This window comes from Beta vulgaris, chromosome 2 (assembly GCF_026745355.1).
Source record: "Beta vulgaris subsp. vulgaris cultivar EL10 chromosome 2, EL10.2, whole genome shotgun sequence".
In the NCBI taxonomy this organism is placed as follows: domain Eukaryota; kingdom Viridiplantae; phylum Streptophyta; class Magnoliopsida; order Caryophyllales; family Amaranthaceae; genus Beta; species Beta vulgaris.
Window position 1 is genome coordinate 4,629,149 of NC_079203.1, and position 126,473 is coordinate 4,755,621.

At 33.8% G+C, this 126,473-nt stretch overlaps 7 protein-coding genes and 2 long non-coding RNA genes across 12 annotated transcripts; 4 read left to right on the forward strand and 5 right to left on the reverse strand.

The window, feature by feature from the left end:
* Positions 1–2,866: 2,866 nt before the first annotated feature.
* LOC104887138 (uncharacterized) lies at positions 2,867–7,673 on the forward strand. Of its 2 annotated transcripts, XR_007270907.2 has the most exons (3): positions 2,887–5,736; positions 6,526–7,326; positions 7,447–7,673. It is a non-coding gene; the product is annotated as an uncharacterized LOC104887138 (long non-coding RNA). The 2 variants fall into 2 exon arrangements; XR_789309.3 differs by having other exon boundaries at positions 2,867–5,736; positions 6,526–7,673.
* An 8,460-nt stretch (positions 7,674–16,133) lies between these two features.
* On the forward strand, positions 16,134–17,724 carry LOC130590320 (uncharacterized). Of its 2 annotated transcripts, none has more exons than XR_008967907.1 (2): positions 16,134–16,155; positions 17,559–17,724. It is a non-coding gene; the product is annotated as an uncharacterized LOC130590320 (long non-coding RNA). The 2 variants fall into 2 exon arrangements; XR_008967906.1 differs by lacking the exon at positions 16,134–16,155 and adding an exon at positions 16,571–16,665.
* A 15,937-nt stretch (positions 17,725–33,661) lies between these two features.
* LOC104887137 (hypothetical protein) lies at positions 33,662–34,369 on the forward strand. Its single transcript, XM_010671735.4, has one exon. The coding sequence runs from the start codon at positions 33,791–33,793 to the stop codon at positions 34,124–34,126; it is 336 nt and encodes a 111-aa protein (XP_010670037.2). The 5' UTR covers positions 33,662–33,790; the 3' UTR covers positions 34,127–34,369.
* Positions 34,370–56,907: 22,538 nt separating this feature from the next.
* On the reverse strand, positions 56,908–69,235 carry LOC104887136 (autophagy-related protein 18d). 2 transcript variants are annotated; one of them, XM_010671734.4, is made up of 5 exons: positions 68,949–69,235; positions 67,786–68,565; positions 66,090–66,342; positions 65,211–65,334; positions 56,908–57,312 (listed from the first exon to the last, which is right to left on the reverse strand). In XM_010671734.4, exons 2-5 carry the CDS (start codon positions 68,542–68,544, stop codon positions 57,219–57,221), a joined length of 1,230 nt encoding a protein of 409 aa, XP_010670036.2. In that variant the 5' UTR covers positions 68,545–68,565; positions 68,949–69,235; the 3' UTR covers positions 56,908–57,218. The 2 variants fall into 2 exon arrangements, with proteins under 2 accessions (XP_010670036.2, XP_010670035.2); XM_010671733.4 differs by having other exon boundaries at positions 67,786–68,616.
* A 3,398-nt stretch (positions 69,236–72,633) lies between these two features.
* On the reverse strand, positions 72,634–76,288 carry LOC104887135 (uncharacterized). The gene is made up of 6 exons (XM_010671732.4): positions 75,836–76,288; positions 74,927–75,035; positions 74,752–74,843; positions 74,407–74,665; positions 74,049–74,192; positions 72,634–72,962 (listed from the first exon to the last, which is right to left on the reverse strand). The coding sequence occupies exons 1-6, from the start codon at positions 76,180–76,182 to the stop codon at positions 72,867–72,869; spliced, it is 1,047 nt and encodes a 348-aa protein (XP_010670034.2). The 5' UTR covers positions 76,183–76,288; the 3' UTR covers positions 72,634–72,866.
* A 7,860-nt stretch (positions 76,289–84,148) lies between these two features.
* LOC104887134 (uncharacterized) lies at positions 84,149–88,667 on the forward strand. Its single transcript, XM_010671731.4, has 6 exons — positions 84,149–84,489; positions 85,460–85,931; positions 86,717–87,038; positions 87,155–87,253; positions 87,436–87,556; positions 88,274–88,667. Exons 1-6 carry the CDS (start codon positions 84,282–84,284, stop codon positions 88,477–88,479), a joined length of 1,428 nt encoding a protein of 475 aa, XP_010670033.1. The 5' UTR covers positions 84,149–84,281; the 3' UTR covers positions 88,480–88,667.
* A 198-nt stretch (positions 88,668–88,865) lies between these two features.
* Positions 88,866–90,209, reverse strand: LOC104887133 (protein SRC2 homolog). Its single transcript, XM_019247949.3, has 2 exons — positions 89,723–90,209; positions 88,866–89,476 (listed from the first exon to the last, which is right to left on the reverse strand). The coding sequence occupies exons 1-2, from the start codon at positions 90,207–90,209 to the stop codon at positions 88,932–88,934; spliced, it is 1,032 nt and encodes a 343-aa protein (XP_019103494.1). The 3' UTR covers positions 88,866–88,931.
* Positions 90,210–90,397: 188 nt separating this feature from the next.
* Positions 90,398–92,840, reverse strand: LOC104887197 (GCN5-related N-acetyltransferase 2, chloroplastic). The gene is made up of 3 exons (XM_010671793.4): positions 92,337–92,840; positions 91,023–91,081; positions 90,398–90,807 (listed from the first exon to the last, which is right to left on the reverse strand). The coding sequence occupies exons 1-3, from the start codon at positions 92,736–92,738 to the stop codon at positions 90,561–90,563; spliced, it is 708 nt and encodes a 235-aa protein (XP_010670095.2). The 5' UTR covers positions 92,739–92,840; the 3' UTR covers positions 90,398–90,560.
* A 6,043-nt stretch (positions 92,841–98,883) lies between these two features.
* Positions 98,884–112,416, reverse strand: LOC104887132 (cytochrome P450 714A1). Its single transcript, XM_010671728.3, has 5 exons — positions 111,981–112,416; positions 104,809–105,035; positions 103,649–103,899; positions 102,839–103,226; positions 98,884–99,504 (listed from the first exon to the last, which is right to left on the reverse strand). The coding sequence occupies exons 1-5, from the start codon at positions 112,294–112,296 to the stop codon at positions 99,079–99,081; spliced, it is 1,608 nt and encodes a 535-aa protein (XP_010670030.2). The 5' UTR covers positions 112,297–112,416; the 3' UTR covers positions 98,884–99,078.
* Between the last annotated feature and the right edge of the window lie 14,057 nt (positions 112,417–126,473).

Consider the following 126,473-nt stretch of genomic DNA (forward strand, 5'->3'; position numbering starts at 1 on the left):
TTTTCGGTGTTGTATGTTGCTTCTCTATAATACAAGAAGTCAAGAGTCAACACCAAAGCCCACTAACCTCTTTATATGATACAAGAATCATAACCCTTCTCCAATAATCAAATATTCTATTTCTAGTATATATATGATAAGATAATAGGAAACTGAGTACATATCGCCCTAATACATACATATATTACCTTATTAGGAATATATAATATTTTAAGAATCTTCAGTTCCTCACACAATAAGACTAGAAATAAAGTACTAACAGAAAGCAATAGAAAGGACGTATAGAAAGCTTCTTTTCGTCACACACGACCGTGAAAAATTAACTAGCTCTAGGTGACGAAGGCCACATGGCAGTTTAATGGATTGTGTGGTCAGCGTCCTTGGAGCTGCTTGCTCTTCTTCGCCTATGAATGCACTATACGACCATGATGTGACCACATTCTAGAAATTTGCTAATCACCATATAAAACACTCACAAATTTTGTGTATTAAAATTTCTCTCAAAAACTTTAATAATCTAGAAACTCTAGAGTATTTATAATTTCTCCCTATATTTGATGTGCATTCAGAATAATGGTTTCAAACACCCTATATAGAGGTTGTAATCCTGATCCTATTAGATATAGGAAACAATCCTAATATGTTAATTACAAGATCAAGAATCTAACTCGATTTCTCCTGAAAAAACAAGGATCTAACTCGATTATTGAAGAAATTACTTTCCTTAATACAAATTTCATCTATTTAGGAAGTGTATAATCTTAAAGAATCCCAATCTAACAAAACTAGGAAAGTAGTAACAAAGAAGAAACAAAAAAAGCTTGCCAAAACTGAGCGTGAATTTAATCGAAGCAAGCAATTTGCCCTCCAATTTTGACTTCAACATCCTTGGAGCAGGAGTTCCAAACCTCATACTCGTGCCTCGTCATATCTTTTCCGTCTATAAACTTGCCCAAACACTCTTAAAACCCCACCAAATATTTTTGGACCCTGCTACCATTAGAGGCGGAGCCAGTTTGGGGGGACATGGGGACAAATGTCCCCCCACATGGAAAATTAAGCGTGCTTCCATCAATGAGTTTGCTTCTTGTTTCCTTTTCTTCTCTCAATTCCATGAATTAAGATGGGCTTTAGTTCAATCTTGTTTGCAAAAACAGCAGTTATTCACATGTGTTTTGTTATTCTTCATCGACTAATGATGCTCATTGAATGTTTGATAAAATGCTCGAGAGAAATTTTGTTTCTTGGACGCGTTAATCACTGGGTATGTAAATGGAAGGCGATTTTTAGAGGCGTTTGACGTGTTTCGAGAGATGATGGAGGCAGGGACATAGTTGAGGGAGGTGACTACTGTGGGACTTTTATTTGCCTATATGCTAACTTAGGAGCTTTGGAGCAAGGAAGGTGGTCGTTCATGAGTATATTAGACGGGAATACGTTGGTGTTGAATGTATATGTTTGTACCGCTCTTATTGATAGGGTGTGCGAAATGTGGAGAATCTTGAGGAGGTTAAGGTTTTAAGGACAATGAAGGTGAAAAATATGTGCACTTGGAATGTTTTGATCTCAACATACTTGATAAATGGACTATCAGAGGATGCTTTCATGGTGTTTTATAGTATGATTTTTCATGACTATAAGCCCGATTAGATAACTGTTTTGCTGTATTATCCGCGTGATATTATGGAAGTCTTGTTAACAAGGGCCTGTGACATTTTAGAATTGTAAGTGAGGAGTTTTGTCTTTCAGCTTTAGCAATACCAAGACACATGAAGTTAGTGTACGAGAGATTGTCAAAACTTGAAACATGTAAAGGCACAATATTCGTTTTGTTAGGAGGTTTTCTTACAAGTTGCTAATGAGAATATCATTGATCACATTTTTTCATCTCTCTTTGATTGTAAAATTATAAGCATTTTGGAATTTCGAATGTAAAATGTCAAATATTAAACAATTTGTGTTATGGTGTTTTTTCTAAAAAAATCGTCCGAATGTCCAATGTCCATAATTTGTCCCCTCCCTTTGAAAATCCTGGCTCCGCCACCAGCTACCATATTTGACTATTATTAAGGTTGCACACCTTACATCAAAAGATCTATTACAATAATTTTAAATAAGTTATCATATTTATTTGGTTTGAAAGAACATGTCTTAATCGTGCCCCTTGGGAAGGCCCAGCCAACCACTTTCCTTCTTAATTCTCAAATCTTAGCACAACACTACAATTAAATTAGAATAATGGGTAACGGTATTCTCTAACTTCTCCTTAGCTTACAACCTTATACTGTATATGCAAATTCAAAAAAAACAACTACTCTAGTAGTTACCAACAAAAGAGTTAAAACAAAGGTAATGTATGATGTATTAGCTATGTTGCCACGTAAAACTTGGAACCCACAAATTGCTTTTTATGGCCTTTCATCACCAAAGAGGTAAACCAATAATAGTAACATGTCATAAACCAAACCCCATATCAGATAATACAGCACCAGATGTTACAGAGATCAGATATAGCTACTAGTGAATAACAGTGTCTCACAAACCCATACTTGAGTTTTTTCTTCACTCTTCATCCTAGTTAGAAGAACAAGTTACTCCTACCTATATCTTTAGTAATATGAAGCTTACGTCACGTGACAATACAACCCGTCTTACAACCTAGTTAGAAGAATAAAGATACGTTCTTTTAGATTGAGAGAAACTAAAATGGTAACCTAAATTACTACTGTTAGTTATTGTAATTCTAACTAGCTATATAGTACTATTCTGTGTCACGTGACAATACAACTCTCTCACAACTTCGGAAAAATCGTAAAGGATATTTTGTAGTTGGTATTTAATGGGTCAAAATAAAGTGATAGTCCCACTAAGACTACCCCTCCAACATTTACCTGAGCTAAGCTTGGTACTATCACTATCCCCCACTTTCTCCCTCATATTTATTGAATCCTCCTATATATTAATTTCCCATTTTCCATATCACTTGAGAACGAATTAACTTTGGGAAACAAAAACACCAACTTAACATTTTTCTCTCTCTTCATTCATCTTCCCTACCTCAAACTGCAGAGAATAATGAAGAGAGAATGAGAAACCTCTACTTTCTTCTTTTCTTAATTTTTTCTCTCTCTAGAAAATTAAAACATACTACTACAACTTACAAGGGTGTGTGTGGTTTGTTGTGTTAGATTTGGTGAGATTTGAAGGTCGCTTTCTGTCTCTGACTCTCATGAAGACAATGACTCTTCATCCATTTCTCTACTTTTTCTCCTTCCTTAATTCAAATATACTTCTTCTTCTTCTCCTCCCATGAACTTCTGCTGACTCTTTTTTTTTTTTCTAGATAATAGTAGAATTTTTCCCTCATATATATATGTAGGAATTTTGCATTTTATCAGAAATAATTAAAACCCATCTTTTTTTTTCCACAGGAGAATTAAACCCTTTTTTTTTTTTTGGGATGTGGGTTATAATTTTCACTTAAAAATTGCATCTTGTTTGGTGGTTTTTTTTTTTTCCCTTTCAACAAAAGGTTAAATTTTTCATAGGGCCACTTTTTTTTTTTTTAATATATAAAAAGTTTGTATTAAAAAAGCTTTAATCTTTGATTTGATGGGTTCTTTATATTTTAGTTTTCTTGTCCAAAACCATGAAAATAAAAAATAAAAAAAAATATTCACAGGAGCTTATTTATGAAGATAAGACTACTCACTACTGCATGGATGTTGAGTGATTTGAGGTGGTAGAGGTGTATAGACTGATAGTGGGGTTAGTTGTTGATGCAGTGAATAATTCAATCTGTAGTCTTATCAATCTTGTCTTTCAACCAAGCTAAGTTTTGCTACACACTCTCTCTCTCTTACTAGTTACTAGTAGTATAGAATAAAATATTACAAAAAATAATAAGTATCTAAGAGTGTACTTCCATATTCAGGGTGAGATCATATCAATAGTCAGTAGTCTGCCATAAATAGATTTATATGATTCCCATTCATTTTGATTCTTTTTATCTAAGCAAGCTTTATTTTCCTGTCTCTCTCTTTTTTTATTTCTTTCTTTATGTCTGAATGAATATGAGAAGTGGATGTGGGGAAGGTTATGTCTCCTCTATTTTCTCTCCATATTTACTTCTCTTTATTTTTTTTTTTTTTTTTTTGCTTCGATAAATAAAATGCATGTGATATATCTACTTTTTTCTTTTGTGATTTGTGCTACCTTTGAGAATATTTTGTAACTTGATCTGTCTTCTTTTTTAGCTAGTGTTTTTTAGTTGTGGGGTATAAGATTATTTTCTGGGTAAGCTAAATTTTGGCTCTTTTACTTTTTTTTTGTTGTATGATTTTTCTAGGGTTGTTGTTTAAAGCTTTTCATTAGGGTTAGGGTTTGTTGGTTCATAGAATTGTTACATATATATTGATCTAGGGTTGATGTTTTGGTTGAATCTTACTAGTTCTTTGTTGTTCATTGTGTTAGATGGTGATTAGCTTAATTATGCTAAGTTGGGTGTTTAAGAATTTTTTTTATCTTGTCTAATGTGCTTTTGAATTTTAGTCTTATATAGTTAAGCTGTATGCGATTTAGATTTGTGTTTTCATCAATATGTTAATCAATTAATTAGTTCTGATATTAATCTCATGAATTCTGCTATTATATCTCATGTGTTCTTGATAATGTTGAATGGGTCTCTAACCAAAGTCAACAAATAATTTGAGTTCATTTATATCAATGTCTTCATGTATGATTGAGCATTTTCTCTGTTTAATTAAATGTGAAGCATGATATATAGGAAGCTTATTTGTTTTAATTCAATGATCATGCATGTCTTACTTTATAATTGACCTTTTCCTCTCTTTAATAAAATCATGATTGAATGGGAACTTATACTTATATTTTTATTCTTGTCAGATGAATGTTTTAGTTTACAATTGACCTTTTCCACTCTTTATTTGATCTTGATTGAGTTGAAATATATATGGATCTATTCATTTCACATGAAATTTTGATCTTTATTTCTTTTAAGTGTATTAATTCAAATAGAACCTAAGCTCATTCTAACCATGTTGAGATTTGTGTTTGTCAAATATTTATGTATTAATTGCATGTGTAAAATTCCTTTCTATTTCATGTTATTATGCTGTATGATTCTTTTTGAGAAGCTATGGAATGTTAGGGAGTGTTAGGCTCAAGAAGTAGTGTAAGAGAGCTTCCTTCAGCCCACTCATGGATGGGAAAAAGAGGGTCTGAATTATCTGCCGACTCATTCATTCAAACACTCAGTAGACCGAAGAATTTGCAAGGGCGTTCTACTGTGATTGCATGAATGATGCGGGAGATAGTTTCATCCTTCTCTCTCCTTGCTTGGACTGAAGGGAGCTCCCTTTCTCTATTCACTTCATTTTTCGCATTATTCATTCAATTCAACTATGATGATAATTTTCACTTAATTGCATTTAACCATGAATGAATTATTGTTTGTTACTGTTGACTGAGCTGTTATTTTATGGTAATAATGTACAATATGATCTAGAGTTGCCTTTTCATCTGCAGTAATATTTCCTTGTGTGTTAATCATATACTCTCACCTACTTGCTCTAGAATTATTTTCTACATTGCCATCTTAGGAAAAATGATGATGGCGTGGTTGCGGAATGTTACGTTTGTAGATCAGATGTTCTACTCTCACCCGTCTCACCTAATGGAATCAATTATCAAGTTGGCTTCATAGTTCAGATTGAGGTATGCTTACCTTCTAATCATGGATAACTACTGCATTATTCGTCTTACTTGATGCTTTATTTTGAAGTTTCTTCGTATGAGGTCGACATGAAATCCACCTAATTTCTTTGCTTAATGTTATGTGCTATTGATAATGGTGTTGCCTATTAGTCCGATTAGATATTGAAGTCCAGTTTGTGGAAAGATATAGATAATGTGTGAAGTGAGAAAGATGGCAACTAGATTATGTTTAGATTTGATATGCAGATAGGCTATACCCTATATTGTCTTTAATTCTTATTCTTGAATTATGGATCATGTCAAATTTTTAAGCGGAGACGCTAGACTTGTGATATTGATCATCAATCTTGGCTTTCTGTTGAACATTTGGATCTCTCATTTCTTCTTTTGTTGGGAAGGATAGTGCTATGTTTCAATTAGCTGGTAAACCGAATATAATTTTCTTGCATGCTTGCCACATTCTATCCTTGAAGAATTCATGTCAATTACTTCACATATGTCGGTTGTCCATGAAGTTAGTCTGAATACTGTTAAGAGTCTTTACGAGACGTATCTATGATTAAACTTCATAAACAATAAGACTCTTCTAGACTTTGTACATGGTTCAACCCCCCCCCCCCCCCCTCTTTTCCCTTTGTGTCGAGCTGCTGATTGATGTTGTTCACCTTATGTCTAATTTCAGTACATTTGTACCGATCAGTTGGTAATGCTACATTAAATTTCATTTTAATGGTGTTAGTTTGACCTTGCACTTCTGTTGTTTCCTTTTCCATGTTTCCTGCACTTTAGGGACCGAATCATGTTTATGTTGAAATAGCTGCAGCCTAGCTAATCAATTCCTGAAAGTCTTCAATCAATACTACAATAGCGCGCGGTAATATCTTGCTTTTGCTCTTTTTTTTCATCACCTTGATTATATGATTGTAGGTATGGATGCCAAAAATTTCACTCCTGCTTATTGTAGTTGGAAGTTAGAACATTTGAATTAAGGGTTTGTTCTCTCCACCTTTTATTTTGCTGAACTTATCTCATCTGAACATGTTAGAACTCATTTGAACTTCTTTACACTTATTAAACCGGAAACTTATACTCTTGAGGTCACGAGAATGCTCCCTATGTAGACTGATAAATTTGTTATGATCCACATGAAATGGTCTTACGATAGTGAAGTATTGTGTGTCTTCCTAGCTTGAAGGTTTGCTCACCTCTAGAATGAGTTAGGTTTTAGTACTGTAAACTATAATAAGCAATATACTTACCAACAAGAAAAAAAAAAGTATCATGTGCCGTTGTGCCTCATGCGAGTTACAAGAGTTAGGTACTGGAGCTGAATTCCTATGTATTTTGTTGGTCCAAGTACCGGAATATATGCATCCATAGCTTATGTCAAGAATATCTTTCCAAGGTATTGTTGCTGCGTACCAAGAAAGTGTATCTTTCTAACTCTCTTCCTCCCTCCCTCCCTCCCCCTTTCCTCCCTTCTAAGATGCAGGTAAGACTTACTAGGCAGCTCTTTGACCTCGTGGAACCGACATTCAATCTTGATTCGGCGGTGGATGTGCATTTTTTATGACGCACTATTTGGAAAAGGTAAAGAGAAACAAGCATGATACAAGCTACTCTTTTAAAAGGACAATCTTAATTAATAACCAAGTACTACGATTTTGTTCAAAACCTTACTTAAATCTGCTTAGTTTAATGACTTGTTAGGAAGCACAGATTCTCGTGGGTACTTTTAAGCATCAACTGCTCAGTTCATCGAGTTCTTCGAGGATGGAAGTACAACCCTAACCCATTTTTATTTTCATCTGAAATCGTGCTCATGTGTTTGTGCTTGCTTTATAATTACCTTTATTAATTTCAAACAATGCGGCTGCTGCTGTTTGGTTTTGATGAAATTTTTCAATATATTATCTAGTGTTGTTACCGGAGGCGAATGATCGGTATCATATTTTCGCTTATTTCCGAATCCTGATTGATTACAATTATCTAGCTAGGTGGGTATTGGCGATTTGGCGTGGTGATGATTCCTCTTCGTATTTACCAAATATGGGTGACTAGTAACTTGGTCCATATTCTCTTTTGGTAATGAGATTTGGTTTATAAATATATCCTGTCTTTAAAACTGATACCTGGAGAAAGATTTATTTATCTAATTAGTACGTTTTACAATGAAAAAGATGATTTATTATAATAATAGTACGTATTTTTTCCAAATTTGTTTAATCTTTAGTTAGGGTGCAAAAGAGTATCTTTTTTCTTGCTCAAGATGACATATAGGAATTGGTTAAATGTGGTCCAATAGAATAAAAATTGGGTTTTCAAAGAGATGTAACTTGTATAGTTTATAGTACATATTGTGTGTATGTATTTGTGGTCCCAATAGTTTCAATTTGCACTTGTGTAGTTATGTTATGTTGCATTATAATAGTTTGTATATTCCTTCTTTTGAGGTGAACAAGCCTAGATTTCTGGTGCAACCTTTAATCTTCAAACTGTGAAAAGCCTATATTGCTAGCCCCATTTCTTTTGCAGCAACAGGCAACTAGGTCTGAATATGTCATGATAATGCAGTTGAATTTTTCCTTTTGTGCTCCTTGATTGGTTATACTAGGTTGAAGGAGCTATTTTAATGGGGGAAAACTTTGTCTATCCACTGGGGTAATCTATCCACTAGCAATAGACATTAATAATAAGTAGAGTTCAACTCGGTAGAATTATTTATTTTTTAACTGTTTATTTTTAATGAATAGTCTATCGAGTGGGTAGATGTAGCAATCTCCATGTTAATTGTTAATGTAGTGCTTAATTGTTCCCCTTTTTAACTTTCTTAGTAGAATTATAAACAATATAAGCACTTGTATTTTTCTTTTACCAATTTTACTTTGCCCTTTTGCCAAAGTTTAATTTTGAATATTGAAAAATATTTGAAATATCTATCTCTGTGTAATTGGAAATTACAAGCTAATGTTTCTATATTGTATAATGACACTCCAATAGGATTTCATAGATTACTTATTTGTATTATCAATTGAAGTACAAAATAGTCAAAGTTGAGTGAATAATGCAATATATCAAAATGGTAGAAATTAGATAAAAGAGGGAAAAAGGAATTCGATTCGAACCTACTCGAAATAAGTGGGGTAGGGTTGGGAATTACCCATTTTAGTAAATAGATTAACAAGATTAATCCATTTAATTAAATTGCTTAAGTTGAGGTCGATATTTCTAACTCGAAATGATGTGTTTTGACTTTATTAACTCATATATTTAGCAGAACATCGTTATAAATTATAATAGGTCATAATTTTTCTAAATGTACATACTTTTGCAAGTGAATTTGTTCATTTAGCTTTTTAAGAAAATAATTATTATTTAATTAATATGAGAGAGAAAATGCGTACATACATGAAAATGGGAAAATTAGGGTGGCGAAAATTAAAAAAGGATTTGAAAAGATCAAGTGATATAACGTGACATTAACAAATAGGAAAAAAATAAAAGTCAACATCGGAAATCGGCATAACTTAGCTGTTAACAACAAAATGGAAAACTAAGGTAGCTTGGGATAATAATTTTTTTATAAGGTTGTTTCTCGCAAAAACTTGAAAGTGTAGTTTTGGACAAAAATTCCTATTTATAATTATAATTAAATGGAAGGAGTATAAATGAGGTGAGATAACTCACGAGCTATTCGAGACTGACACGGTCAAAGTTCGACTCGAGTATGCTCGACTCAAGTTTGAGCTCAGCTCGATAACTAATGAGCCTATCTGAGCTATTACCTACTCGGCTCGAAATGCTCGTGAGAAATTCGAAAAAAAATTATATACAATACTTGTAATTTTGATAATCATTTGCAAACTTTTTCGAAGTTTTAATCCTTGAAATACAATCGATAACATATTTTTATGGTGGACTTTAATCATACTTTGGTTTTAGGTGTTGGTTAACTGGTCTAGTACAAAAATTATATATAATAATTGTAATTTCGATAAATAATTCGCACACTTTTTCAAAGTGTTTAACCGTTGAAATACAATCATTAATATAGAAAATATTTTTATGGCGAACTTTAATCATAGTTTGTTTTTAGGTGATGGTTAACTGGTCTAACACAAGATTTTAACGAGCTTTGGCTCGGCTCAAATATCATAAACAAACTGAAAAATTATAAAAATTATTCAAAAGGATCTTTCATATAAAATATTAAATGTCCCACATCAGTTTGTAGTGTAAACATCTTTTTTTCTATATAAAATGTTTCTACTACAACTTTGCTTATTGTTTGAATTTAATTTTTCTCATATTGGTTTGGAAACAAAAGTTGAAGATCGTGTTCTTTTGTAAATGGAGCAATGTTGCATTTTTTCATTGGGTGGATATTGTTGTTCTTTTATCAAAGTTTGTTTCATAAAGTCCCAAAGCTTTGAGTTCGAGTTTTAAGTTTGAGATCGAGTTTGATTCGAGCTCTACTTGAGGATTTTGAGCTTCTGATAAGTCATTTATATATATATATTTTAGGTGCATTTAGGTCGTATTTTAGAGCATTTAGTTTTATATTTAGGATCATTATTGCATCATATTTATAATTTAATGTTATTATACTCCTATTCGGTATGTTTTCTTATTTTTGATGAATTTCAGGCATAGAGGACGTATTTGGAGTATGATTAACTAAATTTTGAGGATTAGGAGCACTTGGAAAGAAGCTACAATGAATAAGGGATCGTATGGATATTTTGTAGTACGAGTTTGAGCGAAAATGAAGCGGGAAATCATTAGAAGAAATGTGAAAAAGAGTCACGTCTACTCTTATGATCATAACTTTTGATGTGCTTATTAAAATCGAGTACTTCAAGCATATTTGGAAATTAGACTTGAAGATCTTTCCAATGATAGGTGGCACGTCTCGAGGAGACTTCTATTCAAGGAGTTATGCCTTTCGGAAAATTTTACTATTTCTGCTGAAATCTATCATGCGTACGCGCGGATCATTAATCCGTCCATTAATGATTTATATAAGACTTTCCTTATCTTGTAAATAACTTTTCTAGTCATTTTAGATTATTGAATATTATTTAGATTAGTTTTTCATTCTTTCTTTCTTCCTCCTCCCACACACGTTATTTTCTTATTTTTCTTAGTTCTAGGTTTAGTTTTCTCCTCTCCTTCTCTCTAGTTTTAAGTTGTAAACCCTAGTTTTTATTCATCTTCATTAATTCATGAATTTTATTAGTTTCTTTCATTGATTTCTTTATTATGTTTTCTTTTATAGTTTTAGATTTCATCGTTTATTTCATGATAGCGTGGTTTTTATTTTTCCAAGGTTTGAGAATCCGTGTTTATTTGCTGTGATTTGATTGATATTTATTCATGGTTTGATTAGTTATTGATTTTTCTAATCGATTAGTGTTTTTATTGTTAATCTTGCAATTTGATCAATTGTCTGATTAAATATTGTTAATATCGAGTCATTGATCGAAAGATAATACTCTTTAGAGGTTTACCTGCAATTAGCAAATCTAATTATGTTGAGCAACCATACTAGCATATGCTGATTTGATAGCGTTAAGGCCCGACCGTAGGATTAACTTGTGCTTTAGATATCTGATTAAATGAACTATTGATGATATTTTGATAGATTATAGTTATAAACATGGTGAACCATTACCCTAGATCCTTTTTAGTTTGATTTTCGTAGTTAAACTTCAAATCTTGTGATCTTGTGATCTTGTTTAGTTTCTCTATACCTTAGAAACTAGATTAAAACGATCATCTCTTTATGGATTCGACCCTATTTATCCTACTACATTGTTAGAGGGTTTTGTAGGAATTATTTTTGACAGGTGTACGACAACCCATCAAGCTTGAGCCGAGTTTGAATCTTTTCACGGTCATGAGTTTTCGAGTCGAGTCGAGCTGGACTTCAAGTCGAGCTCGACTCGCATCATTTACACCCCTTATTAAATGGATTAAACATGTAACCCATTTATTAATTAGGTCTGGTCAAGGTTAAGTTTTTCAACTTGTTTATTAAATGGGATAAGTTGGGTTGAACGATTTTTGACTCATTTATTGTTAGTCCAAACACAAACTCGACTCAATCTGACATGATTGTTAGCCTTAGACTTTTCATCTAATCTATTCTAGTTTGCACATGTTAAAATTTACGAAAGGTATTGTTTTGTTAATTTTTATTAATACTCTTCACATAATTATGATGATGGTGATGAATCAATTGGGTTTATCCTATCATTACCAGATATGGCGATAGTGTTGTTATTTTCTTATTTCCGTCTCAAAATTATAATAATAATGATAACTAGTATTTTGGTACGACCTTGTTGCCAATAGGTGTGGACAAAAACGGGGCTAGTAGTTCCAAGTCAGTTACAATTATCAAATATATTATAATTTATAAATTTCATAATTAATTTTAGTAGGTTTTTATAATTTTTGGGGTAGTGTAAAATTGAAAAATGGATGTTACGAAATTATAATTTTTTATAAAAAAAACTTAAAGAAATCAGGGATAAAAGTAACAATTACATGGAATTGGGACAAAAAATTGTTATTAACTTTAATAAAAGTGTTAGAGATCAAAAACCGGTTATGTCTTTAGAGTTACATGTAATTATAAGATCTTATTATGTTTTACTTTGACGTTAAACATTGAAATTGAATTAGATTGGTGGTTAACTCTTACATTTTATTTCAAAATTCATGTGTTCAATTCATATCACAGTTCTTTTAATAGGAACGTCTTTTAGTGGATTTCTTAGGTTATTGAAACAAACAATATTGTAAAGCTAATGATTTAGGTTTCCATTTTCCCTCTTTGCCTTTTAATCCTTTCTCCGTTGTAAACCAAACACCCCTTACTATTTTGATATGTGATTGTAGGATTTTAGGAAAAAGAAGGTGGGAATTGAATAAATTATAGTGGAGTGTACTATGTGGATAATGAATGGGAAACACATGTATTTTTGACAAAAATACAAGGTGTTAGTAGTAAAAATTTGGGCGGCATTTCAAGAGAGTGTATTATCATTGGGCCAATTAACCACTGACAATTTGGTAAAAAAGAATGTCATTGGAGGTTATACAAAGAAAAGGAAAAAAGCAGGAAGACACTAATCAGTGTTGAACGTTAAAAACGTTGGGAGGATCCGAGACCCAAAAGCAAATGAGCTCGTTAATGTTATCGTAATCTCGTTGTCATCTTAAAAAACCTACTCTTAAATGCCCGAAAACCCTTCAACATGTAAGGTTTTTCATCTTTGTCTTCTTTTAATTAATTTTTAACTAGTCATTAGGCTTGGGTTATGCATGTGTGGGTAAAAAAAAATTTCATTTATTAATAATATACTTTAAGATGATAACACTAAATATTACTTGGTCTAGTAATTAACATCTATATATATATATAAAACAAGGTTCATTTTGCTTATGTGTCAAGCCAGCATTATTCAATGTTCACTTCGCCTACGTGTCATGCTACTATTACATCTGCCACGTGTCATCGCCAAATTCGACACTCTATTATATACAAAAATTTTGATGTCACATGGCGTGATAATTTCCTTCCAAAAAAAACTACCTTGAAATCAAACAATGATATTAGTGTGGTAAGTTTCAAACAACTGCCTAAATTATAGCTACCGGTCAAATATAATTAAATGTTTTTTTTATTTGAAATTCAAAATTCACCCACCAAGAATTGTTATTATAGTTGCGAAAAAATAAAGGTAAAAAATGTTATTATATAAGATGTTTATGTAATCACACCCTAATATAAACTGATTGTCCAGAAAATTAAAATGTGCATTCATCCTAATTACAATTTCAATTCCAAATTCCTAAATGACAGTTATACTACTAATACATTAAATTAATTTTCACTAACTGTTAAAATTTAGAATCTTGATTTTTTCAATAGGTTTCTCACTCACTAACTGTAATAAATTAGAATGTTTTCTATAGATTGGCATATTCACTATTTCATTTCAACCTCATGTTATTGTTTCAAATAATTTGAATCTTGATTCTTCTCACTCACTGTTATCAATTTTAGGAATTATATGACTCATTTTAGTATTATAATTATAAGATATAACTAATTGCTAAAAACTACATGCAAACATAAAATCATGAAAATTTCATCATAATTAGTCAAAAATCATTTTTTTAAAAAAATAAACTTACCAAATAATTCCAACCTATATTGACCCATTTAGAAAATTATTTCGAACTCCATTCAATCCAACTCCTTCACAGATTTGTGGTTTTGCATGCGGTCTTTAAATCTTCTTCACTTTGTAGATGGAATGATGTACACCTTGGTTGCATTAAGGGATTATAGTAACCATGCTTCAAATGCAAAGAACATAAAGATAATCAAAGGCTTAATTTCTTCACAAAACCCACATGCGTGAGTTTTATAACTGTTGTTGTTGCAAAAATCGATGACTTGAGAAGATAACAATTCAAAATGTTGGAGTATAATTTTGATCGATAATTTGTGGCTTTAAAGTATAAAAATGTAGCTACTTATAAATGAGAGATTGTAATTTGATTTGCTTGAAGTCTCTAGATTTTAGAAGATGAGTAGGCGTATTTTTTGGACTTAATTTTTGGAGTGTTTTGATGGAAAATCAAAGAGGAAGAAGAATGGCGGTTGGTAATGGATAATTGTTCATAAAGAAGTTTAATATATGGTACATCAATATAAGGAAGAGGAAGAAAGAATATATTTCATTTAAGTTCCCTGAATAATCTGAATACAAACAATTGTATAAGTTTGCTATAAAGTGTAACACCTTATAAGTAATTGTATATAAAGGTTGATATAAAGAGTTAAAAATAAAGTCTGATATCTTATTGTATAAGTTGATATTAAGGTTATATAAAAAAACAATACAATTTTTAAACATATTACTATGATTTTTATTTTTTGATGTATACATAACTAATTATCAGGTCAAAAAATTGGTTTTTCTTTTTTGATGCATAATGTACGTACTTGATATATGATGTATGCTTTTAGATATAGTTGAAGAATATTTTTGTGGACTATGCTACATAAGAAAAAAAATTATACGGTTAACTCATAAGAGCCCTTTATTGGATATATCTAACAGTACGACCAATCATAATTTCAGTATTAAAAATCATACAAGAGTTATTGACTTGGTGCTCGAAATCTAAATCCCAATTTCATAAGGAGCGTCTTAATGAAAGATATATAAATGAAATATATTGTCTATTTGATAAATAAACTCACATGTTTTTTAAAAAAAAAATGATGGAAAACGTAATCACTCTTTACTTTGATTAAATAATATTTGATACATAGGCTTAATTATAATATTTTGGTAAATATTTATGAACTTTACAACATATTTTTGACGAAACTATCATAAAATCTTATATTTATCATTCCCATGTAATTTGCAGGGGTCAAAAACCTATACTAAAAATTTTCGATCAAATTTATTAGTAGCATATATTATGTCCACTCACACATGAGAACCATGGTATTAGGGGGACTATACTTTATTTTGTGTGTAAAGAAATTGATATAGACATTTAAAATTGACTATAAGTGTAATACTCTGTATTTTTGAGAATTAATTCGTATTAATTAAGAAAATATAAAGAAGTTAATAAAAAGGATTTAGTATTATTTACAGAATAATAAGAATATAATAATATTAATACGAGTCGGTTGTGTTAATTTCGGATTTATAAAGGTTAAACCGAGTTCACTCAATCTAGGGTTACCACTTTTAGAAGGCTATAAAAAGGAAAGGAAGAGGAGAAAAACTTGAGAAACCCTAAATTTCTTCCTTTCCTCCTTCAGCCGTCACCTTCCTTTCCTTCTCTTTTCTCTCTCGCTGCTCTCCTCTTCCCTCTCGCTGCTCTCCTCTTCTCTGTCGCTGTTTCCTCTTTTTCTTCGTCTCTCTCTCGCCGTGTGCTGCTGTGTGAGGCTCGCGTGGGCGAGGCTTCGCGAGTCCGAGGCTGCAGGCGTGCCGGTGTGTACGAGACGAGCAAGGGACGAGGTTGCGCGGAGAGTACGTTGGTGGTGCGAGGGTGTGCGAGTCGAGGTGTTCGAGGTCTGTCGCGAGGCTCGGTTGTGCGAGAAGCTTGAAGGTTGTGCGAAGGAGTCCGTGGGTGTTCGAGGGCTTTCGCGAGGCTCGCGTTGTGCGAGAAGCTCGAAGGTTGTGTGAGTCTGCGACGGAGTTCGAGTTTGGCTGGTGCGAGGCTCGAAAGGCGCGCGATGATTGCGTGAGGCTGCTGCTGTTCGAGGCGAAGGCTGGTTCGAGCGTAGCAGTGCGGTTGCTGCGGTAGTGCGCGAGTGTGTTGCACCGTTGCCGGAAATCGGTCGCCGGAATTTGATTTCCGGCGAGCTTAACGGTATAAAACATTTTATATATTGAATATATTATATTAAGTTTAATTATAATTTATGTTTTCATAATTATGTTAAGTTATAATTAATTAATTAATAATTCAAGTTAATGAGTCATTTTATTAATCTGACTATAATTGCGGACCTGACTTTCGGACATAATACTGGATCGGACCTAAGAGTTTTGGACATAAGATTTTGGACATAAAACATGGTTGGACTTATAATTTAACTGTTTGGTAAAGATAGTGGACTAATGACACTAACTAATATTAGTATGTTCACTAGCTTTGACTCATAAAAGACGTTAAACTCTTTATAATAAGAAAAGTAACGAAAATTCTTAAGCAAGGGGTTTATTAATCGTTTACTTCGAATTATTAAACCGTATAGTCTTAGTTACGTAGTTGTTAATATTACCAACGACGTAGCACTAAAGCTTTTATTTAACGGTTTAGGTCCCAATTTCATAAGCGGAACGTTCGATTAAGACAGCGAAAATTCTCCGTTACAAGGTACGTACGCGTACCAGTTTAATCCCAAGTATTAGTATCATGATTAGGTTGCAATCTATGTTATTGGAACCTAGAAGCATGATAGGGAATGTTTGATTGATTGAGATTGTCTGGTTAGACTTTGTAATTGAAATTGATATGTTGCATGGGAATGCGTAATTCTATCGTAGTATTTCAAAGAGCATTTTTAATCTATCCATAGTGTAACAAGGTTGTTACAAGAGATATGATTTGAGCATAAGAAGACAGGTAAATGATTCTATGTATCCATAGTGTAACAAGGTTGTTACAAGAGATACGATTTGAGCATTTTAATGAAGAGAACAGGTAATTGATTCTATGTATCCATAGTGTAACAAGAGTGTTACAAGAGATACGATATGTGGTTATGAAATGAATGGTTAATATTAAAATGAATTATGGCAATATCTTGTAGCTGGACTCCCTACAAGTGATGAACAATGGGGGGAGTGTGGGACTTGTCCTACGCTCCTACGCAGGCCTACTGTGACGACAGTAGTGTCCTTATATTTTTGACACTCAAGTAGGCGGAAGGTTCCGTTCGATCTTGGGGGTATGCATACTAAGGTGATGGGTGTGAGACGGCTCGAAACCGTATTTGCATTTCATCTAACAGACCTAGTGTCTGTTAAGGATTCAGTAGCCCGTATGATTCTAGTAAGATGACGGTGCCCGTTCGATGCCAATTAAAGATTAAAGATTAAAGGTTAAAGGATGTAACATAGTGTAGCATCATGCTTAAGATTGTTCATGTGTGCATCATTTATGTTTACATGTATTCAATGGTTCATTACGTACTCAGCATAGCTGATTGTGTGTTATTATGTGTTTGATGAACTGCGATGAACCATTGATGCTACAATGGGGAGCAGACTAGGTGTGCTGGTGCTGCTGCATAATCTCGAGCATACGGGGACTAGGCTTGGGTATTTACATTTAAAGCATTTTGAAATAAGTATTATTGGTTTTTCTAAGACTTATATATGGTTTGTGGTTTGAATGAAAGGGGTCATTGATGATTCCCGAGTTGTATTTATATTTTAATTCCGCTGCATTTTAGTTTTCAAGTTAATGTTTTAAGTTATCGTTAACCTTATTATGCCTTGCGTTCCATCGCGGCGGTAACGCCCCGAGGTCGACGCGACGCAGCAGTGTGGCGCGCGTGGATTTGGGGGTGTTACAAAACTGGTATCAGAGCCGAAGGCTCTGAATTTCAAAGACGTTTTAAAAACGATTTCAAAATGGGTAGTATGGGATAGGAGCATATAGAACATATTATGTTATGTGCATTAAGTCATAGGAATGATTGCAAATGTGATTTCGTTTCGTGTCTTGAACTCGAATGTGTTGTTTGATTGTTCAATTGAAGTTGCGAACGATTCTTGCAATATTCAAATATGAATAGGTTAAGAGGATGTACAAGGATGTTTCGAAAATGGTGTTGAGCTAAAACCTTATTTTTGCGACAAAACTATTTATTTGATTGAAACGATCGTTTTATCTCTTAAATACATATATATATATACATATATATGATATATGTTTCAAAACCTTTAAGGATACTTTATGATATTCCTTGTTATGGTTGTGACGTCTCATGTGAGATGTTTGTGTTGCAAGTCAATAAAGACTTAATATTTGTTCGTGACAATTGCTTGCTATATGTGCAATGTGTATTGGTTAAGAAAGGACAGGATGATGTGTGTCACTGAGATAGCTATTATGTTATTTTCAGCGTAGAATGGTTCGGGAGGGAGGCACGCCTGAAACCTCTCTGAATATCGAGCAATCGATACGTGACTTGGTGCAAATCACTGCCAACCTAGCCCAAGGTCACAATCGTGAAGGGGATTTATCCGAAAAGGTTGCCCGTAGGAACCCACCAATACTGAATGGGAAAGGGGGACCTGAAGAATTAGAGAACTGGGTTGGGGAATTCGATAAACTTTTCTTCACCTATCCTGCCCTGATGAGAAAACTGTGCCCTTAGCGAGCTACTACCTTCAGGGAGATGCTCATTTCTGGTGGACCAAGCTAAGACAACCTCCTGAGTCAGCCTGTTTTGGGTGGGAAACTTTCAAAAAGGCCTTAAGGGACAAATATTACCCTCCATACCTTAAGAAGCAGAAAGCCCAGGAATTTATGATGTTGGAACAAGGGACTCTGTCTGTTGAGGAGTACTACCGGAAATTCATCGAGCTGATGAGATTTGCCCCGGAAATAGCACCTACTGAGGAATCTAAAGCCTCACGTTTCGAACTAGGACTTACCCTTGACCTGCAAGGAAGACTAGGGGGAGATACATTCACCTCTTTAGATCATGTGTTTGGCAAAGCTGCTCATCTTTATGCCATCAGGAAAAGAGAGGAAGGGGGTAAGCAGGGTGAGAAACGAAAAGATAATCCAAACACTGAGATCCAGAAGTTTGAGAAGAAGCATAATGGGAACCAAAACCATCAAGCCCTCAAAGGAATTTCGGTAAGGGACCCAATAACAACAACGCTAATCCCAACAACAATAACCGCAATAACAACACCAATAACCGCAGATCTGAGCGTGTGTATAGGTGTAGAAAGTGCCCTAACAACCATCCTGGTAGAGACTGTGAGGGTAACAAGGTGGAATGTCGAGAATGCGGGAAATTGGGACATAGGGCATATGAGTGCTACTCGAAGAACAAACTGATCAACCCCAATGGCCAAAAGAATGGGAATTATGGGGACAAGCCCCGAAATGGAAATGGAAACGGGAATGGAAATGGGGGAAGTGCTTACAATGGGAATTCTAACTACTCCAAGCCTGTAACCAACACCAATAATCAGACATCTAATGGGAACAATGCAACCAATTCCCAAGATAAGGGCAAGGGGAAGCTGTATATGATGTCGACTAGAGAACAAGAGGCTCGAAGGGATGTTGTCTCGGGTACATTTTCTATCAACTCCACTCCTGTTAAAGTATTGTTTGATTCTGGAGCATCATTGTCATTTATTGCCCATTCAACTGTTAGGACTTTAACATTGATCGAGTCTGAGTCGATTTCTATGCCTATAGTCATTCCGTCTGGTGAGACTGTTAATTGCTCTAAAAGATTTCTAAAAGTGCCACTGAAAATAGGAGAGAGTTTCTTTCCTTCTGATCTGATAGAGTTTAACTTATCAAACCTAGACGTTATTTTGGGGATGGATTGGCTTGGAAAGTACATGGCTAAGATAGATTGCGATGCGCAGAAAGTGGAACTGAGAGATCCTTCGGGAAAAAGAGTGTCATATAGGAGAATACCTCGAGAACCCGGGATTAAGGTGATCAATGCCATACAACTTAAGAACTACGTAGACAAGGGATGGCCTCTCTTTATGTGTTCGGTGAGAAGAATTGAGGATGATCCGTTGAGGCCTGAGGATGTGCCAGTAGTCCGAGATTCCAGGATGTTTTTCCTGAAGATATACCTGGTATGCCACCAAGGAGAGATGTAGAGTTCACCGTTGACCTAGTACCTGGGACTGGACCAATTTCGAAAGCCCATATCGAATGGCTCCAGCAGAAATGAACGAGTTGAAAAACCATTGGAGGAACTACTCGACAAAGGGTATATTAGACCTAGCATGTCACCATGGGGAGCACCTGTCTTATTTGTGAAAAAGAAGGATGGTAGTTTGAGGTTGTGTATAGACTATCGAGAGTTGAACAATGTCACTGTGAAAAACAAGTACCCATTGCCTAGGATTGATGACTTGTTCGACCAACTTCAGGGTGCGGGAATGTTCTCCAAAATAGATTAGGTCAGGTTACCATCAATTGAGGATTGTTGATCATGATATACCTAAGACTGCTTTCAGGACTAGATATGGCCACTATGAGTTTACGGTAATGCCTTTTGGGTTATCTAATGCACCTGCAGTTTTCATGGATCTTATGAATAGGATCTTTCGACCCTACCTCGACAATTTGTCGTTGTGTTCATAGACGATATACTGATCTATTCTAGGAGCAAGGAGGACCATGAGGGTCATTTGAGAGTCATTTTGCAGACACTTAGGGACAACCAACTATATGCGAAGTTTTCGAAGTGTGAATTTTGGTTGGAAAGAGTGTCATTTTTGGGTCACTTTGTCTCCAAGGAGGGTGTGTCAGTCGATCCTGCAAAGATCAAAGCCGTGAGTGAATGGCCTACTCCAAAGAATGTCACAGACATAAGAAGTTTCTTGGGTTTAGCCGGTTACTATAGGAGATTTGTGAAAGACTTCTCCAAAATAGCAAACCCATGACCACTTTGATGAAGAAGGATTGTAGGTTTAACTGGAATGAGGACAGTGAGAAAGCTTTCCAAACGCTCAAAGAAAGGTTAACATCAGCCCCTGTCCTAACCTTGCCTAATGGGAATGAGGGATATGATGTGTATAGTGATGCGTCCAAGAATGGGTTGGGTTGTGTTCTTATGCAAAATGGGAAGGTCATAGCTTATGCGTCTCGGCAGTTGAAGCCATATGAAGTCAATTACCCAACACACGACTTAGAATTGGCCGCAATAGTGTTTGCCCTAAAAATCTGGAGACACTACCTTTACGGGGTGACTTGTCGAATCTTCACGATCACAAAAGTCTCAAATACATCTTCACCCAGAAAGACCTTAACATGAGACAGCGCAGATGGTTAGAGCTCATCAAGGACTATGACTTAGACATCCAGTACCATGAGGGTAAAGCCAACGTCGTTGCTGATGCGTTAAGTCGCAAGTCTAGCCATAGCCTGAATACATTAGTCGTTGCCGACAAACTTTGTGAGGAGTTTTCTAGACTCCAGATAGAAGTTGTTCATGAAGGGGAGGTAGAAAGATTGCTGAGTGCCTTAACCATCGACCCAACTTTCTAGACGAAATAAGAGAAAATCAACCTGGGGATGTGAAGCTTGAGCGAGTCAAAGCAAAGCTTAAGGAGGGAAAAGCAGAAGGGTTTGCGATCCATGAGGATGGAAGCATAAGATATAAGGGTAGGTGGTGTGTGCCACAAAAATGTGAAGAATTGAAACAAAAGATAAGGGTGAGGGTCATAACACGACTTATTCCGTCCACCCAGGGGGAGATAAGTTATATAAGGACCTCAAGAAGATGTTCTGGTGGCCTGGGATGAAAAGAGCAGTAGCTGAATTTGTTTCAAAATGTCTAACGTGCCAGAAAGTCAAAAGTGAACACAAGAGACCTCAAGGAAAGATTCAACCTTTAGACATTCCGACATGGAAATGGGACTCATATCCATGGATTTCGTTGTAGCCTTACCTAGGAGTCGGGGAGGCAATAATACCATATGGGTGATAGTGGATAGACTAACCAAAACAGCAAGGTTCATACCTATGAAAGATACGTGGAGTATGGAAGCCTTAGCCAAGGCCTATGTGAAAAATGTCATTCGATTGCATGGAGTACCCACGAGTATAGTATCAGATAGAGATTCGCGATTCCTTTCGAATTTCTGGAAAAAGGTTCAGGAAGCTTTTGGTAGTGAGCTATTGATGAGTACAGCTTTTCACCCAGCTACAGACGGTCAAACCGAAAGAACTATTCAGACCTTAGAGGACATGTTGAGAGCGTGTGCCTTAGAATACCAAGGATCATGGGAAGACCATTTGGACCTCATAGAATTCTCATACAACAACAGCTACCATGCTAGTATTAAGATGGCACCATTTGAAGCACTATATGGGAGAAAGTGTCGTAGCCCTTTGTGTTGGAACGACATTAGTGAGACTGTGGTGTTAGGACCTGAGATGATTCAGGAGACAATGGATCAGGTGCGATTCATTCAAGAAAAGATTAAGGCTGCACAGGACAGGCAGAAATCCTATGCGGATCAGAAGCGAAGGGATGAGAATTACGAAGTCGGGGAAAAAGTATTGCTTAAGGTGTCTCCAATGAAAGGAGTGATGCGATTCGGGAAAAAGGGGAAGCTAAGCCCTAAATTCATAGGACCATATGATATTCTGGCGAGAGTAGGCAAAGTCGCTTATCGCCTAGATTTGCCCAATAACTTAGAAAGGGTCCATAATGTGTTTCACGTATCCCAACTCCGGAGATACGTACCGGATGAGTCACATGTACTTGAACCGGAAAATGTCGAAATAGACGAAACCTTATCCTATGAGGAGAAACCTGTCCAGATCTAGACCGCAAAGTGCGTAGTACGAGGAATAAGGACATCAGAATTGTCAAAGTGTTGTGGAGAAATCAAAATACTGAAGAAGCCACCTGGGAAGCCGAAGATGCAATGCGTCTGAAGTACCCTGAGCTTTTTCAAGAGGTACGTGAGTTACGGGGACGTAACTTTTCTTTTAAGGGGGGAAGAATGCGATAGAATTTCGCGCTTTCACCCTAAAGTATGTTAATTATGATAGTTATTTGTAATTATTGCTGATCTGTTGTGCGAACGTTAGAAAACGCTTATGAAATTTTGGGACTTAGAAGTGCAAAAGATCGTCGTTAAGACTGGCTACCTCCAAGTTTCGGGACGAAACTTCTTTTAAGGGGGAAAGCCTGTAATACTCCGTATTTTTGAGAATTAATTCGTATTAATTAAGAAAATATAAAGAAGTTAATAAAAAGGATTTTAGTATTATTTACAGAATAATAAGAATATAATAATATTAATACGAGTTGGTTGTGTTAATTTCGGATTTATAAAGGGTAAATCGAGTTCACTCATCTAGGGTTACCACTTTTAGAAGGTATAAAAAGGAAAGGAAGAGGAGAAAAACTTAGAAACCCTAAATTTCTTCCTTTCCTCCTTCAGCCGTCACTCCTTTCCTTCTCTTTTCTCTCTCGCTGCTCTCCTTCCCTCTCGCTGCTCTCCTCTTCTCTGTCGCTGTTTCCTCTTTTTCTTCGTCTCTCTCTCTCGCCGTGTGCTGCTGTGCGAGGCTCGCGTGGGCGAGGCTTCGCGAGTCCGAGGCTGCAGGCGTGCCGGTGTGTACGAGACGAGCAAGGGACGAGGTTGCGCGGAGAGTACGTTGGTGGTGCGAGGGTGTGCGAGTCGAGGTGTTCGAGGTCTGTTGCGAGGCTCGGTTGTGCGAGAAGCTTGAAGGTTGTGCGAAGGAGTCCGTGGGTGTTCGAGGGCTTTCGCGAGGCTCGCGTTGTGCGAGAAGCTCGAAGGTTGTGTGAGCCTGCGACGGAGTTCGAGTTTGGCTGGTGCGAGGCTCGAAAGGCGCGCGATGATTGCGTGAGGCTGCTGCTGTTCGAGGCGAAGGCTGGTTCGAGCGTAGCAGTGCGGTTGCTGCGGTAGTTGCGCGAGTGTGTTGCACCGTTGCCGGAAATCGGTCGCCGGAATTTGATTTCCGGCGAGCTTAACGGTATAAAACATTTTATATATTGAATATTATATTAAGTTTAATTATAATTTATGTTTTCATAATTATGTTAAGTTATAATTAATTAATTAATAATTCAAGTTAATGAGTCATTTTATTAATCTGACTATAATTGCGGACCTGACTTTCGGACATAATACTGGATCGGACCTAAGAGTTTTGGACATAAGATTTTGGACATAAAACATGGTTGGACTTATAATTTAACTGATTTGGTAAAGATAGTGGACTAATGACACTAACTAATATTAGTATGTTCACTAGCTTTGACTCATAAAAGACGTTAAACTCTTTATAATAAGAAAAGTAACGAAAATTCTTAAGCAAGGGGTTTATTAATCGTTTACTTCGAATTATTAAACCGTATAGTCTTAGTTACATAGTTGTTAATATTACCAACGACGTAGCACTAAAGCTTTTATTTAACGGTTTAGGTCCCAATTTCATAAGCGGAACGTTCGATTAAGACAGCGAAAATTCTCCGTTACAAGGTACGTACGCGTACCAGTTTAATCCCAAGTATTAGTATCATGATTAGGTTGCAATCTATGTTACTGGGACCTAGAAGCATGATAGGGAATGTTTGATTGATTGAGATTGTCTGGTTAGACTTTTGTAATTGAAATTGATATGTTGCATGGGAATGCGTAATTCTATCGTAGTATTTCAAAGAGCATTTTTAATCTATCCATAGTGTAACAAGGTTGTTACAAGAGATATGATTTGAGCATAAGAAGACAGGTAAATGATTCTATGTATCCATAGTGTAACAAGGTTGTTACAAGAGATACGATTTGAGCATTTTAATGAAGAGAACAGGTAATTGATTCTATGTATCCATAGTGTAACAAGAGTGTTACAAGAGATACGATATGTGGTTATGAAATGAATGGTTAATATTAAAATGAATTATGGCAATATCTTGTAGCTGGACTCCCTACAAGTGATGAACAATGGGGGGAGTGTGGGACTTGTCCTACGCTCCTACGCAGGCCTACTGTGACGACAGTAGTGTCCTTATATTTTTGACACTCAAGTAGGCGGAAGGTTCCGTTCGATCTTGGGGGTATGCATACTAAGGTGATGGGTGTGAGACGGCTCGAAACCGTATTTGCATTTCATCTAACAGACCTAGTGTCTGTTAAGGATTCAGTAGCCCGTATGATTCTAGTAAGATGACGGTGCCCGTTCGATGCCAATTAAAGATTAAAGATTAAAGGTTAAAGGATGTAACATAGTGTAGCATCATGCTTAAGATTGTTCATGTGTGCATCATTTATGTTTACATGTATTCAATGGTTCATTACGTACTCAGCATAGCTGATTGTGTGTTATTATGTGTTTGATGAACTGCGATGAACCATTGATGCTACAATGGGGAGCAGACTAGGTGTGCTGGTGCTGCTGCATAATCTCGAGCATACGGGGACTAGGCTTGGGTATTTACATTTAAAGCATTTTGAAATAAGTATTATTGGTTTTTCTAAGACTTATATATGGTTTGTGGTTTGAATGAAAGGGGTCATTGATGATTCCCGAGTTGTATTTATATTTTAATTCCGCTGCATTTTAGTTTTCAAGTTAATGTTTTAAGTTATCGTTAACCCTTATTATGCCTTGCGTTCCATCGCGGCGGTAACGCCTCCGAGGTCGACGCGACGCAGCAGTGGTGGGCGCGCGTGGATTTCGGGGGTGTTACAATAAGGAACAATGGCATAAAATTACGTGAGTTTAAAGTATCTATGAGACAAGTTTTACCGCTAAAAAGTTAGTTAAAGTTAAATAAATGACTCTAAGCAGGTCCATTTTTTATAAGGCACGATCTAATAAAATAAGAACAATCATACTACTAATTATAGATAATTCACAAGTCATAATCTTACAGCACAAGGGTCGTAAGCCAGTTTTAAACTATTCTCATTACAAGATTGTATATTTTTTAATCACAAGGCCATAATAAATATTTCAACCTAACATTACGAGATACACCTCATTCACGAGTATGTTGGAATGTAAATATAGAAGTTTGAAATGGTTCTATAATTCAATTCGATCTAAAAATCAAAAAGAATATGGAAAAGAACAAGTCATATGGTGATTAAGAAATAAAAGGCAAATCAAGAAAAAAAAATGCCATATTTGTATAATTTTCTTGAGTGATTGTCTCTTTAAATTAATTTTTTCACTTAGAAATTTAGAGATAACCCCATTCACTTTGATGAAAATCATGCTATATAAACTTTGAGATTGTTTTTTAATACAATTTGGATAATCATATCATAAAAAAAAATTAGATAGTTTAATAAGAGAGAGGAGTTAGCGAAACTGCAAAAGCAAGGAGTGAAAGTTGTTGCATAATTGAGTGACAGTAGTGATTTGTTTTTATATGAGCCTCTGTATAAAACGATAGGCAGAACAAAAGCTTCTTCTTTAACTTTTTTTGTTTTAAGAAATTTTTTTTGCTAAGCAAGTAATTATATTAATTAGAGTAAACAGTTACAACCTAAAACCAACTAAGAGAAATCAAACCTTTGTTAAGCAACAAAAAAAAAAGTTAGTTGGTCACATGTTTTATCATGACATTAGCTACATCAATCACTGAACATACGAGTCATAAGTCGGTTTAAAATTTATTTTTAATACACGATATGATTATGAAAACTTGAAATCAACCAGCTACTATTCAAATCATGATTTTAGGAGAAATATCCTACAATCTTAAATTTATAAACAAAGTATTCCCCCGCATTTTAATGTGTTTTTTTGTTTCATTTACGTAATTATAAATGTATATATCACGATTACAAGATTTTTAAAGTTTAAAATGTTGTAACAAAGGATTTATATATATATTAAATATAATTTTACTTTTTATATTCTTTTAATCTTGAATATATGGATTCTAATAATCACGGATTCAATATATTTCGAATAAAAACAACTACTTAATATAGAAAATAATGTTGTCGTACATTATATACGGCTCCAAATCATTTTTACATAAAACCTCCCGTGCATTTTTGCACGGGTGGAAAGCTAGTTTTAGTATATAAACTTGAAGTCACGTGATCAAACCCTATACTAATGCAGTTTATATTTTTTTATCATATGGGGATTAAATGGAGTAAAACACTCTTAGAAAGAGCGGCATGTGGCATTATTCCTTATGAATGACTTTTAATTTATTAGTATGGCACAGTTCCTCAGGAATGACGTTCAATTTATTAGTACTAGCATTTTTTTGCATGGTATGCGTGAGTGAAATATTAGTGTTTTTTTCAATTAGTATTGATCAATATTACAAAAAAATTGATTCGAATAGACATTTATAATCACATTTACTTTTTTTTAATATGTTTTTCTTTTCGTTGGTTTTTTTAGTTATTTATTCGTCCTTATTCAGATATAGTATTGAGAGAAGAAATATAATGCAGAAGAAATCTTGTGCTCAAATAAAGTGGAAGAATTTAAGCATTAGGATGAATTGTTGAATAAATAAAGTGGAAGAGTTTGTCTCATATAATAGAGATTACCGGATAATATATAACATTTAGATTTTTAAAATATTTTCAGTATAATTATTAATATAAATTCAAGTTTTTTAGCCCGATTGTGTCAATCAAATAATATTATCAATTAATTTTTTATCAGAGTTTTTCACATATATGTAAGAAAAGAAAATCATTCTCCTTGATGTACTGCTTATTAATTGAAATTTAAAATTCAATTTCATTGTTAAAAATCGTTCATTATATATGACAAGTACAAAAAAGAAAAATATCATTTAATTTATATGACCAACTAAATTAATTAAGTGTATGACTTTTTTCAAGGGGATGTCATATTCCTCCCCGTTCACTCATATTATAGAAATTGACTTTCTGTTTTCCATTAATTTGCTTTTTTTGCTGATGTAAAATTGCGACGACTCGTTTAAAACAAAAAATGTTTGATAAGAAATTCTTCATATTTGCAGTTTTTGAACCTTTATCTTATCGTTGATATTTTATGTAGAAGTACTTAATTCTAAAACCCTAACAATTCTAAGATAATGCTGCTTAAGGCCTATTCTCTTTGACATAAAACAACTGAACTGATTGCAACTGAAACTGAACTGAACTGAATTAAATAATAACTTATAGTAGTGATAATAATATAATATAATATAATATTATTTAATTAATAATAAATTCATAATAGTGATTTATTAATAATAATAAGTTATTAAATGAAATAATAATTAACCGATTATTAAAACTAGTTAGTGTTCGATAGTATTACTATTTTGCCTAGTAATTCAATTATCAAAACATGTATATTTTTTTTTCCTGTCAAAAATGACAAGTATTATTGTTGTTATTATTAATTGTATTATTGTTGTTATCTATTAAAAAGTTTATACATTGAACAATGATAAATATTATTGCAATGTGTACTTCATAGGCTTAAATTATTATTTCAGAATCATATAGAAAAAAAAATATTAGCAAAATAATAATTATTGCAATGTGTACTTCATAGGCTTAAATTATTATTTCAAAATCATATAGAAAAAAAAAATATTAGCAAAATAATAATTAGTAATATTAAAATAATAATATTATTATTAATTATAATTATTATTATTTTTAATATAATAATATTAAACGCAATAGTAATAGGAGTAATAATAACAATAATAATATAATAATAATTGGAATCATGACACTAATATTTATAATAGTGATAGTAGTAATAATAATGACAAAAAAATATCATTGTTTTATTATCAGAGAATTAAATGACTGAACTGAACTGTTATCCAAAATTTTAGATCATTAAATATTTTAATACTTTTATCTATCTTCCATCTAATTCATGATCTACTATTAATTTTTAATTAAAGAAGTATGTTGGGATCATATGAGAACGTTTAACCCTAACAATTCTAAGATAATGCTGCTTAAGGCCTATTCTCTTTGACATAAATCAACTGAACTGATTGCAACTGAAACTGAACTGAGTTAAATAATAACTTATAGTAGTGATAATAATATAATATAATATTATTCAATTAATAATAAATTCATAATAATGATTTATTAATAATAAGAAGTTATTAAATGAAATAATAATTAACCGATTATTAAAACTAGTTAGTGTTCGATAGTATTATTATTTTGCCTAGTAATTCAATTATCAAAACATGTATTTTTTTTTTCCTGTCAAAAATGACAAGTATTATTGTTGTTATTTAATTGTATTATTGTTGTTATCTATTAAAAAGTTTATACATTAATGAACAATTATATATTATTGCAATGTGTACTTCATAGGCTTAAATTATTATTTCAGAATCATATAGAAAAAAAAATATTAGCAAAATAATAATTATTGCAATGTGTACTTCATAGGCTTAAATTATTATTTCAGAATCATATTGAAAAAAAAAATTAGCAAAATAATAATTAGTAATAATAAAATAATAATATTATTATTATAATAATTATTATTTTTAATATAATAATATTAAACGCAATAGTAATAGGAGTAATAATAACAATAATAATATAATAATAATTGTAATCATGACATTAATATTTATAATAGTAATAGTAGTAATAATAATGACAAAAAAATATCATTGTTTTATTATCAGAGAATTAAATGATTGAACTGAACTGTTATCCAAAATTTTAGATCATTAAATATTTTAATACTTTTATCTATCTTCCATCTAATTCATGATCTACTATTAATTTTTAATTAAAGAAGTATGTTGGGATCATATGAGAACGTTTAACCTTAAAGGGAGTAGAGTCCATAATCCTATATAAATCCCACATCAAACCCTCATATGATCGATGTGGGACTCAAGTCCCATACCTAGCAAAAGGTGCTGTAATATCATATGCTATGCTGCAAGATATCTTATTATGTTATGCCACTTCTCCAGCATCATCTCCGGACATTTTTCAGTCACATCACCTACAACTTTTGTGAATCTGACTTTTTTGGTCGTGATTTTTTTTAATAAAAATAATTTGGTGACGCGTCCACCATGGACGCTTGTGGATGACCCACCACATGCATAAGCGTTCATGGTAGGTGCCTAACTATGTTGGGGCGTCTATGGTGGACGTTTCACCATATCTTTTAAAAAAAATTAAAAAGGACTGATGGTGGACAAATGCGTCCATGGAAGATTGGTGGGTAGGAAAAATTAGAGACGGGGATGTTTGGCTTGAAAAGGAGAAGTAACGGAAAGGAAGGAAGTGAGAGAAGAAATGGGAAGTATAATACTCCCTCCATCCCAAAATATAGTTCCCATTTCCCTTTTTTCACGGTAATTTATGCAAGTAGAATATAAGAGAAATACCAAAGATTTTTTGTTTATTTAAATAAATGTTGTATGGGAAAAGATGATTTTAGGAGAGAGAATGGAGAATAATTGGTGAAAGAGCATTAATTGTAACATTTTGGTTGAATAAACAAAGAAAAAACAAAATTCAAGAAGCAAATAAATGATGGGACACGGTTTTTCTAGACAAATTACGAAAAAATGTGGAACTAAATATGAAAATGGGAACTATATTTTGGGACACCCAAAATGGAAATGAGAACTATATTTTGGGACGGAGGGAGTACATAAATAAATAAACGTATTTAAGGCGTTTAGTAGGAAAATAAACGTATTTGAGGCGTTAGTAGGAAAATAATCGTATTTAAGACGTTAGTAGCCTAGTAGGTAGGTGTTCAAAATCAAAACCCTCGATTTTCAGAGTTAAGGGTACAAACAGGACCCAAACTATCAGGTTTTTCACCATTCAGGACCTACAACTATTTTTTTCACCCTTTGGGACCTGATGACAAGAATCCGGCAAGTTAACTCAACGTTAACTGACTGAGTTAACTAGACAAAAAAAAAGCAAAATTTAAATTAAAAAGTAACAGTTGGAATTTATGGAACTTTTAGTTCCTGAAATACAGCTATAAAAACAAACAAACACAAAAAAAAAACAATTAAGATAAAATAAATACTACTCCCTCTGTTTTTTTTTTATCATTCCTACTTTGACTTTGCACGTTTGCCAATGCATGTTTTAAAACTTAAATATCTTTCATTATATATTAGTAAAAATTATAATGATTGAATTTTAATAAAGTACTAATTGAGACGAATCAAACAAGACCCCACATGACTATGTTTTTTCTTATAAATTGAGAACATTTGAGAAGATTCTCTCTATGCATGAATAGTGTCAAGATTCTAAGTAAGAAAGATAAAAAAAAAAACAGAGGGAGTACTTAATATCCAAAAAGTACAAGAACACCACAAAAAATAAACTCCATTAAAAGTTCAATCTCCATTCTCATCTTCTCCAAAGCTTCAAAAAAAATGAAAATTAAAACCCCAAATGAACAAGACTAATTAGATCCTTTTTTTTTAGTTTTCTGAATGAAAATGAAAAACCCCATTTGCCAAATTCACATTTATCACAAGCTCATTAGAAAAATTCGAATTTATTGCTCCATTCTTGAAGATCTAAAGAATTCGAACAACAATACAAAACAACACGACCCAAAAATCAAAACAATTCGAAAGAAAACCCAAAAAAATCTGAACAATTCCAACTGGAAAATAAGAACAACCCCAACAAAAAATCACAACAAAAATCATACCACAAAAATCAAACATACCCATAAAAATTCGAACAATACAACAAATCCAAAAAAAAATCCACAAGAAAAAGAGAGTTCAAGAGTGAGAAAGAGAGACCATACGACGAAGACCAACTTCGAGATTCATCCACATTGAACATATCTTGTGCTAAAAGCCCAAAAAAACGAATTTTTGGGTTTGAAACATCTTGATTTAAACTGAAAAATTCGATTTTTGGGTTTCAACATCTTCTTCTTCCAATTTGAATGATTTCAGATGTTTTTTCCAAAAAAAAATGAAATCGTAAACCATAAATGGTTCAAACCCACAAAATAATGATCCCATTAAGGCTATGTTCAGTTCACCTGAAATTTTCTGATCTGAACTTATCTGATCTGATCTGATCTGATCTGAACTTATTTTTTCTGATCTGATCTGATCTGAACTTATTTTTTCTGATCTGATCTGATCTGATCTGATCTGATCTGAACTTATTTTTTCAACAAGATCTTATCTTTTATAAAATATATTATTACTATTATATTATTACTTTGTAAATCATTATTATGCAATACATTATAAGATCTTCTTTATAGTGTTACTATTATTATCATTTTATTTCTATTACAACTTTTATACAACTTTTATTATTAATAATAATTATTATTATTATCATTATTATAAGAACAACAATAATAATTATAATCATAATTATTATTATTACTAAAAATAATTATATAACTCAAGTCATTATTTTATAAGAGCACTTATACAATGTTTCACACTTTCCCTTAAAAAAAAGTTTCACACTTGAGAAGTCGGCAAACTGAACTCTTTTTTTTCCATATAAAATAGAACAAGATATACAAACAACTATGACTTGAGCAAAAAATAAATAAATATCGTGCAACTTCAAATAGCTAGAGAGATTTGGAATTCGGTAGGAAGAGGTATACCGAATCTAAATTTATAATTTGTATCTCACACTTAGCTTATTTTGAAATGTAATCCGAACATAGTAGTTTCGTTTCATGAATTTGAGATATCATATTTTATAAATTTCTTATTTTTGCGTCAATCTTATGTTCTTAACACGTGGCTTTTAAATTTTTATTATTTAATAACAACAAAATAACTTAATATAATAATAACAATGACATTTATAATGGTAACAACAAGATTAATAATAATTACCAATATTAATAATTAATAACAACAACAACAACAACTAATAATTCTTTTGAACAAATGTACAAGTAAATAATAATACCCCCTTTGTATTTTTTTATCTTTGTCACTTAGAATCTTGACACTATTCACAATAAGAGATAATCTTTTAGATTTTTTCAATATATAAGAAAAAATATAGTCATGTGGGGTCTTGTTTGATTCGTCTCAATGAGTACTTTATTAATATTCAATTATTATAATTTTTATTAATATGTAGTGAAAGATATTTAATAATAATAAGTTTTTAAATATAAGCATGATATGATCTGAACTATCTGATCTGATCGGTCTGATCTGATCTGATCTGATCTGATCTGATCTGATCTGAACTTATTTTTTCTGATCTGATCTGATCTGAACTTATTTTTTCTGATCTGATCTGATCTGATCTGATCTGATTAGATCTGAAATAAGCAAAAATAAGGTGAACTGAACATAGCCTAACTCGAAAAAAACATAAATAAGTGAATTTGTGGTAAATTTTGGTAGAATTTGGTGAACAAATGAGGAAGATCTGGGAAGAAAGAATAACGGAGGAGAGAGAAAAAAAAATTGGGTTAGGGTTCTTGAGTTCTTAATTTTTTTTGGGAAAAACAACAAATGATAGCTTTTTGGGGTTTTAATGGTCAACTGGGCCCACAAGTTAACCAAGGTTAACATTTATGCTCAGAATCTCATTTTAGGTCCTAAACGGTGTACAAAAAAAAAATCAGGTCCCAAACGATGAAAAATCTAATAGTTTAGGTTCTCTTTGTACCCTTTAACTCTGATTTTCATTTTTCAGTTACAAAACAAGTAAAGCAAACAGAGGCAGAAAAAGGAACAAAGTAACAAAACAATCAGTGAACTCGGAGCAGCAGACCTTCATTTCATCCATCAATGGCGTCTCCTTCACCATCATCATCATCATCCACCATCGGAGCAGAACCTCCGAAGAAAACAGGAACAAGCTTGTTCAGAAACGCCATGAAAAGGAAGCACAACTTCATCCAATTCTTCGCCATGTCCGGCATTCTCCTCCTCAGCATGCGATCCCTCGGCCAGAAGTATCGCATCTACGATCTTCAAGAAGACATGGCTGCTCTTCAAGATGAACACTCTTCTCTCCTCAATCGTATCAACCACGTCAAATCAAGTCTTCAGCATGAAGCTTCTCTCGATTCTTCTGGAATCTTCGCTTCTCGCCTTGGCCGCCTATTCGGTGATGATCACTGATTTCTCATTTCTCTTCAATTTTATGAGAATCTGATTTTGCAGTGATTATGTTAGGGTTTAGGGTTTATATGATGTATATGATGTAATGCCGTGTATGTCGTATTTTGTGCAATAAATTGAACCTTTGATTGACTGATTGCGCATGTTTCGCGCTAATTGCTAAATCGAGATTGTCAGTAATCTGTTATTTCTCTTCCTCTTTAATTTTCTATTGAAATTGAAGTTCTGATTTCGCAGTTATAATCTTAGGGTTATATAAAACGTTTTTTAAGATGATATAATGCCGTGTATGTTGTATTTTGTGCAATCAATTGAACCTTTGATTGACTGATTGTGTATATTCTGCGCTAATCGCTAATGGAGCTATGTAATTATTGTTCTTCATAGTGATGTTACGTGTTGGCGTGTTGCATTTGTTTTTCTTGTTGAGATGAGCTGAATTTGTCTCTCATTGTCGAAAATTTGTGGCCAATAATTTTATTGTCAATTAATAGTACATGGAAATTTGGGGAACAATGAAATAGGACTCATAAGTTTGGGGTGATAGGGAATTTTCAGTAGTGATCCTCACAGTGATGTTATGTTTCATTTAATGTTGCATTTTGTTTCTCTTGATGAGCTGAAATTGTCTCTGTGAAAGTTTGTTGCTGATTTTATTGTCGATTAATAGAACAGCGGAAACCAGGGAACAATTAAATAGGACTTAATTATGAAACTTGGTTTCCAAAATTCTAACATTGCACACCAGTTTGTGGTGATATGGGATTTCAATACTGATGTCGGGTTGATCATCAATGAAAGAACTTCCTGGTTGGCTATCCTATCTTTTGCATTGGAGAAAAGTGGTGGAGTGGAGGCAGTACTGGTTGAGGAGTATTCCTTAATTCGTTAGACTGACTTTTTAATAGTTTGATGCTGAATATGTAGTTGATGAGTCTTCATTTTAGGTTTTATTTTATTCTGTTCTCTTTTTTTTTTTTTTTTTTTTCCTGAAGGTCTCTCTATATCTTCTGATTGATTTGATCGCATATGCTCATCCTTGTTTTTAGAATCTCTTGAGGTTCATAGTTATCATGATCAGGTTCTTTTGAATATGCTGGCTGTGTATATCTTGATTCTTGCTTATGGAAAGCAAATGATCTTTTTCTAACATGATGGGCATGAGAGAAGGTGATATGCTTCAAGGAACATTAGGATGGCACATATATACTGTAGAGAACATTTGGCAGATCTGTTATTGGCCTTCACTTTGGAATTGAGTAGGTACCAACTGTGATCTTGCTGAAGTGTAGAACTATTTTGGTCGTCTGTCTTAGGATCAGGGATATATGGTGCTTGTAAATGATGTTAAGGTCAAAAGAACTCTTGAAAAAAGCACTTGAAAGCAATGAAAAGATATGCTTGTGGAAGTGCCTTAGCAAAATCATCTATATAGGAGTGACGAGGTTTCTTGATACCTGAGAAATAGCGTGTGGGAAGTCAGGTGTGAAGTAGTGGATATTTGAAATTGTTGCTATGTGTTGTGTAAGGTGAAAAATTTATTTCCTCGTGCTCTTTTGCATCTGTTTGATGCTGTCTAGATTTTTCTCTTATTCTTGGCTAGAGCTCTGTCCTCCGAGGTGTGGTGAGATTGTTTATTAGTGTGCAAATTGAACATTAGGGTGAGACTGGAGGGTTTTGTGGTTAATGGTCCTTCAGTTCTTTCTAGAGCAAGTTGTTCTCCCCCTTCATATTTTTACTTCATGTAGAGTATGCAACTGGCTCTTCAATTATTAGTACTTCTCCAAAAAACTATAGCCGCAATGGGCCAATATCTTGGTGTACTTGTCCAATTTTATTCCTTCAGCAACAGAAGTGCAAAAGAACTTTGGGATATTGATGAAATTGAAGTTGAAGCTGTATTATGATCAACAGTTGCTTAAGTAGCATGAATTTTGATAGAAATAAGGTACAATGCAATGTTGTAGATGGACATACTGATGATGTTGTCCACAACTTAGATTTGAATCGTGAGTTAAGAATTTTAATATCATTAATCAAGGTGTTTTTTTCTTTGTGGTGCAATGGACCTAGAAGATGAGGAGGCACACACTGACCAAATGGCATAGCTAAATTTTGGGTATAATTACAATATCTGGATTTTACATTTGAAGAGATTAATCCAATGGATCCTTTTGACCTGCGATCATAAAGGCTAAAGTTTTAGTCAATAGAGCAAGTTAGCAACTGAAAGTGCGACTTTTGTAGTAGTGAAATCTGTGACTTTGGAGTTTCTGTCGATAAGGCACTCAAAAAGGTACGAACTTGGCTGGTTATCATAATTTTTTACAGATTGCAAATGTTTTTGTGCCTTCCTTCCTTGTTCGTTTATAGGAAGTTCGGCTGCTCATTCTATTTACTTGATGCTGAGAGGAGCATAAAATTGAAAGACTGTATTTCAAAGGTGCTTGAATCGGACAAGAGGTCATTGATGCTTCAAGGCAGCAATTGGATGCAGGCAATGCAGCACCTATTTTTTCGGTATGTGCCTTTCCAAAGCAAGTTGGCTGAGAGTGATAGGAAATGCTTTCAGAGATAAATTCTACAATTGTCATTGGCCCAGTGTGTATTAAGAGTTTGATAAGGAGGACTCCATATGATGTCTTGGTGTCACAGGAACAGGACCTTGAGAGTTGAGAGCTTAATGGAGCATACTTACAGATGAGTATAATACTGACAATCTTTGAAGCTCAAAATAGTCATTTCAGCTCACCTAACTGAATCTGGTACATCAGTGAAAAGTAGAATGCTTAACTAAAGATTTGCCTCTCATACTCTAACAGCCCGTTTGGTAGTTGGTTATAAATGGTGGTAATGAAATGAATTTGTATATAAATTTGTGAAGAAAATCATGGTTCATTCCCATGTTAATGCTAATTTATCCTATAGTGTCTATTTTTCTTTTTGAATTTTCATTCTCATCCAATACCATCTTGTTAGGTGGTAAGGAGTGGTAATGAAAATTAAGGGTGAGTTTACTTTCCCATGGAGAAAAAACACGAACATGGGGGTTGAAATTGCCTCCCTATTGAGATTTTAAGAGTGCTTCCTTTGTAAGTTACACTTAAAATTCATTCCCATTTCCGTAATTTATTAACGACTATCAAAGGAGCGGTAATAGAACTGTTCAATGGGCCCAACGGGTCAGAAATAAAACGGTTCAAGGTGGGTGGGGCAAGGCTCGAATACTGTTGTTTTGGGGTGGAGCAATGAGCGTGAGGCGGGTGCTAGACTAGAGGTCGTTGCTCGAAAATCTGGTGTTGTTTCACGGCTAGGGCAGTCGCATTGTGGCTTGCAGATAGAGTAGTTGGGATAACACAGAAAATGAGATTATTATGCGTGCACAAGATCCCCCATAACGGGGCTATGAACCATGAGATACATGAAGTATTTACCCATCTTCCTTCTGAAAATAAAACAAACACTGCAATCGATATCGCCCATTCTGCTGCGAAGAAGATTAGCAATTTGGCATTAACAACCAAATTGTTATGCCAGAGTTTCCAAAAACAGTTTCCATTTTGGCATGATGTTCAAACCCCACGAGAGTCTTAAATAATTTTTGGTTATGTGGCAATGTCATGTTGTAGTTGTCCTCCAATTTAATTAAGTATTAGTAACCAATTTTATTTTATTTTTACGTATACTCACTTATTTGGTTGAGCGGCCACTATAATATGTCCTTTTGCACCGTTGTGGAGGGGAAATTTGACGGGCATATCGTGGGGTAAAAAGCTGTCGAGTACGACCACAAACCCACACTTGGGGATATGGGGTAATAAGATCTGCGACTTTTAACCGACTAGCAATGTCAAGTGGAATGGCATAGCGAAAGAGCGGAATTGTCGCATTCACCCATTTATGAGTTTAGCCGAGATCGTTTTGCCGTCTCCCGAGGCGCAACTCTGTGCAAGAAGAGTTGTGGTTGCTCGGGATAGATCTGTGAAGCCCCACGAGTGCCTCCCTCTTGTAGGAATAGCTTTGGTATGGTTTGGCATAAGGGACAATTTGGAATTGAGCATTTTGGAGATTCTTAAGTGCAGGGTTTGGTGCATGCGTCAAACCTTTTTCATTCGTAGGGTCTTACTTAACAAATGAACATTGCGTATACGAGCCAGCCAATCGCTTTTGGAGATTGTAAAATTTCTTTTTGCCCGCTATGCTATACCATGTCTTTGTTGGCTTGCCAAGAAGAAATTGGTGACAACTCACAAGAGAGTCAAGTTTGCTCGTTATGGTTGTCTGAATCAGGAAAATTGAGAGAATGTGTGCAATCAAGAATAAGCGTGGCACGTGCTTTAACATGTAGTAAGATATAATCTCTGCATGATACACTTTGTTTTTGAATGATAGTGGGATTCTGCATGATATAATGAGTCTAAATGATTAATGGATTGTTTAGCAGTGACACATGCTTTTGGCCTGATAACGTGAATCGGGTCCACGCAAGTCATATTGTTTTCCAAATCGACGTTCCTTTGTATTGTTCTCATGTGTAATCTTTTCATATTATAATTCTCTTCAGATTCTTTATTTTAACTGGAAAAAGAGCCAAAATTTATTTTTTTGCCCACTTTTCGTTGCATCATTAAACTTTTTTTTACAATTATTATATTTCCTTATACAACAAATATATTTTCATTCATCAATTTCTCTTCTCAATTGTCACATTAATTACTTTGTCAATCATTTTTTATTTTTCCTTTTTAATTGTTTTGAATAGTGTGACTATTTATTGCAAATATTAGAAAATAGAACGAAAAGGGGTACTTCATAGTTCATATTATTCTTGTCATTTGCAATAGAGATAGCTACGTCTTTGTCACAGTACAATATGGGCTTGGTTAATTATGTTTAGAAACTTTTATGCAATTAAACTCCATTAATTAGGAATATGATCTTGTGAAAATCACAATTAATCTGAAAATCGAAAACAAGCAATCTGAGCTTTTTTGTAGGAAAATGAAGAGAAAATCAGTTCAAAAATTTGCTGAAGAAGAATGATGATGTTGCTCATTTTACATGATAATTTCTTACAATGAGCAAACAACTAAAATACGTAAAATGAGTGTACAACATAAAATGAACAAAAAATTATTAACATGAGCAAAAAATTGTAAAATGAACAAAAGTTTCATGAAATGAGTAAAAAGTAAATTGAGCGAAAAAAAACATAAATGTACAAAATTTATAAAATGAGCAAAAGTTTCTAAAAATGTGCAAAAAAACATGTAAAATGAACAAAAGTTTCTTAAAATGAGCAAAAATTATAAAATGAACAAAAGTGTGTAAAATGAGCAAGTTTTCAGATTTCATCTTAACATTGATTTTCAGCGGAAGATCACATGAGAATGCTTCTTATATGAGAAATGAGAATGAATCTCAACCACACGATTGGTTTAGAGTTACAACACTTATTCATTAAAGTTATATCCCTCTAAAAAATTTTGAATTCAAAAAAAAATTTGTTTTTTTTGAATTTTTTTTTTCAAATATCTTTTTTTTTGGAGTTACATCACTTTTTCATTAGAGTTACATCACTTATTCATAAGAGTTATAGCGTGTAAAATTCATTCTCATTTCTCATATAAGTATGCATTCTCATATGAACTCACTTATATATATATATATATATATATATATTTGATGTAATGAGGGAGAATATATATGAATTGAGTACTATATTTAGAAGACCATAGTTATTATTATAAGATTTATTATCTGTTATTTGGATTCTTTTTCAGACTTTCTTCCTAATAAATTTAAGCCTCTATGGTGCATGTTTATAATTATGAAAGAAAACTAAAAACCTAATTATTAGATAGTTAATTATAAAATAAATAAATATAGTGAGTTTTACATCCATTGTATTAATAGACTTGTGTGTCTTGTAGACTCAATATCAACAGTTCACTATATGGCGAATCAAAATTTAAAATGTTGCATGGATCCAACAAATAGTGTAAATGATTAGACAAGTGAGCAAAGAGATAACGCTATGTTTGTGTGTCTTAGACCTAGAAGACTTGTAGTATTTTGTGACTGGTCTATTCACCCATCAATTCGAACATTCATCCAATTAGTTTGTTCAAAGAGCACTAGGGCTAGAAGAAGACAGACAGATGATAGAATGAGTAGTTAAGTACCTATTGCCATTTTAGCATGAAAAACTAGGCTACTATTACCTATATTTTGACATAATTGTCCTAAGAGCACCTCCAATGGCAATAAAAACCCTCCTCATATGGACTCTCTCTCCTCAAATGGGGCTCCACATGAGTAGGGTTGGTTCCCCATTTAATGAGGATGCTCAAGTTTTAGGGGAGGTGCCCAAATGAAGAAAAGGTGGTGGGGTATATAATAAATAGATAAAATATTGGTGGGGTATGGAAAAGTAGGAGAGAGAAAAGGTGGTGGAGTATAGGAAATAAGAAGAGAAGATAAATGGGGAGGTAGATGAGTGGAGGTATGTGTTTCAAATTTGAGTAAGGTAAAATGGGGAGGTAGTGGAAAATGAGGTGGACAAATAAGGTGAGGAGAGAGAAAAAATGGGGTGCCCCATGAATGGAGGTGCTCTAATAGTATGATCAAATAGGAAATATGTGTGCATGATTTCGACAAGTCAGAAAGAGGTGACATAAGGTTGTTCACATGCACCGCAATCAACTCTTCCCTCACTCTACATTCTCATCTTGCTCATTTTTTATTTAGCATGTGTATTGATTGGATAGATATTTTTGTCTTGGAGTGTATAGGCTAGAGAAAAAAAGTATAGAGAAAATATAGGGATCATGTACTATATTCTTAATTAGAAAATGGAACATGTTTTTTAGAAACTAAAAAAAAAATTATAAGACAATATTTTAAGGATTAATAAGGTAATGTTGTTTTGTTATATTCAGTTAATTTTAGTTCAGTTCAATTAAGCTAATTTTAGTTCAGTTCAGTTAATTTTACTTCAGTTAATTTTTAATGTCAGTTCTGGCAAAATAAGTTCAAACAGGATTTAAGTATTACACTTATTATTTTGGGCACAATATCAACTTTGTTCACTTTTGGTCAAAAGAACAATGATTTGTCTAATAGAATAATCTACCTATCTAGTTTAGTTTGTATTCCATTTGTTTCTTTTTAATCACACATTTTGTGTTTTGATACCGTTTGTAAGCTTCACTTGGACCATCATCTGTAAATTATACATAAGGAAGAATATAATCAAATGGGATCGTGCTAGAATAACCTTTGCACATAATTTTCAATTATCAACTTTTTACAATTTTCGTTTGTTCAAAATTCATAATTGAAGATATTAATAGTCAAAATCAAACATTGACAAACGTGAAAGTCAAAAAGATGGATTATAAATAAATAGAGGTAGTGGTTCTCCTATGTGATGACCCTAGAGAAAAGGAAAAATTGATTCTAATAATCCAACCTTTGGGCCGTTCGCTCAAAATAATCCAACCTTTTGATTATTATTTAATAATTCAACCTTTTAGTTGTATCTGCTCATAATGATCCATGAAACCAGTAACCTGTTGAAGTTGTAAATTTTTTTTTTTCTTTTCTAACCCCTCCCTCCCTATCTTTCTTCCTCCCCCTTACCACCCTTTAGTCCTTTACTCATCACTTCATTAGGAACCCCCCTCCCCTGCCCTCCCTCACCCCCCCTCCCCTCCCCGACCCCACTGTTAGCACCCTCCTCCTCCACCGCCCTTCCCGACCCCACTGTGAGCACCCGCCCCCTCCCCTGCCCTCCCCTACCCCCACTTTGAGCACCCCCACCAGCCCCCTCCCCCGTAGCAGCGCCTCCCCCTCCGCCGCATCCCCCTTCGAATCCCCCTCCCCCTCCCCTCCCGCTCCCCCGCATCCCCCTTTGAATCCCGCAGCAGCACCTCCCCCCCCCCTTCGAATCTCTCTCTCTCTCTTCTTCTTGCTAATGGTGGTGGTGGTGTTGTTTGGGGTGGGGTGATGTGGGGGTTGTTGGCAGTGGTGGTGGTGTGGGTGAAATGGGGGTTGTTGGCAGTGGTGGTGGTGTGGGTGAAATACGGTTGGTAGTGGTGGTTGGTACTGTGGTGGGCAATGGTGGTTGGTACCGCGGTTGTGTGGTGGTGGTGGGGAGTTGTTGGCAGTGGTGGTGGTGGGGTGAAATGGTGATTGTTGGGAGTGGAAGTGGTGGTGGTGGGGGTGGGGTGTTGTTTGGTTATTTTAATTAAGATTAACATTGATTAATTAGATCACAACAAATCAGGGCAAGACATGTGTGTAATTAACCTATTCTAATGGTCACCTACCTGTTTCAACAGGTCACGGTGCATTGTTTGCGAATTGTCATAAAAGGTTGGATTATTAAATAATAATCAAAAGGTTGGATTATTTTGAGTGAACGGCCCAAAGGTTGGATTATTAGAATCAATTTTTCCTAGAGAAAATGAATAGGCGGATTTTTTTTACAAAGTACTCCATCCGCTTCTATTTACTTGCTACATTTTCATAAATAGTTTTCTTTTTTACTTGCTATATTTCTTTATTTGTAATAGCTCACAAAATTGTACTAATAATTCCCTTTAATATATCCTATTTGCGTTTATAACTTTCAAATATTTGTCATTTTCCTATAAAAATATGTTCTCCATCACAATTTTTTTTTCTAAATACTTGTTCCCACACCAACGTAGCAAGTAAACTTAAATAAAAGGAGTATATACAATTATACAAGGAAAGTATTGAAAAATGAAAAAAATAAAATAAAGTATCTAGTCTAATTAGGTGAGACAATATGATAAGAGACCATCTTTTGCATTATTTAAGGTGGTTTTGAACAAATCTAGGGCCTATGGGGACCTTGAATAAGTAGAATAAAAACACCACTCATTATTTTATTTTTTGACCCTTTTTCGAAAATTATGGTAAGCTGAATCTTCTCTGAGCTGCCCTCATATAGGGTCACTCACTCATAAACCCAATAAGTCTCTCTCTCCCTCCCCCCAACAATATTAAAATTTTGCTTCCACCAAGATTTAAATCTTAATCTCCCATGTGGAAGATAGAAAAACATGCCATTTGATCCAAAGTGATGGCCGCTGGTGCGGGCTGGGCGGGCCGGACCGTGGGCCGTAGTGGGCTGGGCTGAGATTTAACAACCCAGGACCAGACAGTAAAATTCATGGGTTGGGCGGGTTGGTCTGTGGGCTGAAAAATCTTAGCCCACATCGGTCTGTTATCGATTTTCATGGTTCGTGGGTCTGGTGGGCTGGACCGGGCTGACGGGCCGACATGAGAATCTTTTTTCAAAATTATTTAATCCATTGAAATTAGTCATTATTATTACATAAAATCTTTAAAATGAATTAAAAATATATACAAAGATTAATATTAATGAATAATTTCATTATTTTAAAATTTGATTGAATTATTATATATGCAATTTGATTAGAATATGTACAAATTTGATTAAAATATACACAATTTGGTTCGATATTTACTTGGATTGGGCTGGGTTGGTTCATGGGTAGGGTTGGACCGGTTTCATGGTCCGGGCTTGGCGGTTTATTAGTGGGCTGAGCTCAAGAAATCTGGCCCACGGCCCACCCACCAATTTCACGGTTCGAGCTGGGTTGGATCGGGCTTTTTGCTGGTCCGACCCACGCGGCCCACGAGGTGGGCTGGGTTGGATGGGCTAGATTGGCCCGCATTGTTGGTCATCTCTAAATTCAAGGATCGTCTTTAGTACGTACCCCACCAATTATTTACCATTGATGAGATTGTCTTAAAACTCCCAACCACTAGCCGATACGGACTCCAATAAAGGTAAAGTGGTCCTTTTGCAAATTAAGGGTGTGTTCTATTCAACTTATTGGCCCTGAACTTATTGGACCTTATATGAACTGAACTTATTGAACCTGAACTGAACTTATTGGAACTTATTAAACCTGTTTGGACCTGATTCAACTTAATGGACCTGATTGAACCTTATTGGACCTTATTGAAACTTATTGACCTTATTGAAACTTATTAGACCTTATTGGCCCTGATTGAAACTTATTAGACCTTATTAGACCTGATTGAAACTTATTAGACCTTATTGGACCTGATTGAAACTTATTTGACCTTATTAGACAAAAAAATTAATCATTAATAACATAAATATTACCACTAACGTAAATACTACCCCTCAAAATTTTTTATGGAATAATAATTATAATTCGTCCTTTAAAAAATAATGATTATTAATTTTCTCTTATGATAATTAATTTAACAAAAAAATTTACTATTTATATATTTGCCTATACATAACTTTCACCACTAATATATCTAATAGTCTTGTTTTGATTTTATAAAACACTAGTAGAAAAGCAAAAATTTTAATATGAATAATAAAATAATAGACATAATACAAATAGACATAATACAAATAGACATAATACAAATAAATAATAAAATAATGTAATTATAATTATTATTGCAAAATATTGTAATTATAATAATAATTATTATTGTTAACCTTAATTATTTGACCATGATTATAATATTATTTAATAGCAATATGAATAATCATATAATAGACAATAATACAAGTATAATAATATACATTGTGGTACTTTAATAAAAAATTCTAATAATAATATAATCAGCTAATAGTAATATAAATAATAAAAGAATAGACATAATATAAATAAATAATAAAATAATAGACATAATATAAATAAATAATAAAATAATAGACATAATACAAATAAATAATAAAATAATAGACACTAATACAAGTATAATACTATATAATCATTGTGGTACTTTAATTAAAATTCTAATAATAACATAATCAGCTAATAGTGATATGAAATTATGAATAGCAAAATAATGGACAATAATACAAATGTTTTGGACCTTATTGGACCTTACTAGACCTGATTGGAACTTATTGGAACTTATTGCACCTGATTGGAACTTATTGCACCTGATTGGAACTTATTGGACCTTATTAGACCTTATTGGAACTTATTGCCCTTATTAGACCTTATTGCAACTTATCTGAACTTATCTGAACTTATTGGACTTGAAACTTAATTTTTTAAAGTTAAACAGAACGCACCATAAAGGTGAAAAAAAAAAATAGATACATGAGTATCAATTAAACCATTTTCAGCAACAATTAAATAATTTTATTAATTTGGACATTTACGAAAATGATATTACTAGAGTTAAAATTAAGTAATATCAAAGCATTTCTTGGAAACACCATAAGTACTAATTAAACTTGAGGGAAAGGTGGTAGTTTAATAGAGTACTACCACGAATTATAGGCCATTGTTAAGGGTTCAAATCCTCATCCCGACAATATAGGGTGCGTTCTATTCAACTTATTGGCCCTGAACTTATTGGACCTTATCTGAACTGAACTTATTGAACCTGAACTGAACTTATTGGAACTTATTAAACCTGATTGGACCTGATTCAACTTATTGGACCTGATTGAACCTGATTGGAACTTATTGGACCTTATTGGAACTTATTGACCTTATTGAAACTTATTAGACCTTATTGGCCCTGATTGAAACTTATTAAACCTTATTGGACCTGATTGAAATTTATTAGACCTTATTGGACCTGATTGAAACTTATTTGACCTTATTAGACAAAAAATTTGACCATTAATAACATAAATATTACCCCTAACGTAAATACTACCCCTCAAAATTTATTATGAAATAATAATTATTAAAATTTGTCCTTTTAAAAAATAATAATTACTAATTATCTCTTATGATAATTAATTTAACAAAAAAAATTTACTATTTATAAATTTATCTATACATAACTTTGACCACTAATATATCTAATACCCTTGTTTTGATTTTATAACGCACTAGTGGGAAATCAAAAGTTGATTAACATTTATTGCTAACAAGTTAAAATTGCACAGATGAAAAATTCTCACTCACTTTCATTTATGAGAAGGTAAGTAGATAGCATTAACATTTATTGCTAACAACTCCTTCCTTCCTTTCTTCTCCTTTCATTTATGTGAATGTTACTAGAAGAAAGAGAAAAAAAAAAGCTCAAAATCAGAGTAGCTTCAACACCTCTCGAATTTCTTCTCATTTCTTCTCCTTTCTTCCTTCTGTTTTTTCTTTTTTTTGTTTTTCTCCAATACTCCATTAGACATGTTATCTCTAGTTATTTAAAGACGAATTGCAGTGATGATATCTTCAGTGATGATAATGAAACAATCAATTGATAACATTTATATCTTTTATAGTTATTAATAACGAAAACATGTTATCTCTAGTTATTAATAGTGTGATTTTACTTGTGGTGGTAGTGGGTCTTTGGACTTGTTGTCTTATAGATTGTTTAACCTTGTACTCAGCCTCTTAGCTGGTATAACCTGCAAGCTAGTAGTCTAGTAAAGATTAGTATTCGTGCAAATTATATCTCATAATAAAAAAAGTACTGATAATTAAACAGTTTCTTGTACCAATACAAAAAATTGTAAGTAAATGGTACGAATATATAACATTTTCATTAAATATAGACATGTGAAAGGGAACAATTGAGTGATTGACAATTCTAGTACCAAATAACTCATTCCTAAAACTAAACTCCCAACCACAATATAAAAAACTATATAAATGCTTTTTGGATTCCAGTGATTAATAGTTAGGAATAAGAATGAGTATGGGTCGGGTCTAGCCAAAATCATACCCAAACCTATAAATTTTGATCTAGAACCAGACCCGCCCCACGCTCATAGGGTCTAAGAATATATGGATTCTTACCCACATCCAATTGATATGGTGGGTCATGGGTCTAAAACGAATCCAAAATAATGCGTCTCAAACTTATTAAGAGTTTTCTTAATTTTTTTAACTCGTGTTTTTCTTAAGGTCATTTTTTAAAAAAATTTACCAAAATAATAGTCTGATTTGTATACATAACATTCCACATTAGAATATCGACTACAAGTTGGCTTGAGTCTCGATAAAGAATGGATAAAATGAGAAGTATAGGGCTCGAGAACTTGTGTCACTTGACTCAATGGTTGCGTGAAAACTAAAAACATAAATATTAGAGCAGAACATTTTGTTGCTTTGGGGGTGTGTGTGTAAAAGAAAATGGGTCTAGGGAAGGGTTTAGGTCTAAATTTCCATCAAACCCGCAACCAAACCCGATTAGTAACATCTAGAATAAGATCCAATAAGTCTGAAAATTCTAAACCCAAACCCTTAAAAATGGGTCGGTTCTAATCAGATTTTGATCAAGTCCTAGATTCATGTTCATTCTAAATTAGGAGTTTCTCTTCATTAACAATTCACCAAGACATATTATCAAAAGAAGAAAGAAAAATTATGCATAAGTAAGGATGACTAGACTCCATCACTCCAATAATTAATGGTTAAGAGTTTCTCTTCATTAACCATTCACCCCAGATGTACTATATCCATTTCTTAATATGTGTACTATTTCTTTTACGTACAAGAACAAGGATGAGGAGAGATTGATTGTTTTTCTTACTCATGTGACTATGTAGTTAAAAAAGGAGGTAATATCTACTCCATTCGTCCCACAAATAGTGCTTGATTTCTTTTTTTTACAAGAATTAAGGAAAGAGAATCTTGGGTATGCATTGGAAAGTAAAAGAATTAGTTAGTTAAACTTAATTATAAAAAGACAAAGAAACTCTAATTATTGTACAGTACGCTAATAACATTAAATGGCAGCTAAAGGGTCATTAGATAAATTACCCATTCATTAACTTTGTACAACTTATTTACATTAATAAATTTTACAATCATCCTTATATACACAAACTGACCAATGAGAGAACTTATTGTTTTTGATAACTAATAGAAATATAGAATTCCCTAGTAATATTCACACGGACTATGCCTCAAATCTGAAAATTTAGAAGGAAAAAAATTTCCCTCCCAATTATTCAAAAAAGGGGATTGTTCATACTCTAACTCCTCAATATAAATACAAGGGCTCTCAAGTGATTAAGGTACATCAAACACACCTACAAAATAAAAAGCTTGTTCTCTACCGCATCATTGCCTTTGATTTTCAATGGCTTCAGGAATTTGAATGATGCATGGGACCCTGATGATGATGAAAGTGACTATGAAGAATTTGCTCAGAATATTGGAGGGGACTTGCAAGGTGATGTCTTTGTAATTGATCTAAACATTGAAGCACGTCGTGATGAGCAACCACAGGTCACTGAACAACAAGAATGCAGTGAGCAACCAGATGGCACCGACCAACCACCACAGGGAGTCAAGGACCACAAACAACTTGTAATTCCCTGTAAATTTATGGATTTTATAAATATATTTTAATGAATATTTATATATATTTCAGTATGCTTTAGCATTTATATAATTTATTTCTTTGAAGGTTGACTATTTGAAAGTCAAAAGAATCATTTAATGATTTCAAGTAATCAAATATTTTATTTAATTATGCTTTGAAAAATTATTTTATAACTAAACTAGTAGAGTTAAAGTAAAAAAAAATTAATATTGGGTTATAGAAAAACACAAACCTTATAGCTTCTCCTATAAACACTGGATCTCAACTCTTTATTGGACCATTAATGGAGGAACCTATAAATACTCTCTTTTACGAAAATCCCCACACATTAAACACACTTATTTTCTCTCTCCTCCTTCCCCCATATTTTCGGCCCTCCTATTCTTTTTCTCTCCCGATTTCCTTCCTCCCTTTCTCGGTTTTCTTCATCCTTCTCCTCCTTCCCGTCAATGGCAGCACAGTCGCCACGCCGACCATCGCTGGTCCTCCCTCCTCTTCTTTGCTTTAGTTATTTCTTCCACCTCAAGTTTTATTTTAATGCAAAATTTGTATTTTTAAGGGTTTGTTTTAATATGATTATGTTTGAAATTGATAGTTTAATGATTTAAATGTGAAACTAAGATTATATAATTTATGTAGTGAAGTAATAAAAATTCAGATTTACTTATTATATTTGAATTGAGATTTTAATTATCAAAGCATGGATTTTTATGGTTTTATGAGTTGGAAAATCATAGCAGTATATTATAATTTATGAAATTGAGTATTCTTATGATTTTAAGTATGTTTAAAAAGAGTTTTAGTGTATAATATGTCGCTGGAAAAAGGATGTTAATGTTGGAGTTTTTATTAAACATGAGTTTTAAGGGTTTTTGACGACTAGTTTGGTAATACTATACTACCAGGTTGTAATAACTACGTTCTAATGATAGAAAAGTTCTTTAAACACTTTTAATAAGGGTTTAAAGTTTTTTATTGTTGCAGTAAATTTATAAAACATTGATTGTGGATTTATATTGGTTGTTTTAGACGACTTTTAATGTTGTGAAAGTGATCTTCCGATTTGTCTACACAAGATAACATACCTATGTGTTGAGTGGATTAGTATCATGTCCTAAAGACGAGATTTATGTAGTATCATGTATAGGGATATGTTATTAGTTCATAATGTCTAATAAGTTGGATTTGCATGTTTTATGTCGTTGTGTGAAGCATGTTGGTTATGATATTTATATTATGTTTGTATGAAAGATTGATGCACGCATATGAGAGTAGGGAAATTTATTTTATTAATTCATATGAGTGATTGATATATATGTTGGTTTGGATCGTGATTGAATCATGGTGTTCCTTTGAATTATTTAGGAAAAATTGTTAGAAACTACCTATTAAAAACACCTTTTTTTAAAAAAAAACTACCTTATATCATGTTTATTTTACAAAACTACCTTATAAGTGGAAAAACTTTAAAAAGCACTACCAAATTCAGAATTTACTAACTATGATTAACTACTCCTCCAATTATCCCTCTAATACAAGATTATGAAAATACCCCCTAAATTCAGTACGTTACAATTATGATATCATCACTTTCTTGATCACTTGATGCTCTATCTCTTCATCATCATCAACGACATCAACTCATGACCCAAAACCAAATTTCTATCTGCTTTTGTTACTTATAATGAAGAATTAATTAGTGAAGCCAAAGGTTGGGAGAAGAAATTACACAAGCGATTTAAGGGGGTATTCAATAGTTAAACGTTGTTGTGAGGGAAATTAACAAACAGGGGTTGGGGTTATTTAAGGGGTAGTTTAGTAATCTTATATTAGAGTGATAATTGGAGGAAATAGTTAACTATGGCTAGTATATTCTGAATTTCGTAGTGCTTTTTAAAGTTTTTTTCACTTATAAGGTAGTTTTGGTAAAATAAACATGATATAAGGTATTTTTTTATAAAAAGGTGTCTTTAATAGGTAGTTTCTAATAATTTTTCCAATTATTTAATTACTTTATGAGAACCAAGGGCCTTAATTGGTAAGTGGATTATTATACTTATGAAAGGTTGGTTGGTTTATTGACTTGGTTCAGCGAATAAAGGAAGGTTATGAACTAAAGTTGGAATTAATCTTGGGTTGTTAAGTTTTTGTTGATCACCTTATCTAATCCTAAGATAAAAATGAAAGTTTATGATTGTTTGTTGATTATATTATTTGTCCTATTTGTGAGTCATAACAAGTGAATAAATTATTAATCATGTAAAGTGAAACGTGGATAGAAATAGCTTTAGACTTGTGCACGTCTGAAGTGTTGGACAAGTATGAGTTGAAGTACATGGTGGTAGATCATGGCTTTTCTTGGGACCAGATTGATCAATGTGTCCTATTTTTATTTTAAAGGTTTCTCCATAGCGTAGGTTAGGAGAATACAGAGTCGCGCCCGTATTTCGTCTTCTAGATTGAAAACTTGTTTTGGTTTAGACAACTCGTTCCATTGACTATTCCGTCTAAATTAATTAATCTATTAATTGTGAAGTTTAGTTCAGTAAAGGTAGTCTGCAATGTTATTTATTATTATTATTATTATTATTATTATTATTATTATTATTATTATTATTATTATTATTATTATTATTATTATTATTATTATTATTATTGTTATTATTATTTATCACTACTTATTATTTATTAGTATCATGTTAGAATTATTTATTTATTATGTAGTACTCAACTTTGTTGATTACATGCTTTGTGTGTATATATGTTGATCATGACTATGCCTTATTAATCCTGTGAGGCTGTGATGACCAATTTGGTGAGCATTTTATAGGGATCAACAGTGCATCGTCATTTACAGGTTTGAAGATGATGCATCATATGTTCGGGATTTGGAAAGTTTGTGTTGAATTTACATTTTATATTTGACTTTATACTTTTCATGGTTGACTTTGACTATTGTCGTTGACTTTTACTTTTGCGGTTTACTTTAACTTTCGTTGGTTTGACTTTTAGGGTTGACTTTTTAATTGACTAAGTTTTATTTCTAAAGTTTATTTATTACGTTTTCCGCTGCAAAATTCTGAATAAGCCGATACGTTATCACACGGGAGATAATACTGTGATAATTATCTAAGTTTTATATTAAAAAGATATTTTAATTTGAAAAATAAAGAATTGTCAGGGTGATACTGGTCATCACAAGCGTCGCAGGCTCAGCAGTGAAGACAAGTTTCAAGTCCTTTGTTGCCTTCTTAACAAGTCCAAAGAGGGAATACTCAAATACGGTTCCATCACAGCAGGGGCGCACAACTGAGTTCAACCTATCAAAGAGATGTGTTAGCAGCATTTGGAACAAAGCAAAAGAAGTTCACTAAAGCATTCAACAGGTTCAGCGTGGAAACAAAATTATATCTCAATAGAAGGAAAAGGATCCAGGTAACAAACAATGTTATCACACAACTGTCTATGAGACAAAGATCATGCATGAGAGACCTCTCATCTATGTTAAGTGTATCAAAGAGTACAATCCATAGAATGATAATAAAGGGGTTATTAGGCCACATACTAATGCTCTTCACCAATGATTAGAAGATGTAAATTAAACAAACTAACAAGATTGCTATGGATATGCTAATCAATCAAATAATTCATGCCATTAAAGCAAAATGGCCACAAGATGGGGACGGGGCAAAAATCATCTTTATTCAGCAAGGTAATGCTAAAGCTCACATCACCAAAGAGGATCCACAATGGCAGCAGGTTTACCAACAAGATGGATTCACATTCATTTTGTTACATCACCCTCCTAACAATCCAGATCTTAATATATTGGATCTTGGATTTTTTTTAGGAGTATCTAGTCCTTAATGCATAAAAAATGCCAATATATGTGGATAAAATTTGGAGGCAGTCCATGATGCATTTCATGAATTAAACCCAAAAACACTAAGCAATGTTTGGTTAACATTACAATATGTCATGAATGAGATACTCAAATGTGCTGGTGGGAATGACTATGACCTATCATGTGTCAATAAGAAAAATTGGAAGCACAATGAAAGCTAGAAAATCAAGTGAAAGCACCCATGTGGGCTGTTGAAGAAGCATGAGAGAAGATAAGAGGAGTAACATCAACTTCAGGGACAGGAGGAAATGTAGGAGCATCAACATTGGGGACAAGGGGAGGTGCAAGAGCATCAAGTGTAGGGGCGTGGGGGGGGGGGGCAGGTGCAGGGGTATCAACATGAGGGACATCACCAAGGGCAATGGATGAGATGGAGCAGAAAGAAAAGCTCTTCATTTTGAATGTTTTTTTTTTCTTTTTTGCCTTTTAAGTTTATGTTGGAAACATGTTTTCATTTCATTTATTATATGGAAAGGTATCCTTAATGAAGGATTATCATTTTGTTTGCAACATGTTTTCTTAAGTTATAAAGATTTAAACATGTAAAAAAAAAGAATGAAAGTTTGGATAAGTTAAGTTAAAAACCAAACAGATAAAGTAACAAAAAACACACTTAGCAAAAAAAAAATCAAATTGATAAAGTTTTAAAGTTTGGCTAAGTTTATTTAAAAACAAATTTGATAAAGTAACAAAAAAACCAAATTATAAACACATTAAGAATAATCTCAGAAGTCCCCAAGCATCATTGACACATGTAGCACAAATCATAAACTATCAAATGCCTCCTAAAACTCAAGATGACTGGTGGCAGATTCGGTGTTTTAGTTTGTCTAAGCAATTGCTAAACGTGTCTCATTTTTGGTTTTTCATAATTGAATTTTAAAAAAAAAAACCACAAGCCTCCAAAAGGTCATTCATGACTGGTGGCGGTTGTAGTGTTCAGTTTGTGAGATGTGTCAAAATAAAATAAAGGGGGACTGTCATTACAACACCCACACAAAACTAAACCACATATTCACGAGCATCACAACACCAACACAAAAAAGGTGATTGTCATCACAACACCAACACCCACACAGATGCATGAGCATCAAACACACCTCACTTACAACAACATGATAACTAAACCCCATAATCATGAGCATCACACACCTTAGCCACAACAACATGAAAACTAAACCCCAAATCATGAACATCACACACCTCACTCCCAACAACATGTTTTACTAAATCAACATCACCATGAGCATCACACAGATTCACATACATAAACGCACACCTCACTAACCACAACATCAACACTAAACTACAAAATAATAAGCAGCACACACACCTCACGACATGAAAACTAAACAATATAATCATAAGCATCACACACCTCACTCACCACAACACAAAACTAAACCACAGATTCATGAGCATCACAACACCAACACCAAAATAAAGGGACTGTCATCACAACATCAACACCAACACAGATGAATGAGCATCACAACACCTCACTTACAACAACATGAAAGCTAAACCCCATAATCATGAAAATCACACATCTCACTTACAACAACATGAAAACTAAATCCCAGAATCATGAGCATCACACACCTTACTTACAACAGCATGTAAACTAAACCCCGGAATCATGAGCATCACACACCTCACTCACAACAACATGTTTTACTAAACCAACCTCACCATGATCATATACAGATTTACGTACATAAACACACACCTCACTCACCACAACATCAAAACTAAACTATAGAATAATAAGCATCACACACACCTCACTCACCACAACATCAAAACTAAACTACAGAATAATAAGCATCACACACACCTCACAACGCCATAACATGAAAAGTAAATCATGAGCATCACATATCTCACTCACCACAACACAAAACTAAACCAATTTCATAAACCACAACATCATCATTATAACATACATCTTATTACAAAATCATATTATACCACAACATGCATTATCACCAGAATCAAATCAACCCACATCTTATTCATCACAAAACCACAACATCATCATCAAAACACTAAATCAAATCCAACAATGCATAATTTTCCAACACAACATTTCAATTATTCAAGATTAAACTAACAGGAGTGCCAAGATACTTAACTAAAAGGCTCAACGTCACTTATATATTGCCAATGATTTTGCTAAGACCAACTGTGGGATGATTTGAGGGGACTTCATTATCATCATCGTCACTTACATCCTCTTTAGACTTTCCTTGGAATATCAAAAATTATGGTTTTCGCTGTTTTATTTTTTCCAGATCCATCATCATCATCCTCAAGAACTTCAGTCTTCTCATATTTTGAAGATAGGATTTGACCATGAAGTTTTCTAGAATTAGGGCTAAAACTGTGAATACCTTTACAATCATTGCCTAGTTAACAGTATGGATTCTCTGAACAAGAGTAAGTGTCACTTGGAATTTCATTTTTTGATGAATGTGAAAAACTGAAACTCGTCTTGAAAATCAGAACAAGGGAGTGAACAGAGGACTTGTGATTTTTTTAAGCGAAAAAGTTCAAAAACAAAGTTGATCTGAACTGTGGAATTTTTCAAGCAAATTCCATCGAAAAAAATTGAACTTAGATTTTTTCAGATATGGAATCAGGAGGGAACGAATGCAATTTTTTTAAAAGACAAAGATGCATTATGTAAAGAACTTACAGTAAATGAGATGAATAGAAGTGGATCGAAACGATTTTCAAGTAACCATAATCTCAAATTTCTTGAATGAAATTCAAGATATAAACACAAAAAGAGAGAGATTGACCAAATACTTTAGGGTTTGTGTATGAACAGAGTAGAGAAGGGAGGAAATGTCAGAGATGTAGAAGAGAGGGAAAAAAACAACGGTTACCAAGTTGGTAATGAGAGAAACTTTGTGTAAATGGGAGATTTAATGAGAGATAAAGTGGCGTGTAAACACAGTTAATATTCCACACACAGTCATTAATAAGGCACATCTCCACATGTTGAATCTAGGACAGAAGTGTAAATAAAAAAGCCAATGGGGGTATTATTGGTAGAATTTATGACTAAAAATAAAAGCATGCACTATATTTTGGGACACCTAAAGAGAAAATGAAGCACTATATTGTAGGACGGATGAAGTGTTTATGGAAAAATGATGTATATATTATGAAATATTCCAAAAATAAAAAAATGGTTCATATATTAGAAAACGGATATTGTATAATAAAAGAAACGAAAAATATACGCATAATGATGACTTAGATTAATGAGCAAACCTAGGCAGTAAAAAGTAACTTTGGCTTGGATTAGGGTTGGACTTGCAGTGCGCCAGTAGCTATAGTCCAACACTAGACAACGAGGTTGAGGCCTATAGGCTAGAGGCTAGAGGGTAGAGGGTAGGTGTTGTTTAGTTTAAGATTATCTTCTACTGTTCATCTTTTACATTAATCCCTACGCAATTGCCGGTAAAACGCACCTTGTGTTTGTGCCTTGAGGATAAGATAATTATATGCTTTGGTAGATTAGATTGCATGAGATGCAAGTTACTGTTCCTATTGTTTATACTGTATTGATGATCATGCAACCTCTATTATTAATAATCCCTTTTTTTGGGCTAATACATGAAATAAGTGTACGAGTAGGTCAAAGTCATAATTTGTACTTTATATTTTGATATTGGCTCAATGCACAATGTAACAACTTGTGTAAAAGCAATTAAATAATTACTAGATCAAGGCCATGTTTTTTTAAACTGAACTGAAGTGAGCTGAGTTGAAAAAAACTCAACTCAATTGAGCTGAAATGAATTAAACTGAACTAAAGGAACTGAGTTGAATAAAAATCAATTCAATTAAGCTGAAATGAATTAAACTGAAACGGTGTTTAAAAAAACAGGAACCAAGTTTTATTAGTTCTTAAAAACAAATTTGAAAAAAGCAATTAAATCTGATGATCTTCACAATTTGGGACTTGTTAATTGTATGTAAACCATTTGCCATAGTAGGTGCAATCTATACAAAAGAAAATTTACTTGTGCTCTTCATTGGCAATTTGGCACTGTTCAATAGTTGGGATTACTTGACATAAGAGGTACTTAATGCTTGTTTGATTGCAATGGAAGTTATTTTCCCCTAGGAATCTACAATTTGTTGGAAATTTAATTCTTCATGAAATTCCTAAGAATTAGTCTAAATTGTTTGATAATCATAAGGAAAGTTGCAATTCATAAGAATTTACATAAGAATGTGAGTGACCCAGAAAAGGTAGGTAAATCAATTCCTACATCTTATGGGAATTTTAAATTCGCATGAATTTTCATTACCCTCATTTTCCCCACTTTCTGTCAACCAAACAATCCAAATCAGAAAATCATAAAACTTGGGAGGATAGTGTTGGATATAATTTCTTACACACTCGCGGAACCAGCAAACAAAAGAGTTACTCAGTAGATATGAAGTATTGATCATTCAATCAACATTTAAAGCAAATACTTCAAAAAGGTCAAAAAGTTATTCAACATTCATCAAGCAAAGTTATGATGTTCATATTTGCCAGAAAGAACAAATCCAATTCGTGGGTTCGAATGCAGTTATGGTGTTATTCACAAGTTGCAGAAATCAGCACCTCTCTACAATTACATATGAGCTGAGCTTTAATCAAATAATGAAATGTGACAGAACAGACATATTTACACCATTAGTTAAGAGCTTCAAGTTCCAACTTTGAACATCAAACAATATTTTTAGCAATATCTACAAATGACAACTAATCATAAACACCTGAGAAAAGGAAATGGCATTGGGCGTCCACCTTGTTCTTGCTTATGTAGACTACCTTGGGCTACCATTAGTTTTGAGAAAGCTAACATATTCCAACTGCGACATGTCGCCACCGTTGTTAGGATCAAAACTGCACCTATAAAAGCTGAAGAGATTGAAGATGGGGAAGAGAGTGAGCAAATAATTCCAACAGTTCCAGAGACAGAAAGTTAAGATGCTTCAAGTAAACAAAATTACAAGGAACCAAACATCTATTTTCATACAAGCAACTCTTCATTCTCAAGCTCATAAAGTCCTTAATGCACAATTAGCTAGGGTGCATGACGATACATCACAGTGGAAACAAGCATGATTCATCCCCCTTCCTCTTAGCAGACAGCATACCTATCTCAGTTAAGCGGTTATCCTCTAGCATGTTTGGCAGACAAGGGAAGCAAAATCATACAATGATGAAAGTTAAATTATTCAACTGGTTGCTCGGACAAAGTGATGTCCTGACATGATTCTTTGAAGCACTCAGTCAGAAAACTTGTGCGAGTACAACTATAAAAGTGTAAAACTGGCAATCGAGATTTCTCCCATAAATTTCTCAAACTAATGACTATGTTACATGGACATGGCCCCATGGGTACGGGTATCCGATACCGATCCGAGTATCTTATATGACAATCTTAAAAATTTAGGATATTGGGATTAGGGGTGATAATGAGCCTGACAAGCTCGCGAGCAGCTCAGGCTCGGCTCGGTCAAAACTCGGCTCGAACTTGGACTAGGCTCGAGACTTAAACGAGCCGAGCCGAGCTAAGCAAAGCTCGGCTCGTAAAGCTTAATTATTATTTTATACTAAAAAAAATTATATTAAAAAAAAAAATTTACATTAAAAAAATTTAATACAAATTCATATTTTAATTTGTGATCCAACTTCACCTCTACTCTACTAGGCACTAAAGTGCCACATTGATTAAGAAAACAAGGATTAACCTTATTTTCTTTATAAACAGCTACTACTACTTACTTTAACTTAAAGTTTAATTTTGTATCTCCTTGGTTGGAAAACAAAAACTATACTTTATTTTCTTCATAAAGGGAATGAAGTATATTTTTAAATATTTGATTATTTAATACTTAAAATATTTGATAATTTTTCTTTAGCAAAACATGGAGTCCCACATTGAAATTTTAACAATGCTAGGAGGGATTCCAAGTTACAAAAGCATATCTCTATTATACAAGGGAAGGAGGAGCAATGGTGTCCTCTTTTGAAATGTCTATTTTGCCCCCTTTTCCTTTCTAAATTACAAAAGAAATGTCAAAATAAAAATCGGCACTCAAAGAAAATTACCAAAAATTAATTTACAACATTCACTCACAAATCACTTAAAAGAAGAAACTTTACAAATCACTCATACAGTTGTGAAAATCACGTTATAAAAATCACGCAAATCACTCAAATAATCAGGAAACTTTATTAAAACTAATTAAAATTAACATACAAACTAAAACTACTAACCTAGAACGTCAATACATACAATAACATTTACAAAAATTTACTTACAAATCTCTATTCTCAAGAATCATTCACAATTAATGGTGCATGATAAAAAATAACGGTGTATTTGTAGTGAAATCAATTAGAAGTTAGACAAGGAAAAAAATTATTTACTTTTTTTATAGTGTTTCTTATATATAATAAAACTTTCATATATATTTGGACCTATCTTTTATGAAATTCTACTCATTTACTTTAGATACACATTTTCCTTTACATAGCGAATAATTATCATTTAGAATTACAGATATGATTTATGCCTATTTTGCCCCCCTTCCCTTTCTAAATTACAAAGGAATGTCAAAATCAAAATCGACACTCAAAAAAAACTAACGAAAATTAATTTACAGCACTCACTCACAAATCACTTAAGAGAAGAAACTTTACAAATCACTCATACAATTGAAAAAATCACGTTATAAAAATCACGCAAACCACTCAAATAATTCGAAAACTTTATTAAAACTTAAAATTAACAAACAAACTAAAACTAATAACCTAGAACGTCAATACATACAAAATCATTTACAAAAATTTACTTACAAATCAATATTTCAAGAACCATTCACAATTAATGGTGGGTCATGATAAAAAACAAAGGTGTATTTATAGTGAAATTAGAATTTAGAAGTTAGACAAGGAAAAAAATTATTTACTTTTTTATAGTGTTTCCTATATATAATGAAACTTTTACATATATTTGGACCTAACTTTTTCTATTATATAATAACGATCAATTATCAAGGTAAAAAAGTTTATGTAAAATATCATTCAAGAATTAAAGAAAAACATATCTCTATTATATAAGGAAAGGGGGAGCTATGGTGTCCCCGAATGAAAAAACTATGTTACCCCCTTCCCATTCTAAATTACAAATTTACTTACAAATCAAATGAGGCATCAAACAAAAATACCAAAAATATAATTATAACAATCACTCACAAACTACAACCTATGAAAAAATTGACTTGAAATCAAAGTGTCCACTTTCTTTACAATTTCTGAAGTAAAGTACTTAATTCAAAAATCAACTAAAAAATTATAATATTAGAAATCATAAATAAATGCAAGAAAATTTCTATTTTGTTCATAGAATTTAACTTTCAAAAGTTAAAAAAAAAAAAAAAAAAAACAAACAAAAACAAAAAGAATGGTGAAAGACTTAAGTGACAGAAACTAAACCAATCAAATTTTGCAACTAAAAACAATTATACTTGTCTAATGTTCAAATTTCGACTCTTATGCCAAAGAAAATTGAGTTTCTGTTTCGAAAAAAATTCAAACACGCATCGCATGCAAAAAATTCTAGTGTAAACAAAACAAGGGTATAATGAGTTTTTTTTTTTTTTCTTTAACAAAACATGGAGTCCCACATTGAAATTTTAGCAATGCTAAAAGGGACTTCAAGTTATATAAGCATATGTACCACATTGGAATCTTACCAATACTAAGGGTCTGTTCTCTTCGGCATAAAACAACTGAATTCAATTGAACTGAAATGAATAGTGATATGTGAGAGTAAAAGTATTGTCAAGAGCTGAACTGAACTGATTTGAAAATAAGTTGGGGAGAACAGACCCTAAGAGGGAAACCAAGTTATAAAGCATGGGGATAGTGAGTTTGTTTTTCTTTAACAAACCATGAAGTCCCACATTGAAGTCTTAGCAATGCTAAGAGGGAAATCAAGTTATAAAAGCATATGATGGGTGAGTGAACAAACTCACCTACTTCGAGCCGAGCCGAGCTTGAGCCGCAAATTCTAATCACGAGCTCGAGCCAAGCTCGGCTCCCCCAAGCTCGGCGAGCTCACGAGCCGAGCCGAGCCGAGCCGAGCCTATGAAAAGTTACACGAGCTCGAGCCGAGCCCAGTACTATTTGGGCTCGGCTTGCTCGATAAGCACCCCTGATTGGGATACCGCCTAAATTTGGACTCGGTACAAGGATTAATATATATATTTATGTATTACTTATATTGAAAATAAATATCGAAAAGAATTTCCATCAAATATATTAAAATTGTTCTTGAAAAGATAAGTATTATACAAAAAAAATTATTAAATGTGAAGAGTTGTAGAGTTCTACATCTCTTCACTTCTCTTCGTGGCCCTCCTCTCTGCACATCAATATTAGTATTAGAATTAAATGATAAGCTCAGTACTAGACTACTACCCTAGGCCAGTCCCTAGTAATACAGTATTTACTACTGACCCTCTTATCAAAAAAAAAAAAAAAATGACCCTTCAAAAAAAAGATGAATAATGCATTTCTTTTTACACTATTTCGGAAACTTTCAAGGACTTCATCGTATGGATATGGAAAATAGAAAAGAATACTCAATTTAAATCGACACTTCCACCTTCAATTTCCAGATATGGGCTTCATTACTCGAATCCTAGATTTGAAAATTGATGGTAGTATCGTTCTTCTTTGGTGCAATTGTGCAAAATCAATGAAAATTAGAAGGTATGTAGGGGATTTGGTAACAAATCTAAACTTTTTTCAAATCTTTCTTCACTTTATCTCTTCTCCTACCTAGACGTATCCGAGTGCAAATAGCCAGATCTGACACGTATTTCGTACCCGAAAACGTGTCGTGTCGACACGGGTACGACGGCGATTTTGTCGTATCCGAGTATCATAACCAATGAGTAAGTTCAAGAAAGCAATAGGGTGTTCAAACTACCAAAGCAACTAGAATCTACAATTGTCGCTCACAAAAAATCTCCAAGAATATAGCAGTGATGCCTACCCAAAACAATATAAGCCAAGGTTAAAGCACCACTAAAGATGGGGCACTCTAAGCTGAAAGCTAAAGTTAAGTGGGATTTGCTTCAACTGAGAGAACTGAATTTAAGACGCAAGGAATCGAACGGAAAGTTGGAAACTCGAAAAAGATGATAAAACAATTCAATAATCGGTTTATGATCCATTGATATTCCTGTTGATGATGTCATCACAAGTTCACAACAAGCAAACATACTTTTTTTTATCATAAGGTCAAGGGGACCATGTGTCAATCTCTATTTGGATGAGCCCTCTCCTCAATCCTCCCTCAGCCACACTAACATTGCCCCTTTCCTCTAGACCAAGAAATGCCTGATCAGAATCTCCGGGATAACTTCCAGACCCACATATTACACCAGGAAAGCCCCATTCAGCCTGAAAGCCATGCATGACAACTGTGCAGGAGGCTCACTCTCTTCTATTGGGTGAAAGTAGGGAGAACGGTTACTTGATCTAAAACCCCACATATCCTCCCCCTTATCCATCGCCCCCAACTCCATACTAACATGCTACATGGTGACAATAATGGTGATGAAACAAAAGTGACATGAGCCACAGTTGCACAAACAGTGGCTGGATGCAACTGCCATGTATGTCTGACATTGCCTGAGGTGCACCAGCCTACTAAACAGGGTGGAAAAAAAAGGTCAAGGAGATCCAGAACGAGGTGATAGAAAGTAGGGGACACAATGTGGCGACTGAAGTGTAAGCCCAAAATGTTAGCTTGGGAGTGAGTACTGCAGCGTATTCTTATTTTGCCTCCTCAGAAATTATCTACTGGGTGCCACAAGTTTCATTTGTAGGATTTAGGCAATCACTATTACCTAGAACAGAGACTCCACGTATAACCTACTTTGTTCCCAACCCAGCACAGATTATGAGTTTGGGTTCCTAGAACGGATGAAAAGACCAAAATGCCTTCTAAGTGATTTTCTTAACTAATACTTACTTGATATTAGATGGTAAATAGACAAAATTATAAATCTCAATATGAAATGTAGAAATAGCTACTAAACCTGAACAGCTCATTTAGAAGAAAAAGACGGCCAATATTGTGAACACAAATGAGGGTTTACTCCAGTAGGAGCTGGAGGGCTGGTAGCATTCAAGGAATACCTCTTTATGAAGAAACAATAAAAGAAGGGTTTGATTTAGAACCCCAGTACATGGAAGAAGCGGTAGAAAAGTACTTTACAGACACTAACTAGATTTCGGAAACTCAAGGCTCTAGATCAATCATATATACGTTCCACAAAGTTACAAAGTCATTCATTTTGATCACTGCATTCTGTTGGTATTTGTGTTGTAATGTTCAGTGACCTCAGTAAAATAGAGCGCAAGGTGCATTCCGTTTTGTTGCTTTTGCAATACAAGTTTCAGTAACCACCAATATGCATTTTCTCTCGTTGCCTTGCTGATTAGGGTTTTTTATGATTAAGGTTTTAGTTTTGTGGTTCAAACTGAAGCAATATGAAAGTGTTCAAGTACGCAAACCCAAAGAGGTCAATAACCAGGGTGGGCGGACACTTGGTGGGTTTCGGGGTTTTAGTTAGGTTGAATCTCGTAGGCTAAGCAAGAAGAAAAAAGCAGATTGGAGCTATACACAGAACTAAAGAAGGGAGACGAAAGGCATGAGAGTCTGCTCCTTGTCACTTCGGAAGCAGTTTTTGTAGTTTGTTGTGTATTGCTTCCTTGTAGGGAGTTTCCTTTTTTTAGTTGTGTTAGGATTATGTGTTCTATATTGCCTAATAAATTGCTTTAAGTTTAGGGAAAGTATTACTTTTTGTCCTAGACTAGATTAGTCTGAACCATGGAATTAAAATTCTCCCGTTAAATTCACGTGCAGCGGCTGCGATACGTTCCTTCCGCGACAACGCAAATGCTACCGCAATCGTGACAGCATCCACGATTTTTTTCCTTGATCTGAATCGCTATCATGGCACATAGTTTAAGGGAAACGATATTGTGTGGTCATCAATTGTTATTAAATTAGAATATTAGATGTAATAGGAAGTAATGGGGTATTTTTTGGTGAAGGAGAGAAAATGGAGTATTTTTTGTTTTTTGAAAGATATAGAATGTTTTGGGCCAAAGGAGTAGAGAGAAATACTAAAATATTATCGAGACCATTCCATAATAGAAGCGTTGAAAGTTCAAAGAAACTATTATGGGACGGATGAAAAAAGAAAGTGCTTAAACCGAGTTGGACGAAATAGGTATGAAGTTCCTAATTATTAGATGCTAGAGTTCTTTCCTAGTACAATTAAGGCTAGGATTCCAACGTTTGTATAAAATGAGCTTGGTATCATTGTTTACATGAGGCACAACAACAAAGATGAAAGATTACACACTCTTAAGAGACTTGTCAGAATTCGTGTGAGGTGAGGGTTGTACTTCAGTAGGATATAGGCGGGTTATTAATATTCACTAACTGATTAGTAACATGTGATGAACTGGGCTAAAGGTGAGGGGTATTATTGGTAGAGCGATATAAATCAGTTAGAAGTTACCTTGAGGAATAAGTTAGAGAAGTTTGTGAGGAACGAATGCTATAAATAAAGGACATTAGGGAAAGAGATGATGCTGAAAATAGTGCAGAGTTTAGTAGCTTAGTTTTGGGACAAAAACAAACCTCTCGAAAACTTGTTACTACATTTTGCTGTAAATTTCCAAATTATTAATCAAATATCAGTTTTACTCTTTAATCTTCCCCAACTATATATATATATATATATTTAATTCCCGTATCCCTTTACGGCTGCAACCGAGTCCAAATTTAGGATGGTATCCAGTCTCCTCAATTTTTTCGCACCTTAGACTATTTCATATGTTATCCACGCTTTTGCTCCCAGTCATACCTTTAGGGCTATTGCTCGACTTTGAATCTTTTAGCTAAAGTAAGACTTTCTTTAGAAAAACTTGGGCGTACTTTTACTTTTAAACTAAGATATATACAAATCTTCGTGAAGAAACAAACAAAAAGATTCGCCTCACACCTCGAATGGTGGCTGAAAAAACGCACCTCTTGAAAGTCATTGCGCCAAGGGGAGAAGGATGACGCTTGGGTTGCGCCTAGGCGTGTTTATAAAAACTAAAATTATACTTCCTCCGTTTCTTAATAAGTGTAACATAGAGAAAGTGAGGGAATACCAAGGAATGTAGAAAGAGAAAGTTCGGACCATGATAAAATACAGTAATTCAAGTGATGAAATAAAAAATTTGTGGTCCCTTCTTGCTTTTTGGTGGCATATTTGTAATAATATTGAACTTTTTATACCATTTTGAGCTTGGTTACACTTATTGTGACTATTCAAATACGGAAAATATTGCACTTATTAAGAAAAGGAGGTGGTAGATAATAAGAACTTTAGGGTCTATGTGTTATCGCCTTGCACCTAGGCGTTTTTATAAAAGCTAAAACCCAATAAAGTTGTTTCTAGTTCTTTTTTGTTGTTCTCAAAATAAACATGATTAGTATAAATATGACTAATTTTAAGTATTATTGCATAGTCTGCATCATATGAATTCTAAAATCTTAAAACCACAAATTGAAAATTGACACCAATGCCAAACGGACCCTTAGCTTAGTTGTTGGTACATAAAAGATGATAACCAGGAAAAGTGATCCTTTTTACCCAATTACACATCATTTGCGCAGAATTTAGGGGTGTAAAACAAACAAAAATATAGAGTAAAAAGTTAGGCTATACCTTCCATCCAAGCCAACCACAACAATAGTGTTTTGGGATCCAAATGCAACAATGCATCGGGTAGTCTCTGGCAAGTGAAAACGTGCAAATGACCATTCTGAACTAAAATATTTTGGTAGTACTCCTGGCAAAATAAACAAAAACAGAGATATGAGAACATTAATCATGAATGTAGCAAAGTACATCCTTTAACATCTTGATTCATGACAGACTAAAAGTCCCTCTAAACCAAAACAGATTCATGGACTGGATGTAAGCATAAGACATTGTAATTTCCGTAAGAGAATAAATGAAGGCAAGCTAATGAAATACAGAACTGCATGTACTGTATAACCACCTGTAAAAATAACCAATTATGGGAAACAATATCATAAAAGGTTTTCCCCTCCTAAATCTACCAAAACTATACTCTTCCCTTCTCTAAAGAAAAATAATACCAGTTAAGATCGAAGAAAAAAAAAAATTAGCTTTTAGTTATGTGGAATAGAGATAAATAAATTTACACTGTACATTTGTGCTATCAGACTGTCAGTAGCACCATAAATATGTTGCTTTAGCTCAAGTCCTAACTTGGACAAAAATATTAAACCCACTGTACTCTATTGGCTTTTCGATAAATATGTCGTATTTGTAAAACCTCAAAAAGATTATTACATAGTGCTGAAGGACCAAAAAGAAAGGACTTCCCCTCTTTAAATGCTTGATTCCTTCCACAACAAAAAAAGGTACATCCCGACCCCTACCCCCTTCGCTTACCTCCCTAAGATAAAACTATAATTATTTTTATATTTTCCTCATACATTCTAAGTTGATACATGTTTCTTAATTAGTGATATTTTAAATAAATCTATCCCAAATTATATAATAAAGTTTTCTTACCTTTCACAAAAGGTAGTGATAAACTAGGATTAGCACCGGCATTCTGAGCAACGAGGGGCTCAAGAGAAGTTGAAGAATTCTGATGCAGCAACCCTGGAGTAGAACTAGGTCGAGCTGATTCATCTTCCCCAACCACTCGAACTCTTAGACTGAATATATGGATAGTACCCCTATCACTTGAAACGGCTAGCCATTGAACATTTTGAGAAAAGGCGATACCATATATATCAGCTTTTTCAGTCCCTCGACGAACCTATAAAAAAAACAGTCTAAGACACTTAAAGCCACTCTAGGCAGCATTAATACAAAAGATACACAAGAGGTAGAGCATGAATAAATGCAATAAACTAAATGTTATTCAGTCATATCAGTATGAAGAATTTATATAATTATATGAACACGGAAATAAGGCGTCCTGGTTTTGAATTTTCGTTTTTCTTGGGGGGTGGGTGTTGAGTGACATATTTACATCTAGTAAAGTTTTAATGATGGATGGGTAATGAGATCGGAGTAGAATCAAAACTCGATGAAACCCAACTTAAACAAGTTAACTTGGTCAAGCTCGTCTGGAGACCTTATTGAGGCATACAGAGTTAGCATCAACTTGACTCAGAAAGTCATGCCGTCATGCGGAACTTAATGAGTATTTCTTATTGGTTTACAAAGTATGGTAAGTTATTTTTTATTATTTTTCGCAATTTCATCATCCATATGTTAGGGATACTCATAAGTCACAATAATGGAAACAGAAAGAAATTGATAAAATATAATCTGATGTGTGTAACCGTGTATGGTTTTGCATATACTAAAATATTTCTCACTTACCCGCCAAACTTTTAACATATCTACTCAATGACAGTTTCAAGAAAACAATTCAGGGAAAATTTCAAATTAAAAAGTTCCACCACCAAAACCACCCTCACTATTGCATTGAAAAGCCTATAGTTCCTTCCATAAATATGAAATGAAAAGAAGAAAATGCCAGTTATAAATAGTGAAACTCATGTAACTCAGCTATATATCAAGTTGAGATGAGATTGAAGTTTCAAAAGCTCCAGAGAAGTATCAAATGTTTAGCTCACTAGTTCAACAGTAAGGTTGAGCTCGATTTAACAGCATGAACATACAATAACTCGCACAAGGAAATTATAGCTTCAACATTGACACTGTCTAAATGAGAACTTGAAATATTGCACCTTTACAATAATATTCAATTTCCATTTCCATAATGAGAGTCTCGCAACGAAAGGGAATTTGGAAAGATGGCTCTAGTACAAAGAAAAGTAGATATACAAAATGTTTGCTAATAAATCATACGAGTTTGCTATTCCGTCCATTCCATATTATTTATGCACTCAGCTAACTTTTCTTGAATTAGCATTTCAATTATTAGAGTTTCGCAGTGAAAGGAATTTGGAAAGATGGCTCTAGTACAAAGAAAAGTAGATATACAAAATGTTTGCTAATAAATTATACGAGTTTTCCATTCCGTCTATTCCATATTATTTATGCACTCAACTAACTTTTCTTGAGTTACATTATCTTTCATTTAAATTATCAATGAACTATCATTTGCAAGCTCAAAGTACCAATATAATGTCACAAGTCAGTTTTAATTATCAATGCAATAACTAAATACTTCCAATGTGTGCGTGTATAATATTAAAAGACCCTTATTCTGGAAGGAAAGGAGTACCTCTTGCAAACAAGTACCATCCATTGTATTGAAAACTCTTATAAGGGTTCCCTTTGTACTAGCTGTTGCAAGAATCAGTCCATCCAATGTCAATGAGAAGCATGCCAGGCGAGATTCATGGGCATTTATGATCTTTGTCACATGAAGTCCAAAATGCTCAACCCTAATCTGCCCTCTGCGACGACCAGGACAAGCTAGAACAAATGTATTTGCATGATGCGATAGACAACACAGCCCCCTAGGATTTGACAATGTCTCAATCTGATGGAGCAGTTTCAGATCCACAAAGTTATAAACATAAACCTTGTGCTCCAAGACAACAACAATACGGTCCCTTCTCAACCTCACTGCACGTACCTCCGACCTGAAAGAAAACTCACCAATGCACCGGCTTTGATGATCATCCCAGATCATAACTTTATTCGGAGAGTATTGCGAATCGATCCCACCACCAACCAATGCCAAAATGTTACACCGGAAGAGCATCTCAACAATCCCAAACCCTCCATTCTTCAGATCTCGCCTGAACGTTTCCTTAAATGGATCACAATTATAAATCCGGAAACCACGACTAGTACCCGCGGCAAAACAAGTATAATCCTGATTCCAGGACACACTCAACAGTTCCGCATCACCAGCATCATTGTCCTGAGCCTCGCCACGGCCAAGAGAATCCGATGTTCCCGGATTCGTAAATTCATAGGCACCAAGCCTCGATGATGGAACAAACCCTTGAGATGTCGAAACAGTTGAATTCATTTCACTCACTAGATACAGTTTCTACCAGTTGACAGGATCAAAACACCCATTACACATATGAGATTGTGTACACTGGATGTAACAAAACAATTCTTTTAAAATTACACATAAAAATTGAGGCTAAAAATGACAATGTCTAGATCAACATAATATAATTGGCAAAACAAACTTAGTGACAAACTCGCAATTCAGCTCCCTACACAACTGAATTAAGTAACATAATCACTTAACAAATCATTCATAGTAAAGTATTTCTTTAGAATCTACTTTCTTTGGGGAGGGAGGTCAAATGTGTTGCAATGGCGTATCTAGGGTCCTAACATTCGAAATTTCTCGACTGAAAAAATTAAATAGACGAATTAAATCTTGAAATTTATATGTATCAAAATCAGTACTAAACAAACCTTTAAATTTCTGGAAGATCCAAGATTTTGGTGTCGTCGAAAAAAGAAATTTTTGCACGCAATTGTTCAACTTATTTCTCTCAATATTCTTGTTTGTTCCTCAAATTTGAAATCCGGAAGAGGAAATTTGATGCTAGAAATCTGAATTGGTCAATTTTAAGGTATAAAAATGGAATGGATGAACGTTGAGAGAGATGTAAATGGTAATCGAGAGTTAGGGTTAGAGACTACTTCTTTAAGTTATTTTCTATGCTTTTTCTTTTTTTTTGTCTGGTGGATCTTTTCTTTGTCCTTCTCTCTTTGTTGAAATATGTAAAAAGGAAAATTTTGAAAGGGTAAAAATTTGTAATTGTTGATGGAAGAGTATTTTCCTAAATTACCTAGTTATATTTTATTCTTTCCTACTTTTCCTTAAGTTAGGATTATTGATGTTTTATATGGCTTTGAATAATAATAAGTGAAAGTATTGGGTCAGACTGTCTGACCCAATGCATATTGTCAGACGGGCTGAGCCCAATTGTTGCTCTAATTCCAAGCTTCACAAAGACATTCAGCATTATTTTTAAGAACAGACTTTAAACCAGAACAACAGTTTCCCCAATCTGCCTCTCTCACGGTACTCCTGGTGGTATTTATAGTCGTTGCATCAGCGGCGGCGTTAACGGAAGCAAAAGATTCTCCGGCACCAGTAGACTGCACGACTGTGGTACTAAGCATGTCGGATTGTTTGTTGTACGTTACCAACGGTTCTACCGTACAAAAAACCAGAAGGAAACGCTTCACTGTCCTTCTCTCTTCGATGCCCCTTCAAATCATGTTTGAGCCTATGTTCAAAGTTTCAAACCAAACCCACTGTTCTTCTCATCGCTGTTTTTTTGTTTGAGGAGAAAGAAAGTAAGAGAGTGAAGAAAAGGTGGCGAGTAACAACAAATTGAGGTTGGTAGTTTTCTACATGAAATTCTTAATTTCAGTCTTCATTCTTTTCCTCTTTTCCATTTTCAGTTGGTTATTTTTTTGTTTCAGTTGGACTTTATTTTGTTTCAGTTGGACTTTGTTTTGTTTCAGTTGGACTTTGTTTTGTTTCAGTTGGACTTTGTTTTGTTTCAGTTGGACTTTGTTTTGTTTCAGTTGGACTTTTGTTTTGTTTCAGTTGGACTTTGTTTTGTTTCAGTTGGACTTTGTTTCGTAATATGTATACCAACTGAAACAAATAATGGACCAACTGAAACAAAGAATGGACCAACTGAAAGAAATAATGGGCCAACTGAAAGAAATAATGGACTAACTGAAAAAAAAAAATTAAGACTATCTGAAAAAAAAATGAAGACTACCTGAAAAAAAATGAAGACTACATGAAACTCAAGTGAAGTGGTCCGACGAGAATATTGTGTCGGACGAGTCCGACACAATACGAACTCTAATAATAATTCCCAATCTTTTGCCTTTAATTTAATTTTATATGGTATCACAGATAAAACAAAAATATATAATGTATCACAAATTCAAAATTAATCCCAAATAAAACCAAAAATTTGAAATTCTTTTTCTCCACCATGACCGGCGCAGTTGAAACCTCCTTCGTTATTAACTTTATTTTTATTTTTATTAAAGTTATTAACTTTCTTTTAATGATGTAGATATTTAGTGAATTTTCATGAATGCAAATATTTATGTATTATAGTAACTTCCTACATATATTTTTTTAAATTTTGTATTCTTTTTCATGTATATTAAGATTTTTATGCTTGATTTATGATATTTAGATCTTGTATATTTTTGCTAATCAAGACCTAAATAAATATTTCAAAGATTAAATCAGATAACTTGGACAACCTGGTAGGTACCTTATAATTTGATCGCTTAATTTAAGAAGTCATTAGAAAAATCAATTAGTAGATGTTGGTATGAGGTGTAGGATGAACATCCTACACCAGCTCCAAAACGCAAGGCAAGAAGAATGAGACGCACCATTTAACATGCAAAAAGTAATTGATTTGGCAGCCAATAAACATTCTCATTACATCCAGTGTACACGTCGAAAATTCAAAAAGTAACTGATTTGACAATTACCGTTCACCATTTAATAGCTGATTTGATGTCAACCGCCATCATTTCCCCCAATATACAGTTCACCACTTCTCTCTTTTCCACACTCAACCTCCTTGTACATTCTCGGCCTGTTTGGTAGTTGGTCATAAATGAAGGTAATGGGAATGAATTTGTGTGTAAATTTGTGAAAAATATCATTGTCCATTCCCATGATAATGCTAATTTATCCTAAAGTGTCCACTTTCCTTCTTGAATTTTCATTCCCATCCAATACCAACTTGTAGGTGGTAATGAGTGGTAATGAAAATTGCTTCCCCTTGGAGACAAAAACACAAGTTTATGGGTGAGATTGCTTGCCCATGGAAAAAAAATACCTTACCACGGAGATTTTAAGGGTGCTTCCCTAATAAAATTACACTTAAAATTCATTCCCATTACCACAATTTATTAACGAATACCAAACGGGTCGTCTTGGCTTCGTGGTTGTTCATTAACAAAATCAAAATGTACAATGACAGCCCTCCAGCTGAAAGTAACCCAAATCCTGAAACTGATGTCAAGTGAGTAATTTGCAATCTTTGTACACTGGTGTGTTGATGTTTGTTCATTAATGAAATTCAATATGTACAATTACAGTTTCATACCGAAATCCACCACTTCTCTCTTTTCCACACTCAACCTCCTTGTACATTCTTGGTTTCGTGATTGTTCATTAATAAAATCAAAATGTACAATGACAACCTGAAGTTGATGTCAAGTGAGTAATTTGTAATCTTTGTACATTGGGTGTGTTGATGTTTGTTCACTAATGAAATTCAATATGTACAATTACAGTCCCATACCGAAATATGTCAAGTGAGTAATTTCCAATCTTTGTACACTGATGCGTTTGATGTTTGTTCACTAATGAAATTCAATATGTACAATTACAGTATCATACCGAAATTCAATAAAATCACAATGTACACTGATGGTCATTACTTTGATCACTGAAAATCCCCAAATGTACACTCGTATATTATTGTACACCAAACCATATGCATTTGTACATTAAAAAAATTGTTTCACGTGATGAGAGAGAAAGAGTTGACCCACTTTCAAAAATACTGCCAAAAACCAGCCACATGGACAAGGTGTAGGATGCTCATCCTACACCTCGGTGTAGGATCTAATTTACGAATCTTTTGGGGCTTGTTGGACCTCTAGATGAGTGACCCTGCATAGTCAAGAGGAAATTCACCTTACCATGGGTTTCCATAAAAGGGCAAAAAAAAAAAAAGTTTGAAGTAGATTTAGTAAAAAAATCTACCACCACTCTTGGTTACTATAGTGGTTAAAGAAGACTCAATAATATGGTTGTATAGAATGTACTACTTCCTCCGTTTCTAAATAAGTGCAACATTTCTTGTTTTCACGTTTGCCAATGCATTATTTTAACCATTAATATCTTCAATTATCAATAAGTAAAAATTATAAAAAGTTGATATTAAAAAAATTCACATTCAGACGAATCTAAAAAGATCTCACATGACTATGTTTTTCCTAAAATGTAAATCACCAAAGCTAATTAAAGTTTAAACTGTGAATAGTAAACACTATGCAAATGTTGCACTTATTTAGAAACGGAGGAAGTATGTTGTATAGATTGTACTAGTCATATACATGAGAAAATGTAGCTGGCTCAGCATTAATCACTATACTACATCGCCTAACGCATGTGTATAAACTATTAAATTGAAAACCCATACAACAACAATATTGAACAAGATCTTATTGAGAAGCAACAGCGATGACTGGTCTACAGCTATGAACATATTTCACCGCAGTGCCTGAGGCCCTGATAGTCCATTGGTTGGGAACTCATTGACCTTAAAGCTTAGCTCTTGCAGCCTTCGGATCATCCAGGGTGATGATAACCTTCCCAATTACTTTTCTATCTTTGATGGCAGCAAATGCAAGGTTAGCCTGTTGGATCCCAAAAAGAGAAAAGTCTTAGCTGAGATACCATAACCAAGATATATCCACCAAACCAAAAGCTAATACAAAGCTCGAACAACCATCTTATAAGATCAAACAGCTAGAACATTTCATATCAAAAGTCATTAGTTCAACCGAAAAACGCAGAAATGGTGTTATTCATGGCAAATCATGATGCAAACACATGAATCCTCAAATGAGGAAGGAGTAAAACATATATGACCGTTTAATCGAAGGGAAAAAGTGAGGAAACTTGATAATCCCTCATTCCTTGATAAATGTCTTTAAATTATTCAAGCAAATTAAGTGGGGTAAGTTACTATACAGGTATAGAAAAAGTGACCTATCATATTTGCATTGGCATTTAGAACGATAAGTGAGAGTGTGAAATTTTCAAGAACGGTGAATTTATACTTCATTACAGCCCTTATCTATCTATGACACATATATTAAATCTAGTATCTACAGATTATACACCTAATACAAGAACCACGCATAACGACCCCCCCCCCCAACCCAAAAATGAAGTTTTAACCTCACTAATGAGGCCCTTTGACCTAGTAAGTCAAACTCGGAAAATAGAAATATAAAGTATGACACCAAGTGAAAGATTTTTAAACAATGTTCCAGATGATCTGAGATTCCCAATTAAACTAGAAATATTCTGGATAACAACTAGCTGTCTAGCTCTGTCAGAGAAAGTTGAACATCGCAAGCCTCTACAGAAACTGAATTCTAGATGAGAACTGATAATTTCTTACAAACACCATTGCCCCACCACCTGGTACGATTGTGTGGTCCAGAACAAGGAAGGTGGTCCAGGTAAATAGCCATTAACCAGTCTAAATCACAGTAAAAAAATTTGAACAGCAGAAAATCATTGATTGAACACGACAATTACTGTAAGTGTAAGGGAGAATCTAGCAACTTCTTAGTAGGACACGAACATGGTTGTCCTGTTTAGGACTACAAGTATAACCAGGAGAATAAAGATCAAACTAAAGAAGTAGATATATCAAAGTTGCCCAAGATTTAGAAATTATAGCAACTGAACAAATTTGCTAGTTTACTGACCTCTGCAAGACTGTAAATATGAGATATTTGAATGGAAATCTTTCCCATAGCTAGCCATGAGAGTAGCTCCTGAAGTGAATATTCAAGGACACTTGGACAATGTAATCTGTAGCTACCCCAGTAAAGTCCATGTATAGTCCAATTCTGATAGAATAGATAGGCAAAATTCAGCACAAACAATAAAAGGAAGCTATGCAAGTAAAGTCACCAAGGACTATGTTTAAGAGTACATAATAGATAGCACATTGATCTATGAAGAATTTAAACCAAAACAAAATAAGGAAGAGTGGCCATTCAGCAAGAATTCTAGAGAACTAAAATATTCAACATACCACCGAAGCCCAATGTTAACTCATACCTTAACCAGAGCTATATTTGCGGGAATGACAGGAACCTCTCCACTAGCAAATCCGATGACCAAAATGCTGGCCCCCCAGTTCAGCAGTTTCATGGCATCTTTTGTGAGTTTTCCACCAACAGGATCATATAAGACATCAACCCCTTTGAGCTTCCTAGACTTCAGAAACTCTTTGACACTTGAGATAACATTATCTTGGCTTGAGTCAACAACATGGTCAACGCCCAATGACTTCAGAAATTGCACCTTCTCAGGTCCCCTAAACATCATACAGACACATCTAAACTCAAATTTCAACAGATTTAAGATCTGTCAAACTGCATTTATCCACAGAAAAACAACTACCTCGCAACCGCTATGACAATTGCACCACAGACCTTCCCTATCTGAACAGCGGAAACACCAACCCCTCCTGCTGCACCAAGGACTAATAGAACCTACAACATACCATTACCAATATGATTAAAGTATATGGGAGGAGCAAAAGCAAGTCAAAACTTTAAAGGCAATACACTAATACCTGACCACTTTTGAGTTGAGCCCGATGAACAAGTCCAACATGTGAAGTCCCAAATGCCACAGGAAGTGCAGCTGCAGCAACCAGATCACACCCCTCTGGAACCTTAAACCTTTCGAACCATTTATAAAGACGGGGTAAGCAAGCGCTAAAATAACTCCCACAAAACCGATATCCAAAATAAAATTATTCAATACCAATAAACAGAACCCAAAGACAGAAAAAAGCTATGAAGAGGCAGAATGATCAAATGCATATTACAAACTACATTCCCCTCCAGAGCAGTTCAAAACTACTGTGCACTTTTGTTACACTTATATCACCTTCCCAAGATAAACACGAGCTTCGCCTAATTCCTATACTCTGGCAACTTTTTCTTGTTCCTAACACTTTTATAGCTTTATGTTGAACCGTAAATGTTGTTTATTTAAATCACTAATCTCTATCATATAAGCCAACTCTTGAGGAATTTGATATCCACCTAAAATACCTTAAATACCCTCTACATTTTCACAGTTTTAAATTTAATGTTAATATGCTATGACTATTATACATGTTTTTATAACCTCAAGCACGCATTACGCGCATTTGAATCTATACTGTATATTGAAACAAAAACATTACCAACACAAACTATCCTAATATCATTAGTAAGTGATACATTTGATATACAACATTTGCAATTCAATATACAACATAAAATGAAACACCTAACCGGCCATTAGAAATGAAAAACATCCATAACCATTACGAAATATGAATTCCTCAATCAACATTACAACACCAATCATAAATGAGTAATTTCAAAAAAAAAAAATTAAAAACAGTTTGTATAACCAATTATCACTTCAATTTCATTACAACGAATGCAATTATACTAGCAAGATAACAATGAAAAATCGAAACACATACAATTCTGATTCGTCGGCGACGATGAATTGAGCAAAAGAACCCGTATTAGAGAGAGAGCAAACACGATCACCAATTCTGAACTTAGAAACTTGAGAGCCAATGAAATCGACAGTTCCAGAGTAATCGGAGCCAGGAATGAAAGGAAGGGAGAATTTCTCCTGATATTTGCCGATAATTTGGAGGTAATTAGCGTAATTTAAACTCGTAGCTGTAACCCTAACCCTAACTGCCGTCGGAGAATTAAGCTCCGGTAAAGGCTCGTTTTTCGATAAGAATATCGGCGAATTTTGGTCGGAGAGATCTGCGGATGTTGGTTCACCGAGTTTGCGGACGACTAATGCCTCCATTATAGGATTGGATGAAGAAGAGAGAGAAGTTCAGATGATTGTCAGTGATGAATGAATATGATGATCATATGAGACTGTACTGTCTATCCATTTGCTATAGGATGCTACTGGCAACTTCCTAGCTTCATTTTTCATTAAAAGTCTTGGTTTTCTTTTTGACGAAACTGAACTAAACTGAACTGAAGTGCGTTAAATTTAAGGAAAAATTATTAGAAACTACCTATTAAAGACACTTTTTTAAAAAAAACTACCTTATATCATGTTTATTTTACAAAACTAACTTATAAGTGGAAAAACTTTAAAAAGCACTACCAAATTCAGAATTTACTAACTATGGTTAACTACTCTATCCAATTATCCCTCTAATATAAGATTATGAAAATACCCCTAAATTCAGTACGTTACAATATGATATCATCACTTTCTTGATCACTTGATGCTCTATCTCTCAAATATACATGTGGCAAGTACAAGCACACCTTCTCTTCCTCAAAAGTCAATCCCAAAAACAAACCTGCAGTAAAAGTGTCTAGTAGAGTAAGCTTTGCACCATCATCATCAACGACATCAATTCATGACCAAAAACCCAATTTGTATCTGCTTTTGTTACTCATAAAATTAATTGGTGAAGCAAAAGGTTGGGAGAAGAAATTACGCAAACGATTTAAGGGGTATTCAATAGTTAAACGCTGCTGTGAGGGAAATTAACAAAGAGGGGTTGGGGTAAATTAAGGGGGTATTTTAGTAATATTATATTAGAGTGATAATTGGAGGAAATAGTTAACCATGATTAGTAAATTCTGAATTTGGTAGTGCTTTTTAAAGTTTTTTCACTTATAAGGTAGTTTTGTAAAATAAACATGATATAAGATAGTTTTTTTTAAAAAAGTGTCTTTAATAGGTAGTTTCTAACAATTTTTCCTAAATTTAATTTGTCTAAACTAAAATGAATTTAATTGAATCTGTCTAAACTAAACTGAATTGAATCTAATTTGTTTGAACTGAATTGAATTTTTTTTTTTTTGAAAGAGAAATTTCATTAATTAAAGGCCAAACGGCATCAACAATAGATATTAAAGAAAAACAAGATACAATTAAACAAGATTAAATCAAATTCGTCCTCGAAGAAACTATAATGAACCAAATCGAGCAATACAGCGCAGCCCCCTTGTATTTGCTGAATCAAACAACTATTGATGAGGAAGTCTATCATTCTGACATAGTTTGGGAAGAGCATTCTTGATTGAACCATGTTAACCACATCCGAGATTCCAATACCTTCATGTTGAGTCTCGAACTTCAACCAATAAGAACAATTTCTCATACCTAAAAATAAAAAAAAAAACTACACTCACAACTCCTACAGGAGAGAAGGAGATCTCCACAACAGAGACTAAAAACCCCATAATAGGGTTTGAACAAATCTCATAAAGAGATACTGATTTATTCAACAAAACAAGAAAATGAAATAAAAACTGAAAATAAAAGTGCAAAAGGGGCTTACCATGGATGAAATCATCCATGGCAGCCCCTAACTGATGAAGAAGGGGTAGAGGAGGCTAGGGTTTTAGAGAAAAAAAAAAGAGAGGGCTAGGGTTTTTTTTTATACTCTTTTGTCGTCAACTGAATTGAATTTAATTTGTCTGAATTGAACTTAATTTTTCTAAACTAATTTAATTTAATTTGCCTGAACTCAACTTAATTAAAATCGTGAGAGGAAATTAACTGATTTGATTCAGTCTGTACTGAATTGAATTTCCATAAATAAATTGAATTTAAGAGAACATAGCTTAAGAGATGAGAGAATGTGCCATTTATATCGGAGAGGTATAAATTTGGTATTTCAAGTGATATTTTCATAAATAAATATTATTAATGTTAAATTGTATCGGTTAGATATTAAGTCGTGATTTTCTTTTTTTTATAATTCTTTTAAATAAGAAAAAAGCATAACTTAATGTTTGACCCCTATAACTTAATATCAATAACATTTTATTTACGAAAATGTCACTTGAGTATATAGTTTGTACATCTCGCAAATGAATGGACATTTTCTCTAAAGCATGTGAATAATTGTACTACTACAATTTATGGAACATATCAGGTAATGTTTTGTAAATGGGTTATAAAGATTTGGGATTGAAAACTATTTGAAAAGGTTGTCTTTAATTACCATCGTCTCATTTATAATTTTAATTACTCTTATTTAAAAGAGTTGGAAACAAAGCTCTCTAATAAAAATGTTCTACCCAAATACCCTAAATTAACCCCATAATTTTTGCAATTTCTTCATACACCCCCAATTTTTGATAATGTTGCCGTGTTTTAATACAATAACTAGTATTTAGGCCCGGGCGATGCCCCAGATTTTCTCTTTGCTACAATTTATTAGTAGTTCAATAAGTATTCTCATACTCATTTTAAAAAGTCATCTTATTCATTATATGTATTCCAAACGTTTTCCATTCATATGTCATCATTAATTTTGATTACAAAATCAATAATGGTATGGTGGAGTAATGGTTGGATTTCTTACTTTCATACTTGTTACTATATGAGAGAGACGTGGATATAATGTTATTGGATGAGGGAGGTGACACATGGCACATATACATTCTTAGGAACGCCTTTTAATATATTAGTACTAGAATTTTTTGCACGCGATGCGTGCTTGAATTTTTTTCAAAACAGAAACTCGATTTTCTTTGGCATAAGAGTTGAAATTCGAACATTAGACATACGAAGTATAATTGTTTTTAGTTGCGAAATTTGATTGGTTTAGAAGTGTCACTTAAGTTTCTCACCATTTTTTTTTTTGACTTTTCAAAGTTAAATTCTATGAATAAAATAGAAATTTTATTGAATTTATTTATGATTTTTAATATTATAATTTTTTAGTTGATTTTGGAATTAAGTACAGTACTTTATAAATTGTAAAGAAAGTGGACACTTTGATTTCAAGTCAATTTTTTCATAGGTTGTAGTTTGTAAGCGAATTTTTAAGTTTTTGTAAAGTTTTCTCATTTTAGTGATTTGCATAACGTAAATTATGCAATTTTATGATTTTAGTTGACTTGTGAGTGATTGTTATAATTATATTTTTAGTATTTTTGTTTGAAGCCCCGTTTGATTTGTAAGTGAATTTGTAATTTAGAATGGGAAAGGGTAACATAGTCTCTTCATTCGGGGACACTATAGCTCCCCCCTTCCCTTATATAATAGAAATATGTTGTACTTTAATTCTTGAATGATATTTTACATAAACCTTTTTACCTTGATAATTAATCGCTATTATATAATAGAAAAAGGTAGGTCCAAATATATGTAAAAATATCATTATATATAGGAAACACTATAAAAAAGTAAATAATTTTTTTTCTTGTCTAACTTCTAAATTCTGATTTCACTACAAATACACCTCTATTTTTTTTTATCATGACCCACCATTAATTGTGAATGGTTGATTTGTAAGTAAATTTTTGTAAATGTTTTTGTATGTATTGACGTTCTAGGTTATTAGTTTTAATTTGTATGTTAATTTTAAGTTTTAATAAATTTCCTGATTATTTGAGTGATTGACGTGATTTTTATAACGTGATTTTCTCAATTGTATGAGTGATTTGTAAAGTTTCTTCTTTTAAGTGATTTGTGAGTGAGTGTTGTAAATTAATTTTTGATAGTTTTTTTAGTGCCGATTTTGATTTTGACATTCTTTTGTAATTTAGAAAGGAAAGGGGGGCAAAAAAGGCATTTCAAAAGAGGACACCATTGCTTCCCTCTTCCCTTATATAATAGAGATAGATACAAACAAGTCAATGACACTCTATGACGTGAACGAGCCCGTTGGGGTATGCACTTGGGTGTTAGTCTTTGATAAGGTTTAGTTTCCTCATGTATTCAACCAACGTTCGTCTTAACCCGATCAAATAAAAGAAATCTAACATGAAAATCAAATTAGAATCCTCTAGGAGTTGGAGCCTGATCGAATCTGAGTATCTAACTATTACTACCAGCTCATCAACTTTTTTAAAAATCTAATTACTTTAATATTTGCAAATTTTTTTTTTTTTTATACAGAAAATAAACAACTAGGGTGGAACCCAAGAGACAGGCCACCCTAAAGCATCCTTTCGGATGATTACAGAAAAACTAGAATACGGAGAATCAAACCAGTATGTCAAATTTGAACATGAATGGCCCCTGTGGGCCAACCAATCCGCCGCTGCATTCCCTTCCCTAACTCCGTGATTAATGTGAACCTCCGAGAACTGCTTTAGGTCCTCCCCTGCATCCAAAATAAGAGAATGAATAGTCCAAGGAATTTTCCAAATTCGTTTAATAGCTTGGATAACACTAAGATTATCCCCTTCAATAATTAATTTCTCTAACCCCAAATCACACGCTCCTCTAATGCCCTCCCTAAGAGCCCAAGCTTCTGCCACCAGGATCGAATGATTAGGGGAAATAGGACTAGCCCCACAGACTTTAATAACCCCAAATTCATCCCTGATAATGAACCCCAAAGAGGCCGAGCCATCTTTCAATTTTGACCCATCAAAATTTAACTTACAGAACCCAAAAGGTGGAGCAACCCAACTAATGTTTTTTCTGGGAAGCTTACGCATCCGGGGAGGCACCATAACGTTTGAAATTGACAATTTATCCCCTTCATAGTCCTCAATAATTCTTAAGTAAAAATTCCAAATCATGAGACTGGTCCCTATGGGCGAGCACGGATCCTTACGGAAAGAAACCCCATTCCTGGCATACCAGATAAACCACCAGGTTATGGCGATCTTTGCAATATCCTCAAGTGAAACAATCTTATTCATAGTACTAAGAAATTCAACAAATGAAAGATCCGACGGTTTAGGAGGGAGAGCGGGCCAGCCATGATTTAAACCAAGGAGTACAAAGACATCAATGCAGAAAGGGCACTCTATGAATAGATGCATCAGGTTTTCTGAATGATGGTTACAAAAAACACATTCAAGAGGTAAAAAAACATGACTAACCTCTAACCTTTTCTTCGTGGGCAGACCATCATTACAAATCTTCCACAAGAAGAACTTAATCTTAGGGGGGATATGAAGATTCCAAATCCATGAGAATGGACTAGAAATGGGCCGAGCCAAATGAACCCCATTACCCTGAATTAACTCGACCCCCGATTTAACAGAATAACAACCATCAGGGGACAAGGCCCAGACCAATTTATCTTCAGTACCTTGTCTTGGTATAAAAATACCTCTAATAGATGTGCCAACCTCCTCAGGGACAAAATCCGTCAAACGACGATAATCCCATTGGTTATCTTAGTCTATAAAATGGGCGACTACCATAGACTCAGAGCCCCTGACCACTGGGCATATTGAGCTCAAAGGGTACTGGAAAGCCCAATTATCAAACCAAAAAGAGATCTTCTCCCCGTTTCCCACCACCCATCTTAAACCTTTCTTAAACGTTTTTCTAAACTGCATCAGCTTTCGCCATTGCCATGAAGCAGTGGCTTTCACATTATGGTCAAATAGAGACGAATCTTTTAAATACTTTTTAGATACCAAATCGACCCACAAATTCTCCTGGCTAACCAAAATTTTCCAGAGAAGCTTGAATTGAAGAGCCATATTCATTACTTTAGCTTTCCTCAGTCCTAGACCCCCCTCCCGCTTTAACTTACAAACTTTCTCCCATCCTATAAGATTAGGGGATTTAGACTCTGGAGATTTATTCAAGAAAAAATTCCGGTAACTCTTATCCAAGGAATGCAAAATATGCGTAGGTAGTGAGAAGCACTGCATCTGATAATTAGCTTTAGTGGCTAAATTTGATTGAATCAGAACTGTCCGACCCGCTTGAGAAAGAGAATTAGCTTTCCACTTAGACAACTGGGCTTGAACTTTTTCCTGAATTTCCCCAAACGTGTTATTAGTAACCTTACTATCAATAATAGGGCACCCCAAATACTTACCTAGAGAACTAGCTTCACCCATCTGCAGGACTTGAGCAAACGCAGAAGCTAAGATAGGATCAGTATTTGGAGAGCATTGGTATGCTGATTTATTATAATTGACTAATTGCCCGGACATTCGACACTAAGTGTCCAGAATTCCCCTTATTTCCCGACAACTTTCAACTGAGGCTTTAGCAAAAATCATAGTGTCATCCGCGAAAGTCAAAAACGGAATTTTGACACCCGAATGACCTAACTTCACTCCTACAAGTCTGGAACCCTCAGTGCTAGCACAAAATAACTGCCTAGCCAATAATTCTGCACACAAGATAAAGATATAAGGCGAGAGAGGGTCACCTTGGCGGATACCCCTAGACGGAGTGAAAATGTCACCAGGGATACCGTTTACCAAAACAGAAAAGGAGACAGTAGAAATACATTCTTTCAACCAGTCAATCCAACGATCACAAAATCCTAACTTCTTAAATACTGCAAAAATGAAATTCCATTCTAATCTATCGTAAGCCTTTTCCATGTCTAGCTTGATGGCTAACCATCCACTAGACCCAAACTTCTTCCTAAAAGAATGAAACACCTCGTGGGCTAAGAGAATATTATCTTGGATTAATCTTTCAGGCACAAAAGCCCCTTGCAAAGGATGGATGATCTTTCCTAATACCACTTTTAGTCGGGAAGCCATAATTTTAGCAATAATTTTGTACATAGTCGAGCACAGACTAATCGAGCGGAAATGATTAGGAGAGGATGGAGCTTCCACCTTTGGGATAAGAGTTACAAAGGTATGATTTACTTCCTTTAGTAATTTTCCCGAATAAAAGAAGGCCCGAACCGCTTTAAACACTGAATTACCAACTAGAGACCAGTACTTTTGGAAGAAAAAAGGTGGATAGCCATCCGGTCCTGGGGCCTTATCAGGACCTAGCTCAAAAACAGCCTCTCTAACTTCCTCAAAACTTACCTCCACACATAAGCGGGCATTATCCTCATCAGATATAATAGGGGTAAGAAGATGAAGATCCATCTCTTCATCAAAGTTACAGCTAGGATTTGACGAAAATCGACTAGAGAAGGCAGAAGTAAAGCACAATTCCACTTGTTTCGGATTTGAGATGGTCACTCCTCGGTCATCTATAATAGAAGAAACAAAATTTCGATTCCTTCTAATAGAGGCACAAGCATGGTAATATTTAGAGTTGGAATCACTAAATTTCAAGTGAGTAGCCTTAGCTTTTATCCGCCAATGCATTTCTTGAAATTCTAATAGCTTATTCTGTTTAGAGAGAAATTTATTTTGTCTAGCCACTAAAACAGGATTATCTTGATCTTCTAATAAACCATCTTGAATGACCCTCAACTTGGTTTCAACCGTTTTTAGTTGTCGAAAAATATTACCAAATCTAGTCATTGCCCAATTCTTAGCCTTACTTTTAAGAAGTTTACATTTTTTTGTAAGACAAAACATATAGGACCCCTGAAATTTCGTAGTCCAAGCTTTCTTAATAATTACTTCAAAATCCTTTCTAGTTGTCCAAATTTTGTCAAATCTAAACGGCGGAGATTTCCTACTTTGGATTATATTTAAATCAAGAGATACTTGGCAATGGTCTGAGGAAGTGAACACATGGTGTTGTAGTTTTGCATTAGAAAACAGATTTACAAATTCCAGATTAGCTACCCCTTTATCCAATCTTTCGAAAATATTACCTGGTCCGTTTCTGTTTTTTTTCCAAGTAAACATTTGTCCAGAAAAAGGTAACTCAATACAATCTAGATCTGAAAATAATCTATTCATATAATTCAAACGAGCAAAGGAAAAAACAGCTCCTCCAATTTTATCATTACTATATATATCTCCATCAAAATAAATACATGAATAACATAAAAAATAATACATGTATTATGAAACGGAGATAGTATTATATGTCGGTGTTTTCGGAGATATTTTGATTGGTATAACACGGAGATCGACTGTCTGTAGCTTGTACGTTTGTTTGGTTGTCCTATTTCCAATTGTCCACACTGCCACACATCACAGTCAGTCAGTCAGTCACTGCGGGTCATAGAAGTATACTAGAAGCCTTAGCCACTGCCCACTGTGTTTCTAATTGAAGTTTGATGCATAAAAATGAAGGTGTCAGTACTATACTTTAGTTGTCATCAATTGTTGGGAGCTCCAATGAAATCTTATGGTAAAAACCAACATTTCCTCTCACACAATGGGGTGGGAAATTATCATAAGAGAAAACACAAGAGTAAATTCAACCCTGCTGTTACTATTAGAGCTGCATTCTCATCTTCTCCTTCACTTGGTAGCTCTGCTTCTGATTATTCTGGTAAACATCTTTTCTTTCAACATTCATAACTAAAATTGTTATTCTTGATCAATTAAAGTGAAAATTATCCAATAAAGCCAAAATAAAAGACAATCTTTTAGATTAGATTGATTGTTGATGCCTTGGATGCTGGAAAAATAGCTTCTTGGTGTTTAAGGATATAAATTATTGTTAAAGTAACAACTTTATTGGATATAACTGCTGAAACTTGGATAATTTTGTTTTTTTTTTGGGTTTTTTTGGGGGGTTTGGGAGAGTGAGATAGAACTTTGCTAGGGTTGCTATGTCTTTAAATTATTGAGCTTATTTGTCTTTGGTGTATGTATTGTGTAATATTTGCAAATTTTTTTGTAGTTGTTTGCATTTATTGGTTTTATGTCATCTTTAGCACAAAAAGATATTTGGTGATACATGGTGGATGATGATAGTGATTTTATACTAGTATGTGATAAAATATTACTGTCATGAAACTTTGTAAACGAATTTCTATTTGAAATAATCCGAAATCCTAGAATTTGAGCTGTAAAATAAACATAAGAAGAGTTGCCTTCCAATTATTTCGGATTGATCAGAATCAATAGAAATCGATGGAGAACATAATAGTTTTGTTTATAAATGAATAGTGGAAATTTCTGGAGCAAAGAGGTACTTGAGGATGGTTAAGCAAAACTTTGGACATTGGAGGTGACTTTCCTATTACGCTATAACCATCATTTATTACCGCCTATGAAATGGCCAGTTTGATGATGGTGAAAATTTGGTTTGAATTTATGACAATTGATATAATGTGCAACATAAAAAAGAGATGTTCCCCCAAACCCTCCAAAAGGGGACCAGCAAACACTAGGAATTAGGTTGTTCAGGTTGGGGTGTGGGGAATGCTGGGATACACAATGGGATGCATGTTGGATAGTTGATGAAATCTAGACTATATGAAATGTTAAACATTTTTTTTTGCCTGCACTTCCAGAAAATGTGATCAATGAACAAGTAAAGAAGAAAAGAAGCAGCATAGCTGGGATAGATCAGGATGAGTTACTGGACCCAAGAAACTTAGCTGATCCAGACAGTTGTTTCTGTGAGTTTAAAGGGGTGGATATACATTATAAAGTATGCGAAGCACAACCATCCATGTTAGAAGAGCCAAAAGCTTCTCAGCTTGATGATCCGAATATGAAACTGGGTTTTCCGATGATTTTTCTCCACGGCTTTGGTGCCTCTACTTTTTCTTGGCATCGAGTCATGATGCCTTTTGCGCAAAGAACCTGTTCAAAAGTTCTGGCATTTGATAGACCAGCATTTGGGTTGACATCAAGAGTTAGTCATTTAGGGCATTCCAATGATGATACAAGGCCTCTTAATCCCTATTCTATGGCATTTTCGGTGTTGGCAACTTTGTACTTCATCGACTTCCTTAAATCAGAGAAGGCAGTACTTGTAGGGTGCGTTCTTTTTGCTTATAGTATTTGATTTCTGTTTCATGAACTTCATGATCATGCTCACTACTACTTCTCTCACTCTGACACCAATTAGTACTACTATGTCTTTCCAAGTTTTGTTCAAGTGTTATGCACAAGAGTTATGGAGATCAGAGTAATATAGCAAGTATTGTTTTAATGGGGACATCAAAGAGGTGGGTGACTTGCATTTGCAAGGAACTCTAGAGCAAAATCCCCACGAAATTTGTCAATAGACATTACTTTTTCCTTGTGAAGGTGTATTCTCTTCACATGATTTTCACTTATCTGCCCATAACTGAATTAACTTGAATTTCTTGGCCCTGAATTTAACTTGTCAAAAGTTATCTGAACCTTGTAGTTGTAAATTGAACCTGAGTAGCCCTTATTGGTTATGAATGGCAAGGTTTCGAATTCACATGGGGAAGAATTCAATCTGGAGCCAACTCGTATTCAATCAACTAGTTCTCTTGTTCTAAATCCAATCTTCTTTCTTTTACTGACTTAGCCTGCCAAATAAGTGAATATATGAACACAGAGATTATAAACAAGAAAATGCATCACATATATGAAAAATGAAATTATATATCTTAGTATCTAATGGAAAGATGGTAGCATAGTTCCTTTCCTCTCCGTCCTGATTACTCTGTCAATACTCAATCCTTTGGGCAGTATCTCTAATGTGTTTCCTTTTCATTTTCCTGTTTATAGCTGTACCCTTTATGAGTAGATGTTTCAAAACTGACAAACTTACCTATATTGGTGTTTAGGCATTCAGCTGGGTCTCTTACAGCAGTGGAAGCATACTTTGAGGCTCCTGACCGTGTTGCTGCTTTGATTCTTGTGGCACCAGCAATAATAGCACCACTTTCAGCAACCAAAGAAAACAAGTCAGACAAAGAAAATCAAGCCCAAAAAAGTTCAGATGAACCTCAAAATCTATTATCGAAGCTTGGACAGGTCCTGTCAAAGTTTTACAGATATATTGCAAACACAATAATGCATGTGCTGAAAGGGATTATGAACGTAGTTAGCTTCGTGTACACGAAAGCTATAGTTGCGATCTTGCGCTCAGCTATAGCCAAAATATTCGTTAGTTTCTCTTCAGCTCATAATTACTACTACATTAATCTAGTGTTGTCTTTATGTCGGTATTTTATGCTTAAAGATATCTGTGAAGTGAGAATAGTCTCCTAAATGTCTCTTAGGTAAGGATGATTATTGACAAGTTTGGTATTGCTGCTGTTAAAAATGCATGGTATGATGTAAATCAAGTTACTGACCATATTCTGCACGGTTACACCAAGGTATATTACACTCTTTCCGTCTCAATTTAGTCTTCATATTGCCCCGAGCCCTCATTATTTCTACATAACGCATTAATCTGCAAAATTCACCCTTCATAATAATTGGTATTTCTATTATCTCCACCTCATATATTCTAAGCACTGTCATATTGGGAAATCAATAATTAGATCTTTTGACGCAGCCACTACGAACGAAAGATTGGGACAGGGCCCTCGTGGAATATACTGTGGCTATGCTGACAGATCCTCAAGCAAAACTAAAGCCGCCATTGAAGAATAGACTCCAAAATATTGCATGTCCAGGTAATCAAGATATCAATCAACTATCCTTATCTCACAACTTGCCTGTTTACAAGCAGAAGCTTTTGTTAAGACTTTATCTCAGCATAGGTATACCAGGAAGTCTTCGTTGCCAGAGGATTAAGTCATTAGGAGAAGAAACATCTTAAATGGAGAACATGTGCACTAACGAACAATGAGAAAGGAATTGGTCTAGGGACCATGATAAGTGGATTTACCAAATTACTCCCCTCTACATATTCACATGTATATATCCATTTAGCCTTCTTGTAATCAGTAAGGCAAAAGTTAGTAGTTTGCCATTTGCCTTCTTGTAGAATCTTGCCTCTGTCTGGTTCTAATTCAGTGAAGCACTCAAGAATATGTTGGATTGGAGGAGGTTAGCCCCCGTTAATTAGTCCAAAGTATATACTATTAGCAAATCTATTAGAATGAGCTGTGAAACTATATAGTATATAAAACTTTACAGGAAAGCAGGGAGGAAAAACTTGTGAAAAAGGAATGTTAACTCTGTTGTCGAACATTCCAGAATGGTAGATGTTGACTCTACAAAAGAATGAATGGAGTGGCAATTTGATAACCACTAGGAGATTATATATGAAAAAAGTGAAACAACAAGTTCCAATTCTATACTGCAAACTACTTTAAATAGCATTTCAGTATGTTCGCATAGCAGAATAATTAAGATAACTGATCTGTCTGATTTTCTGGATGATTCAGTACTGATCATTACGGGTGATGGAGACCGACTTGTCCCATCTTGGAATTCAGAAAGGCTTTCACGAGTAATACCTGGATCGCAGCTTGAGGTAATCAAGAATTGTGGTCATCTGCCCCACGAAGAAAAGCCAGAAGAGTTTGTATCGATTGTTGCAAATTTTTTGCAGAAAGTTTTTGCTGGTTCAGAATTATGTTGGCAAGCATGACGAGGTTCAGTTTTTTATGTATAGTTAAGCAACCTTCAACTTATTCAGTGATCTTAATCTTGGAAAGATGCTGAACCCCCTTTGGCCCTTTCCAAAGAGTCAGCCTGATTTGTAAACCTGCATGGGCTAGATATATACATGTATGTGACTAAAAGGTAATATTGGAAAAAAAAAGTCCTTGTGTTGTAGACTTGTAGCACTCTTCTATGGGAAAGGACTAGTTAGGTCACTATTCCGCTAAGAACTGGATAAAGTATGAAAAGGAACAATAAGGAAATGTAAACTATACATGGTTTAGATTTCGGCAGCTATCTGATATTGAATCTGTAAAATTTCGCTGCTTTTCGCGATTTGACAATACTTGTAAGAACTAATTTGGATGACCATGAAACCAAAAGATGCCTTTTAACATTACAATTTGCAGTTTACATCAGAGGAAGTGTAATCTTTTATCAGAAAGGAGGATCAGTTGATATGGTAAGGCTAGCATTGTTCATTCCTACTGCTGGAAGTTGAAATCCTGACATGTAATCATCACCAAATATCACAGCACCAGCTGCTAGTGCTCCAGCTCCCAAACCCACACCAAACCCTGGGCCAGCACCTCGTCCTACTCCAGATGATGGCATGTTAATGTATGATGTGGATGGGTCATTAGTTCGTGGAAGAAAAGTGGGTACATAACCAACATGGGAAGGTGGTGGTGGTGGTGGAGGTGGCGCATGTTGCGGAGGTGGAGGATAACCAGGGTTACTGGTTGGTGGATAATATGGCCTACCAACAGATGAGTTCGAACTGTTTGTCGAGTAAGTTGGGCCCGTGGCTGCTGGATAACTTGGCCCGGCAACAGTGTAGTTCCTCGGGTATGGCATTGCATTCCCAGATTGGGGAAATTGTGGTTCAGGGTATCCTGCTAAGTGAGCTTGCAATGGTCCTCCATTAGTTGCCATTGTAATGCCATTGTTGCTGTCCCGTAAGTTAAATCCATCCTCATTGCCTACAAACAAAGGTAAACAGTGAACAAGTTTCATGGTATGTCAAATTAAAAATACTGGTTTTGTACTTTATATACAAAATACAGGAGAGATATGTCAAGGCGGTTGTAGGAAACTTATACGCCCTCTTATTCCCACTCAATACCACCTCTAAAGTGGTAATGGATTTTTTTTTGAAGAAAATCACAATTACCAAAGATATTGGTTTTGTACCTTATAAAGAAAATGGAATCAGAAAATCAGCTTACCTAAAAAAAAACTTGAGCTTGTTCCTTCTTTTTCTTCTGATAATCTGATAGAGACATCAATAAAGCCTTGAGGTTTATTAGAGTTCTTCCTCCTCAACTGGAAGCTTCCTACATCTTCACTTCCCTGTTTTGAGCCCTCAGAGTTCTTGCAGTGTTTAGCCAAAAACTCCCTTAAGTTAACAGTTGCAGTGCCCTGCAGTTTTTCTCTGAGAAAGAGGTGATCCCTGCTGTAAACTTCGATATGCAGCGCCATATCCTGGAACTCTGATTCAGAGGTATCAACAACAGTTGTAAACTTGGTCTTCCACAAAGGATTCGGGTTCCCAGAAGCATCAATCTTGGTGCAGTACTTGTTGTTGGGATCAATCCAACCAACGGCATACCATTGAAACTTCCAAAGCGAAGAACGAGGCAGCCCTCGAGCTGAAATTAAACAGACCTCGATCCATATCTTCCCCATTGAGGATGAGCTTGAAGGCTTCATCATGCTTTCTTATCTGCAGGAAAAAAAAAGAAGAATGTTGCAGAGAGAATATGTTCTCCCCTAGTTTTTTATGGGATTTGGTAAAGCTGGGTTAAAAGGACATAAAAGTGGGGTTTCTCTCAAAATGTAATCAAGTCTACCTTACTTTAGTGACAAAGAAATACAAATACTTGACTCATTGAGCATCAAAATCAAGGGATAACCTTCTTTTGCTGTTCCCCACTCTTTCACAGTAGCATTTTATAATTTCAAGGAATGCAGTACAGATAGGTAGAATATATGGCAGATGTGGGTATAAGAACCTAAAATCATTAAACAATAGTATACAGATTAAAGGGAAAAATTTGTTCAGTATCAGCAAGCAACATGAGGAGGTTGATTCTGAGATGGGAAGGGTAGTCTTGATGGTGGTGCTACCAGCAGTTTTCGACCAGCTCGTGTAGTAATCGGGTCATTATCCGAATGGCTAACAGTGTTATTTGCATACATCATTGTTGTTGATCCCAAAAGATCGTCTCCAAATCCACATGACGCGAAAAATAACCTCTCATTCTCAGAGCAGAGAGCTGATATGTCATAAATGCCTTTATTGATGAGAAGTCTGAAAGGAATGGGAGTAAAAATTTAAAAGTTGTTTAACAAAATGCTTGTTTTTACTTCTTCAAACTGAGATCTTCATCACTATTAGAGTAATATTGTGCTTATAATACAGGGCTACTACGAGTAAAAGTCCATACTATCCTTTTACATACAATATTACTCTAATAATCATCACAACGAGAAAATAGGAAGGATATTGGGGGTTAAGAAAACAACCTTATGATTCGCTGAACTATCATCTGACCAATTCCCAACCGGCGCAAAGAAGGAATGACCTGAAAATTACTGAAGATAAGGCCTTTCACTAGTAGTCAGATAAAAAGAGGAATTATGATTGTAAAGAAACCATATCAGATAAAATTCAAGTAATCAGGTTTGATATGTGAAAAAGGTTTGAGGGAAACTTTGAAATGTAAGATATTCTTTCAAATAGTTTATCATGTGATACGATCACCTTTAACTGTTAAGTCATAAGTGATGTACCTTCCTATGATTCCATCATATACTAGAACTTTATTTCTTTAAGTAATGCCAAAGTCTGTGATAATGCCACTCTATTTCAAACCCATAGCAGATAGCACGCAGTCAAATTATGTCTACACCATTGGATTTTTGTTGGAACGATTTCGTTTAAACACTTGTCGATGCACAACTACAAAAATGTCTAGTAAACACTTCAAAAGTGTTGCTAACTAAGGATGAGTCCATGACAAAATTAGTTGCAAATCTTGTGTACGACCATCTTACACTAAAGTTAAGACGTCTTATACACGTTTGTACAAAATTAAGTAGATACTTTTTTTTTTATTTGCTACAGTTGATAATGCACAATAATTAAAATAATGTCACTTTTAAGTTTTTTGAAGGGTACTTTTTAAGGCATTTAATGTAAAATAATGGAGAAAAGTGAAAAAATAGTACTTTTTAGGTGGAAAAGAGAAAAACAAATACTTCATCCGTTTCTAAATAAGTGCAACATTTGCATAGTGTTTACTATTCATAGTTTAAACTTTAACTAGCTTTGGTGATTTACATTTTAAGAAAAACATAGTCATGTGGGATCTTGTTAGATTTGTCTGAATGTGAGTTTTTTTAATATCAACTTTTTATAATTTTTACTTATTGATAATTGAAGATATTAATGGTTAAAATAATGCATTGGCAAACGTGAAAACAAGAAATGTTACACTTATTTAGAAACGGAGGAAGTATAATACTATATAGTGGACCAAGTAGCCCAATTAAGGAAATGTAGTAAGTAAAAAGAAACACTCATATATGAAAAATATAGCAAATAAAAAAAACGGAGGGAATATCTAGTAAGAGTGAGTCTTGTACTCTTATAAGAGATCGCCTATCTTTAAATTAAAATTAGGCAATGATAATTCCTCCTTTAAAAACAGATTTAATCCTATTAAAAATGTCTTAGCCTAATGGTAAATATTAAGATACTGTGAACGATAAGTAACATGTTCTAAAGAAGTAGTCGCTCGTTAGTAAGAGAGAAGAAAAAAAAGAAGTGAGACGAACCATGACATCATAGATAGAAGCAGTTAAACCCAGATCAGAAACCGCCCGTCCAAATCCAACCAAGTCACCATTCTCCGGCGTCACACTCGCCGGAATTATTCTCCCCCAAAACCCCTTTTCTCTCTCCTCCAAGTCATCGCCGGTGCCGGAAAAAGCAGCGAACACCGACACAACGACGGAGCTGTGATCGACAGCGATGGCAAGTTTTCCGGCGACAATTTCGTCGGAAGATGGAAATCGGTGAGGTGAGTGACTGCATTTGCGGTAGAGAATTGATAGTTTGTCCATGTTTACGTGTGATGGGTTTGTTGATAGGAAAATTGGGGGCTTATTTTTTCTCTCTCCTAAATTTTTGTTGTTGCAATTTATGGGGAAGATGAGTGATTTAATTGCAATCGCCATTTTTTTCTCATTTGTAAGAAATCTCTCTTTACTGTTTCGTTGTTTTTGGAAGATAATCTGGAAATTTGATTTTGTGGTCGTGATTTTATTATCATATTCATATATTATGGATATATGTTAATGTTTGTTTTCTGTATTATTCTTTGTCTCTTTTCTACGTTATCGTTGTCCATATTTTAAACTTGATAAACTTTTTCAAATCATATATAATATTAAAGCAAGAAAAAATTGTCTTACATGGCAAGACCTCAACCTTCCTCTGTTCTCCTTCACCCTCAACTTTTCGACCTAATGCTTGCTTATGCCACGTGGCATTGCTAAAAATAATTTTAACAATAATCAATTAATTCCTCTGATTGTGTAACAATGAAGGAAATAATATCAACTACAATAACTAAAGGAATCAATCAACCAATTATCAATTAAGGAAACAAATCAAATATTATCTTTTTTTTTAAAACGAAAATCATATATTATCTTAGCGGTCATTCTTATTATTTTCACAAAAACCAGTTATGGAATTATTTTCAAGCTAAATACCAATTTAGAGGAGAGAGAAAATATACAATGAAAAAGATGAATTGATATAACAACTTTAAGTTTTTCACTAATACAAGATACTCAAAAAGTCAAAATATGAAATTTAAAATATAAAACAAATATTAGCTAAGTACAAGCCAATGGGTGCGTTGGTATAACAACTTTAAGTTTTTCATCACACCTATCAAACTTATATAATATAATTAATTTAAAAATTACCTAATTTCAAGCCAATGGGTACATTGGTCTAATAAGTATTTTTTTTAATATTATTCACTTTTGGTAATGAATACCACACCATTATCATGAGATGCTAGCCCCTTCAAGAAAATATGCAAATGTAATAATAATAGTAATGCAAGTTTATTTTATTACCAAACAAGAAATAAAAAGATGATTTGTTGAAAAAAATATAACACACCATGATTATGACTAGAGATTACATATAACAAAAACAATAACAACTCAAATATTCAATTTTTAGTCCCAAAGTGGTTTAGGTAAGCTAATATGATAATCATAAAAAAACCATATCCATGACCAATACATATTAAAAGTATTTTTTTTAAAAAAACAAAGTTAAAGTGAGAGAGGTAAAATAAGAGTTCATCTATATATATGTTCAAGAAATTGAATTAGGTAAAAAAAAATGAAAACCAATATATAAGCATCTGTCTACTTTAACTAATTTTGACATAACTATGATGATATAAGTTTGGAAAATTTAGATAAGATTAAACAAATTTAGATATAATAATTAAGTGTTTTTCAGACAACTTAAGGGAGAATTAAGAAAATGTCAGACAAGATAAGTTGTTTAAAGATAAAAATGGATATTCTTCTCACTACTAAAAAGTTAAGGTCAAGAATACATTAAAACATTAATCTATGGCAATTCTCTCTCCAATTTATTGGATATATATTAATATATTATTCTATTATTGCGACTAAGAAGGTTGACAACCTTAGGCTTAGGGACTAGGGTCACTCAAATATTTTCCCACATTCTTACATTCAAATGAAACAAACGATATAAGTACATACACTTATGAACTTACGCTTGATACTAATATCATTTTTAAAGAAAATTCACACACTTTGAATTTGGCCCATTCTATAAAAAATATAAAATAAAAGAGTACGAGAGAGAGTGAAACCATGACACATGTGCTTAAATTATAAAATAAAGCTTTCTTTAATTTTTATAATAGTTTGCGAATTATTTTGCAAGTTTTATGAAATATCCCAAAAAGAAATATGTTGCGTGTATTAAGAAACTAAGAATAGTAATTATTTTTCTTCAATATAATCCAATATTCTTTAACTAATTATTCTTGCAAAAAAAAAACTAATATAACTGTTCATAAATTTAACATCCTAAACTCAAATTATATATGAAAGTATGAGTGAATCATGAAGTAGTTGACATTATAGGATATCAATAATTATTTCTTATATGCATGATTAAATATAGTTTCCTTGCTAAAATAGATATTTCTCACTTATTCATCATTAAAGTTAAGCAGCGCCATGATTTTCTTATATAATTAATATTGTATAATACTCATTCAGTTAGATGAAATGGGGAATGATGTAAGATAAAATATATCATCAAAATTGTGGTCATTTTAGGGAACTACAAGTAAAATAATTATCTTATAATTTTATATAAAAGTAATGTTACAATTTTTAAACCATAAATCGTGTGGACGATATTAGACTGGAAAGAGAGATATCTAATGAGCATTGCGACACTAATTTAGAAGGTGAATCAACAAGATGAGTTAATTGTCAAGCTTATATGTAAAAAAAAAAGGGGGATTTATAAGTATTCAAGTTTAATTGGTTTATAATAGAGTGAAACTATTTTGAAAAGATCAAATAAAGTTATTGAATAAAGTATGATACAATATATCATCGAAATTGTGGTCATTTTAGATAGCAACATGGAATAAGGTATTTATACCCCGTATGGTACTCATTCCGTCAGATGGAACAAATTTCCTCTGAGGTTTCAAAAAAGGCAATTTTAGTTGGGCGTGTGTCAAAAGTCAAGGACAATCCCTATCGCATGGTGGGTTTGTATCTCCCGAGACCAGTTCTCAGTCATGGCCAATTTTATGTAGCCATTTCTCAGTCATTGGTAAAAATTGCCTAATAGTACTCCTATATCAGAAAGATAATGGGAAGTCTAATACTTTAAGGCCATTTCGAGGAAAAAATGAAGATGTAATGTAGAGAGAGTTTCTCCCCCCCCCCCCCCCCGGGTTAGTGGGATGAAAACCAAGTTCGTGCAAATTTTCTCCCTGTTGAGGCGGTTGAGATCCTTCACCTTTACCATCTCAACCCTTAGATGATGGCTTTCTATGGGGCTACACCAAAATTGGTATGTTCTACTAAATAAGACCATCACTTTATTAACTTTTTTAAGAATTCCCATACAGTTGTTGGCGATTCTATTGTATCGGAAGTGTGGAAGAAAATCTGGAATTCCAATCTTCCTCCTAAGGTGTTGTTGGCTTTACTTATGATGATATAATTGCTTCTGACTATATTATGCTTCCTCCGTTCTTTTTCTACTGCAGCAATTGGGTTTTCACGCTTGCCAATGCTCAATTTTTACTATTAATATTTTTTTTTACTATTTAGTAAAATTATACACATTTGATATTTTGAAAGTATATATCAAGACGAATCTAATAATACCCCACATGACTATATTTGTCTTTACATAAAAATAACAATATATAGTGAAAGGGTATGATAGTGAATGAATAGTGTAAAAATCTCATTGTTATATTAAACTACGAACGGATGAAGTAGCTTCTTAAAACATTTTGTTTTGCTCTAAAAAGAACTCTTCCAAAACATATGAACATCAGGTATCTGTTAAACAACTTTATAATTAATATAAATGTGTATTTCTCTTAAACACAAAGTTTTTGATCAAGTAAACGTAAATAATCGTTTATATGTTTTCAATGTAGCGGATATATAAACATTTTTATTGTATTAAAGTTCCCGTGCATTATGCACGGGTCCAAAACCTAGTTGAAATTATGAAAAAGTTGATACTTCTAATTTGTACTTTTAATCGTCAGTTTTAATTTGTAAAAATAATTACAGTTTAGTAAAAACTAGTTTTGAAGCCCGTGCGTTGCACGGGTTGTTTTTTATATTTTTTTATTGTAATTTTTGGTTAACATTATTCATCCCCTACACTTGTTAATTAAAGGAGTACATCTATGCTAAACTACACATTTACTTTATGTTAATAAAATCATCATTAATTATTCATCAAATTGTCTCATAAAATTGCGCTTACTTTATTAAGGATTTACTTATCCCCTACACTTGTTAATTAAAGGAGTACCTCTATGCTAAACTACACATTTTTTTTTCATTTTCTTAATTTCATGCCCAAACCCATTATTGTAGTAGAAAAAGAATTGATAAAATATTTGTCATTATACCCTTATTTTTAGATTATCTTTAATATCTTTAATTATCTATTAATAAAATTTATAAAAAGTTGATATAAAGTTAGTATTGCAATGGTTGTTTCAATCTCTAATAAGTAAACGCATATTGACCGATATTGTCAACTAACATATCAGTATATCACTATAATGAAAGTTTAAAAATAAAATAAAGTAGATATTGAGTCGCCACAAATGCAAGGAAGCTGTCATTGAAAATGTTGGCTACTTTAGTAGATTTGCAGCAGTTCATTAGATGTTATCGTATGGTTTAGGCAAATCTCAAGAATCGGGTTTTTTTATTTTATTTTGTGATTTTATATGTGAATCGTAGCCGTAGAGTGAATATACAGTATAGTAGTACTTATAATACATTCCTAGTTATAATAGATCCCTAAAAGATAAATTTTTTTGGTTTTGTCATAGCGGTAGAGTGAATAATAAACTCTTATCTCTCAAACTCTAAATTTTTTATCTCTCAAACTCTAAATTTTATTATCTCTCAAACTCTAAATTTTATGATCTCTAAATTAATAAGATAATATGGCAATCCTAGGTGGCGCGCTCTATGCTCTCGAAAAGTTCCTCTTTTATATATATATATATTGATTACACCGAGAATATGAGATAAAAGAGTGTGTTAATAGTGAGTAGTTAGCGATTGATTAAACCGAAGTATTATCTAGTAACTTTTAAAAAGGTTATTAAACGCAACCCCATTTTTAAATACTTCCTCCGTTCCAAAATATAATTAATTTTTATTTTAGGAGTCAAATTTTAAAAACTTTGACCAAATATTCTTAGTAATGTATACACAAAAACATACATGAGAGGTCTTGTTAGATTCATCTCAATGTATAAATTCGTAATATCAACTTTTTACATTTTTTGCTAATAAAAAATAGAAGATATCGTAGGTCAAAGGTATGTCTTGGAGACTGTGTAAAATAAAATGGGAACTATATTTTGGGATGAAGGGAGTACAACTCTCAAAATCCTTATTTTCATATTCTCTTTAAATTCATATTCTATATTCAATAGATTTTATTTTAACACAAATGAATTTTAATTTGATGTAAGTTACTCGTTTTTTTTTCCGACATATTCATGTAAGTTGAATGAAATCTTCGACACTATTTCATGCAATTCACAAGAAACCTATTAAATTGTTTCATGCAAATTGAATGAAATAAATTATACTATTTTGTGCGATTTGCACAAAATAGATTAATCTGTTTCTTGTAGATTGCATGAACTAGTTTACATGTCCTACTGGAGGAATTTTGAGCAAAAATTTATATTATTTAAAATAATCAAAAGTTTGTATTATTGCAAGAGAACGGGCAAAAGTTTGTATTATTTTAGTTAAAAATCCTTTTTATAATGGCTACAATTAAATTTAGTCAGGATTATTTTGGGTAATTTGAAGTCTTGAACCATTTAAATTCAATTTTTGATCCATACTATTCATCAAGTTGACTTTATAATTAACACTGATATATTATAAATTTGTATACTTTCCGTTTACTTTGTCCAACGCGCTTTTTTAATCATTAATATATTTAGTTGTTCACACATATAAAAAATATAAAAAGTATAATTTGATAGTATGCATCGAGATGAATCTAACAAGATCATACTTGACTATGTTTTTCTTTATATAATGACGATAAATTGAAGTTAAAATTGATCAATGAATAATGTTACTTCACCCAATATTTCATTTAAAACAAAACGTATGAAGTATATTAATTTGTTTTATATCCCATAAATCCTTATCAATGACGATGATAAAAAAAATCTAAAGAAATAAAGGACAAATACTCCACAAATCTTAGTTTTCATTTTTTTTTATTTTTTATCGAAACTAGTTTTTTCTCCATGACAAATCCTTATCAATGACTAATGATTTTATCGAACCTTTTAAAGTATGTTACTCATCTATTATTTTCGAAGGATTTATCATATAATGATAATTAAAGATAAACTAGACAAAGTGCGTTATGCGATCCTTTGCAAAAATGCTTACAATTGATCATTTATCGATCATGGTATTCAAATCTTATGATCAGGTTACAATAGTTTCTTGTACTTGATTGAGACATAAATGCATTTAGCAACTCGAATGCTCATCTAATTATGCCTTGCTTTCATATAGATAGATGTGATCAATGATCATAACATACAAGTACTTAAATAAGTATATCTCTCTCACTATTAAACTCAACAATCAAAAAGGGTCAAACTTATCAAAATCCGAGTTTCATCTATGAAAATAAGTTGCTAAACCCCTCATATTCTCTTTATTTTCACTAAACCCCTCATATTCTCTTAATAAGAATATGTACACCATACTTAGGTTCAACAATCATTCTATAAGTAGGTGAATGTCTATACTTAGGGGACAAAGTGAAGCTAAATCTAGAGATAATAATGCAAAGCAAGAACTTCAATTGCACCATGGCAAAGTTTTTGCCTAAACATAAGCGAGCACCAAGACCAAAAGGAATATATGCTTGAGGAACTTTACAAGCACTAGAAACTCCATTAGCAAATCTTTCAGGTTTGAATTCATTGGCATCTGGGCCCCATATATCTGGGTCCCTATGCAATGTGGGGATCAAGGTCCATATGCACACCCCTTGTGGGACCAAAATGTCTCCTATTTGAAATTCTTCTAGTGCTTCCCTTGATATGAAAGCTGCTGGTGGGTACAATCTTAGGGCTTCTTGAATCACCATAGTCACCTGCATTGTTTTTTCATTTGGTAAATACTTCATATGAGAACAGTTTTGAGATAATTGTCCACTATTGTAAGAAAAAAACCTGTTAGACACAATTTCAGTTCAATTCAGCTCAACTCAGCTTAACTCGTTTGAATTCAGTTCAACTCGTTTTACTTCATTTCAGCCCAAAAGAAAAGTTTCTAAGACACCTAATAATTTGATGAAAAGTTGACGAAAATTCTTAGGTGAGATTGGTTGTAAGTTAGTGCGAGACATTAAAATTTTAGAAGTTGCCTATGAAAAAGTACGAGTCATTTCTAAAATATAAAAAAAGCTCAATCTGAATAAGTTATTATGAGACCATTTTATACCGTACACGAGTTTTTGCATAGTTTGTTATGGATTATGAATTTTGGTTAATAAGTGTTGAATTCTATGTGTTTCAAATAATTATTGTAAAAGTTCATCTAATTCATACATCGTCTTAAATCTAATAAAAGATGATATTTAAAAACAAGGCATGTCTCACATAGAAGAAATAAATGAAGGATGACAATTCTATTATGATATGGACTAATATTGTTTGGTCCAGTAAAGTTTATCATTCAATTTTGCAGTAATGAACTACACTATTAGGAGTCATAATTAAATATCCAGGAAAATCATTCTATATATAACCATCTTTTACGAATTCCTATAGAAAAAAACAAAGAATTACACTATTTTACTACTCCCTCCGTCCCATAATATAGTGCTCACTTCTCATTTTTCACAAGAATTAAGAAAAATGGAAGGAGTTTTAGGATTTCACAGAAATATATATTTAAGTAAATGTTTATTGGGTATTTTTGTCTTGGAACTAGTTTTTTTCTTTTTTTTTCCTTTAAAATAAAATGAAAGAGCAATAAATTCCTTGGAATGGTGTAAAACAATAAATAGGGGCACATATTTTAAAAGAAAGTAGGGGTATTTTAGAAAGTTTTATGTAGAAATGAAGGATAATTTAGTCCAAACAAATTGATAAAAAAGAAATAGACACAACATTTTGGGACACCCAAAAAGGAATGCAAGCACTATATTATGGGACGGAGGGAGTACTATATAGGATACAAAATAGCATAATTGCCTTGTTTTGGACTCTAAAATAGAAATCTGCACAGTCGTTTTCATCATTGACAAAAATACAATATCGTAAGATACAAGCATAGTATAATTCCATTTTATCTAGGTGGTAAGTGGAGGACAAAGAACATAAGACATGAAATATAACATTTTTTCCTGTAGATAAAGTTCAAATTATGCCAAAGAAATGCAGTGTATATATGACAAATGTGTTCAGCAAATTTGTGCAGCTTTCTTGCTACATGAGAAAATCTTAATATGATAGCATATCATCCTGGCGTGGCCCAATTTGATATTACGACCTACATTGAAAATGTCCCATTCCCATACAAGTGGGAAACACTCGATCTTATTGTTAGAGAATTTTGCTCAAGATCATTTTTTTATTTATGTTTATTTACATAAACATCAGCCTTTATAAAAAGAGTTTGTATTGTGTCGGACTCGTCCGACACAATATTCTCGTCGGACGACTTCAGTTAGAAGCATTTGTGCTTCAGTTAGACTTATTTGGGTTTCAGTTGGTCTTTATTTTTTTTCAGGTAGTCTTCATTTTTTTTCCAGGTAGTCTTTATTTTTTTTTCCAGGTAGTCTTCATTTTTTTTCAATTGGTACTTCTGCTTCAATTAGATTTACTTGGGGGAAAAGAGAGAAGAAAGAGTGAATGTTTGGATCTGACTGCTCACCTCACATTATCACAACCTGCTGCTCGGCTGGCTGCTACTACTATACTTACTACCGACGAGTGATATTTCACTTTAAAAACAACTGCTTTTATTTTTATACACATTTGAGTTTTGACATTACTGTTGTGTGACATTTTTGGACAATATTACTTGGGTCCTCTTGACTCTTTAAGTAAGTTTTACTATTCTGATTTCTGAGTGTTATCATCTGATTTTTATGAACATGTAGTAGTTGAATGTGGAAAGTGATGGGGAAATCCTTTGTTGTGAATTGTGGGAGGGGGTGGGAAAAAGGTTTTAGTTGGTCTCTATTTTCTTTCAGGTAGTTTTTATTTTTTTTCAGGTAGTTTTCATTTTTTTTCAGTTAGTCTTTTTTTTTCCAGTTGGTTCTTGTGCTTCAGTTAGACTTACTTGGGTTTCAGTTGGTCTTAATTTTTTTTCAGGTAGTCTTCATTTTTTTCCAGTTAGTCCATTATTTCTTTCAGTTGGCCCATTATTTCTTTCAGTTGGTCCATTTTTTGTTTCAGTTGGTCCATTATTTGTTTCAGTTGGTATACATATTACGAAACAAAGTCCAACTGAAAGAAAACAAAGTCCAACTGAAACAAAACAAAGTCCAACTGAAAACAAAACACTAACCTCTGTTTTCTCTCACTTTCTCCTTCTTCTTCATTCCTCTTAGCTGATTTTTTTCTTCTTTGTTAGATCAATAAAGAATGGAGACTGAGATTAAGAATTTCATGAAAAATAGGATTTATGAAAGAACTTAAGAATTTCATGAAAATCTTCCAAGTCTTATCTTCATTAAGAATTTCATGAAGAATTTCATGAAGATGATGAGCCGAATATACTCATCACAGGGAAGAACAAGTTTCTCAAGTAAGTAGTACTATTTGAAGTTTCTAAAAAGGGTAATAAATAGCTATTATGATTTCTGCCATTGAAGGATGGTTGTACTATTTGAAGAAATGAAACAAAATAAATTCCACAAATACAGAGAAAAAAAAGGTTGTAGAAGTTGAAGAAGGAGAAAAAAAAAGAAGAAGAAAGAAAAGACAAATTGGGATTATAAGAGGAGATTATGAAATTATTGCAGCTCAAGAATCGAAACTGGGTGGATTATATGAAAATCCAGAGAAGAAGAAGAAAGAGGAGAGAGAATGTGACCTAAAAAGTGAAGCAGAGAGAAGATGTATTGGGCTCAGCTCGTCTGACAGTAAACAATACATCTGATGGTCTGACTTAATACTTTCACTTATAAAAATACACCTTTAAGCACCTGCATTCTTTTATAAATTTTCGCACCTTATATCTAATCAATATGTTCATATATGCCTTTTCACGTGCAACTCTTTCTTATCGTTCCCTATATAGGTTTCTTGTTGTGTTTGTCTCAGTTAGGTATAAATCTAAGTTTTTACAATTTTGTACTGGTTGGTTGACAATTAGACATATTTATAGTCATAATACGTGAAAAAAAGCAAATATTGCAACTAAAAAAATAAATGTACGTATATATATATGGACGGAAAGGTGAGGAGAAATACCGATTTGATCTTAAGAAGAGTCTCAACATCAAGAACATGAAGATGATCTTCATTATTTCCACAAAGTTGATTAACCTCTTCCCTGATGTTATGTTGCCATTCAGGATGCAATGCCAACAACATCAAGCACCAAGAAGCAGCCACAGCAGTTGATTCATGGCCAGCAAAGTACATGTTCTTGCAATTATCAACAATCAACTGCTTGGATGAAACTTCGTCTAATTCTTGATCATTAGTTGCACCTTCAAGAATCCATTGCATAAGGTCCTTCTCAGATGAGTATCCCTTAGAACATTCTTCTACTCTTTCTTGAACTGCCTCCCATATTAGTGACTCTATTTCTTTTTCCAAGGACTTCACCTCTTTATGGACTTTTGTATTCAAAAACCTGCCATTTAGATTTAGTACTTTCATTCATCATACTATATTACTATATACTTCCTCCGTTTCTTTTTACTTGCAACGGTTGACTTTTACACTATTTACCAACTCTACTTAGTTTATCTTTGTTGATATGTAGTTAAGAAAAAACATATTCATGTTGGATCTTGTTAGATTCGTCTGAATGTATATTTTCCGCATATATACTTTTTATAATTTTTATTTATCGGTAATTAAACTTATTGATGGTTGAAATTATGCATTGGCAAGCGTGAAAGTCAAACCGTTGCAAGTAAAAAGAAACAGAGGAAGTATATGGTTGTTATGAAAAGCAATTATGTTGATGTAATGTCAACAAAGTCATAATTTGGCGACATATCTACTACTCCATCCGTCCCAATATATATCGGTATAAAAAACTCTACAAACCTGATAGTGGGCACTTTGAAGAGAAAATTTTGCTTAGAGAGGACCTTTTGGAGAGTCCTTAGTTTTAAGAAAATCTTCTTGCCTTTAGAATATGAACTGCCAAAACAAGCCCTTGATATCATGTCACCTGAAGTTGCCCTCAAATCTTCGTCAACTCTCACCTCTGCTATTGACCCACCTTGGGCATCAATACAAGCTTCCCATTTTACCATCATCTCTTGGGCTACCTCCTTCATCAAACCCATCATGGACTGTCCAATATATCAATTATCAAGTTAAATACTTACAAAAAACTATTCATTATATAATAATTACTTCGTAATTCCTCCGTTTCCTAAAGATCTTCTTTGTTACTGTTCCTACAAATACCAAGGAGGATCCATTTATGTGGGGTGCGGGGTGGGTAGAGTAGGAGAGAGAAAGGGGTTAAGATAAATAAACAAATAAAAATGAGTTAAAAGTAGGAGAGAGAAAGGCAATAAAATTGAATTAATAATGTAATGGTGGACCATATGATAGAAACATGATAGGGTAAAAAGGGGAAAAAAGAGTTCTAAATAAGGAATAAAGTAAAAAAGGATAGATCTTTTTGGAAACGAACTTAAACGAAAAGAGGGAAGATCTTTAGGAAACGGAAGGAGTATATGACTCTTTCTGCAATCTCAAAGTACATTATCTACTTCGTCATTGTCTAAGATGTCTTTGAATACTTTTACCCATTTCTTTATTTGGTTAGAGGCTTAGAGCCACATTTTAACTCATCAATTCCCCGATAGTTTTAAGATGATATCTATCAAATAACATAACATCATGTCTACTTACACATAAATCAATATTGTTTTCTCATACAAAAATGGATAGATGTATTGAGTTTATGTTGAACTTATAACCTCGTGTTCATAACGTTGCCGAACTTGCAACCTCATGTTCATAACATTGCCCCCATTCCGATGATACTACTAATAACGACGAATTATAAGAGGAGTGGGCAGAGGCTGACCCCTTTTAGTTAAATTCAATAAATTATGTTAGCGGCGAATGACTACAAGAAATTGGAGTTGGCACAGTGGGATAAACAATATGCACCTAGAATAAGTATGTCAAACATTGATGTCTAGTTGTCTACATGAAAATAGGATGTAAACTTAGAGAAAATGTACCTTGACCTTGTCCATAAAGAATTGTGCAGCAATAATTTTCCTTTGTTGAGCCCAAACAGTACCGTTTGATCGCAAAATTCCGTTGCCAAGCATAGGAGCAAGTGCCTTAGTGACGTAAGTAGGCTTACCCAATTGTAAAGTCATGTTTTGGCTCATCTCTCGCACTAGATCCGGATGATTCACATATAGATGTTGCCTATCTCCGGTAGAATACGTGTAAATCGGACCTGTATTCCTCGTAATTTCAATAAAGATAAAAGAACGCAACTACTAAAGGCCTGGTCATTTTCGGTTTTCAGTTTAAAGTCATTTAGGGAACAAAAAAAGTAGTATTTTAGAGATATAAAATACAAACTCCATGTATAATAATTAAGTTTAGTATATCGATAACAACTTGTAATATGCAAGTTCAAAGTTACAAATGTTTGTAATTACAATTAGCTCGGAAAATATGCTCTCTATTCTTCTAAAATCTTCCCACTTGCAAAATTTGTACTATCCATATAAATGAGTTGAAAATATATTATTTATACTATAAAATATGCATTAGCAAACGTGAAAAGGGGAAATAGGAAGATCTTTGTGGAACGTAGAGAGTACTCTAAAGCGACATTCATCTATAATGTGATTAGAATGAAAGAAAGTAATTTATACAAATATTATGAACGCTAACTAAATAGAGATTTGAATATTGGTGGGAATAAAACAATTAGGAGGGAAGTATTAGGAATGAAGTACTAGGAATGTTTCAATCCTAGTTATAATTGTTTCAATTGTTTATATGAGTTCACTCATGGTATACCCGGGTGTACCATGACCATGGTACATTTAGGGGTATTTTGGTAATAAATTAGAACTTCAAGTGCTCATTTGATACCAAATTTGCTCATATGGGCATTTTGCTCATTTGCTCATTTTGTTCATTTTGTAATAAAGTGTTTGCTCATTTTCTTAAATGAATAGAAATGTTTGTTCGTTTGTTCATTTGCTCATTTGTTCATTTTGCTCATTCGCTCATTTTGCTCATTTGGAGAAAATAGTCTTGGGTGTACCATGAGCATGGTACACCTAAGTGTACTATAAATATTCTCTTGTTTATATCAATGATCATGTACTATTTTAGGGTCATGCTAAAAATTGTTTCATTGGCTAACAATTAGGAATGAAACAATTTTTCTGATTTTAGAACACAATTGCAATTATTAGGAGTGAAGTATAATTTAGCATGTGCATCGCAAAGTTGAAAGTTAATTCAATGGAATAAAGATTTTAACATGTACCTTTAATCTTGAAAAGGCAAATAGATATAGGAAATAAAAAAATGGAAGGAACATTTGGGGTTAATTTTTAGTATATAACCATGGAGAGGAAAGAAAAAAATTACGAGAAATACCAAATATCTAACTTTTAGGAATCGGTGAAAAAAGAAAAATGATAGATTTTACATTCGATGTATTTTAAAAATGTCTCAAAAATATTTTAAGGATTATGAGCCATTTGCATATAAGACATAAATACATTGCTTAAAATAAAAATTAGTTGTTAATTTATGACAAAAGCTTGCATTAATCTATGTAATAAATGATCAATTAATGCTTGTTTTTTCCATTTTTAACTTTTTATATGCAATCCTTAGAACTGCATTTAGCTTTTTTCATATTTTAAAATTCAAATTTTTTTATTCATTTTCGAATATTATCGTTGCATTTTAAAGGTATCCCCTTTTAAATAAGTATGGGAAGTAATTTATTTTTTTAGTGGTATATATTGGTCACTTTGTTCTTCTTTCATTTGTACATTTCTGGTTTTTTTGGATAGTAAGTCACTTCTTTCTCTGTCAATGATATGTTAGTCATATCAATGCTTGGATTCCCATGTTTATTCGGGTCCTAGCTGATCTGGAGTTTGATTGCGATGTACTACCTCCGTTTCTTTTTAATTGTTACACTTACACTTTTCACGCATGCCGATGCACTACTTTGAGCCTTTATATCTCTAATTTTGTATTTGTAAAAAATATAAAAACTACATATTAATAAAATACATACTAATACGAATCTAACAAGATCCCACATGACTATGTTTTTATTCACGTATAAATCACAAACGAGGGTCAAAGTGCAATTTGTGAATAGTGTAAAATGTCAAAGTGTAACAATTAAAAAGAAACGGAGGTAGTATTAGCAACTTTTCTTAATTCCGAGAACGTAAGGCTAATAAGTAATAACTACTACTACCCCGTTTCTGATTTTTATACTATTTACATGTGTAATTTTAATTATTTTTTGTAATTTGTACTTAAGGAAAAATATAGTTATGCATGATCTTGTTAAATTTGTCTTAATGTATTTTTTCATAATATCAATTTTTTGTAATTTTTGCTTATTAATGATTAGAGATATAAAGGTTTAAAATAGTGCATTGCCATGTATGCCCAAGGAAAATGGGTCAACTAAAAAAAACACAAGTAGTATATTGCTAAAGTTGGAATTTATTTGATTCATACGTTATTAATTAAACTAATTGTTGGCTTGGGTGATGTCTCGAATTATTTATTAATGTAAATTGGCCTTAAATCAAAAAGAAAAGTCATTTTAAAAAAATCAAATAGAAAAGTGGGAAAAAAGAGTTATACGCATTGGATTATGCTCAAGATATTATTATGATCTTCATGTTATTTTAAATTTTCTACATATGAATTATTTAACAATATAACTCTCGACTTTAAGAGATTATATATATTAAGGTAAGATGAAGTTCCTTGCAAGGAAGGGGGAAAATTGGGAATCCCTCCTTGCAAGGGGAGACACTTGAACCCTTGACTTATGGGGTCGGAGGTGATCCCAATACCACTAGGATATCACCTGCTACTCATATATATATATATATATATATATATATATATATATATATTATAACTTAAAAAAGAATATGATATAATCTTGTTTTAAAATTTTAAGTTAATGTGTTTAATGTAATTAAATGGTGTAACACTGTTAATACAGAGGTTATAAATTTTTTTGAAGTGCTCTTTTTTTTAATATAAGAGTATTGGAAGGTAGAACATACTTTTAGTATTAGCTTAATGAGTTTTAATATATAAATTTGTATTCAATTGTTTAAAAAGATAGAAATATATCTTGTCTTTAAATATATATTTTTTTCATAAAGATCAACATGTGATTATAGAGTAGTTGCATCTCAAATGAGAGGTCATCGGCGAAAGTCTTAATGCATTTTTTTTTTTATTGTTTGATAGTCTCATTTGATTTGTGGGGGAAGGGGGAGTACATGTGTCAACATAGCATGTTTTTGCTTTGAGTTTATATATATAATATTATTTTCTTCATACAATGCAAAAGAAAATGCCCAAATAAGGTTGGGTTGGTATTAGGAAATTTGTAATTTGTGAGAATTTTGATTGACGAAAGGACATGATGAGTGTATACTTAATTACTGGTGTTTTGTGCAAAGTTATTTCCTTTAATTATTTTCTTTCCAGATATTTCTTACGTTGTATAAGGAATGCAATGCAACACTTACATTTTTCGAGTTAAACTTTACAAGTTTTGACTATAAAGTTAGATAACTATATAAGAATTAACATAATTATTTGAAATTTTGTTAAGTTCTTTTTAATATGAATATTTGAATTACAAATTTTACAATTATTATCAATACATAATTAAATATTCTAGTAGTTAAAATTGTGTATTGGGATCGTGAAAAATCAAGTATTTCATTCTTTATCGAATAGATGCAATTATTCTACTCATATTATTTTCAAAATGATTCTTTATTTATATTTTTGCTAAACATAGTTTTTTTTTTATACGAGGAAGTGAGTTTCATTTTCATACTATGAGGTGGGGTCTAATTTTTTGTATACTTATAAATATAGGGCTTTGCTAAACGACGCCCTATAATTTCCTATTAACGCCCTAAATACAGTATTTTTATACTGTATTTATATACTTTGCATTTCTTTTCTCTCTTCTCCCCTTAACTCACTTCCAATTTCAAAAGTTTACTTCCCACCACACCACCACCACCATCAGCACCACCGACATACCACTTCCACCACCTTACCTCCGACAGACCACCACCTTCTTCTCTCTATTTTTTTCTCCTTTTATTTTCTGAATTTTTTTTAACAGAGGAGGCGCCCACCAAGGACGCCCCACCACCGGTGGAGGCGTCCTTGGCAGGCGCTCCACCACAAGGTGAGGCGTCTGCCAAGGACGCCTCCACCGGTGGTCATGGACGCCTCCTTTTTTTTTAAAAAAAAATTCAGAAAATAAGGGGGCGTCCACCAAGGACGCCCCACCACCGGTGGAGGCGTCCTTGGCAGGCGCCTCACCATGTGGTGGAGCGCCTGCCAAGGACGCCTCCACCGGTGGTGGGGCGTCCTTGGTGGACGCCCCCTTATTTTCTGAATTTTTTTTTAAAAAAAAAAAGAAGAAAAGGTGGGTGGTGGTGGTGTTTAATCTGCTCTTCGCTCATTTCATACACAACCCTACACATCAGAGGAGAAGAAGGAGAAGCAACAACAGTAGCCGTCAGTACAATGGTGAAACCAAGGAAAGTTAGCAGAAACTCAGATCTTAGGGTATTAAAAAGTTCAGCAGATCAAAGATGTACCACATGAGAGGTCTTTGGGATATCAAAGCAAAAAATGGCGGCGTTTTCCCAACCCACCCACCTAAGTTTTCGGAATGGTGGTAGTGGTGGTGCCGTGGAGAAGGTGGTGGTGGTGGTGTGGAGAAGAAGGTGGTGGTGGTGGGAGTGAACTTTTGAAATTGGAGGAGGGTTTAGGGAAGTATATAAATACAGTATAAAAATACTGTATTTAGGGCGTTAGTAGGAAATCGTAGGGCGTCGTTTAGCAAATGAGTAAATATAAGGTAGGGTCACTTTCAAAATGGGGGATGTTACATAATGTGTTGGCCTCATTAATACATCAAAGTTAAATAACTTACACACTTTTACTACCTTATCTATTTTACGGAAAGTTACTTGTCTTTTAAACAGTTTTAATGTACAAATTTGGCATTTAGTATCTACTCCCTCCGTTTCCTAAAAATCTTCCCTCTTTCCGTTTAAGGGTGTTTCCAAAAGATCTTCCCTCTTTTGCTTTATTCCTTATTTGGCAAAACAAATTTCCCTATTTACCCTCTCATGTCACTATCATATGGTCCACCATTACATTATTAATTCAATTTTACTTCCTTTCTCTCTCCTACTTTAACCCATTTTTATTTGTTTATTTATCTTAACCCCTTTCTCTCTCCTACTTTACTCACACCATGCCCCACACAACTTGATTTTCCTTGGTATCTGTAGGAACAGTAAGTGGGAAGATCTTTAGGAAACGGAGGGAGTATTTTTTTTATTATTATTTGGAAATTAAGTTAGCCCAAGAGCTAATCTCTACAAGGCTACTAGCCGGTAGGAAACACCAACACATTGGCTGGTAAGGCATGCATAGCATACTAAGGAAATACCCCTGAGTGTAAGGATCGAACCCCTAACCTCAAAGGGCCAAGGGAGAGCGCTCTACCTGCTTGAGCTAACTCTATCCTTTGACCTTTGCTATTCATAACAACATATTATGAAATAATGATAATGTTAAAATGTTCACTGAGACAGTTTAACAATACTCACATGTTTTTAATTTGTTATATGTATATAATATAAATACAGTCCAAGCTAGTTTTATAGCTTTACTCACCTATATGGTAACTGAGTGCTTGTTTGGTTGACATTGTTTAAAATGGAAAGTTAGAATTTCTAAGAATTTGAATTTTTTGATGTTGTTTGGTTGACAAATTCATGGAAAGTAGAAATTCTTAGGAAGTTCCACTCCCACAAAATGAAGGAAATTGCTTACCTAGGGAGACCTAGGTAATTAAAATTCTCATGGAAATTTTCATTTTCCATGAATCACCAAACAACATTTAGCAAATCCTAGGAAATACAATTACAGGGAAAATAAACTTCCAAAAAATTCATACTTCCTACATTCAACCAAACAAGCACTCAATAGTTATCCGTGATATGAAGGGAGCATTTTTTTTGTTTATAGAGTTACATTTCACAAGGATAGGAGTTAGCTCAAGTGGGTAGAGCGCTCCTCCTTGGCCCCTGAGGTCGGGGTTCAATCCTTACCCTCACTGGGGAATTTCCTTAGCATGTTATGCATGCCTTACCAGCAAATGTGTTGGTGTTTCCTACAGGCTAGTAGTCTTGTAGGGATTAGCCCTTGGGCTGAGTTAATTTCCTAATAAAAAAGAATAGAGTTACATTTCACAAATGTTGACAATATTTTCACCAACACCCGAAAAAGTAACATGTGATATCATGTATATATTTTTTTTATTAGTACAAAATTGATGTTACTACTCTTCAAGATAATTGTTTTGAATGATATGAAAGTTAAACTTATACTCCTTAACTCCTATAAAAAAAAATAGACAAAAAGTTTTTTTTCATAAACCTACTATAAAAGAATGGAATTAAGTAAATCAACAAAATTATTCAAATGCCACCATGTTTCCCTTTTTGCATATCAGCATGAGTAACTAACTGGTTCTAGCTGTTTGAGGGCAGGTTTCACGCGTTGTTCACACACCCATCATAGGAAAAACACCACCGTCTAATTTGAGTATTTACTAGTACTCACGCCTTTCTTTCCTGTTATCCTAGGCACTTTGGATTTTTACGTTTTTTATATATATACTCTATTTTGATCATCATTAATTAATGTTAAGTGTGAGAAATAATAATCATATAGAATCTTGTAGAACTTGTTAACTTTTTACAATCTTTACTTGTTGAAAAAGAAAATTTATCACCAAGTTCTGAATCGACAAATATTAAAGTCAAACTGTATCGATTGATCACATATAACTCGATATAGTATTGCACAAGTTGACATATAATAAAAAGAGTTTTATAATCTTTACTTATTGAAAAAGAAAATGTATCACGAGAGTTCTAAATCGACAAATATTAAAGTCAAACTGTATCGACTAATCACATGTAACTCGATGTAGATAACACAAGTTGATATATCATGAAAAGGATTTTAATGTCAAGATTTCAAGTGGAAGATGGAGCAAAGGATAAAATGAAAGCAACTACTTAGCCAAAAATAGGGAGAAAAAACATACCATATTCATTTCTCCACTGTTCAAAGTAAGGAAAGAGTGTAGAAGTATAATCATGGCCCACAATTTCAGCATGAGAAGAAGATTTAGCCACCATAGATTGAATCCTCTGCATCTCAAATACATTCCCAAATAAAAAAGAAGGTGAAGGGCCTTTAATACCTCTATTTTTAAGCAACTTTCTTTGTTTTCGTGTCTTAACCCACATGTTATTCTTCCAAAAATGAAGAACACAACTTATTAACCCACAAAAAAGAAGAGAAATTAAGATTAATACTCCTATATGGAGATTAGGAAACATAGCTGTTTCCTTGATCATTTACTCTGTTTCTTTCTTTGTGTTTCTCTGTTTTTTTTTTTGTCTACAAGGGAGTGAAGGGAGGAGGAGAGAGAGAGGAAACAATAGTTGATGTGCCTACGTTATCAATAGAGATGTCCAATAACGTGACGCATATGAGATACTTATATATTAGCCATTAGGGGTAACTTCTAAGTAGGGACGGCAAAAATTGACGTGCTCATATTATGTGACTCGAATCTAACTCAAAACAAGAGAAATAAGATAAGGATTTTCGGCCCATTTAAGTGATCGGTTGACACCTGTCATTTTCAACACAAAAATGGCCAATTCGACCGACTTGACTTATTTATATCAAAAATCGTCAAAAAAGATTTATATTGATAAATATGAAATTTATTGACGAATATAAAAGTTTCCAGTTACTCTAAGAAACTCAAAACCTGCATACTTTTTATGATGTATTTGTTCATTTAATTTTTTTTTGAATAATACTCCTTTGTTCTTTTGGTTTTTTTCTTAAAGTAGTTTGAACACTTTCATTTTTTTCGTGATCCCGGTATTATTATGTTAGTTTTCTAATATCCTTTATCCCCCATTCTATATCTTTATCATAAGTAATATACCTAACTTTCTCTCTCCTTCAATTGAAAAAGAGTTCTAATATATGCAACCCTTAGAGTCGTAAATAAGCATTACATACATTTCCAAAATAGTATTATTTGAGAAATTTATAACACAATCACGCGTCAATTGACATATTTCATTTTTAGCTTCTTATATACAGTTATAAGGATTGCATTTATATGACATAACTTCGCAACAATCGACATAAAATCCTCCACTAACTCCTATGATTAGGGGTGTTCATATTGGATTATATTTCTAATCGAGGAAAGTGTGGTCAGAAATTCGAATATCCGAAAACTAAAAAGTTCGGATTTTTCTATGAAAATCTCGCAAAAAAACCGTATCGGATCAACGGATATTTTCGAATATCCGGTCATAAAACCAAGTATTTCGAATATCCGACTACGAAATCGGATATTTCGAGTATTTCAAATTCGATACTGAAAATATCCAAAAAAGTTGCATTTTCGAATTTCATATTTCATTTTCGATATGCGTCCGAGCTGAAATATCCAAATACCAGAAATGCAGATCGGATATCCGTTTTACCGGATCGAACCGACCGAAGTACAGACTAGATGGGATATTTATAAACACTCCTACCTAATTATGATTAGATAGATTCTAAAGATAACTTACCTAATTAGGTCGGGTAAAATTATCTAACTCATTTATTAGATAAGTTAGATTTGGATGGAGGGTTTTTTCAACTCGTATTATGAATGGGAACATCATCCCCACCATAGCCAATCTCCAAGTGTGGGTCAAAGGCAAGATGCTTATGCTAATGGCTGATGAGATGGTTATGAACTAGACTTACTAGAGTAGTACATATTAACACTAAAGATATAGGTAGCATTATTGGTGTTTAAAAGGAGAAAGAAAACGAATAAAATCTTGTGGAGTAGTAAAAAGTCTTCCACTATTGATTCACTCACGTCTATTGTCTTTTTTCCCTTGGTTGATATTCCATCTATAGTATAGATCATTCTATATAGTACGTCTAGTCTTGTATCAAATGTCTTGTAGCAATGCAGATAGATGCCGATATAATTTCATCTGTTTATTTTACTATCTATGTCGGTTGTATTGGTTTTTTCCTAGTTACTTGCATACCATCATCTCATCTTAACTTATTAGTTATTCTACAATGTATTTGGATGGTCTAAATCTTTGTTTGACTTTTTCCCCTTATGTGTACGAAATTTCAATTTTTTAATCATAAGTTGGATTTGGGTTAGTCTAATTATCAAAATTGATCTTTTCTTTTATATATTAATTGATCCTAAAACAATTTATTAAAGATTAAAATAATGAAGTTATTATGCAATAATGTGTCTCTTCTCTCTCTATACAAGTTCTTTGGAATGAAGAAGCATTGTTGCTTGTTATTTGTGACTTAAAATCTTGTGAAAATGGAATAAGACCGACTTTTAATGCACATATCTCTCAATATATAAATGGTTTTTGATGTGATTCAAATTGGAGGTGATAACCTGTTCAAAGAGATTTCCAACAACAGGTCATATGCTCAGTTCCGCTGAGAAACGAAAAAGTAATGGTTGTTTTACGAAGCACCGTCGAACTGAAATTTCGCCCGATCGGGCACCCTTAGCGAACTACGATGGGCTTGCAACACCCAATCGGGTCTGAGGCAGCAGCCAATTTGAATTTGATGACCGCTCGATGGGGCGGGGGCCCGACTTGATCAGGCAACGGGGATTTTGACGCGGGATGCACGATTTCTTTCCGGATTTTGTGCGGAGTATATTCTAGGGTTTATTAAAGTTTACTTACATTATAAAAGGACCCTTTTGGTGTTCATTATACACATAACTTTTTAGCCTCTAGTATTCTTAGGACTCCTTGTAATTATACTCTCTCTTTTTCTCCATCATAGTAAGAAGCTCTCGATTCCTCCACCTGTGGACGTAGGTCTATTTTGACTAAAACACGTAAATCCTTGTGTTCTTTCTGTTTATCTTCTTTATTGTTTTTCTCACCTTTATTATTTCATTGATTTTTGTTCCGCATCAATCAAACTACGACACTATGTTTCCTAATAAACTAGTATCAAGAGCTTGGTTGTTTAAGATCTTAGGTGTTTATCGAACGAGCTTGATTTATTGATTATGTCAATGAAATTTGATATTGAGAAATTTGATAGGCAAGTAAATTTTGGCCTATGACAATTAAAGATGAAAGTCATCCTAGTTCAAAGTGGTTGTCACAATGCTCTTAAAGGTTAAAAGTTCAAATTTTAGCCTATGACGGGTGACAAGTGGGAGGAGATAGATTTGAAGGTACTCTCAGCGATTCATTTAAGTCTGTCTAATGAAGTTTTGAGAGAGTTTGCCAAAGAGACGATTGTTGCGGGTTTGTGTTTGAAGTTGGAGGCACTTGATATGACAAAGTCTGTGACCAACCGTCTACTACTAAAATCTAGACTTCGTGATCTTAGTCTAGAAGAAGGTAAACCGTTTGAGTCTCACTTAGATGAATTCTTTCTTTATAATTATGGATTTGAAAAACATCGATGTTGAGATTGATGATGAGGATATGGCTATTAGGTTGTTGTGTTCTTTACCACCTTCATATAAGCACTTTCGAGATACCTTATTATATGGTAAAGATGATTTGAGTTTGCAGGATGTTAAGGATGACTTAACTTAAAGAGATTTAATTGACAATAAAATGGTTAATAAATCTAATAATTCTGCTCACACGAATGCTTTGGTTGTTCATGGTGGAAAAAATTCTGGCAAAAATAAAATTTGTAACTATTGTCATGTGAAGGGTCATATTAAATCTGAGTGTTGGAAATTAAAGAAGAAAATGGGGAAAGGTCCAATGAGGACCAATCTACAAATATCGCCAACATCGTTCTTGATGGTGATCTTGCACTCTAGGATTACAAGATTTGAGGTTGCGGTTTCTACGATCTCTTCATGTTTGGTGCCCTTTTAAGATCTTTTGGTAAAACGAGAAATCGTGTGGATTTTATTTAGTTTTGGTGTCTATGATAGATTGCATTTGAGTTTGTGATAAAGTAGCAATCGTGGTTATGTTAAGTGTTTTTTGTTCTAGTTATGCTATTTCTTATCTCAAACTTGGTCCTTTTGTGTTTCGATTAAGTACAATTGCAATTTAGAAATTATTGTTGTCATTTAATTTTCTAGAATTGCTTTTGAGTTTGTTGTTGAGATGAAGAAGTGTTTTGAAGAGAGTTTGGTCATGGCAATATCTCCAAAAGCTCGTTCGATGATCAAGAAGAATTAGGAATTTGTTCAGTCTGCCAGTCTAATTCAACCTTCCTAACCAAGATAGGAATGAAGGTCCTTACGGGACCTAATGCAATTTGGGGGCCGTTTCTTCACCCTAAATACATGTAAAGCAAGTTTTAGTTTCGACATGTTTGTGCTCCAATATTAAAATATCTAACGTTTGGCATGGCATAATAGTAAAAAGTTAACTTCATGGAGATGTGAGAGTTAGGAATGGCAACGGGTCGGACTTGGACCGGATTATGCATAATCCGACTCTGACCCTACAGAAAGTCGGATTTTTAATCTGAGTCCGACTCCGACATCCGACTTTGAAAATCCGACCCGACTTAAAATCCGAACATCCGACTCCGAGATCCGACCCGACTTAAAATCCGGACATCCGACTCCGAACCTGATCCGACTTATTTTTCTTCCAATTTTTTATAATAGAATAGTCTTCTATAATACAATAATTTAATCATTACAATTTATTCTAATCATCATATGAAATCTTATATGGTACAACTAATCTAATTATTACTATTATTTTTAACAATCATTTTTTCTATGGGAAAATCCTATATAATACAATTGGCTGAAAGTCGAAGTCAGATTATACATCAATATACATTACATAAATAAGAAAAAAGGATTAATTGACTCAAAGTCGGAGTCGGATTCGGATGTCGGATTATTTTATGAGATCCGAGTCCGACCCTTCTTCGACTCGGAGTCGGATTTTTTAAATGGAGTCGGACTCGGATTACTTTTTTGTCGGAGTCAACTCGGATTTTGTCCTTCGGATCGGATGCATTCCTAGTGAGAGTAGGTTTCAATAATGGAACTAATACGCTGTTTTTGGACCTCCGTTGTATGGGCATCTCAAGTCCATATTAGGTCTCTTGCGACAACTACAATTACACCTCAATTAGATAGAACAAGTGTGCAAGCTAAGTATTATAAGGCCAAGAGAAGGTTGCACTAGAAGTGGACCATTTTTGCAAATTATCTTCCATTTAATGTCTTCAAGTAAATTGAAGCTTATGAAGTTCATGAGCATGCATGCTAGTGTAGGAGATGTTCTAGAGGAGTATTTCTCCCAAGTCTCTCTTTACAATTGTACTAGTGCTAGTTCTTAAGGTGCGTTCTATTCACCTGGATAACTCTAAACTAAACTGAACTTATCTTATTGGATCTGATTCAATATATTGGACCTGATTAAACTTGATTGGAATTTATTGCACCTGATCGAAATGTATTGACCTAATTAGAACTTATTAGACCTGATTGGAACTTATTAGATCTTATTGATCCTAATTGAAACTTATTTGACCTTATTTAACAATAATTTGATGAGTAATGACATAAATAATGTCCCTGTAAATTTTTTATAACATAATAATCATAGTGGTACTTTAATTAAAATTTATTGATCATTGACTATTAGGGTGCATTCTCTTTACCTGACTAACCCTGAGCTAAGGGTGCATTCTCTTCACCTTAATAAATTAAGTTTCAGGTCCAATAAGTTCAGTTCAGTTCAGATAAGTTTAGTTTAGTTCATATAAGTTTCAATCAAGTCCAATCAAGGCAATAAGTTCCAATCAGCAGGTCTAATAAGTTTCAAGAAGTTTCAATCAGGTGCAATAAGTTCCAATTAGGTCTAATAAGGTTCAATAACTTCCAATCAGGTGTAATAAGTTCCAATTATGTCTAATCAGATCCAATAAGTTTCAATAAAGTTCAAGTAGTCAATGATCAATAAACATTTGTATTTGTCCATTATTTTATTATTCATATCACTATTAGTTGATTATGTTATTATTAGAATTTTAATTAAAGTACCATAAGGATTATATCGTATTATACTTGTATTATTGTCTATTACTCTATTCATATTACTATTAGCTGATTATGATATTATTAATTTTTTAAAATCAAAATACCACAATGTATAGTATTTTTTTTTGGCAATTCAAAATTTTTATTGATAACAAAAAAAGGTTTTACAGCCTAAAGAAGCTAAGGCAATAGGTTGTCTATACACCAGCTCACCACAGCCTACAAATTATACAATCAACTTGATCATTTCCTGCTCACTACATCTACATGACACTCTAAAGATGTTGTCCTTAACCAGATTGATAGGACTCATTAGACACTGTTTAAAAAGCATGTTATTCCTCTGCAACCATATTGCATAAACACACTCAGTATACAACATCACATACACCTTATCTTTACTTTTCTTACTTCTAGCCTTCTTACACTAGTAGAGTAAACGATAATTGTTGCAGTCATTAAGTTGTCTATTGCGGCGATTTTGGCCGCGCAACAATAGGTAATTAATCTATTGCTGCGGTTTTTGACCGCAACAATAGGCCAAGCTATTGTTGCGGTTTTTAGCCAAAACCGCATCAATAGGTTTATTTTTCATTTAAAAAGTACAACGTATTGTTACGGTTTTGGCTAAGAACCACACAATAATAGGTTTGACTTACTGATGCAGTTGTTCCCCAAAATTGCAGCAATAGGTTTGACTTATTGTTGCTGCGGTCGTTGCCCAAAACTGCAACAATAGGTCCTGTTACAAGTAAAAAAATGTTTTTTTTTTTTTTGCATTTAGCAATTAAGTTTGAAAGATCAAAATCAGGCAACTAACCCATCCACTATCCACCAAATTCGCAGACAAACTGAAGATGAAATGACATATGAATCTCATTAATATATAAAGATAATAAAGCTAGTTACATAAATAATACAAAAGATCAAAAAGTAAAATGAAAAAATAAAAATAAAAAAACAACTGTTACAACTAAATGACTAATTACAACAAATAAATTAAAAATATAAGAAATTGAAAATAAAAAAAAATCCTAAAACAAAAAATCTACAAACAGATCTAAAAAACGAAAAAAAAACAGAAACGAAAAAAAAGATAGCATTTTAGGTATTTTGCTTCGTCGGAGGCCGAATTGCTTCGCGTTTCTCGTTGAGCGTGATTGAAGTGAGAGGACAAAAACGAGAGGATTTGGTTTCGCCATGGTGAGGACAAAAGAGATGGAGAAGAAACGGTGCGGTCGATTGAAGCGATGGATCTGCTTTCGCCATGGTGCGGTTGATTGAATGAAGACAGATCGAAGGATGAGAGAGGTCGAAGGATGAAGCGCCATGGTGGTTTTGCCATGGTCGAAGGATGAAGCGCGTTTCTCGGTGGAGCGCGTTTCGCCATGGTTGAAGATGGTGCGTTTTAGAACCAATGAGGGTGAAGGTGAGGGTGTAGTGAGAGGATTGAGGGTGAAGGGTGGAGTGATAAACGACGTGTGAGAGGATGAGAGAATAGTGAGGAAAAAAACCCTAACTGATGACACACGTTTTATACTTTTTTCTAATACTTTTTAATGATATTATTGCAGTTCTTGGAAAGAACTGCAATAATATATTAAAATATAATTTTTTAATATTATTTAAAATATTGTTGCGATTTTTTAAAAAACCGCAAGAATATATTTATTTTACCTTTTATTTTTACGTGATATATTGTTGCGTATGGGTAAAACCGCAGCAATACCACCGCATCAATAAGCAATTATTCTACTAGTGTTAATTGCAATTTCTAGTTCCTCCACAGCTTCTACATGAGGTTGGCAGTTGATATACCCCAATGCTTGCTTCCAGACTTCTTTACTGTAAGAGCAGTTTTAAAATAGGTGTTGAGTACTTGCTAAATCCTGCCTCAAATCTTACAGTAAGGACTAAAATTCAAGTCCCACTTATTCACCCTATTTGTAGTTGCTAGCCTGTTAAGGAGGCAAAGCCAAAGGATGAATTTGCTTTTTGGAGTTGCTTCATTATTACACACCAACCTTCTCCAGTTAACCCTCTCACAATCTTCTTGGAGCTTCATGTAAGTTTTCTTGATGCTGAAAGTATGATGAGAACTTATTGTACTCCATCCTCCAACTCTCACCAAAAGATCTCTAGCTGCAATAATCTTCCTAAGAATCCAAGAAATGTTACTAGTAATAGTAACATCCTGCACATTACTTCTCTTGATATAGTAGGCATTAACCCACCTCACCCAAAGGCTATCTTATTTAAAAGCTATTAGCCACAATAGTTTTAAGATAGCTGCTTTATTCCATATCACCATATTTACCACATTCAAGCCACCAGCAGTTTTGGGTTGTTGAATAAAGGACCAAGCCACATGGGCCTTTCTAGAATTATCCAGAGCTCCAGTCCAAAGGATCCTTCTACAAATTGTCTCCACTGCCTTGATCATTTTCTTAGGCAGAAGGAAAATTTGTTCCTGATAATTCTGCATACTCCCAAAAATAGCTTTAACAAGCTGAATTCTGCCAGCATATGAAAGGAAGTGTGTCATCCAACCTTGAGCCCTTGCAGTAATTTTGTCAAATCAGAGGTTTACATTGAGAGAAAATAAGCTTCTTAGCTGCTAAAGGTACACCAAGATACCTAAAAGGCAAGGAGCCAGTAGGCATTTGTATACTACTTGCCAGTTGTAAAGCCACCTCTTGGTTAGTGCCTAAGAAATAAATACAACTCTTTTCATTATCTGCTTTCAATCTTGAAGCCTTGGAGAATTTTAGGAAAGCTTCCATCATATTCCCAACTGAACTATGATCTACTCTAGCAAACATGAGTAAATCATCTGCAAACATCAAGTGAATGAGTTTAACTCTCTTACACTTAGGATGGTAGTTGAAACCAGGTTGACTACTCGTAACACCCAAACACCTACTAAGATATTCCATACTCAGAGAAAACAGAAAAGGGGATAAGGGGTCCCCTTGTCTCAAGCCTTTCTGAGCTAGGAAAGGCAACATAGGCATTCCATTTAGAAGGATAGAGTATGACACTGATTACACGCAAGCCGGCCATCACCCATTTTACAAACTAAAAAGGAAAACCCAACTCCTTCATCATGCTTTCCAAGAAACACCATTCAACAGAGTCATATGCTTTCCTAATCAACTTTAATAACACATCTAGGAGACACGTGCCTTCTGTTATAGCCCCTAATCAATTCAGTAGCCAAAAGAATATTATCAACAATCTGTCTACCAGGAATAAACCCAGTTTAAGAGCAACTCACCACCTCTGTAATAACCTGTTGAAGTCTAATAGTTAAAATCTTAGAAATCAACTTGTAAGCTACAGAACAAAAGGCTATAGTTATGTAATCTTTGGCAAAACTGGCATTTTCCACTTTTGGAACTAATGTAATAAGAGTGCTATTTACTGGATTATGACATAATGTTGTATCAAAGAATTTCATAACACCATCAAACACATCATTTTTAATTACGTGGCTGCTTTTTTTTAAAGAACACGACATTGAAGCCATCCAGCCCTGGAGCCTTATTGTCATCAATAACAGCTAAAGCTAGGTCAAATTATGTTGTTGTTACCTGTTGATAACTCACCGGTCTGTTGAGTCAATCTTGGCCCACTCACCCTCAGATCAATGCCCTCAAATGTGTCAGAAGGAGTACCTAGTAAGTGCTTGATTTCATTTTGAATGTCTTGGAGGTCAGTCAACACTACTCCTTGAGAGTTGTGAAGCAAGGAAATCTTGTTTCTAATGTTTCTCACTTTTGTAGCTGTCAGGAAGAACTTGGAGTTAGAATCACCCATAGATAGCCAGTTAATTCTAGATTTCTGCTTTAAGATGCTCTCATCTATGTGAGACCATTTCTTCAACTGCTTCAGAATTTCCTTCTCTTCAGTTCGCAGATTTACATCAGATTGTAATTCAGGCAATGCTTGTAAAGCAGCAAGTTTTTTCTTAAGCTCCTCCACTTTATAGTGAGCTTTAGAGAAACTTTTGGCATGGAACTTCTTAAGAGCATGTTTAACAGCCTTCAACTTCTCCCAGACATTCTTCATTTTGTAATTACAATAAGTAGATCCCTAAGCTCTCTGCTACTTCAATAAATCCTTCTTGATTTGCTAGGAAATTGAGAAATCTAAAAGGTCCCCCCCCCCCCTTCATAGTGAGAACTATCTAATGTAAACAGCAAAAGAGTGTAGTTTGAAACTCCAACAGGGAGATATTGAATAACAACTTCAGCATAAAGAAAGATCCAAGCACAATTAACTATAGCCTTATCAATTCTACTTGATATTTTATCCCCACCTATACCTTTATTATCCGAGGAATAATAAGCACCAGTAGAGGGAGCTTCACTCAACTGGTTATCCACCATAAAATTGCTAAAATTAATGGTTTCAACTTGACTAACATCCGACCCCTATAATATGTCAACTGCATATCTAACAACATTGTAATCCCTCATCATTATGCAGGGTGTCTGAGTATTGGTAATAAAAGAACCTAGCTCTAATCATAGAGTCTTCATGTCCTGAATTGTGTGGAGCCCATAAACAACAACAAAGTGGAATAGGTGAGCACCACTACTAGTTTGAACTTCCACAATGATGAGTTGTTCTAAAGTTAATTTAATCACCACTCTAGCTTCACTCTTCACCCAGTCTAACCAAATTATGCCTCTATGAGAAGCATCATATTTGCACACCCAACTCCATTTATCACCCAATTTCTTCTGCATTTTCATTTTATTATGAGGCTTAACCCTTGTTTCCAGCAAAGCACATATGGTAACATGATGGGAGTGAAGAAAGTGTTTAATTTCCTTCACTTTAAGGGGTCATTCATAACCCTTACATTCCAACTTGTCACAAACATTATGACAAATAGGGGTTTGGTCCCCTAGAACTCCCAGGTAAGCTTGAGCCAAATTGTAAGTGAACCCCACTTCGTATGCTTTTCCCTTTATCTTTAGCTTTCCTTGTAATCATTTTCCATGCCCCGCTCTCCTCTGTTTCTTTATCCTGAACTCCAGCAGGTGTAGAAACTGGTGTTATGTTATCCACATTGATAGGTTCAACTGGGTGAGTAGGAAGCACTTCAGTAGTTTTCACCACTTCTTCAGTTTCAACAACAGTATACTCTGACCTTAACTCTTGAACAACATCATCTATGTTCTATCCTCTGCATTCCCTTTCTTAGGCACCCACTTCTGAGTTACTTTGCTAGGACCATGATTTGAAATTTTGTTACAATTATGGCCAACCATTTGACACTTCTTACAGAAAGCTGGCAACCAATCAAACACAACTTTTTGTTTAAACACCTGTCCATTAGGATCCTCCACAACCACCTCCTTAGGTATGTCTTGGCTCACATCTAATTCAATCAGAACACGAGCATAAGAGACCCTCAATTCCACTCAATGAATCCACTCCCCAACAACTCAAAGGCAAGTTTGGGAACTTTACCCAAATAGGAATAACTTTAAGTATCTCATCATGGAAGTTAAAGTTAGCACACCAATGTTTAAGAATCATTGGCTTTTCGTAGAACAAATGAGGCCCTGGAAACAAAACCTTATCTCTTTCCTCCCTCGATTCAGCCTAACAATAAAAAAAAAACCCTATTCATGCTTAAAGATAGTTGGTTCCTCTTGTAAACCCCACTATGAGTTAACATATTGAGAAAGAGAAGTTAACCACTAGTAGAATAAATGATATTTGCTGCGGTGATATTGCTGCGGTTTTACCTATACGCAACAATATAGCACGTAAAAAGAAAAGAAAAAATATAAAATAACCCGCAACAATATTGTTTCAACGAAAAAATGTTTGAAAAAAGTTGACATTTGACCAGACATATTACTGCGGTTTCTGACAAAAACCGCAGCAATATATCTCACCAAAAAAATAAAACCTTAAATTTAAGTTAAGTGGGGACATAAGGGGTGCCTCCCTCACTATCATAAAAACCAAACCCTAATAAATCTAACATAAGGCGCGCCTCCCCCTCTCTCTTAAAAACCAAACCCTAAACCTATCCTTCAGCCCATTCATACTCTCACTTTTCTCTCACTCCTACGCCTCCTCATTCTCATAAAAAAAACCCTCGACCTCTCATACGATCTCCTCTCTCCTCAATCGTTGTTGGATCTCCTGATTTGTGGTTCACATCACTGCTATTCTCTTTTCAGTCCTTTCTCTCTCCTCTTACAAAGTCTCCTTATCCTCTCCTCTTCCTTTGATTTGATTTCGAAGATTCATATCGTTGCTGGTTCGTGGTTCATCGCTGCATTTGATTTTGTGGTTCCTTTCATTTGATTTCGAAGATTTACAGGATCTGCTGGTTCGTGGTTCCTTTCATTTGATTTTGAAGATTTACACCCTTTTGTAATCGATTCATCTTTTGTTTTCTTACTCTAATTACTGAACCCCTTTCATCTTTCTCACTCCAAGACGGTCGAGAAAAATCCCAGCTTTAATGGGGTAATTTCTCTCACTTGGTTTCGCAAATCCCAAACTTGTCACCTTCCTCGCTCCTCCTTCGCTCATGGTCACCACCGAATCCTTCCTTCGCGCCTCCTTCGTCGCACCAGAAGCGTACGGTGTTGGCCGACAGTTTGTGGTGGTGTTCGCTAGTAGTGGCTCGATTTTCTCTTCCTTTTATTTTATTTTTTCATTTTTGTATGTAACTTTGATTGCTGGTGGTATAATTTTTGTATTTAGTTTTGTTTTTTCAAGTTCCTATAATTTGTTTAATTTTTTTTAGGTACTGTAATTTTTTATTTTCTACTCAATGTATATTTAATATGTTTTATTACTTTATTTTAGTAACTTTTTGTTTTATTTACATCTTAACATTGAAAATACTTCATTTTTATACTATACCTTACCTATATTGTAATAATATATTTCAATTTGTATTGTTTATATTTTTGAATGTTATATAATAATTTTTTGTCATTAGTTATAATCAGTAGTGTTTTCTTTCTTTTAGCCTTTTTGTCTTTCAAATTTGATGACAAAATACCCAAAAAAAAAAATTTTTTTTACCTGTACTACTATATATTGCTGCGGTTTTCCCATGAAACCGCAACAATATCCCTTATAAATCTGATAAAAAATATAATATATTGCTGCGGTTTTACGGGTAAAAACCGCAGCAATATGTTCAAATATTGCTGCGGTTTTAAACCGCAACAATATAATTAATACCTATTGCTGCCCTCTTAATTGATGCGCGCCCAAAACCGCAGCAATAGGGCACTTTTTAACCGCAGCAAATGGCATTTATTCTACTAGTGAACGTTGGGTTTTGACCCACAACATAAACCACAACATCATTCACCCAACACTCACTTCGCCTTTCAATCCCAATCTTATCTAGTTTCGCAATTCTAGCACCATCCACAATAACTGGAGAGACAAATTTTAAGCCCATACCTTTATCTGGAATCCGAGTTTGAGCTGTAAAACTCTTCCACTTCAGTTGCGTAGCCTCAACATGGTTTTCAATCTCAGGATTGTCCATCGTCGGAGCTTGAATCAGGTTTTCCTTCACCGAAGATACATGAGTTACTGTTCCATTCGTTTCCTTTACTGAATCTGACAAAAGTTGCTTTTTTGATGATTGAGCCCCATTACTAGAGTTCCCCGGAGTCGCCGAGCTACTTGTCTTCCCGGGATTCTTCTTTTTTCGACCCATAACTAGCCAACGGCGCAGGATTGTAACACCCCGATAATTCTCTCTTTCAGAAATACCTTTTCAATATAAAACATAGAGAATTACCAAAGCATTATCGCCCGTGTAATAACGGATCGTCTTATTCAGAATTTTACTGCGGAAAACATAAAACTAGAACTCATACTTTATTTTAATAAATAATAAGTAAATAAGTACTTAAAATCAAACACTCTATAAAAGTCTACTCCAATCAAACTTAATATAATAGATTCCTACTAATGCATAAAACATAATATACTAGATTACACAATCTCTCCATTTTCAGATTCCCAATGATGCACATCTGCCAACCTGTAAATGTCAATGCTATAAAGAATCTGCTCACCAAAATGGGTCATCACAAGATCAATAAGGCAAAGCCATGATCAACGATCACAAACAAAACACGTAATCAGCAAAGCTGAGTACTACATAATAATACACAAACATTCTTAACATGATACTAATAAATAACATGCGGGGATAAATAATAATATAATCATATAACATTCTACAGATAACTTTTATTGAACTAAACTTTAAACATTTTTTTATTATTTTAATGGAATAGTTATTGGACTTGAGTTGTCTTATCTACTCTTGCCTTCACCTGGGAAGACGAAATACGGGCGTTACTTGGCACTACATCCTATTTCAGAATGACCTGCGATATCGAGGAACATTTGAAACATAATAGGGATGGTGATCAATCCATTTCTCAG

Coding starts and splice junctions, on each gene's coding strand:
- LOC104887137 (XM_010671735.4), top strand. CDS start 33,791: ATGGCGTCTCCTTCACCATCATCATCATCATCCACCATCGGAGCAGAA.
- LOC104887197 (XM_010671793.4), bottom strand. CDS start 92,738: ATGGCGATTGCAATTAAATCACTCATCTTCCCCATAAATTGCAACAAC. Junction 91,082..92,336: donor CTTCTATCTATGATGTCATG/GTTCGTCTCACT, acceptor AGTAATTTTCAG/GTCATTCCTTCTTTGCGCCG. Junction 90,808..91,022: donor ATAGTTCAGCGAATCATAAG/GTTGTTTTCTTA, acceptor CATTCCTTTCAG/ACTTCTCATCAATAAAGGCA.
- LOC104887134 (XM_010671731.4), top strand. CDS start 84,282: ATGAAGGTGTCAGTACTATACTTTAGTTGTCATCAATTGTTGGGAGCT. Junction 87,039..87,154: donor CAGCTATAGCCAAAATATTC/GTTAGTTTCTCT, acceptor AATGTCTCTTAG/GTAAGGATGATTATTGACAA. Junction 87,254..87,435: donor TTCTGCACGGTTACACCAAG/GTATATTACACT, acceptor CTTTTGACGCAG/CCACTACGAACGAAAGATTG.
- LOC104887135 (XM_010671732.4), bottom strand. CDS start 76,182: ATGGAGGCATTAGTCGTCCGCAAACTCGGTGAACCAACATCCGCAGAT. Junction 75,036..75,835: donor GTCGCCGACGAATCAGAATT/GTATGTGTTTCG, acceptor ATGGTTCGAAAG/GTTTAAGGTTCCAGAGGGGT. Junction 72,963..74,048: donor ATATTTACAGTCTTGCAGAG/GTCAGTAAACTA, acceptor GGGATCCAACAG/GCTAACCTTGCATTTGCTGC.
- LOC104887136 (XM_010671734.4), bottom strand. CDS start 68,544: ATGAATTCAACTGTTTCGACATCTCAAGGGTTTGTTCCATCATCGAGG. Junction 65,335..66,089: donor ATCACTACCTTTTGTGAAAG/GTAAGAAAACTT, acceptor TTATTTTGCCAG/GAGTACTACCAAAATATTTT. Junction 57,313..65,210: donor GTGGTTGGCTTGGATGGAAG/GTATAGCCTAAC, acceptor CAATCTCTTCAG/CTTTTATAGGTGCAGTTTTG.
- LOC104887133 (XM_019247949.3), bottom strand. CDS start 90,209: ATGATGAAGCCTTCAAGCTCATCCTCAATGGGGAAGATATGGATCGAG. Junction 89,477..89,722: donor AAGCTCAAGTTTTTTTTTAG/GTAAGCTGATTT, acceptor CTTTGTTTGTAG/GCAATGAGGATGGATTTAAC.
- LOC104887132 (XM_010671728.3), bottom strand. CDS start 112,296: ATGATCAAGGAAACAGCTATGTTTCCTAATCTCCATATAGGAGTATTA. Junction 103,227..103,648: donor TTCAAAGTGCCCACTATCAG/GTTTGTAGAGTT, acceptor TCTAAATGGCAG/GTTTTTGAATACAAAAGTCC. Junction 99,505..102,838: donor CTCTTCTTAAGATCAAATCG/GTATTTCTCCTC, acceptor AAAACAATGCAG/GTGACTATGGTGATTCAAGA.